At 38.5% G+C, this 144,179-nt stretch overlaps 6 protein-coding genes across 12 annotated transcripts; 5 read left to right on the top strand and 1 right to left on the bottom strand.

The window, feature by feature from the left end:
* Nucleotides 1–10,043: 10,043 nt before the first annotated feature.
* LOC128736145 (mucin-5AC-like) lies at nucleotides 10,044–27,920 on the top strand. Its single transcript, XM_053830625.1, has 3 exons — nucleotides 10,044–10,069; nucleotides 10,700–11,927; nucleotides 27,783–27,920. Exons 1-3 carry the CDS (start codon nucleotides 10,044–10,046, stop codon nucleotides 27,918–27,920), a joined length of 1,392 nt encoding a protein of 463 aa, XP_053686600.1.
* A 10,080-nt stretch (nucleotides 27,921–38,000) lies between these two features.
* Nucleotides 38,001–38,982, top strand: LOC128736886 (coatomer subunit zeta-1). The gene is made up of 4 exons (XM_053831386.1): nucleotides 38,001–38,113; nucleotides 38,172–38,551; nucleotides 38,617–38,707; nucleotides 38,819–38,982. Exons 1-4 carry the CDS (start codon nucleotides 38,099–38,101, stop codon nucleotides 38,864–38,866), a joined length of 534 nt encoding a protein of 177 aa, XP_053687361.1. The 5' UTR covers nucleotides 38,001–38,098; the 3' UTR covers nucleotides 38,867–38,982.
* A 5,861-nt stretch (nucleotides 38,983–44,843) lies between these two features.
* LOC128738089 (guanine nucleotide-binding protein G(f) subunit alpha) lies at nucleotides 44,844–48,852 on the top strand. Its single transcript, XM_053832934.1, has 4 exons — nucleotides 44,844–45,040; nucleotides 45,123–45,389; nucleotides 48,098–48,608; nucleotides 48,685–48,852. The coding sequence occupies exons 1-4, from the start codon at nucleotides 44,844–44,846 to the stop codon at nucleotides 48,850–48,852; spliced, it is 1,143 nt and encodes a 380-aa protein (XP_053688909.1).
* Nucleotides 48,853–54,610: 5,758 nt separating this feature from the next.
* On the top strand, nucleotides 54,611–117,556 carry LOC128734301 (elongation of very long chain fatty acids protein 6). Of its 5 annotated transcripts, none has more exons than XM_053828413.1 (4): nucleotides 54,611–54,731; nucleotides 60,623–60,971; nucleotides 86,315–86,452; nucleotides 112,154–117,556. In XM_053828413.1, exons 2-4 carry the CDS (start codon nucleotides 60,799–60,801, stop codon nucleotides 112,779–112,781), a joined length of 939 nt encoding a protein of 312 aa, XP_053684388.1. In that variant the 5' UTR covers nucleotides 54,611–54,731; nucleotides 60,623–60,798; the 3' UTR covers nucleotides 112,782–117,556. The 5 variants fall into 5 exon arrangements, with proteins under 5 accessions (XP_053684388.1, XP_053684392.1, XP_053684393.1 ...); XM_053828417.1 differs by having other exon boundaries at nucleotides 60,620–60,971; XM_053828415.1 differs by lacking the exon at nucleotides 54,611–54,731 and adding an exon at nucleotides 59,817–59,907.
* A 5,346-nt stretch (nucleotides 117,557–122,902) lies between these two features.
* On the bottom strand, nucleotides 122,903–124,020 carry LOC128736945 (charged multivesicular body protein 1b). Its single transcript, XM_053831460.1, has 3 exons — nucleotides 123,867–124,020; nucleotides 123,312–123,777; nucleotides 122,903–123,249 (listed from the first exon to the last, which is right to left on the bottom strand). Exons 1-3 carry the CDS (start codon nucleotides 123,886–123,888, stop codon nucleotides 123,123–123,125), a joined length of 615 nt encoding a protein of 204 aa, XP_053687435.1. The 5' UTR covers nucleotides 123,889–124,020; the 3' UTR covers nucleotides 122,903–123,122.
* A 4,562-nt stretch (nucleotides 124,021–128,582) lies between these two features.
* Nucleotides 128,583–135,007, top strand: LOC128738931 (nucleolar protein dao-5). Of its 3 annotated transcripts, none has more exons than XM_053834422.1 (4): nucleotides 128,583–128,924; nucleotides 129,380–130,864; nucleotides 133,237–133,410; nucleotides 133,655–134,469. In XM_053834422.1, the coding sequence occupies exons 1-4, from the start codon at nucleotides 128,823–128,825 to the stop codon at nucleotides 134,357–134,359; spliced, it is 2,466 nt and encodes an 821-aa protein (XP_053690397.1). In that variant the 5' UTR covers nucleotides 128,583–128,822; the 3' UTR covers nucleotides 134,360–134,469. The 3 variants fall into 3 exon arrangements, with proteins under 3 accessions (XP_053690397.1, XP_053690399.1, XP_053690398.1); XM_053834424.1 differs by lacking the exon at nucleotides 133,655–134,469 and adding an exon at nucleotides 134,705–135,007 and having other exon boundaries at nucleotides 128,587–128,924; XM_053834423.1 differs by lacking the exons at nucleotides 133,237–133,410; nucleotides 133,655–134,469 and adding an exon at nucleotides 132,079–133,032 and having other exon boundaries at nucleotides 128,587–128,924.
* Nucleotides 135,008–144,179: the final 9,172 nt, after the last annotated feature.

Genomic DNA, 144,179 nt, shown 5'->3' with positions numbered 1-144,179 from the left:
GAAGGAGCTTGTTCAGGACATGGAATCGGCCATATGGCCTCTGAGGGACATAAAATAATCACCAATCGCTGTTTCGTCGAGTGCTGATGTTTTTCGATATACGACATGACATATATGTACTACTAAAGTTGAAATGTCCCTTTATGGGAACCGGTTCCGAATTCATAGTGTTCCCCCTGATACCAAGGCTCGTGACTACAGCAAAATAACTGCTATAACCACAGTCGATGATTGGTTTAAAAAAATCGGGGTTTCAAACAAATTTCCAAAATTTTACGTAATTACCTAAAAGCCATGCCGCGGTAACCCAAGGAACACTGAAAAAACTTCGGGACCATGTGACATATGGCACCAATTTGTAGGAATTTTGAAAAAAAAAAGGAAATATTTTCGGGAACATTATCAAATTTAATGAAAAAATATTGAAATACAAAAAAGTTACGGCTATTTTAGTGAATTTTGTGGTGCTAAAAATGTTGTAGACCTTAGAATGGTTAAAGGTGTGAATAGCGGGTGGCAACTAAAATTTTGGAATTTATTTCTTAAGCTGTCAAAAAAGACAACGATACTTGAAGAAGATCTGATTTACTGAAATTAATGAACTTTTGAAAAAAAAATTAATGAATGGCTGAAAACGGTCCGTAAACGGCTTTCGACGAAGCTTCCGTTTAATGTCGGAATAGGAGCGTTGTACGGGCGTCAGGTCAACTTTGCGAATGCATCTCTTGATTCTACCAATCAACTGTTTGCAATTTGTAGCTCTCCAGTTATTTTTGTACAACAAGGAGCTTAAAATCTCGATAAAATCTTCGATTGAGCGACACTGAGGCAGATTTGCCGGGTTGTGGTTTTTGGGTACAAATTGAGGTATTCAGGAACGATTGTGTTTTTCAACGTAATTTGACGATGATGCTTTATCCGGCAAAACAACGTAATGTCTATCTGCATGATGTTTTTGTAGAAACGAGATCAAAATTTTTTTCAAACATTCGTGCCGGTACACATCTTGATTGATAGCCAAACCAGAGGGCTTCAGTCAAGGCTTAGAAATACCTCTCCCGGAAATGGCAATGTCCAGCATCACTTTCTGTTCAAACTTATGTTTAAACCACAGAGAACAGATTAACAGGCTCGAAGGAAGTAATCGATTTTTTGTGTGTAAAATCGGCCGGTGGCGCCCTCCAGAAATAGTTTGCCAAGCGCATAAAAAATATGCATGCACCTTTACCAGTAGTACTTTGTGCTGGAGTTACATATAGCGAATTCATAAATTAACCTGGCTCTGGTCGATTAACACTCAGTTTTAATCGAAGTGTTCGATTAAACTGACAGCATTCAGTTTGAAGCGCAGGTTCAAACTGTCTAGCATTACGGTTTACGGGTCGATCTGTCAAACTGCCCGTATTGTTAATAAATTTCGAGTTCGAGTTAGCACGAACCCAGGTTAATTTATGAATTCGCTAATGGTGGGCGATGGCAGCGACATCAAGTTTTAGTTTGCCACTTCGAGGGGGACTCCATCGTAGGATTACTCGTTGATTACATAAAAACTTTTTACACACTTCTCGTCAATTACCTGTTAGTCTGTTCTTTGTGTTTAACTTGTATCTTGTGTTCGGAGATGCAGTAGAACTATCTATGGAACAGTAGCGATTATTTCCGGGAATGTGCGTCTTCGAAAGAGGAAAGTAACTTTCGTCGTCCAAAACAAAGCGTTTTCCGGAATAAGTTTTTATCAACCACCGGCATTGGGATTTCAGCGTCGAAATCTGTCTCTCAGTGTATTTCGGGGCTTTTTCTTCTTTCGGCATTTGTTCCGACTCTTTTTAATGTTTTGTAGGTGTACTGGTGGAAACAATTGAACTTTTTTGTTGGCTCACGGAGTCCTTGTTGTTGAAAGCACGAGAAACAGAACGATGTCCTTTTGCGTCCTCAATTTTGGCTGGTTTTCCACTACCTTGCTTGCGAATAGTTGTTGAGCGTCCTAGGATATGGTAAACAATCGAAGCCGCAACTTTTTCGCTTTTAAAATGTTGTGCCGTATACTTTTTGTCGAGATCTTTGTACAATTTGTAGAAGTGTACAACGCGCTGAGCGCGTCGCGCTCGAGAAATGCTTTTTTGTTTTAACGCCATTTTGAGCAAAACTAGGCAAGCATAAACAAAACAAAAAATACTGGCAGAAAGAGGAGAGAAACACATACTCACTCTCATTTCTCTCTGAGCTCATTTGTTACTGCGCGTATGGCCATCGAAAAAATTCCAAAATTTAAGTTGCCACCCGTTAGTATCTTTAGGGTTTGACAAAGCGTGAAGAAGAAACATCAGAAAATTAGATGTTAGCAGTGCTTGTTTGGTGCCCTATTTTAGTTCTTTTTGCCAAGTGAGATTGTCGGATTAGAACCAGTAATATAAAAATAAAAACTGCCATTCATTCCGTAACGAGGGCGTATCAAACAATCCATCAGCAAAACCTACTTCGTAACTGTTGCTCAAAACAAAATAGGTCCAGTTTTGATTGAAACTGATGATTGATTTGAAACTGTGTCGTGTCCTCTATGGCCGAACATCAACTTGCCCTCTATGACAGGACAGTAAAATAATCAGCGAAATAGACTAACTAAGTCAAGAATTGCAAATCTTTATTATTCAATCTTCAAGCAATGGTAGAAAAAATAGAAAAAAATTGCCACAAAATAACAGTTTGATGTCAATCTTTCAACGCACCTTGTAAATGGAGTTGCCGCGCACATCTTCGCATGCATTCCACACAAACATTTTATGTGAATAGAACTTTATTCAATTTTAAACAGCAACCCTGCAAAGGCTGGTCTCAATGGATTTGTGCTGGAGTTTTAAATTGTTCTAGAATCTTATTCTTCTATTGATGCAGGTTTTAATAGATCAATTTGTTTTCATTTAATTGATTTGAGCTAATTTGTCACAAACTACTATCTACTGTCAAAATTAGTCTTCCAGCGCAAATTTGGTTGCTTTGTATTTTTTTTCTAATAATATTTTTTTCTCTTCATTATAGTGAAAATAGATGTAATAAAGCCGGTATTTATTAGTTTTACCTGAAAACCTGAAGTGTCCGAGCATAAAGTACTTCCCCCTTATACCTAGTTAAACCAAATTTCACATGTGGTTCTGAGGCTGGTAAAGCGAAAGCTTTATAAACCACCTTAATCGCTAGAGGATTAATGCAAAACAATGTTTCGAAGATTCGAAGTTTTTTTCCTACTATTTCAGTGCAACTCCAACCTAAGTTGGAAATCATCAATAATTTTTTTATTTTGTTAGAGTTTGTCACCGTGAATTTTATATATCACTTTCGATTAAAATATAAACTATGATGTTTTCAGCGGACGTTTCGACTTACTACCCTTTAGTCATTGAGTACACATTAAACATACATTCTCACTGCGTCGTCCTCTAGAACTGTTGTATATAGAGGACAACGCAATGAGAATAGATGTTTAATGCGTAGTCAATAACTGAAGGCTGAAGGGTAGTAAGTCGAAACGTCTGCTGAAAACATCATAATTTTTACTTTCACCGAAAAATCAACGAAAGTGATATACTTATACATTTTTTTTATGTTTAGTTTGCAAATTTGTTGAATTATTCAAGGCTCTAAAAATTCGATCTAACCTCAAATTAAATAAGCAGTTTTTTTTCTTTCTTTACTCCATAAATTGTTATTGGATTGTCTAGTACCAGGCTTCAGTATAGCTTACCAAGTTACCAATAGCTGTGCGTAAATACGCTGCTCACGGTGATTATAATGTTATTGAATCCTACATCATCTCCGTTGGTTTGAGTTTAAGATCTTGGGGCTGAGACAAAGGCTTAACCAGCAGCACCTTTATGAGCCGTCCTGCCGCGAGCCGTGCATTTATAATAAACAGGATGCACTATTTATTCTAAATGATATAAAATATACGTTCGTGTTGGGGGGCGCGTTTAGTTCAAAACAAGACCGCGAGTATGGTGTATAAAAAATACGTTTTGTTGTTTCTGTTTACATTTGGTTTTCATATTGTTTTTGTTTATGGCCGTAAGTGCTACCATTCAAATGCTGTACATATTTAGTTTTTGTTTTATTTTTGCCACTATCTGCTTTTATACCTACCGGAACAGCCGAAAATTTTGGACTTGACTTGAAGATTGTGTTCAGTTTACGGAAGTGTGATGAAGTCAGCAAAATATTTGGGTGGAAATGAAAAAAAATGATTCCAGTGAATATACAATTTAGAAAATAAAATAACGCAACCATTTGCTATTTTCCAAAACCTCATAGATTTAAAAATATGTCCATACACATGTCACACACTTACATAAAACAACTTGGCGTTTTGTTCTATGGTACGAAACGCGTACTTATTCACTTGCTGTATAATTTACCTTTTACAATACCGCTTCAAACTTTTAATCAGATTGAACAATTAGCACGATTCATTCATGAATGAATTTTAGATGTCTTACAAAACAACCAATGTATTATGCCTACTTAAAATAACTTTTCACTTTTAACTTTTATTTGCATAAAAATTTAGCTGGTTGTAAATTAGTAAATTGAATAAAAATACCATGACAGGGTTTTTGACGTAGGACTATGTCTTACGGCAAGTTTTGAGATAGGGTGTCATTCCAAAAAACCGAAAAATGCGAGCGTCACGAAAAATGAAAGGTTTTGAGCGCTAATAGCTCAGCGGTTTTCCGATCGATTTTCGATATTCTTACACCGATCGATCGGAAAATTTTCTAAGAATTGACTCAAATGAAGAAAAGTATGGATTCTTGATGTTGAACTATTGAAAAATTGAAAATAATGAACCTATGTTTTACCAGAATTCTCGCTTCGTGATTGGTTGGAAGATTCTATACGATGATCTAAACCTATACCAATTTGATATCTGTGCTTGGGAAGTAAGCCAAAACAAGTTACAAAGTTTCCTCATTTCAACAAGATTTCTTAACACCGCGGTTCAACCTCGACCATTTTGATGTCCTTGCTTGGGAAGTACGGCAGAGAGAGTGACAAAGCCCCCTCGTGCCAACAGATTTCTTACGAACGCGATTAAACCTAGTCCAATTTGATGTCTGTGTTAGGGAAGTGTGCCAGAAAAAATGACACAAGTTCGCTGTCCCAATAGATCGCAAATTCTTTACTGCGAGACAATTAAACCTAGGCGATTTTGAAATCTGTGTTGGAAAAATGTGCTACAGCTGTGGTGTTCGGTTACAATATGACTCTGTATGAATACGCATGCTTGCCGTTTCATTAGAAGTGTAGTGAAAAGATGTATGTAAAGATAAAAGATGTAAAGATGACGCATGTATAGCATGTATATATGTTACATATAGCATGTATACATAAAAAATCGAATGATTACAAGCATGAATACATGCTACTATCACTATACAAAGAGACTTACGTAGTCCTGCGTCACCTATATATGCGGTCGTGTCTTGTACACAACCCCTCTGATTTTTCGTTCAGTTTTAAGCGTAAAGATTCAATTTTTCTGATTTTTTAATATTTTTTTGTATGCACATTATCACTGCGACCAGTATTTTGATCTATTGTGATATAAACCAGGTGTTGTATTCCGCACTTTGTTTTTTTTCTCAGTATCACTATAGAGTCAACGAACTGCTGTTTATTAGCCGTGCTTAAGTTCCGGTGTTTTCACTCCTTGTTTCTATTATGCTTTTTACCACTTTCCAACCAATCTCGCTCTCTAGAGCCAGGAGTTGCGGAGACTACATAGGTTTCATTCGCACCTCACGACAAATACGATTCTTATAACTAGCCCCCACTTAACCTACTTTCAAAATTGATTGTAAATAAAGCAAGCATGGTTGCACAATTGTTTTAAAAGAAAAGCAAAAGTTTTCAGTAATTCATCTATATATATAAAAATGAAATGCTGTTCGTGTGTCCGGTATAGACTCGCAAACCGCTTGACGGATTTTGATGAAACTTGGCATACACATTGCGTTTGATGTGAGGAATGTTGTTAGCATGGTTTGAGACCCCTCCCCCCTCTAGGAGGGGGGGCTCCCATACAAATGAAACACAAATTTCTTTATAACTCGCGAACTAATTAAGCAAATGGAACCAAATTTGGCATGTGAAAGTTTTCGGAGGTAGAGATTTTTTCTTTGGTAGATTGAGAACCCTCCTTCCTCTAATAGGGGGGCTCCCATACAAATGAAACACAAATTTCTTTATAACTCGGGAACTAATTAAGCAAATGGAACCAAATTTGGCATGTGAAGGTTTTCGGAGGTAGAAATTTTTTCTATGGTAGATTGAGAATCCTCCTTCCTCTAATAGGGGGGGCTCCCATACAAATGGAACACAAATTTCTTCATAACTCGGGAACTAATCAAGCAAATGGAACCAAATTTGGCATGTGAAGGTTTTTGGAGGCAGATTTTTTTTATGGTAGATTGAAAAACCTCCTTCTTCTAAGAGGGGGACTTCCATACAAATAAAACACAAATTGCCCCATAACTCGACTATTAATCAAGCAAATGAATTTGGGGCTTACTAGAGGCAATTTTTTTTCTATGGCGTATTGAGATTCCTCTCCCCTCTGGAAGGGGGGAGGGCTCTCATACAAATTAAACAGAATTTTTTGCAATATTCAATAAGTAATCGAACTTGCGAGTGTTGCCGTCCATACTAAAATATAAGATAAATTTGGAACAAAATTGTTAAGAATGAATCGGTGTAGCCTAGATAATGAGTCAAATTAAATAAAAGTAAGATAATATAATACTTATTTTAAAAACAAAATTGAAGAGAAAATACATTGTTAAAATGAAAATATGAAGAAAATAATGTTGAGGTTACACTAAGTTTATGGTTTCTGACCAGTTTTCAACTGATTTCAATCGAACTGCACTGATATTTTATTACGATTTTGCCAACATTACCCTTTTAAGGGTTGGTACGTTGGACTTGCTGCTCGAGTCACAAATGCTTATGCGTTGGATTAGAAATTTGCGGCATGATTTAGGAATATCATGGGTTGTCAAAAAGAAAGCTCTTGGTTGCAAGATTACAATTAATCAAAACTTCAGGATTATGCATGTACAGGGATACCTCGATATAAGACAATTTATAATTTCTAAAAGTTGTCTTATATCGAAATTGTCTTATATCGAAACACGGTTTTTTTCAAAAAAAATTTGCATTAGCGGTCGCCAATTTTGCTCTGTGTTATGTGTTTACGGTTTTTGAACTATTTATTATTGTTTGAACTATTAGTTTTTTACTATTTTTGGGGTTATATTGAAATAATGAACATCTTCATGGCACCGATTTCAGAATGGAAAATCAGCTCTGGTATTGTTATCAGCTTTGTCAAAGGGATTTGTTTCGATATAAGACAAAATTGTCTTATATCGAATTGTCTTATATCGAGGTTGTTTTATAACGAGGCTGTCTTATATCGAGGTATACCTGTACCCCCTTTTTAGAATGGCGTAGCAACGCGCGCCGGGTCCTCTAGTAAGAAATATATCTGAATAAGTTTTCAACCAAATTTGCTATAGGAAAGGTTCTGAATAATAGAAAACCGTTATAAATATCTCTTGTTTATCAATTGTAAATTTTTTAGTGACAAAAATTTCAAGATAGAAATATTTTTTCGTTCTTGAATTATGTTTGTCTATGTTTTTGAATTCGAGTTCGATATTTTCTTTACTGTTTTTTCCTTGACCTGAGAAAAAGTTGTAAACTAAAATGTTACCATGACAAATGAACAAACAAAAATAAAAATTACATAAATCGCATCCAAAGCATGCTGTCTCTGTCTCTCTATCTCTGTCCCATTCTGACTTTCTATTTTCACCTCTGCTCTGTTTTTCTCTATCATTATCTTCTTCTATCTATATCTCTCTATCGAGCAGTTCCAATTCAAAACGGTGAAAATTTTTGACTCGACTATTTTTGATTGGAATGAAATTTTGCTGATGTGTTGGATACCACGCAAGAATTCATTTTCCACTAGACTTGATTTTTTTCATCAAGAGTAACTTTTCAAAAGGGCGTATCATATCTTGAAAACCACTTATTGGATTGGGGTCAGTCCCGGAGTAGTGGCTAATATTCTCGCGTCTCATGCTGAGGACCCGGGTTCAAATCCCAACCCCGCAGATGTTACGAATGACTCAAGCTGTTAAAGTGTCTAAATAATCTAACAAAAAAAAATTTGATCAAAAGAACGTCAAAGGAAAAGTTGTAACTTGTAAGAAATTAAGTGTATTTTCAGGAAAGAATTACCCTGAAAGAAAAAAATTTTCAAAACCATGATTAATATTTTTTGAAAAATATTAATAAATATATTTGACCGCATTTCAAGGTCAAGACTAAAAACTTGAGGTTGGTCTAAAACCATGATAAAAATCATAAAATGTCAATTATCTCAAAACCATCGCTTCCGATTTACCTTATTTTTTAAAGATTGTTTTTTTTTGTGTGTCAGAAGGGCATTGCGTTTAAAGGTGGCCTTTAACTTTGCAACAGTCTTAATGATCGTCTTTTGTGGCAGTAAAGATAGCTATATTATTAAATCTGGTAAAAAGCTTTCGATGGACCTTTCTTCGGATTTTTTTAAATCTTTGAAATTTAAGAAGTTTTTAAAAAAATATCCAAATTTTACAGTTTTTTGTAAAAGTTAAACCAAATCTAATTCTACGCATCATTTTGAACAAATTATGTCATATAAACTTTTTTTTTAAGCACAGCCGTTCTCAAGTTATTGCAAATTTAAAATCTAAGAAGAAAAAACTTTTCAAAACAATCATAAAATGTCAATTTTCTGAAAACCTTCATCTCCGATTTGCCTATTTTTTAAAAAGATAGCTTAAAGTAAGCCCTAAAATCTGGTGAAGAGTTATCGATGGACACACTTTCGAATTTAAAAAAACATTTGAAATTAGATAAATTTTTCAAAAATATCGAAAGTGGTTTTTTTTTTGTAAAACTTAAACAAAATCAAATTCAACGCGTAATTTTGAACAAATTTTCACATCTAAGCGTTTTTCTTAAATCCAGCCGTTCTCAAGTTAGGTTGACGACTAAGTCTTGTTAGACCAGCATCATACCTCGAAGCTAACTGGGCGGTGTCACTGACACAAGAAAAAGCATGATCTGTAAACTATGTGCTTGTGTTGTAACAAATTTGGATTATAACCAATACGATTGAAATATTTATTAAACAGCTAGAAGGATATAGTTATCTTTCAAATGGCTACCATCAATTTTTTTTAATTTCTGGAAAAAAGTGTCTTGCTGTAAACGTTTTTCCCGTGCCTGCACATAGAATTCGTTTAAAAATTCGAAATAAATTGATGATCGTATAAAGTTTAATGGAAGCGTTTTGACACTCTACTTATGTTTGCTTGGATAGCAAGTTTTCTAATATTAGTCCTCATTACCTCATTGTATATATTGCACATTTTAACATATTGTGTTGGTTTGATTTCCATTTCCTCACACCAAATCATATACTCTAACCTTTAATTTTTTGAAATAACTTAAACCTAGGACTTTGTAGCATTAACGAGTTGCTTGTGCCAAACCAGCCGAATTGTGAAAAAACTTGCGACAATGACTGCAGAATGCGATTTAATCAAGATGTTAAAAAGTTAACATGCATTTGCCTCCCGGGATATGTCAGAGAATCTGGGAATTGCATTCCCCTTTCACAATGTAAAAGAAAAACAAATGCACACCGAATGTATGTTGTGATACACAGAAAAAATTGTCCACGTAGGAAATTCTGTAAGACTCCCACAACGCCATGTCAATGTAGATGTATTACGCCATGTCCATCATGTTGTAGTTGCGCACCGTGTCCAACATGCCCAAGTACAACATTGTGCCCGACATGTAGTACTACTACACTCTGTCCAACGTGTACAACTACGCCGGATACCACAACAACACCGAATTCTGTCACAACTACGTCATGTCCAACATGCACAACAACTGCACTGGATACAACCACTACTACATCCATTATGACGACTACACCGGACATGCAAAGGTTTGTTATAACGAATGCTATCCTACCTTTATGAAGTAAGCTTGACCCTTAAGTTCAACTCTGTTCATTCAACTGCAAAATTGAGAAAAAAAAGTGTGGAACACTAGTCAAACTAATAAAGCTATGATATTAGTATTTTATGGCTTTATTCTATATATTTCTGATATCTGCTCTGTTACCATTGAAATAAGCGCTAACAGCAACAGGCAGCAAATACGAAAGGCTTACAATTATTTTACATGAGAACTCGTTTGAAAGTTTGATATGGTTTGATTGCCTGAGGCGGTGTAGTTGAATAAACCGAATCGAACTCAAGGTGAAACGGTACTGAATTCAAACATGGCTGGAAAAATGGCGTCCATATGAGGCAATATCCTCACATCGGCGCAGTCTTTCCAGCCATGTTTGGATTCAGTACCGTTTCACCTTAAATGAGCATGCCAAGGCTGACTTGAAGAATAATGTTACTGAAAATGAATCTTGTTTGACACTTAAGTTCTGAACAGGTCCTACGATAAAAAAAAAAACAAACAAAAATATCATATAGCTCAACTAATGTGTAAACACTTTTGATTTACTTTACTATCTATCTTAATAATTAAATACAATTTTTTGTTATGCAACTTTTAGCTCCACAACACCAACACCTACTACCAGTACCACCAGTGCAGTGGTGACAAGCACCACTGAGTTTACAACTACAACAGAAGCAACCACCACTCCTACTACGATTTTTACAACTACAACTGTTACTACCGACACTCCTAGAACCGATCCTACTAGTACAATTACACCAGATTCCACAACTACAACAACTCAGGACACTACTATCAAAAATATTTCATCAACTACCCTGGCTGCTACTACTTCTACTACAGATTTATTAACGACATCTACTAGCACTGTACTTACTACTACAACAGCCACATCTATTCCTACTACTACTACATCCGTTCCAACGACTACTACGACTTCAATCCCCACTACTACCACCACTACCATGCCTACTACTACTTCTACTAATACATCCGATCTTACTACTACTACCACTTCTATTCCCACCACTACGACCACATCCACTCCTACTACTACCACTTTCATTCCTACAACTACTACATCCATTACTACTACTACTACCACCTCCATTCCAACTACTACTACCACATCCATTTCCACTACTACCACCACTTCCATTCCTACTACTACTACCACATTCACTCCTACTACTAGTACTACATCAATTCCCACTACTACTACTACCACTTTCATTCCTACTACTACTACATCCATTCCCACTACTACCACCACTTCTGTTCCTACTACTACTACTACTACCACGTCCATTCCAACTACTACTACCACTTCTATTCCTACTACAACTACCACCTCCATTTCTACTACTACCACCTCCATTCCAACTACTACTACCACATCCATTCCCACTACTACCACCACTTCCATTCCTACTACTACTACCACATCCACTCCTACTACTAGTACTACATCAATACCCACTACTACTACCACCTCTACCGATCCTACTACTAGTACCACATCCATTCCTATTACTACTCCTACTACTACTAATATTCAACAAACAACAACCACAAGCACACCTACCACTACAACTGACATCTCTACTTCCACCACAACTGTCGGAACCACGTCTGCTACGGAAACAACAAGCACGGTTTCTAAAACAACTTCTACCACAGAATTATCGACTACTACAAGTTCGTCAACTAGCAGCACAATTATAACTACCCTTTCAGTTACTGACACTTCTTCCACTGATACAACAACGAGCCCCAAAACAACTTCTACTACCGATGGTTATTCAACTTCTACCACGACGGACGTAGCTACCAGCACCACGCCAACCATGCCAATCTGTCCAACACGCGCTCCATGCAAGATGCGCTGCCCTACTTTTAAACCGTGCACTAAACGGCCGGGCTGCCAAAACATTCCTTGCATACCCAGCAGTTCCAGCTGTTCTACACAATACCGACAAGGATGTCGACAAATTGCAAACACTTGTTCTAAAAATGCTTACGTTCGCATACCACATCAAACTCATTCATCGAATGTTCAATGCAAATGGATTTGTCCTAGTGAAAATGGAAAATATATTCATTCTATGAAAACTGAAATAAATAACTAATGTACACTTTGCCAGAAAAACACGCCTATCGAAGCTTACTGTATAAAACCAATATTTCGCGTTATTATATTGCGACATTTGCCCGTATTTAGACTACCCCGATTCGTGTACGATCATCACAATCGAATTTCGCGCACGATCTCGCTCAAGGACAATGAAGTAAAAAAGAAGGGCAAGAAGGAAAAAGAATGCGGAAGGTTTCATTAAATGATTATCACAGAAGTCTAAATAGTCAGAAAAGGGGTAATATGTTTACAGCTTTTGTTAGCGGCGATTCTATGCTGTAAAATTTGCCAAATGATGACAAAATGGTTGTTCTTCACCCAACCTTTAATCCGTTTTTCTAAATGGATTCATTGTGCAAATATCCGAATTCTTCAGTAACTCCAGTAATTTCCAGAAAGTAACTATATTACTTGAATGTCACCTGTCCACCTGTCATGGGTTTTTAAATGTCTCTCGAGGTTCACAGTACAATATTGAAAACATTGAACTAGCCACTCATCTTACTAATTGATCTTTGTCCGTCGATCCAGTGAAGAAGAGAAGGGATGAAACCAGAGATCTTCTCTGTCGACGGTTACCCGCTATGGTTTTCACCTGTCGTCAGGACAGGTTCGCCATGAGCTTTGGGCCTGCCTCGTCTTTGTTCTCCTTGCGGGTTTCCGTCAGTTGCTCTTCTGCAGATCTCCTTCACCCCTTTCCACAAAGTGTATCCGATTCTGATCAACTTCTACCTAGCTTATCGGATTTTGTTATCGTTGTATATCATCCAGTTATCAATCCACCAGGCACGTTTATTTATTTATTTATTTATTTATACTAGTCTTAGAAATTTCGTACAGACAGTTCTTAATAATTACTTATTCTAAGTTTGGAAGTAGTCCGAGTAACATTAAAATCATAATCGTCAGAAACAGTATTATACGTCAATTGCATTGTTTTGAGCGCACTGAGTACGGGGCAATGGAAGCCTAAAGAAATCAGCTCGTCGAGTAGTACTTTAGTAGTACGTTGCCTTGGTAGCAGTATGCCTTGGTAGTACGTTGAATCGGACTCGACTTAGAAGCTCCGGGCTGTCGATATTACCTCCTATTCATTTTTGATTTGCTAGGAGGTAATATCGACATTATCGCAAGCATCGATGAATGTTGCAGTTTTATGTTGCTTCCGCCGAGACACATCACAGTAATATGAATTTAGATTTTACTAGAAAATACGCATTTGGGCATGTAGAGTGATCTTGTTCAAACAGGTGCCAGTTGTTTAGCAGATCTGCAAAGGCACGGCTGATCTTCCTAATCTGTGATTAGTCTTGATACCACCAACGAGCATTGTCTAGCTACCAAGATACCGAAAGGGTTCCATCTGCTCAAACTCTGTTACTGGGGATTGCGTTGCAGAGGTTACAGGTTACAATCTGTTGCTTGGGAGCACTCGGACAGGTCGTCTAGCTTGATCTACATATCGATTCGGTGTTGGGGAATTCAAACGAGTTGTCCCACCCTTTTGATTCTGGCGAAATGGAGAATACCATCCATTTTGGTTTGACAAATCAATCCATCGGAATACAGAAAAAGGTTGAATGTCTTTGGTTAAGCCAACGTAATTTAGCTGCTTCATCGTTCGAGGGTTCCAGGTTAATACTTGAGTTGATTTACTGTCAATAGCTCCAGCTAGTATTTCTTTCATGTCGATGAGAAACACCAACGGTGGAAATATGCAACCCTACCTCACACCAATAATAACCACTACGAACACGAACAGTTCGTTGTTCTGCTCCATGATGATGCGGATTGTAGTGATATGATCCACACGTGATAGGGCAGCACGGAATCCAGCTTGTTGTCACCGGAGAGTACCGCCATCCGGGGTGAAATTGTGCCACGGGGGTGAGATTGTGCCAAAAACCAAAAATGTTTATTTGTGAAAATTTATTATATCTATAGAAACTGGTGACCAAAATTCAAAATGATCATGAACATAACATATTTATTCATAACTAAGAATGGAACACAGATAATATTAGCAAACTATTTAGCCTAAACAGGGTTTCAAAGTTGGCGATCAAAATACTCGGAAATAACGCTTGTAAAAAATGTTCCGCTTAAACCAACCCAAACAAGAAATCGCATCAACTTGCTATTTCGAAGGTATATAAACTAATCATTTACAATGTATTGAAAGGTTATTATGCGTTGGATAAGATTTGGTGACGAAAATAATATTGTTCGAAACTTTGTACTTTACTAGCTTTACGGGGGTGAGATTGTGCCAAGTCATAATGATTGATCCAATTTGTGGATTTCACATACAGAACAAAAATACGTCAGAATACACTAGTATACTCACATTCTTTAGTATTGAGCGCAATATTTTGACAGATTAGATTGCATCATCCATTTTGAAGCAAACCAGCATCAGGTTAAACTAAAGAAGTTAAACTAAACTAAATAAGTTAAACTAATTTTTACTTTTTCTCTGGAAATTTCAGATGCTTTGAATAAACACACTAATATAAGACGAATATATTATACCGTGTATAAACTGCCAGTTTTAAGGAGGGGGGAGGGGGTGGGATGGGTCACATGTTCTGCGGCCGCGAGTTCTCGAACGAAGTAATGGTTACTTTTGTTAAATTATCAAATAGATTTGCCCCCGTAGGGTTCACGCCCTCCATATATCTTGTTAACCCTAGAAACGCTACTGGCTATATAAAAGCTGTCCATTGACTACGAACTCATTTTTAGTTATTTCATACCTCCCCGGGTTATTTTCGTTCAAACTTTTTGTATGATGCGTTATTTTTGGCCGACCCCGTGTCCCTAATAGTCCACTTAGTTCATGGACCATATGCACTACTTTATACTGATATTTATGTGTATTGTTTATAAACATGCTATTGTTCAGTGTTTAGGTTTTTAGCTTAACTTTATGTTTTTGGCACAATGTCACCCCCTAGAAGGGGTGAGATTGTGCCAAAGTTCATGCACTTCCAGTAAAATTAGGTTTCATTGTAACTAAACCATCTCTACGGTAGTTGTTAATTGAACAATTTAGTATATATTGACAAGTTTGAAATCAACTTAATTCCTAAATTGTGTGTATACTGAGCTAAAGAACCAAAACATATACTTTTTTGGCACAATCTCGCCCCGGATGACGGTACCGTTGATCTTTACCTGAATTCGTTTAAGGATTATCTTGCAAAGTACTGTACGAGTATTAGTATTAGTCAGCTTTGATCATCTCTGGTGAAATGCAGTTTATCACTGGCACTGCTGCTGTAAGGCAATGTAGTATAATATGCCCCCCTTAAGAATAAATGGATATATGTATTTCAAAAGGGCTTCCCAAGATTAACGTTATAATTACGAATATATGTTGATTTTTGAGTTGAAAACAAATTGCAACTGTTTACTTCCTATTGTACAATAAAAATGCTACGAATTATTCAAAAACGGCGTCTAAAATTTGGGCTTCTCGTCTATGCGGGCAATATGCCCCAGCTGCAGTATATTACGCTTCACGTTGTGTTTCAACTATTTGTGCAATTGATATGCCCACTCTATTTTGTAGAAAGTTAAACATTCTTAGATATTGTCAAAATATTGTATTTTCATATAAATTATACCTTGCTTCGGTCTGCATGGGGCATATTATACTGGCTGCGAAGTCTGTCGTATAAAAAACAGAAGGTCAAGTTTCGATAACGGAATGTAGCACCTAGACTTTGCTTTGCTACTAACTGAGGCGAATAGTGGCAATAGACTGTCACTTATATCTATTTATTTGAATTTATAGCCTTCTGCAATGGGGCATATTGCACCGTCGCAAGTGTGGCATATTGGCCGCATTCGACATGGCGGGAAAAATATTAAATAATTAAGCAAACTAAGCGTTTCTTACAGGTTTTTCGCCTGAGATATTTTTTAGAGCTTCAATTTACGCAATCGAATCGCAACAACAGGATATTTACAGATTTTAAATGATACATAGGATGGAAACATTACCGTTAAGTGAGCTAGGGAAACAAAAAGAATTGACTCACATTTTGGAAATTGCAAAACTGAACGGATACAAAGGAAGGACAATCCAGAACATTATTGCCAAGAAAAGAAGAGAAGCCTACAAAAGTCACTCACAACACCAGAACTTACGAGAGTGACAGTAGAATGTGGCGAAATTATAACACGCCTTCTCCGTAGAAAAATGAGGAAATTTGAAATTGGCCTAGTCTAGACCAGTCGAAACAACCAGCTCAAAAATAAGTTGGGATAAAGACCCGATCGAAAAACATAGAAAATCCGGGATTAAAGAACCGGGTTCACAGATCCCGGATTCACATTATTCGCATAATCCCATTAGGCTTTTTCAGGTTTTCCTCTATTTAATTAATTTTTAGATTTCAGGCTCTTGTAATAGAATTAGTTTACCAATAGAATTTAGTTTACAATAGAATTAGTTTACCTACTCCAACTTTGTATACCTACACAGGTAGTTTTAAGCATCAACTGGCACATTGCATCCGTTTACCTACACTGATTTCGTATACCCATACATAGATCACGTGACCTTTAGCTCCTATAAAAACTGCAAAACCCGAGCAGGAGACAATACCTCATCCACACCTAATGAATATCAAACTCAGCTATCATATCTAAATTTGATATTCATTAGTAATCGTATTTTAATAAAAAATAACTCATAAATATCTCGATGAGATATGATACCTCAATATGCTATTAATAAGTTATTTTACATTTTTGTACTATACCAAATGAATTACTGAATCAGCTATGAAGTTACAAAGAATGACTTACAAATGCCTCATTGAGGTATAATACCTCAATTTGTTATTAATTAATTATTGTGCTGTTTTATGTTATATCAAATGAATAACTCACTAAGCAAGTTAAATTTTCTTTTTTGACGTAGCACTACGTCTCCCAGGAAGGTAGCTGGCACTGGGGGTAATTCCAAAAAATAAAAAAATGTGAGCGTCGCGTAAAAATGAAAGATTTAGAACGCTAATAGCTCTGCCAATTATGAATGGATTTTGATGGTTTGAATACCAAACGATTCAGAATAGATGTAATAATTATATGGTTTTCATTATAATTTTCATTTTCGATCACTAAGCATGGAAGACAGTTAACCACACCATCTATTAGTGTGGTTTCCTTTTACAAACAACGCATTTGTTTATTTATATAACCATTTGCAGTGAATGCCGTTTTAAAAAATTAGTGCATCATATAGGCTAACAAATAGCATCTTTTTGACGTAGGACTACGTCTTTGTTTACTATACTGAGATTGGGTAGCACTTTCTGAAAACGAAAATAGAAGTGTAACGTTTGCATGAAAGATTTTAAATACTACTAAACGACTGAACGAAACAGAACAATTTATATGTCGTTGGATAGAAAAAATGACCAGCAGTTTTATGCAGGGGGATAGAGAGCAATTTTATGAAGAACGTAAGAGGGGGGTTCTCATATACACATATTTCCACGTAACTCGAGAACTAATCAAGCAAACCAAATTTGGCAGATGGGGTTTTTGGAGGCATGAATTTATTTTATGGTGGTTTGAGACCCCTCACCCCTGTGGTAGGAGGATAAGGACTCTCTTTCAAATAAAATAGAAATTTTTGCGTATTTGCCATATTTTCCGCTATGTAACAGGTGGTAAACTGTGCAAGTAAAGTAGTGAAACCTTCTCGGAGCAAGAGACGGTGAATCGACGTCGCTAACTTACGTGTTTGTTGCCATGTCAAAAGAGAAGGACATTCGAATGGCTCATCATATATGCGATGAACGTGCTTTGGCTTTAAAGTTATTTGTAACCAATGACCCACAAGCGAGAGTAAGTAAGATTATTGAAACATGTCAAGCTACGCATAATCATATTTAATGCAATAATCTCTGGGCTGGTCATTTATTACTATTTCAACCTTAATGTGCCCACAAGTGATTTTAAAAAAAATCTCTGTCTCAATGGTTGCAGGCGTTGTACTTATGAACCCCCGTCCACGTATTTTCAAAGCCACCATTGCATTGAACGAAAAATTGAATCTGAATATTTCGCTCTTCTCTTTTAAACATCCACTTAAACAATGGCAGTCACATATTCTTATAAACATACATATACCAGAAATGCAGTTTACATTAGTCTTTGATATAATGATCTGACATAGTCCTACGTCACCCTTTCGTACAACCCTTAGGGCTGGATACCTTGTAGTTTTTGTTTATGTTTTGAACATGGAGAAGAAATGATGAATTCCTATTGTGACTTCCAATATAGCACGACTTACAGCACTTGTACAATAAATAATTATTATAGTAGACCGTACATGCAAAGTAAATTTGCATCTGTATGATGTTATTTTCTCTTCTATTCCATAAAAAATTAAAAATTGTGAAAAATTCCGCGTTCCTTCAAAACGCAGATCGAAGCTGGCATATATACTGCATTTTCACAGAAAGAATATCTTTAAAAAAGCGATAGATGCATTCATGGTTTGAAATCACATTTATTTTCATAATGAAGGCTAAATCAAAATAGTGTTGCAAGTAATACCGTGCACAAGTTGATTTGCAAAACACCCCTATTTTTCGGTCTTCGATTCGTTAGTTGCTATTTTTTTATAATCATAATTTATAAATACTAGCCACTTTACAAGTTTTGACTACTTACACTTTGACCTAAACGGTAAACTTCGAAAATTATGCCAAAGTTCAAAGGTATTGCAAGTATTCTCGAATGACACTAGTTGTAACTAATTGAGGTATAAAAGAGCAATATGCCTTCCACCACTAAAAATATTACGCATCATCTCTGGCATCCCCAACCTGCGTAGGGGCACGTGTCCAAGCTTCCTTAAAAATTAACGGTAATTTTACGTCCATTTCAAGCCTAATTTCAAGTGAAATCTCAATTTCAATTTTAAGTTCTCTTCCACATCTAATTTCATGTTCCAGCTTCCAGTCTGAATTGGACCAAACGAAAGTCTGATATGTTCAATTTCAAATCCAATTTTAAGGAAAATTTCAAGTTTAGTTTTTAAGCAATAACAGTAATTAGGTTCAACTTAAAGTCCAACTTTCGGTTCCAAACTTGATCTAATTTGATATCAACGTCACATCCAATTGAAGTATAATTTCAAGCTCAATTCTAAGTTCACTTTTTCAAGTCTGATTTGAGTACAATATCAAGTCCAATTCATTAGATTTTGATGACAAAAATTTTACGATAGCGTTAAGTTTACTTCCTGAGTTATGGCCAATCGTGACGATATCGTGAAATGTTTGTCATCGTAAGATTATGAATCTACGGATAAGAAAAACGTAACTTTTAAGAATTAGAACATAGATTTTCCGACATTTCTTTGAAATTTTCTACCACCGTGAAAGATTTTGTAGAATTTTTTTTCCAGAAAGTATTTTTTGTGGTTAACTAAGAAATATAACTAATATTTTCATAAAATAGAATTTTCTCAGCGATGCTTAGTTCTTGAGAAATGATTATTTGAGATAAATAAATGTTCATAAAAATTACCTTTTCCGGCTTTAGAATAACAAAAAACACTATCGTAAAGTGTTTTCACTAAAAAATAATGAATTTGCAAATAAGAAAACAATAATAAAAAAAAAATTCTTTGAATAAGAACATGGTTTTGTCGACATTTCTTTACCACTGCCGTGGAAAATTTTGTGAAAACTGGTATTTTTCCTAGATTGCTGAGAAAATTTTCTTGTATCTTTACAAAAAAATCTTTGTTCTACGATGCTTGATTCAAGAGTTATGAATTTTTCAAATAAGCGATGTTCGAGAAAACCGGAAAATTTCCCTTAGAGCTTTCATGGAAAACTGGAGATTTTTTCAATAGTTTTTTTTTCAATAAGCCTATAAACTACAGTACCGCCCCGCTAATCCGACAAATTTATAGCCGGATTAGCGAATTTTGACTCGATAATCCGACAATCAAACTGACGTCAGTGTGAATTAGAAATGTGGTTTTGTTTACATCCATACGTAAACAACTCCGGAAATTTTATAAAATATTTGTCGTAAATACACAATAACTATGTTTAATACTCAGTAATGCTCAATTTCGTCAACAAAATATTTTGAAACTCTTAGTTAGTGTCGAAATAAGCGCAAGCACATCAGTCTATTGAGAATAGCTATGAAAATATTATGGCCATGGCAAAAGTTAACTTAGTTAGAAGGATGTATCATGTATCATTTTCATTTAGTTAGAAAGAGTACCATTCTGACTCTAACGGAGACGCCAAACGAAGGTAGTATTCGATTGAAAGAAGTTAAGTACAATACTTTTTAATTCGGAATTTTCCGGATTAGCGAGATCCGGACTATTGAGTCGTCGGATTATTGGGTGTCGGATTAGCGGGGGGATACTGTATGCCCGTACGCCAAATGTCATACAATTCTGAGGCACTGCACCAAACCGAAGATCTGTGCGAAAATAATTGGTGCTGTGGCGTGAGCAGAGATCTGTTCACTTTACTTTCGGGACGTTAGTTTAGTCGATGGGATTGTTGTATCATATCACACGGCGTTTAACTTTCGGCAACCAATCTTGTGGTTTGGTTGTGTTGAAGCCGCTTATGCGATTTATTTTTACGCAATTCGTCATTTACGTGAATTTAATGCTTAAAGCAGCGCACTAGAGCCAGAGCAAAAAGACTAAGCAAAATATTCAATGAGAGTGCGTTTTTATTAGATAGTTTTGAATACTCAGCTATAGTGACGTCATATCAGGTACGGGTTTTACACACAATGGTGTATTAGGAAAACTATGTTAGTGTTATTTAAGAAGTATTTAAGATATAAGTATGTAAGCATATTTCAAAATGCGATTTTTCTCGTTCGCACAAACAATAGGCCGTATGAATAAAAGAGTTAGAGCATACTCTCCCATAAGATTTACACGGGAAAAGCAAAGCAAACTGTTTTATTCATACGGCCTAATGTTTGATGCTAGCGCTGCTTCGACGCACTATGGTTCCTCTCCATACAAAAGCTGGACAAAAATAAACAAGTTATCCGAAGATACTAAAATGCCACTTAGTGGTAATTTTGTGTACCTAAATCTGTTTTTTGCATTTAAAACGTTCTAAAATTATCATATGAACGTCTAAGGTTAATTAAAATTTTTATCAATACTGTTAATCATATAGAGCGAAGTCCTGTATGGCCGGACAGGCCTCTATACCTATGATTGATGTTTCTAAATAAACATGAAACTCAGAAAACTGCTGGAAGAATATGTAAATTTACAAAGCTAACTGTGGAATTATTTATTTTTCTAAGTATCGGCTAAATGAGGTACACTCAAGTCACTTTTCACGCGAATGATGCGTTCCACGTAAATCGAAACAGCGTAAATTCCGAAATTCGCGTTAAGTACCGCGCAAATTTCAAAATCACGAAAAAAACCCGTAAATTCTGAAATTTGCGTAAAAAGCGATTTCAGTGTATATAAATTTTAGGTAAAAATACTAAAATGAGCAATTCTGTTAGTATTGAATACCATAGCCATAACAAAATGAAATATTAATTATTTTTTCTTATAATACTAAAAGGAGATATTCAATTAGTATTAAATATCATCTGAATAACTTAACGAGATATTTCGTTTTTTTCTTAAAATGTCAAAATGAGATATAGATTTAGTATTGAATAGCATAGTAATACCAAACTGAGATATTCGATTGACGTCCCGTGTGCAAAAACATTTGCTATTATTTAGGTATTACAATAGCAAAATCAGTTATTATTTAAGTGTTTATAGAACATTTTTTAGCTATTATTTTAGCTATTTTACCTCTTATATCAACCTCGTCAATACCTAATTCAGATATGCAGTTATTCACCCAAAAAATATCTGGATCAGGTATTCTTCAGTAATTTTCTCCTGCTCGGGAATTGCTTTGGCTAATTTAGTTCGAAAACAGACACTGAGGAAGCTTGCAAGTCGTAGGCGAAATACGTATCTGTCAAGAATAAAAGATACATAGTAGAATTAAATTGGATAAGGTTTTCTTTTTATTTAATTTCCAGGTTTCGTATTCTACTAAGACGCTCCAAAAACTTCAGACAAGCGGATATCGCCATTAGTGGCGACGGATTCTTCTTCCTCGGTTAAGAAGCTAGGGCTCTCTTGTCCCGGTTACAAGCTTGTTTAACCACCTTCTTCAGTCTAACGTATCGTTGAAGGACAGTAATACAGATGTCGCTCACTATTGCACTATGGCGAAAGCCGCGTCACCCCAGGTTCCGAAATCCATATCTTCCCTCGGTTGCGCACTTTTCCGAGGATTTCTTCATTAATTTAGGTAAAGGTGTTCTCGACACCAATGCCACATCATTGTTTTTCAACAGTTGCATCAGCTAGCCACTTTGAGTTGTTCGGCAGGATTCTCCAGTCGGGGGACGTCGTAGCAACGTCGTAGCGTCGTTGGACACGTGTGACGCACAGGCGTGTATCAGCGATAACAAAGTTATGATAGGCTACAATATCCATGCTACGTTTATTGTGTATATCATAAATGCTCCTTAGCAGTCAATCCCCTAGGGGTGTAGTGGTTAGCATTTATGCATCTTACGCCGAGGACCCGGGTTTAAATCCCAACCCCGCAGAAATCACCAATGACCCAAGCTGTTAAAGTAACCATAGTATAGCATAGCATAGCATAGCATAATTTGGCGCACAAATTCGTAGTTGGTGCCAGCAACAATGCTTTGTTCAATAGAACAAGTAACTTGTGTTTGTTACCAGCAATATGAAATTTGGGGTATAATTTCATGCTCTTAAACAAAAGTCAAATGTCTCTAAAGCATGGTCACCGTCCTGGCCACGTACTTGCAGCTGTTGGGGATGGGAAAGGAATATTAGTCCCAGGCTGTTAAAGTGACCATGATAAAAAAAAGTCCTTCTCTACTTTCGGCTGATTCAAATGCGGTCGATTTGATTTTCTGTTCGACAGTCAAAGGAAATCCGCTTGATCTAATGTGCTGGTCTATAAGAAAAGAGTGATTCACCAATGACCATATTGTTATTACCACAGAATTCTGTATGCAACTCTCCGCTTTCGTTCAGCTATCCTATGCCGTGATGTCCTATTAGGTCAAAGTCCGCCAATTCAAAGTCAAAGTCAATTATTTGATGCAATCTACACCATTCATTTTACATTTTTGACGCACGATCATTAAGACTGTACTTGAAAAAGGTGCAACGCATTTGTAACTTTTTAGCGTGCAGGTAAAAATTGATGAAATTTTGATTAAAACTAGCAAAGAGCGTAATGTTACGTTAGCATAATTTCATAACAATCGGTTGAATGGTTATCGAGATGGCATCGGAGCAAGAGCAGGTCCGCCAAACAGACAAGTTCATGTGCGCCAGTGTGTCATATTCGACTTCGTCCCACAGATGGATCGGGATACACCTGAGAATCCATTCAACGGTGTCCTGGGTGGTAAAGTCATTCAAGGAAACCCAGACGACCGATTGGTGGTTAGGTAGAGCATAAAATCGCAGACAGTTGAGCTGGTGACCAGGAAGAGTATGTTCAAGCGGTAGTCGACACTTTTGATTCGATATGCTGCGAAGAAGGCTGATGTTTTCATCTGGTCTATCCAAAAGCTATACAACGCACTGCCTTGTACCCCTTAAAGGTCAAGAAGGCACTGAATCGGAACTAGGGATGCTTTGCCGGTTTTACCGGTATTACCGGGCTATTTTTCAATAGCGAATTACTGGTTTTTCCATGATCACAAACCGGTACGAATCATCTAAGGTTGAACTCATCAGAAACTTGCAAAACTCGAGATTATGACAAAGGTCTTCCGAGATTCACGATTTATGTACAACAAAGGTTAATTTGTGGCAATACGAAGTTTGTCGGGTCAGCTAGTATCCTAAATAAATATGGAGAGCGTTTCGCCTGAGCCAAAAATTCTGATACTTGATACCTGACACATTGTAGCGGACACAAAGTGTTTGCCAGTGCAGGAGTTCTACGCTGACACATCACGGTTAGGCAAAAGTACTCGAGGTTTCCTTTTGATGGTCTCACGGATGCAAGACGCTGTTTTGGCATCCTGCCACAACACGCTGCTAGTATTTTTCAATCGAATACTACTAGCACTAGCAGTTGAATTAATAGATTAGTGAAAATAATGCTCACCGATTAGTCGATAATCAAATAATTCTAGATAGAATTAACAAAAGGGCGAATGTCGCAAATGTAAACAAAACGGGTGAGAGTTACTTTTTGCTGGACCAGCATACGAAAATCAACCCTCACTCGGTTTGTTTACGCTTGCGACATTCGCCCTTTTGTTAATTCTATCTAGAATTATTTGATTATCGACTAATCGGTGAGCATTATTTTCACTAATCTATTAATTCAACTGCTAGTGCTAGTAGTATTCGATAGAGTGACTATATACAGAGTGGCGACAAGTCATCCCAAATGTATGCAATGCGGTTTTTCCAAGGTTTTTCTTTCTCTTTCCTGCATACGCGTTGGATAGGTCGTCTGCTCGATTGGAATGACACTGACAGATAATTATCATTCCAATTTTGACATTGTCGCCACTCTGTATACAGTCACTCTAGTATTCGATTGAAAAATACTAGCAGCGTGTTGTGGCCAGAGATGCCAGAAGTGAAGACATGTCTTCATTTTGAAGACATTTTTGTTACAAAAAAGTGCAATGTCTTCACTTGAAGACATGTGAAGACATGTCTTCACCATGCAGTTTAAATGGGCGGAAAGCCGAAGGAAGACAAATGAAGACATTTTTCCTTGATTCGTGAAGACTTTTCAAAAAATCACCTGGCATCCCTGGTTGTGGCAGGATGCCAAAACAGCGTCTTGCATCCGTGAGACCATCAAAAGGAAACCTCGAGTACTTTTGCCCAACCGTGATGTGTCAGCGTAGAACTCCTGCACTGGCAAACACTTTGTGTCCGCTACAATGTGTCAGGTATCAAGTATCAGAATTTTTGGCTTTTTTCAATTTTTTCAATTGATTATTTCCGAAAATCCCGATTGTCTGTAATCAAATGTGCTATACCGGTCCGACTTGATTATCCGGGTGAAAAGAAATGTTTTAAATGAGTTTTCTGAATTGTATTTACGTTTAAAATGTGTTTACCATTATAAAAAAAACAAATTTCATCCGAATAATCGAGTCCGGCCTGCACTATTAAATTATTTCAAACCAAGTAGGTATTTCTTATTGAATCGTTTGTTAAATCGAAAAATCCCACAAAACCATTCGACCCAAATGTTGGAAAATAACAAACTGATTTTATCAAAACTTTGAACCAAACCGATTGGGTGTGAATGATCTGTACTACAATACTTTAAAGTGAATGGACAATATTGATAAAACTAGCGTTTGTGTGGTGTCTCAAACAAACAATTCAAGTATGCTGGCGGCAGAGATTTCACGATCACTTTGACTCAATTCATATTCATTTGACAGCACCGTCTCAGCCAAGCAAAATTTGACAATGTTTATTTATATGGGACATTTGTAGAATTAGTTATTATCTACAATTTTGCTGAATAAAGTTTTGCTGTATCTTTTGCAGTTACGGCGCTACAACGCTAGTAACTCATTGGTGACTAAATGAACGTTCACTTAGTCACTAAAGAGGTACTAGTATTGTAGCACCGTAAATACAAAAGATACAGTAATTCTTTATACTTACTCGTCCCATACATAACTTTTTCAAATTATGCATGACTGAGACGGTACTATCAAATGAATGTGAATTGAGTCAAAGTTATTGTGCCATCCCTGGCTGAGGGGGATTTCATATTATCAATTCGCTGAAATCGCTGTTGTGCGGTTTTTGCACTGGTATTTCTACGTAAATTCATGAATTCACGTGGTTTCTATGCGAATTTTAGAATTTTCGCAGTTTTCTACGAGATTTGCAATGCATGCGGAACGTATCCTTCGCGTAAAAAGCGACTTGAGTGTAATATGTAAGAAACAATATATGTGACACTAAAGTGTATATCACTGGTTCATATTCACTACAAATTTTTAAGTATAACTGTGCATATAATACAATATCAATGATTTTTCTGCTCAATTGAAGAATACGTATCTAATTTTATATTTATAAATGCTGCCGGTTTGCGTACAACATATTTAGTTTTAACAAGATGATAAAAGACATATATTATACAAATAGAATAATTTGAATTCTTTCGAACAGTCACAAGAACTATGAAATTATTATGCTAACTAACAATTTATTGATCTTCTACATTAGAGTATGAAATTGGCATTTCATCAGTGCTTTTTATCATTACTTTCTATCTGGAATTTCTCCAAAGATGTTTACATGTTCCATGGTTATGCTACATGACTCAATGATATCAATTTTTATTAAATGGCACGTGTGTCTTGAAGCTCAACATTCACCAACGATAAACATTGTCTATATTTGCTAGTGTTATTCGGAGCTTCGATGCAGTGTAATTCGGACTTTAGTTCAAAGCACGTGCCAAACCTAGTCAGCTCTATGCCCTAATAATACTATCGCACGTTCTGAAAAATGTCAATGAAGTTTGTTTTATTAGTGATAGGCACCTTTTATTTACTACAGCTAATACCGAGCAATTCTGCAGAGCCTAGTAAGTCTTTTTATTTTTTAGTATGAAGTTAGATGTGAATAAAATAAAAAGTGCTTTTAGTAAAATGTGGAAAAAATGAGATGTTGACGCCTGGACCCCTTTGTTGTGAACCAACGTGCACAGATGACTGTTCCGGGAACCCAGAGAAACCAAATTGTTGCAATAAACCTACATGTGTCTGTAAACTAAACTTTGTAAGGCACAAGGGCAAATGCATACGAAAAGATCGTTGTCCGAAAAATGGTAAGTTCAATGAAAGTAAATTTGCATCTCAACGGTTTCAATAACATGTAAAACTATTCATTTATTTATCTTTAAGCAACCAACACAAACCAACATAATGAACCATCAACCACTACGGCAAAATACCTAGATTGCACTCGCAATAATCTACCAAAGAAGCCAAGATGCAGTCTATGCAACTTTTACGAAAGACGGCGACCTTTCCCTAGTAGCTATAATGCAACATGCAATAAAGCAACCACGGAGCGGCGTACTTCAGAAAGTCCATTCATGTATAACACTAAGTGCCCCTCAAGAAAACATGATCATTCCAATGACAAACCCAAACCACCAATAACTGTGAAAGAATCAACAACACTACCAACCAGCTTATATCATCTGGCACCGTTTTATCCCAGAAATACGCTGCCCAAACCAGATACTGATAAAACAAAATCTGCGGAATCGTACTCGTCGCGCCAAAAGTCGTCGGAATCGGGAGAAGAAACGGGGTCTCCGATAACTTATGAAAGGACTACCCGCAGGCCCTGTAAGTTACCACACCCACGCCCGATATGCCGACGATGCACAACGCCAAGCTTTCACACTACTACCACCCCTCCCTGTAGTCTCTCAACTACAAAAGCAACAACAACGAGTACAACTACAGTAGCACCAACAACGATAACAACGATGCAACCAACGAAACAATGCAGTCGGCATCAAAAGCTCACTATTTGTCGCCCACTGTGCATACCAACTTGTGATAATGATTGCAGTAATGTAAAAACACGATCCGTCTGTATTGCCGAGATCAACTGCATTTGCATAGCCGGATATGTGTGGCATGAGGGTAAGTGCATTCGCAAAGATGATTGTCCTCCACCTGGTCACCGCTGCTCACACGCCTCATGTAAGTTTAAATCCGATGAAAAAGAACTAGGTTTTCCATCGTTTGAATTCGACATAAGTGACCTGACGAGTGATTTGGATTCCGATGAGTGCGAGCAGCTTTAGTTGCAGGTGCAAAGATCGTCAATTGTAAACAAGTTAAGCTCAGTGAATAAAATACTTATCGATATAGGTGAATTTAAGGTAAAACGAATGTTTGTAATTTTTAAATCCGCAAAATATTAAGTTATCAAGCTTATGTGTGTTTTGATATTTTGTATGTATGTGTATTTCCGTTGCTTGTGATTAGTGTTGTCGATCGGTTAGCTTTCACGACAATGACAATGGGTCCGATTCCCGATCCATTTTCGGCCTATACGATGCCACCTTTACTATAGTGATGCAATTATTTTTTTTTTTTTTTTTTTTGCTTTATTAGAGTTCTTTTATTTCAACCGTATTAGTATACACTGTTGTCGGTTGGTTCTGGGCGAGTTCAGTTAGTGCTCGTGTGTGTACTTATCACTAAGATTTTTAATCTATTTCCTACGTATTATACTTTTGGGAAAAAGTAGGGAATAAGGATGGAGATTATTCAAAATGGAAATGATGAGTTGGAATTTATGCTGCTACTACGCCACCGAAAAAGTCCCACACCAGGTTGTGCATGGTTGAGAGAACCATTTCCTGTTCTCAACTCCTAAGAGCCCATATTGATAGCAAGATTTACCGCGCTTGCCTTCGCGTTACTTCGCGTTTTCTTCGTATGTTTATAAAATTCATAAGTCTCACACTAGTCTATATGAAAGTATGGGTTATATGTAAAGTGAGCAGTTTTTTTCTGGATAAATGGGCTTATTTGTCAAATTGGTTTGTAGTACTTCGTCGGCGTTGTCGTCAGCATAAATCTGGAGTGGCTTGTGCTGTTTCGAGCAGTCATCTCCATTCAACCCTTCTTGGGCCAACTGGGCCGATCGTTTCGTGGATCGATTTTCATCGCACGGTCGTCCGGTATCCTTACGACGTGTCCAGCCCACCGTAGCTTACCAACTTTAGCCAAATGTACGATGAGAGTTTCTTCAATCAGTGCTTGCTGTCTAAATACATGAACTCATCTACCACTGGAAGCTCGTCGCCGTTGGGTTCATGCAGTAGTCTTCGACGCATTTATTTTTAGCCCAATCCTCCTAGACCCTGCTTCTAGTCAGGTGTAGATTGTATTCGTAGTCCCAAAGTTCCTGGCTATATCAAGGTCGTTTGCCAACCTAGTAATTGGCCACGTCTGAAGAGCGATCACCTTCTCTTGAAGGGGCTCGAGAGTGTCACAGCGATGCGCACGAAATACTCGTTCCAATGTAGCTCTGATCAGTTTGTTCGGTAACTTGTGTTCGTGGATTATCTGCCGTGGCTGGTTTCGATTGACAGTATCGTATGCTGCTTTGAAGCCTATTATGATATGTGCACATTGTAGATTGTACTGCGAGATCTGACGGATAGTAAAAATTTGGTCTGTAGTAGCGAGGTCTTATAAAGCCCACCTGATCGGTATCTTCACGGACAGCCAAGCAGCACTGCTGGCACTCAAGTTCGCTAAATGTGTGTTCAAATTAGTTTGGGAGTGCAGCACAGCATTGAGGGAGCTCTCCCGCCAAAAAAAAGTTTTATTACTATGCAATTACGGTGCAATGAATTTATTGACAACCTAACAAGACAAGGATCGGCTCAGCAATGAAGCCGAACCAGCCCTGAACCATTTCTGGGCACCTGCACATCCGCCGTGAAAGGGGAAGCATGGGAAAAACTAGAAATAGTGTCCCGTTTGAATCAAACACAGGGTCGTAGGCAAGCTAAACAGTTTATCTACCCAAATTCTACCGTAGCCAAAAAATATTCTCAATTTAACTCGTAGTGAACTACGCACAATTACGGGACTCCTAACTGCGCACACCTCCACTCTTTATCATTTAAAGAATATCGGCAAGGTATCATCCGACACCTGCCGGTTTTGTAAATCAGTAGCTAAAAGTTCAGCACATGGGCTCTGCAATTGTGGGGCTCTTGCATTATCAAGGCACAACTTCTTCGAAAGTTTCCTTCTAACTCTCTATCAAGTATGGAGCTTACTTACTTACTTATGTGTCCATGTCCGCCGGTCCGGCAGAACAAAGGGATGAAATCAGAGATCTCCACTGCTGACGGTTACCCGCCATGGCTTTTACCTGTCGCCAGGACAGGTTCTCGTCTACAGCCCGGATGTCGTTGGCTAAGCTCCGTCTCCATGAGCCTCTGGGTCTGCCTCTTCTACGCTGTCCTTGTGGATTCCAGTCGAGTGCTGCTCTGCAAACCTCGTTCGCTCCTTTCCTCAAGGTGTGTCCGATCCACTTCCACCTACGCTCACGAATTTCTGTGGCTATCGGCCGTTGATGACACCGACGATGGAGTTCCTCATTGGATATCCAATTATCAGGCCACCAGGCACGAAAAATATATCGCAGGCACCGGTTAATGAATACCTGCAGTTTTTGCGTTGTCTCCGCTGAGACGCACCACGTTTCGCAGGCATACAGCAGTACGGATTTAACGTTTGAATTAAAGATTCGGGTTTTCGTACGTAGAGCGATCTGGTTTGAGCGCCAAATGTTTCGCAGACCTGCAAAGGCACCCCAGGCCTTCCTGATCCGTGTGGCTATATCAGTCTTGGTACCACCATCGGGCGTTGTTTGGCTACCAAGATATTGAAAGGCGGCTACCTGCTCAACTTGTTGTCCCGCTACTGTAAAGTTGGTGGAATTGTCAGTGTTCACTACCATAGACTTAGTTTTCGCTACATTGACTGTGAGACCTGCTGCCTGGGAGCTCTCGGAGAGGTCGTCTAACTTGCTCTGCATATCGTTTCGGCGTTGTGCGAGCAAGACAATGTCGTCGGCTAGGTCGAGGTCATTTAGCTGCTCCATCGTTAGAGGATTCCAAAGCAATCCTCGATTTGGTCTACTGTCAATTGCTCCAACTAATATCTCATCCATAACGATGAGAAACAGAAGCGGTGATAAAATGCAGCCCTGTCTCACGCCAGCAGTAACCCCTATGGGGTCGGACAAGACGCCGTCGTGCAAAACCTTGCACGAGAACGCCTCGTACTGAGCCTCGATGAGATGGACTAGTTTATCTGGAACTCCTCTACGCCTAAGTGCGCCCCAGATGTTTTCGTGATTGAGTCGGTCGAACGCCTTTTCCAAGTCAACGAACACCAGCAGAAGAGAGTCCTGGAATTCGTTGATCTGCTCCAATATAATGCGGAGCGTTGTGATATGGTCTACACATGATCGGCCAGCACGGAATCCAGCTTGCTGCCGCCGGAGAGTAGCGTCGATCTTCTCCTGGATCCGGTTGAGGATTACCTTACAGAGTACTTTGAGAGTAATACAGAGCAACGTGATGCCACGCCAGTTACCGCATTCCGTTAGGTCTCCTTTCTTAGGGACTTTGACCAATATGCCCTGCATCCAGTCCACCGGAAAAGTTGCGGTTTCCCAAATATTGCTGAAAAGCTGATGCATCATCTGAGCTGACAAAGATGGGTCAGCTTTGAGCATTTCGGCTGAAATACGATCTATCCCTGGCGCTCTATTGGATTTCATACTCTTGATGGCTGCTACAATTTCATCCAGCGATGGCGCCTCCGAGTTCACGCGATTTATTCGACGAACTGTAGGCGTCGTACGCTGCTGGTTTTGTTGGTCTCTGACATTTGAAACTCGGAAGAGTTGTTCGAAATGTTCAGTCCATCGCTTAAGCTGTTCTGTACGGTCAGTCAATAGCTGACCAGCTCTGTCCTTTAGCGGCATCTTTGTATTCATCCTGGCACCACTAAGGCGGCGAGAAATATCGTACAACAAACGGATATCACCATTGGCGGCGGCGGTTTCTCCTTGTTTGGCTAGGGAGTTAGTCCAGGCTCTCTTGTCCCGCCTACAAGCACGTTTAACAGCCCTCTCCAGTTCGGCGTATCGTTGACGGGCAGCTGTCTTAGCCGATCTGGTCCGCGCTCGCTCAATGCCGGCTTTCGCCTCTCTCCGCTCGTCGATCTTCCTCCAAGTTTCATCCGAAATCCACTCCCTCCGCCCACTTGCCGAGGGTTTCATCACTGGTCGTGATGAAGGCGTTCTTGATGCCGGTTCATTGCTCTTCGACGGTTCCACCAGATGGCAACTCCGAGGCTCGGGATTCAAGTTGTTCAACAAAGGCCCTTTTCACCTCAGGATTCTCCAATCGGCAGACGTCGTAGCGGCACCCAACTTTCTCCTCCCGTCGTTGGACACGTGCGACGCGCAGACGTATCTCAGCGATAACAAGATGATGGTCGGATGCAATGTCAGCGCTGCGTTTGTTGCGTACATCAAGAAGGCTCCTTCTCCATTTCCGGCTGATGCAGTTGTGGTCGATTTGGTTTTCTGTTCGGCCGTCGCGGGAAACCCACGTGACTTTATGTACTGGTCTATGGGGGAAGAGCGATCCACCAATGACCATGTCGTTATTACCACAGAATTCTGTAAACAGCTCCCCGTTTTCGCTCATCTCTCCTAGGCCATGGCGTCCCATGACGCGTTGAAGGTCCGCGTTGTTTGAGCCAATCTTCGCGTTGAAGTCGCCCATGTGAATTTGGATGTCCCCCTTCGGGATTTTCTCAACCACGCTGTTCAGCTGGCTGTAAAAGCTCTTTTTCTCCTGCAGGTCGGCCGCATCTGTTGGCGCATAGCACTGGATTGCCGTAAGGTTCCTAACCCGTGTTCTAAATCTTGCAACGATTATTCGCTCATTTATTGGTTCCCACTTCATCAGGGCCGCACGTGCCCCTGGGCTCAGTAGGAATCCAATTCCTCTTTCTCGAGTAGCATTTTCACCTCGTATGCCAGAGTAGAGCAAGACTTGTCCGGATGATGTCCTGTGTTCGCCAGTACCCGGCCAGCGGACCTCGCTCAGCCCCAGGATTTCAGGCTTCAGGCGGCTAGCTTCCCTTGCAAGTTGAGCTAGCTTGCCCTGCTGGGCAAGGGTCAGTATATTCCATGTTCCGATTCGTGTCCGTGTTTTCATGCTAAAGGTCGTTGCCAATAATCCGGAGAGATTTCTTCTTTCATTTTCATTAACTTTTTGTGTGTTCTGGTACAGTAGGCTGTTAACCTAAGGTCCTTATCCCGCTGATGGGGCTGCCATCTTAATGTGGGCGGGAGCCACTGTGCCCCCTTTCCTGTTAGCATACGACAACCGAATTTGCGTACCCCAGCCGGCACCTCGTGGAGGTAGGAATAGGAGTTAATGGATCAAGTATGGAGTCTAAATCCCAAAAAAAATTAAGACTGCCGCAGTTTTCTTTTAACCCTTTATAAGGCAGTGGCAACTATATTGCCACCAACAAAAAATTTTATTTTGCTTCTATAATTATATTGATGTCATTATAGACGCAAAACAAATATTTTTCGTTGGTGGCAATATAATTTCCACGGCCTTATAAAGGGTTAACCCAATGCCCTTCTGGCATACAAAAAACAAGTCCACCTGATAATCTATACCTATAAAGAAGGATTTCTGTCTGTCTGTCTGTCCGTATGTTCCTTATAGAATCGAAAACTACTGAACCAATCGGCATGAAAATATGCATGTAGAGGTTTTTTGGGGCCAGGAAAGGTTTTAGTGATGGTTAGAAACCCCTCCCCCCACTAAGACGGGGGGCTCCCATACAAATGAAACACAAATTTCTGCATAACTCGACAACTAATCAAGCAAACAGAACAAAATTTGGCATGTGGGTGTTTTCGGTGACAAGAATTTATTCTATGGTAAATTGAGACCCCTCCCCTCTTTATAAGGGGAATTATAACTCCTCTCCTCTTTAAAAGGGGGGGCTTCCATACAAATTTCCTCATAACTCGAGAACTAATCAAGCAAATGGAACCAAATTTGGCATGTGAAGGTTTTCGAGGGCAAGAATATTTTCTATAGTAAATTAGCACCCCTCCCCACTTTAAGAGGGGGGGCTCCTGTACCAAAGAAACACAATTTTCCTCATAACTCGAGAAGTAATTAAGCAAATGGAACCAAATTTGGCATGTGGTTGTTTTTGGAGACAAAATTTTTTTCTATGATGAATTGGGACCCCTCCCCGTTTTAGGAGGGGGGGATCCTATACACATGAAATACAAATTTCCTCATAACTGAAGAACTAATCCAGCAAATGGAACAAAATTTGGCATGTGAAAGTTTTCGAGGGCAAGAATATTTTCTATGGTGAATAAGGACCCCTCCTCACTTTAAGAGGGGGGGCTCCTATACAAACGAAATACAAATTTCCTCATAACTCGAGAACTAATCAAGCAAATGGAAAAAAATTTGGCATGTGGGTGTTTTTGGAGACAAAATTTTTTTCTATGTTGACTTGGGACCCCTCTCCACTTTAGGAAGGGGGGCTCCTATACAAATGAAATGCAAATTTCCTCATAACTCGAGAATTAATCAAGCAAATGGAACCAAATTTGGCATGTGAAAGTTTTCTAGGGCATGAATATTTTCTATGGTGAATTAGAACCCCTCCCCACTTTAAGAGGGGGGGCTCCTATACAAACGAAATACAAATTTCCTCATAACTCGAGAACTAATCAAGCAAATGGAACCAAATTTGACACGTGGGTGTTTTTGGAGACAAAATTTTTTTCTATGATGAACTGGGACCCCTCCTCACTTTGGGAGGGGGGGCTCCTATACAAATGAAATACAAATTTCCTCATAACTCGAGAGCTAATCAAACAAATAGAACCAAATTTGGCATGTGAAAGTTTTCGAGGGCAAGAATATTTTCTATGGTGAATTAGGACCCCTCCCAACTTTAAGAGGGGGGGCTCCTATACAAACGAAATACAAATTTCCTCATAACTCGAGAACTAATCAAGCAAATGGAACCAAATTTGGCACGTGGGTGTTTTTGGAGACAAAAATTTTTTCTATGATGAATTGGGACCCCTACCCACTTTAGGAGGGGGGCTCCTATACAAATGAAATTCAAATTTCCTCATAACTCGAGAACTAATCAAGCAAATAGAACCAAATTTGGCATGTGGAGGTTTCTGGTGGCAAAAATATTTTCTGTGGTGAATTAGGACCCCTCCCAACTTTAAGAGGGGGTGCTTCTACACAAATGCAATACAAATTTCCTCATAATTCGAGAACTAATCAAGCAAATGGAACCATATTTGGCATGTGGGTGTTTTTGGAGGCAACCATTTTTTCTATGATGAATTGGGACCCCTTACCTTTTTAAGAGGGGGGGCTCTCATACAAACGAAATACAAATTTCCTCATAACTCTAGAACTAATCAAGCAAATGGAACCAAATTTATCATGTGGGTGTTTTTGTAGGCAAGAATATTTTCTATGGTATATTTTCTATGGATTTCCCCACTTTAAGAGAGAGGGGGCTCCTATACAAATGAAAAACAAATTTCCTCATAACTCGAGAACTAATCAAGCAAATGGAAACAAATTTGACATGTAAGTGGTTTTGGACGCAAGATTTTTTTCTATGGTGAATTGAGACCCCTCTCTTCTTTAGAAAGCGAGTTATGGGCTGTCTCCCCTTTAAGAGGGTGGGCTTCTATACAAATGAAATTCAAATTTCCTTATAACTTGAGAACTAATCAAGCAAATGGAACCAAATTTGGCATGTGGGAGATTTTGGAGTCTTGAATTTATTTTACGATAGTTAGAGACCTCTCACCCCTGTGGTAGGGGGATATGGACTCTCATACAAATAAAACAGAAATTTTTGCGAAACTCAAAAACTAATCGAACTCGAGAAATTCGAGACTCTTCCATAAAACATTAGTCAATACAAGACCACAAAAACTATCTATAGTAACACTAGATCATTCAGGACGAGACGGTTGCGAGTGTTGCCGGTGACCCGCCGTCGGAAGCGCCGCCCACTGGGGGGCTTGCAAAACTCGAGATTGTGACAAAGATCATCCGAGATTCATGATTTATGTACAACACAGGTTAATTTGTGGCAATACGAAGTTTGTCGGGTCAGCTAGTTTCCTATAAAACCGAATCACGAAAATCCGAATTTCCTCAGAATGCCTAAATACTATTCAATAAAACACATGAATTGGCAACCAGTTAACAAATAATTTTAAACTAACAAAAAACAAAATAAGCAACACAACTTACTATAAAACAAATAAACATGCTTCGAGAACGCCTTTGTTTAGCGCTTAATAAAAGTGCAACTGCGTCAACAAAATTTTTATTGCTCATTTTGTGAGCATTTACACTTTTTGCATAAAATTTTCATCTATTTTTTCCACCCCATCGGCAGGCAACCATGTCTTCGCTGCCAACATCCCGTGTGTGCGAAAATGAGATAGCACGTCAGAACTGCGTTTCACTCAACTGCCAGCAGTCTGATTTGGGCCCGCTGTCAAATTTTGAGCCCAGGACATGCTGTCGCTGACGTTCACTGCAGCTCGAGATGTGGATGGGGTGATTTTTTCCCTCTAATATATTTTGTTCCACTCGCAGCTCTGTGATGGTTTTCGTCATTGATAGGTGAACGAAAAAATCATTTCGTAAAATTCTGTATGTTAGTTTCAGAAAAACAACAGATTATGTCTTGTTTTTCTGAAACTAACATACAGAATTTTACGAAATGATTTTTTCGTTCACCTATCAATGACGAAAACCATCACAGAGCTGCGAGTGGAACCTTATTCTTTATTTTGGTAGATATAGAGTATAGATAACTGATAGCTCTTTCTTTCCCTAAGCGCAAATGATTTACGTTCATTATAGGGTGCGAGATCTATTTACCGTGTCAGTAGCAAACCGGCACCAACTTTTCAAAAGCACCAATCTGCAATATATAAACAAACCAAGTGAGGATTCCCTTCCATATGCTAGTCCAGCAAAAAACAACCCTCAATCGGTTTGTTTACATTTTGTAAATTTACCCTTTTGTAAAGTTGGTGCCGAAATGTTTCCTAGATGATTCAGGACGAGACGGCCGCAAGCCGCGGGTGTGCGCCAGTGATCCGCCGTCCGAAGCACCGGCCACTGCGGGGGGCAGCCACCCCGCAGAAACCACTTCTATTTAGGTGCATGCATTTTCTTAGGTTTGCTGACTAGTAAGGATTATCCCTTAGTTAAGTCCGAACGAGCGGCAGCAAGTAAGGACAGCATGTACCCAACGTTTGTGCAGGTTGAAGGCCGTGAATATTTTCGGCCGAATATGACGTTCGGCCATTCGTGTTTCGGTCTTTTATGATTCGGCCATTAGATATTTTATATGGTATTTGTTATTTCGGCCATTCGTAGGTAATCTTTTTTTAAAATAATTGCATATTTCGGGCCAACGAATTTCAGATTTACATGAAACATTATAAACGTGCTTTGCTTATGGACATGGAAGCGTGTAACGGAACTGTTTGAAGAAATCAACCCATTTTCACTGACAGACGATATGGAAATTTTCATTTTTTTTTTTCAGATATAGCTTTTATAATATTTTTATCTGTTTAAGTTTCAAACACGCAACACTTATTTCTGGGTGTTCAAAAGCAGTTTTTATGTTTAAACCACGGTTCAAACCAAAGTTATGTTTACGAAAATATATCATTGTGTTCCTTGCGTCTGTCATTAAGTTGACGCATGCAGTTTTATTAAGGAATTTATTTCCATTTGTTTTTATTCAGCTCCAAACCAGTTTGAATAAACCAATTCGGTATTGAACGGAAACAATTTCTTGTAATTTCTGGTAATTCGGGTAATTCACTTTCCCTATCTCATGACGTATTTTGTGATACGCCTTCCTTTTTTATAGCAAAACTTTTATGGTACAGCGCGCCACGTATATGTGACAATGTGAATTAATTTTGTTTACGATTATTTATAGCAGTATTGTCGCCGTCATCCACGTCAAAACTGTGGTTCTTTTTGTAATTTGTACAAAGTAAAATTTCGTGTCTATTTCGTTGCGTTGCTAATTTTTAAGTATTTCAGTATTTGGGAAATGGATTCACTAATGGTAAGAGTTATTTTATATAGTTACTTCCTGCCTAATGTTATGCACTTTACGTTTCCAGGAACCTACTTTATACACTGTCAAAGGCATGTGTATTCTAGACAACGATGGCAATCGAATATTGGCAAAGTATTACGATAAAAATGTTTTCCCCACTGTGAAAGAACAGAAAGCATATGAAAAAAATCTCTTCAACAAAACGCATCGAGCAAATGCCGAAATTATCATGCTTGATGGACTTACGTGTGTATACAAAAGTAATGTTGACCTGTTCTTTTATGTTATGGGCAGCACACACGAAAATGAGTTAATATTATTATCGGTGCTGAACTGCCTTTTCGACACGGTGACAATGATTTTAAAGAAAAACGTCGAGAAGAGAGCGGTTCTGGAAAATCTGGATATTGTCATGCTGGCCTTTGATGAGATTTGCGATGGGGGGTGAGAACATCTACTAAAGCAGTGTTTTGTTTGTCTTATGGTCAAATTTCCATTGTTTTTTATAGCATAATTCTCGATGCCGATCCGTCTTCGGTAGTAAAACGAGTGGACTTGCGAAACGATGACATTCCAATAGGAGAACAAACTGTTGCACAGGTAATTAGCTGATATACCTAAATCAAATTGGGAATTAGTTTACTGATCAATAGAAAAATTTCAAGTCATCATCACATATTGTTTTACTATAGAAGCATTTTTTCATTGCAGGTTCTCCAATCCGCTAGAGAACAGCTAAAATGGTCACTGCTGAAGTAACTAGTTTTGTTATGGGGAGATCATTCGCAGCGTAATCTTATTTTTGATGAAGCGTTACGCTTTGATAGCTAAACGAGAAATATATTGAATACATTTGAAATTTATCTATAACGACACTTAACTTTCACTCTATAAGTATTCATTGCATCTGATTCAAGTGAAACTCCATCTCGTTTTCAAGGATTATGTCAAAGACGTCATCGGAATACTGTGAGTCAGTTGAGAAAGAATTCTTTTCCAACTTCAAAGAAACGCACTACACTTGGCACTTGGAATATAGATAATGGGTGGCATTTAACTGCATGTCATTAATACCCATACTCTTTCTCGATAAGAGCTACTCGTATAGATCGGGCACTAGTAAGCTTGTCTATCAGTTCTCTCGCAGTGATTACTTGACTTCCGTAGCATTAACATATCCGTCGAAAGGTGAAACTGAGTGCCTAGTTCTATATAACGAATTGCCTTTAACATTGGACTTTCACAAACGACAGGTAATAATATATAACCGGGATATGGGAGATATTCAATACTAGTGTATCAAATTTCAGTTTAAAAATGATAACATTAGTATTTGCTTGTTTTGAATTATGTATTTTAATACATACATACGTTCACTGTTAAACAAAGTTCATTCACTAATGAAATAATCATGCAATTCTTGTTACAATGATATGCAATTCTGGATCATTTTGAATGAAGAAAAAAATTGTAAATATTAGCAAATCACAAAATAAGAATTTTTTAAAGTGATGCTAAGTATAAGCATAGTTAATAGTATTGAACACTGTGTCCACACTTGAAAATGAAGTGAGGTACCTCGTCAGAGTTCTGAAAAGCTGATTTCAAATTATTAAAATTTGAGACCAGTAATAAAAAAATTGTAATATTGTAACTATGGCAACGTTATATCTCATTATTTGTTTCTAATAAAATTAATATTCTGTGGGAAAAAAGATATAGGCCACATATGCTATTCATATAAGGTAGCGAAAAAACATACTTCTCTACTTAGGAGTTAGGATTAAGTATGGTTAGTTATTACAGTGAATTATTACCGCGGTGTTGATAAGATATATTTTCCTTCGTAATATAATTTATCGTTTTGTGGTTATTGATAGCATAGATACATGGCGCTACATAAGTTTATTTAATCATTTAACGCTGCCGCACGTGCATCAGTTGTGTTGGGACATCGCGAGAATGAAAAGATAAATACTTAATGAAATATTATTTTCGCCGCGCATTACCTACTCAGGACTTTCAGACAGATTTCTTTTATGTACTCTTACAAAAATAGATTTATATCTACTTAAAAATTCCGTCAGTTATTTTTTTAAACTGGCATAACTTATTTCGACTAGTAGATAGTGTTATAATTGCAATTATTAAAATTTTTATAGGTATTCGATTCTAAATGCTTTTTTTTTTTTCAAAAAATGTATGCAGATCTGTGGTTAGAGGCTCGAACGCGTGGTTGACGTAGAACTACGCTTTCGACATTTTTCAAACGTTCGATGAAGTAAAGTTTAAATTTTCTAAAGGCCTGTGCTCTATATATCATTTTCACTAGTTTCCTAGAGCTTGTGGTTTCACTAAGAGTTATCCACCAGATCATACATGCCCTGGTGATTAACAGTGACATCGCCTTTTGAGGATTTTTGCGTAATTTGTAGCACCACTCAAGCTTAGGTAACTGGCTTGAAACTGGTAATGCAGTTGACGAACGTTAGCTTACTCAAAACTTAACATATTTGTCATTGACAGCACAACTTTTTCTGCCACAGTCCACAGTTCACCAATTTCCATGTAAATAGTTTAGCCATTCATTAAACCGTATGAATAAAAGAGTTTATTTTACTTCTTCCGTAAGATTTACACTGAGAAAGAAAAAAAAGTAAACTGTAATGACTTGTGACAAATTCATTTAAAGTATAATTGCCTTTGAACTAACTGGTAAGCCAGTTAAAAATTACGCCGATAAAAAGTCGACAATCGCTAAATTTTGAGAGTAATTCGTCCTCGACAGCGCACATTGGGTGCAGGATCTGTCCCGAAGTCTATCTGGTCTTCCTGGGTTTCTACTGCAAATAGTTTTGACTACTCTTCTTTTGGCGTTATGGCCACGTGCCCAGCCCACTACAGTCTGCCACATTGTATTGCCTTCACTATATCAGCAAATTTGTATACTTGATACAGTTCGTGGTTCATGCGTCTGCGTCACACTCCATTTTCTATTTTGCCACCAATTATTGAGCGCAGAATTTTACGCTTAAAAAAACCAAGCCCTCGTTTTTCCTTTAGCGTACATGATTCATTTCCGTAAAAGTCCACAGGGAGGATTAGTGTTCTATAGAGCATCAGTTTTCTGAATTCCTCTATTGCTTCATGTCGTTCCCCATCCATCTCCATCCCGGCACTATCGCTAATTGGAGTCCCACGTTCCCTGCCGTCAACCAATTTCGTTTTGGCGGTATTAATGGTAAGTCTCAATCTCGCTGCTTCCCGTTTAAAACGCCTAAAGGTATCTTCTACTGTTCTAACGTTGATTACGATGATATCGACGTCATCCTGCTATTCTGATGCATGATTTTGGCCCATCCAGCGTTATTAGTTTCGTCGGAAAACCATGTTCTGCCACAATTCATTTCGTTTGACTGAAGCGTACACCACCTTAAAATTCGCAAACATATGATGAGTCTACACGTTGTATCCAGGAACTTGTCTTGTAACTGACACAGGGTAAACATCTGATCCATCGTGAAACGACCCTAACGAAAAGCACCTTGGTACTCGTCGACGAAGGACTCCGCTAACGGTCTCAGTCTATAAAACAGGATACGGGAAAGCACCATAGCTCTTACACTTGAATCGATGTTCTTTTTTGAAAATAGGGCAAATGAGGCCATCCAACCTGCCGCACATTGCATGCACAAATATTCCGTCATACAAATCTTTAGTTTCGAACAAATAAATACAACTTATCAATATATTTGGCTAAAAGAAAGGGATCGCGCTTTTTTGTATAACGGTTTACTTTCAGGACATCTAGTTGATCTAAGTTCAATATGTTCAAACAATAAAATCTTTTGAAGGTAAAGATAACGAAAGATGGTCTCGCTCTTTAATGAAATTGTTTACTTTCAGGACATCCACTTGGTCTAATTTTTAATTGAAACGAATAAACTCTGATATGTTTAATATTTTTTGAAACGATGGTTTTACAATTGATGGAGGGACGGTAGGGGAAAGTAATGAAAAAAATTTTTTTTTTGGGAAGGATGGGAAAGAGTGGAAAGGAAGGGGGGGGGGCAGCTACGCTTAACAAGTTGTCGTTGTGACTCCTATCTTTTGTCCAATGCTGGAAGGTGCATGGGTCGAACCACGCTATCCAGCTTTTTACGAGCCATAATGGCGGACGTGTTCGTAATATTTGAACAGCATTTTTGACAGTTCCCTAGTACATCGCACGTTTTCTTTCCGCGCGTTCACGGTAAAACTAAAGGAATGCGCGGAAAGAAAACGTGCGATGTATTTGGGAAATGTCAAAAATGTTGTTCAAATATCACGAACACGTCCGCCATTATGGCTCGTAAAAAGCTGGATAATCAGAGATTATTACCGGATTTGAACCCACAACACCTGCCAAGGCGTGTGGCTCGCTGGTACCCGTGTACCTTTGAACCATAAATGCGCTGGACAAACGAAGACTGCCCCCTCCTTCCTTTCCACTCTTTCCCAACCTGCATCGTTTCAAAAAATATTAATATTAATGCCTGACCGCATTTCAAGGTCAAAGACTAAAACACGAGTTTGATCTGATATGTTTGACAGTAAGACTTTTTCACTTTACTTTCTAAAATATGATTAGGTGATTCTCAATTTGCCAGTGCTCGTTATTTATGCTTATTTAATGACTTTCTAGGGTAACAAACGTATTTTGGAACCCATCAGCAGCTGTACATAATTTGGACACTTCAACAAAATCAATAGGACAGTGACTATTAACGGCGATGAACTGGAAGTGGTTGATGAGTTCGTATATTTGGGATCTCTGGTCACCGCCGACAATAAAAAGAGTAAGGAGATCCAACAACGCATTCAAGCTGGAAATCGAGCCTACTTTTCCCTCCGCAAGACGTTTCGATCTAGGAGCATACGCCGCCGCACAAAGCTGACGATGTACAAAACGGTGGGCCGGCCTCGTCGCAAGGATGCCGGACGACTGTGTAGTGAAATCGAGCGTTGTATGGCTACAGATTTTGTTTCACTTGTTTTCTTCTTCATATTACTCCTTTGTTTTACACGCGAGTAAAAGTGTGGGCTCGCGTAAGCGTTCGGTATCAACTGCGCGGATGGCAGACGCGCGAGAGCGACGACCGTAGTGATAGATAAAAACCCACTCGCAAACAATCGTCGCAGGGCATAAAAATAAGAAAGGGAGGCCGAAAGAGTGTTCGTTAGAACTGGCACGCGTGTAAGAGAAAACTAGATCACTTTAAAGCGGACTTCGTAATACTAGTTTTAATTTCCTAGCATGACACCCCAACATCCCATAAGTTGTAGTCCTACATCAAAAAATTTCTCCAATTACTCAAGCTGTGGGCTGTATCTATCTAATTCCTTTGATTCGTCTCGCTGCATCCGGTCTATCCATCTTGCTCGTTGTACTCCTGATCGTATTGTTCCCACCGAATTTGAAGCAAACACCATCTTCGCAGGTATATTATCCGACATTCCTGCAACATGGCCGTATCCGTCTAACCTTACAGCCTTATTCTCTATTACAACGGATCGGTTTGTCGAAAGAGAATGGGTGGTATTCTACATTCCGCCAGCCAAATCAAATGGGCGAGACAACTTATTCGAGAAAAGTCAAATGAAATTAAGATTCGTCGGTGTACAGAATAACAGTGTCAGCCACCTTTTGAATGCTGGGGTCGCCGTTCAGCTGGACGAGTTCATGGTTCCTCCTTCGTCTTCATGCTCCGTTTTCCTGTACGTCACGGAAGATCGTTCTTAGTACTCGGCTCTTGAAAATTCCGGGCACTCGCAGATCTTTCTCGAGCATTCCTAGTTAGCTGCTAGAATAGCTGCTCATTCAACTATTGTATAGCTAATTATCGGGCCACAAGCGCTTAATAAGTTGTTATTCAACAAAAATGTTTGTTGGGTTATCCACACTTCTATCCACAGCCGCAATAGGATCATGGTACTAGCATCGCAATTATCCTGAACTCTCACAGCTGGCTGCGAAGTCTGTCAAATAAAAAGTCAAGCTATGAAAAAAAATGGAGTGCAGCACCTAGGCTTTGATTTGCCTTTAATTATCTGGTTGAAATGGCCTGCATATGTCGCACTCATACGACCCCACATATCACTAGATCTCCGAGGCGGTCAAAGAAATTCAGCTTGCGTAGGGGATAGGCTTAATTTTAAGGGCTTGGCTATAATATTGTATTTTTATTTATTTCGCTAATTAGATGAGAAAACTGACATTAACTTATCTACTGAAATATACAAAAATATCCATTAAAATGTAAAACAATATTTAACCTGTTATCTTCATGAAAAAGCAAGCGCATTGCATTTTTATGATAACAACGTCTAGATGCACCAAGTACTATATGAAGAGCAAGGTTCCTAAGTTTTGCCAACAGCGACAACAGAAACACGAGTCATTGACAAGGGAATATCTCATTGATAACGTCATGCTCAGCATATGTTCTATGCAGTACGATATTATTTTGAGGGATATCACCGGACATCCACGCACACCACACGGTCCACTATCTTTGATAAGTACCGACTGTGTGTTCTATGGCCATCACTCTCAAAATCTCAATTATACTAATTATAGTATTGTTTCATGGTTAAATTTATTTTTTTCTAGAGTCAAACGAGTCAACTCTGTCAGTTGGTCGGTGTAACGTGTGGATGGTGGCTCGGCTTCCGGTGATTGACTGTGGATATCGACATGCTTCTCAAAGACTGTTTTCGACGGCCGTCGCAAGCCATTATTCGGAAAAAACAGCTGGAAAAAAAGCTTACGCAGATGAAAGAAAAATTCCACACATCGGTCAAAATTCTTCTACTGGGTGCTGGTGAATCCGGGAAGACGACCATCATTAAGCAAATGAAAATTTTACATGAGCAAAACGGGTTCAGCTTTGAGTAAGACGAAATATACCAAAATACTTATCCAATCCGATCCGATATCCAATTTCGTATCTACGTTTTTCTTGTTTGATTCCAGTGAACGATTAGAAAAGTTACATGACATTATCGAGAATATCCATGAATCAATTCACGAACTAGTGCGACAAGTGATCCTAATGAATCTTCAATTTGACTCGAAAGAAAACCATCAATGCGCACAAGAAATTATGAAAATGGGAAAACAAGCTCCTTGGCATTTAAATATGGAGTACGTGCAACGTGTTCGTACATTGTGGTCCGACAATGGCGTGAAAAAATGCTTCAAGCGATCCAATGAATATCAACTGATCGACAGTGCAAAATAGTAAGTTTTAATTTTTGTTATAATTTAACAGCCTTATTCTGTAATCCGACGGATCTTAGATTTCGAACGAGTTGTTGTACAAAACATCCAATGTAACATTGAGAGACTCTCTTCAATTTGTCTGTTTTCCAATTATCACGGTGACGTGACATAAAGGCATTTCAACGTGAGATTTTTTAACGATTAGCTAGCTAATGATGCTAGCTACCGATTAATTCAATGCAGGTGCGTTCAGGTCTATTTGCATCTCCGTAATAAGTTCAAGAGAGCAGAGATGAGGAGAAACTCTATTTGTTACTTAGGAATTTTTGAAAAGTTACGTAAGAATTGCTATTATATTAGATCACGAATGCCAAGATCACGAATATGTTAGACGCGCTGTAACAAATGTCCCGCCATGTCGTAGCTAAAAGCTATAGGTTTATTTTTACGGCGAAAGGAGAAGATGAAGTACTTTGAGATACTAGGTGCTAGCGGTATGCATGTTACTCGAGAACCAATCTTTAAATTTGTCCACTGGACGTTGGAGTTCAATGCAGTTGGAATTCATTTTGATTACTTTAAAGATTTTTATATCGTCGCCAAAAAAGGTGGCAGGGCAGTTGGTAGTTCGTTTATAAAAAAATCAGAGGGGTTGTGCACAAGACACGATCGCATAGGTGACGTAGGACCACGTAAGTCTCTTTGTAGCGATAGTAGGATGTATCCATGTATATAATAATACGATTCTTCATGTATACAAGCTACATCCGTAACGGTCATCAAAGTAGAAACATTGTATACATTCAATCCTCAACCGATTTTGGAGTTATATCCATGAATTGATCGAATCTATTTTATTAAAACGAAACCAAGTTAGTAACTAAACCAAACAGTAAATAAATGTGTATGATATGTTTCTACGTTGTAATAGTGCTTTTCCTTTGGTAATCGGTAGACGGTACGCGCGAGTTTTCAAAAAGTTGAAAAGTGCAGACGTATTGGAAGTCGCAGCAAATGTCACCTGTGACTAGAAAACTCATTGCCGTCATTGGTTGGTCGTCCGCAATGGCGAAAAATTCAGCTTTTCCCTCGTTGACTGTGTTAATTATGGTATTAACTGGGCAAGAAAATATAATAAACTCTTCAATCGTTGTGTGGCCCTTAAAAGAACCGATTGTTTGATTATCATAATTCCTGCTTGCAATAAACTTGCACTAACGCATTTAACGTAATTCTCTGTTTGGTAAATTAGAGTACCGATAACCGCTAACCAGGCACGGCTTGTTGCAACGGACCAACCGGAAAGCCTCAGCAGCTATGCGATCAACGAAACCGTTCGTGTATGGCCATGAATCACGATGAAATACCACTCCAAGTGACGTGGGATGCTTCTGGTCGTTTTGTTGTCGCGAGCAGCATATGTCCTGCCAATTCCAGAACTCCTGTCGCCAGATATTCCATCACGGCAGCGATCATTGAGTGCTCCAGCTCCAACACCTCGCTTGGTGAATTTGCATGTCTTCGTTGCCTTATCCGTGGGAAGCAGCAACAGCTGAAGCTCAACAATTTTCGATCGGATTCTATAGGGCGTAAATTAAATACAATCATAAGGAAGCTTAACCCATAGCTTATATCGTATATATTTCTGTCATCCGTGCTAGGGAAGCACTGACGAGGGAAGGCAAAAATATGAAAATAATTCAAATTTTCAAAACCAATTCAAAAACAATAATTTTTCAAATTTAATTTCAAAAACAAAATCAATAGTTTTCTATATTTTCAATATTTTCAATCGATTTCCCGATCAATTGGTGTAAATATCTTGGAAATCTATTGAAAATTGACTGAATTATAAGCCGAAGCGTGAAAACGCGTTTCTACTTTGATGACGTCATTTTCAACAACCAATCACGAAGCGAGAATTCTGGTAAAACATAGGTTCATTATTTTCAATTTTTCAATAGTTCAACATCAAGAATCCAAACTTTTCTTTATTTGGGTCAATTCTTAGACGATTTTCCAATCGATTGGTGTAAGAATATTGAAAATCGATTGGAAACCCGCTGAGCTATTAGCGCTCAAAACCTTTCATTTTTCGTGACGCTCGCATTTTTCGATTTTTTGGAATGACACCCTATCTCAAAACTTGCCGTAAGACGTAGTCCTACGTCAAAAACTGGACCAAGACTGCTCCCCTGTGGTACGCCAGAGATATTGCAGAACGAGTCGGAAAACTCGAACTCAATTTTCACACTCAGCCACTCAGGTGTGTTAGGTACGATTGTAGCCACTTGATAAACATCCAACTTCTCAAGCCTTGCTAGGATGGTACCGTGATCCACCCGATCAAACGTTGCTCTCCGGTCCGTGTACACTTTTCGATTTAAGGTCATAATACAGCAAAGTTTCGTTAATTGGTGGTTCGTTAATTGGGCGGTTCGTTAATTGGGTGTTCGCTAATTGGGCTATGTGACAACCTGAATGTCAAAATTGTATGGAATTTTCGAGTTTAGAAATTTCTAACAACTGTCAGTCGGCCCAATTAGCGAATCAACTGGAGTGCAGTCGTGGCCCAATTAACGAATTCAGGCTGTATATAATAAGTACGTTTTTCAGTTTTATAGGTTCAGGTTATTAGCAACTCATGTACATAAAATTCATTATTAGATAGTTTGTCGAATGTGTAATAGGTACCAATGTTGTGCTATACGAGATATTTTTTTTAGTTTCCTGGATCGAATTGAAATAATCTCCATGCCTGGATACATTCCAACGAACGCGGACATTCTCAACTGTCGAAAAACAACTAATGGTATACAAGAGGTACGTTTCCGTATTACAATGCCAAGATCGTTTGGAGGGGGATGTCAGGAGTTTCGAATCTTTGACGTTGGCGGACAGCGCAGTCACAGGACCAAGTGGATGCAGGTGTTCGAAGGGATCGAAGCAGTGCTGTTTATGATTGCCTGCGGCAGTTTCGATCAAACATTAAGGGAGGATCCTTCAAAAAATCGTTTGGCTGAAGCGTTGGAACTGTTCAGAGGTGTTTGGCACAACCGGTTTCTGGCGGAGACGGGACTCATTGTGTTTCTTAACAAGCAAGACATTTTGAAGCAGAAAATCGCAGCAGGAAAATCGATTAGAGATTACTTTCCAGAATACAATGAGTTTCAGATAGACAGTGACATATGCGATGAGTACACATGTACGAGAACTTTCATAAAGTCTATGCTGGTGGTAAGCATAGTTTTTGCTGTTTTGAGTATTTTTTAAGAACAGTTAAATTTATTGTATATCGTGTTCATCTTTCTAGGACATAACGAACGAACCTCCACGGCGCACTTCTCATTTGATAAAGCGGAAACGTTCCTGCTATTACCATTATACGATTGCGACTGACACTAACAACGTTCGAATGGTTTTTAATGATGTGCATAATATTATTCTAGCTAGAAATTTACAAAATATAGATGTTATATAACTGTTAATTATGAAATTTTAAAACTAACACGTGTAATTTTTTACTTATGCTATCCCCACCCAGGTAACCATCCAGCACTACGCAAAACTTTGTATTAGTTACATATCAGCATTCTGAAGCTAATTAGTCATACAGTACCGCCCCGCTAATCCGACAAATTTATAGCCGGATTAGCGAATTTTGACTCGATAATCCGACAGTCAAACTGGCGTCAGTGTGAGTTTGAAATGTGGTTTTGTTTACATCCATACGTAAACAACTCCGGAAATTTTTGAAAATATTTGTCGTAAGTACGCAATAACTATGTTTTATACGCGGTAATACTCAATTTCGTCAACAAAATACTTTGAAATTCTTAGTAAGTGTCGAAATAAGCGCAAGCATATCAGTCTATTGAGAATAGCAATGAAAATATTATAGCCATGGCAAAAGTGAACATAGTTAGAAGCAGCACCGTGTACCATTTCCATTTAGTTAGAAAGAGTGCCAATCTGATTTTAACGGAGAAGCCAAACGAAGGTAGTGTTCGATTGAAAGAAGTCAAGTACAATACCACAGATAACAGACATCCAAGCTAGAACAAAAAGCTTCGTAAACCGTGTGTAAAATGACTCTAGCGACATCTAACTGCTTATTGCCACTTGCATTCTCTTAAGTGATTGAAGCGCCCGCTTGCGATACCTGCAGCTGGTGTTGGGCAGAGCTGCCAGATATCCCGCTTTTTTCAGCTTACCACATATTGTACACATATATTATAAATACGGCATGGTTAAAAGATATGTTTATATTAGAAATCAATATAATTCCAAATAGATGAAACAGAATGCACAAAATCATTGTTTCCGTGATTCGGCGTTAAAATTCGATAAAGAATAATTCTTTTAAAAAATATCTGGCAGCTCTGCAAAGTGTTGCTGATATTTTGAGGTTTGTTCATGACAAAAAAGGAAGGAAATATTTTTTCCTTTTGTTTATCTTCCCGTTTAAGATTTCGTGCAAGTGCGAGCAGGCTCTTCCGCGAAACTAAAAAAGGATGTTCAATTCTTTTCGCACTCACACGAAATCTCATTGTGGATTGGCAATGCGTGCGTGATGTCAAAAGTAAAATATTTCCTTCTGTTTTTTTTCTCGCTAAAAAGCTAAACATCGATGATTCGCGGTTTTGCTGATGTTGTTCAGGCGTGAGAAAAAAAGAGGGAAGTATATTTTTGATTTTTTCGTTACTCACACGTTGACAGTTCGTTACGAGGTTTCCTGTAAGTGCGAGCAGCCACGAAATCTCTTTTACTGCTTTCAACGCGAATTCGTGACTACAAAAGTGAATGAAATTTTCAAGCCTGTTCGCACTTACACGAAAACCCATGCCGAATTGTCAAAACTTGTGGGAAAACAATAGCAAAAATACTTCCTTCTCTTTTTTTCTTACAAAAACCAAACAAATATCAGCAACTTCGTAGTCTCGAATATGTATACAAGAGATCGTGAAGGGTGTAGCATCGTAGTCGCGAATGTGTACCTTATGGGGTTTCCTGTATGAGCGAGCGGGTGTCGATTTCTTTTAATATACACTAGGGCTCCCAGCTATATAGGATTTTGTGTTAGTGTGAGCAGGCTTCAAATTGCTTTTGCGCTCATGTCTTCGAATGAACATTTTAGGTGATCGCAGTGCCACCATACTGCTTATTGCCACTTGCGAAAAACCGTTGCAAGTTTTTACACACGGTCCAAGCCTAGCTTGGATGTCTGTTATCTGTGACAATACGTTTTAATTCGGAATTTTCCGGATTAGCGAGATCCGGACTATTGAGTCGTCGGATTATTGGGTGTCGGATTAGCGGGGGGGATACTGTATATCAGAAATTTTATTGCTAATTTTCACTATTACGTCAATAATCTATTAACTTTGTATTGGCATCATTTCAGCATTGTAATAAGGGTTGCTTGTGTGTTACTGTATCGGTGGTTTGTGTTCATCGCGAAACGATTTCGCTATCGAAAAAAAATTTCCCGATGAATACAAATCGCGTATACGTGTGCACGGCGAAGTGTGCCTAAGATAAATGTCAGCCAGAGATGCCATATTTTTTAAAAAAATGTCTGCAACTACTCGAAAACCGAAAAAATCGTGCAGTTTTCCGGCTACTCGAATTTTCTGGTTTGAAAATAATCTGCGAAAATCTGCACACTTTTTTACGAAGTCTGTGAAAGTTCAAAGAGCTTCGAACAAAAATCTGCAACAAAACAATAAAAGTCATAAAAACTGCAAATATCTGCAAATTTATAATGATCTGCAAGACCGTTCCAAAAATCTGCAATTTGCAGACAAATCAGCAAATCTGGTATCCCTGATGTCAGCAATCTCTATGCTGATTAGACATATATCAAGAGCAACATTTCAAATAGGCCGAAGTCAAAACTGACAGTTTCGAGAAAATCGATGTTGAAACTTGAGCATCATTTTTTAACTCCTTATTTGATATAAACAGTGTTGCTTAGAATTGAATGTCACATTATGATGCAAAAACATAATAGTTTAATGTGTAATGCAACAACTAGCAGAAAAAAACATTGATTTACTTTGTAATTTGCAAAAATATGCGTTTGGCCGTTTTCGGAGATCATTCGGTAATACGACTTTTTCATAAGGCTGATTTGATTATCAATAGACCAAATCAAGGTGACGTCATCTGGCAGATACTGGCGCCCTTGTTTACAAACAGACCGCAGAGCCCAAAAAAGTTTCAGCTGTTTAAACGGCAAGTTTGTTGTTTAAACCGAGTTTAAACAGCATTAGGACTAAATTTAAAAGCTATTATGCCTGTAAAATGTTAAAACACAAGCTACATTCGCTATAAACGGAAAAGAAAGTTTTCCAAAATGTAAACAAGGGCGCCAGTATCTGTCAATTGACGGTATGATGATTTGGTCTATTGTTGATGGGGCCTTTGACATGAGGCTTTTATTTACTGTTAGTGGTGATATGATTTTGGTGTTGGGCCAGTTTTTAAACAGCGTTTCGCGTTTGGCCTTTTTTTATCACGTTGTTTTGAAGCGCAATGGCTAGAAAAGGTTAAAAATTCGTAGCTGGGACACCGATCAGCTTTATTATTTCTACTAGAAAAGTTGGGGTTTAATTTCATCGGCAAATCTGCCACCGTTCAACAGGTTTGTGAAGCGGGACGTGTTACCCGTGAGGTGCGGCAGTGCGGCAGTCGCTATTGGTAGTGTGAAGCAGCAGCAGTTCATTCATTTAGCATTTCTAACTCACCACAGCGTGCAAGTGCATCACGCCTTGGCAGTTCAGCGATAGTAAATGTCTCGGGCGCGCTACTAACGAACTCTGTCCGGTTCCTCCACAGGTGATATATATATACAGCGAAATAGTTTTTTTCGTGTAAACCGAAAAGTAACTTAAATTTTTGTTGCCGCGCAGGCTTAAGTACTAAACATGTCGTGTCTGTGAATGACCGTGTTATTTATGCAGGTAGCATCGTATTGTTTTTTTCGGTCGTCCGTCGAGTCTCTCGCGCAATTGTACGGCGGGGATCATCTTCGCAGCAGCAACTGCAGAACTGGCTGTTTCTGAAATATTTAATTTGCACTGTTAACAATTGATTACCAACGGAAATTCCAAAATTGTGTATTTATTACTTACTAAACGTACTTAACCGGAGATGGCCAGTGATTATTCGCCACTATGCGTAGAAATCCCACAACAAAAATAGGGCCGAATACAAAACAAAACACAAACTGCGTATAGGCTTTTTCATACAAAAGGCCCAAGGCACAAAATGAAAACTTTGTTGCCAGTTTTCACATAAGGCTTTTTCAAATTTGCTTTTTAAGACTCATAAAGTTTTCAAATCGCTATGATGTTTGGTATTATTATAGATCAGTGTTGGGCACCGCTAATTCGCTAATTCGCTAACCGATACAATTTGCTCGATAATCGTGGAAATTTCGCTAATCACTAATCGCAAACTGCACATTAACAGTTACTCTTTATTTTTGAACATATCGCAATAACTTGCATTGTAATCTATCGCTGTACAAATTATTTGTAATTTACATTTATTACATGGCTTTTCTTAATTTACCTAAGATCAAAACCTATTATAATGGATAAAATGCTTTACAGTTTATTAATTTTAAAATAGACAGCGGCATTTTATTTGGAATCATGGCCCAGTAACATTTTGGCTAGTCTGAGTATAAATTATAAAGTATAACTAGCGTTTCTCGATTGGTCGGTTAGCGAATTAGCGAATTAGCGGTGCCCAACACTGTTATAGATACTTAAAAAAGCTTTAAATATAACCAAAAAACCAGTTTTTTTATATTTTGCACTTGGGCCCTATTGAAATGTTGCTCTTGAATAGACCAAATCATCATACCGTCAACTGACAGATACTGGCGCCCTTGTTTACATTTTGGAAAATTTTCCTTTTCGTTTATAGCGAATGTAGCGTGTGTTTTAACATTTTACAGGCATAATGGCTTTTTAAATTTAGTCCTAATGCTGTTTAAACTCGGTTTAAACAACAAACTTGCCGATTAAACAGCTGAAACTTTTTTGGACTCTGCGGTCTGTTTGTAAACAAGGGCGCCAGTATCTGCCAGATGACGTCACCTTGATTTGGTCTATTATGGCTGCCAAGTAATGTGATTGGAAACTTCGCTTGCTTCCAAGGCTTGCTTCAAACTTCTGAAAAAATCGGTGCAAAAGGGCGCAGTTGTGGGATTCAATTCATCCGGCCGAAAGAAAAAGAACGTTTAAAAACATTTCACTGGCATGAAAACACAGCGATGAGCGCACTGATGACAGCACCAACCAGCGCACAGATAAAGAACAGATAAATAACAATGAGCAACTTTGACAATGAAGCTCCCGATTCACAGACTTGATACAGATTATTAGCACCATGTTTACCACCATGAGTCCTGTAGAAAAACAGCGACACTGGCATTCTATATATATTGATTCTACTCGGCTAACGCTTTATTCAATGGAAATTCTAATTGTCGGCGAACTAGTTGAAGGGTGCTCTCTTCACCAGGGGCTTGCGATGGGTGCCATGTTTTTGTTGCCAACATCTCAGCACATCTCGACAAAGGTTGGCAGCAAATCTACCTGTCAGACGGGCGCTATTTCTTGCATTTTTTGAAATAGCGCCCTTCGTTAAGTGGACTGTCAAACACCGTTCGTTAAGATACGGATAGCACCCCGCTGCTCTTCACTTCTACACGAGAAAGAGATAGCATGATTACATACCCTTGCCAACATCTCGTGTGTGCGAAAATGAGATAGCATGCCATCACTGCGTTTCACTCGACTGCCAGCAGTCTGATTTGAGCCCGCTGTCAAATTTTGAGCCCATGGGCATGCTGTCGCTGACGTTCACTGCAGCTCGATATTAGAGATGTCGATGGGGTGCGTTTCTCAGTTTGATGGGGGCTGCTATTTCTATATCTATAGATCAATGGTGTTTGATAATTATTTATTATAATTATGATTATAATCGACATAATGCGGGTCTCTATTTAGGAGAAATGCCCATAAGAACTGTCTTGAAGATTTCTTTTCGCTCGCCCAGAAGTGCTTTTCGTTCTCTTTAGATGTGCATAATAATTTTGACTTAGCTGCTATATTATTACACTTTGCCCAACTATAATGTTGAAAAATAACTATAGCCTGTCAGCCCCTAGGATCATGTCAGTCGACAGTGACAGTCGTTGAAAGAGCCGCTTTCAGCTTTGCGAAAGTTGATAGTAACTTTTCCTGAAGTATAGCTTTCTTTTACAACGTGATATCGCGATTTGTATTTTCTGGGACTGTCTGTGTTTTGTTCAGTAGTGACTTAGTGCTAAGGTTTTTGGTGGTACGTTATTAATAGTCTCATTTTAATGAGTAATGTTTTTGCGGTGTGATTGTGCATTCAAATTCAATTTGGCATACGTTCCGTAGGCGTTACTGACTAGTGAATCTCGTGAGAAAAAACGGGACGGGAATACGGGATACGGGAGAGATGGTTTTGCTTATGCCATCAGCACAAACATTCTGACAGTTCCCTACTGGTTCATGTAAGTGCGAGCAGGCTCCATAATCAATTTGCACATTGCGTGAACGGTGTTCGCCGTTGTATAGGAGAAAAAGAAGGAAAACCATATCTGCAATCAGCAGGTTAGCACCGTTAGCACGAGCGTTCTGACACTCTGACAGCTGATTGAGTGGGTGGGTGAGGCGACTGAGAGGTGGTTTTAAAAGTTTTAAAATCACACTTCAATTCTAGATAGAATTAAGCAAATTAACAAAAGGGCGAATGTCGCAAATGTAAATAAAACGAGTGAGAGTTATTTTTTGCTGGACCAACATACGAAAATCAACCCTCACTCGGTTTGTTTACGTACGCTTGCGACATTCGCCCTTTTGTTAATTCTATCTTCAATTGTGCATTCATTCATGCTGTCCGGATTGGAAATTGTCCCTCCGGCAGAATTCAGCTGGTGCTATTGGTGCATGCAAGATCATGTTATATATTTGCTTCATTCCCACCCAATATCTCGTAATACCATTGACTAGTGTATCAGCGAGAGTGAAATTATATCTAGTATTCAATCCCTCTAAAAAGGCTATTTCTTTCACTAGGGGATTATACATACCTAAATTTCATAACGCGGATTTTAAGAATTTTTCATAATATCGCCCCCTCCCCCCTCATGTAACGCTATATAAAACCATCTATCTAAAACATAGAAGGTTGCCGGCGTGTAACATATCGATATACATATACTCCCCATGCCCTAGTAGGTACCTACATTATGAAATTTGTCAATAGTCGTTGAGTAGGTTGAAAGTCCCGAGTAACCAAGCGTCCTGAAAAGTGTCCCGCATTGATTATTTCAGCTAGATGTTGAAACGCGACAAATTTTTTCTGGAAATTTCAAAGTTTCTCAAGAAGCTTTCTGCGATTAATTTTCTATAACAAGTACCTACCCACATTCAATTGAAAAATTCGTTGCGTCTAACAAAATTTGTTATGTACCTACTAAAGAGCCAATTTTTTTTACTCGATTTTCGGAATTTAGGCGGAATTTACTCGACGCGTAGTTTTAAAATTCATGGGAACCCTATCCTTCGCGTAAAAGTGTAGGGGACTGTCGCCATGGTTGGGCCACGTTTTGGAATTCGGCCATAACTTTCGTATCAAAAGCAATTTTGGAAATCTAAATACATCGTTGCAAAGGTCTAAGAATAAGGTATATTTTCGGAAAGTTTTAAACTGATTGCTTGAAAAATAAAAAAGTTATAGGCATTTACGTGAAGACAAAAAATGTTGTCATAGTCGGGCCATGTTGTACAGGTTGGGCAGCCGCAGAAAATCTAAGACATACGTATTGAAATACTATATAGAGACATGAAAAGAATGAATTCCGTGAACAACGGCTTATATAGGTACAAATACCCTATTTTTAATTGCATTTTTGTGAAAGTTTGGTGATCTTGTAAAATCAATATTGCTACAATCGCGTTTTCCGAAGTGCACAACTACAATGAAAAAATCAACAAAAATCTAGGTTTTTATCGTATTAATTTTGCTTCATTTCATCGCATTTTACGTGACTGACATTCTCTAGCGATTATTGCGCTTCTGCGTTTAAAATTATGGTGGCCCAACCATGACTACTCAAGTGGCCCAACCTTTACAAATAGTGCTTATCTAGTATTTCACCTTAGCCTTCCCAAACACCTTACTGGAGGGGATTTTTTTATAGTCTTCGTGTGCAGCACAATACACTTCATATATTTTCAAAATTTATCTCGATAATTGCATTTCATAATCATTTCTTGAAGAAAAGTTTATTGCCCCTGGAAAACTTGTTTTGGAAGATTTAGTCACAGAATTCAGTACGGGTGTTTTAAATACACGATTGAAACTCACAATATTGTGAAAAGTTAACCATCACAGTAAGAAGTTTTACAATGGATGTATCATAGATATCATGAGTTACTAAAACTGTAAAATCGTGATGGCCCAACCATAACAGTGGCCCTACGATAACGACAATACCCTATAGCGTATTCGTTCTTGATACCTAACAAACAAACAAACTACATATTTCACTTCAAAAAATATGCATAAACATCAATTAGATTTTGCATACAAGCAGCTCAAAACGATAAAAAAGACGTTCTGTCCCGATTATTTTGGATTGAAATAAAATTTTGCTAATATGTTGGATACTATGCAAGGCGTCAAAACTGTCAAAAGTAACTTTTCAACAGAGCGTTCATAGAAATTAGATTATTTTTGAAATAAAATCAAATTCTATGTATCATTTTCAACAAATTATGTCATATATATAGAAATTTTTTTTAAGATCTATCCGTTCCCAAGTTATTGTAAATTATCTAAAAATTGTGTATTATTTTTATTTTATGCGAAGTATCCGAGACCCATATAATAGGCCTTCACGCATTATAAACAAGTTTTGTCGCGTTCGTTTTAGGTAAGAAAGTATACATCGTAAATTGGGTAGCGGTTGATCCTTCCCACGGTTAATGGAGGCAGCACGGCACACTCTTTCTTTAAGAAATTACATTTTTGTCAAACCCTTTTATTTGCTTTTTCTTATATTCTTCGAAAATATTGGGTTTAGAAACTATTTTTTTATATTCAAAGAAAATGACCCAAGAAACCCAAAACAAATATATTTTAGTGGCATGTTTTACTGCCAAATACTTTTAATTTCGATTTAAAAAAAATACATTTTTCTCTCAATGAGTGCAATTTAAAATTAAAAATCCCAACTCCATCGCGTTTCCAGATTTTTTTGTATAAGAATCTCTTGTTACATCACGAGAAACACCCAATTTCTTTAAGCACTTAATCTCTTCAAGCAGTGAATCTCTATATGTAATAAAGTGTGTTTTTTTCTAGAAATACATTTAATTTCCATGAACTGGCCACCCTAAATATGCTAAAACTTGTATGAACTGGCCGCCCTGCTCTTTGTTATTGTTTTGGTGGTTTGATTCAGTTGGCAGATGCAAGCAGCGAATATTTCGTTCTCCGGTCGGATTTCTATCACAATTGTTGGGAAAACGGAAAGTGAAACAGATTAATCACACTAGATCAGTATAAAAAAATCGTGTTTATGTGGATTGTCTGCATAAGCAAATGATGTCTTGTTGAGAATGACATTTGAACCATTTTTAATTTGCACGTCGTGCAAACCAATGGAGTTCAAATAAAAAAGTGTTCAGATTAAAAACGATCAAACGAACGGGGGTCCATGGTATCATAGAATTATGTAGAATTTAATTGGAAAGTTTTCTTTGTTATTTAATTTCAGGTTTCGTATTCTACTAAGACGCTCAAAAAACTTCAGTGAAAATTTATTGATATAGCAAGTGTCTGGTACGGAAGGTCCACGCTTTCTTCCTTCCGCCTGATTTTAATATGTTGAATTGTGAATTATGCTAAGTTTGTTGTTCCACTTGAGTCCTTGGAATACTTTTTTCGGTTAGATCGGTCCTTGAAATACACGCCGCGTTAGATAGACTAAAAAAATAATAAATTCGTTCAGTCGGTTCCCCGGTTGCTTACAAGAATTGGTTGCATTAGATTAGATAAGATTTTCATTTCGATGAATTGTGGATAAGATGAACAATTTAAGAAAAACATTAAATATAAAACAGTACAATCTTAAAAAGCGACACGTCGCATCCACGTGTAAAATCATGTAAACTTTTGTACAGTAACTTACATGAACTTCAAGTGCTAGTTAATGGGAAAGTTGATAAAGTGAACGTTATATGAAAAGTGCGTTGGACGAAAATTACCTATGTTTTCACGTAAGCTTGACGTGCCGATTTTTTGGAGTGTATGATGGTCTGCGTCTAAGGGCACGAACGCTGGGTCGACGTAGAATTACAAATATAGATATAATACGATAATGCTGGATAGTTTCATTTTTTTTAAGTTTGTTACGTAAATTTATGATGCTTGTTAGACGCGTTTGAATCTTGCAAATGTATGTGCCCTGTGTATTACTTTTCTCTGTTTAATTTTTAAATTTATAGTTGCATGAAGAGGCTATTTTGAACAAGTTATCAATTTATTACAACAGTGGTTCGCTCTAGTCAATTTGTTCGAAAAATCGTTTGAAAGCTCCATTTTAATGTAGAATTACGTTTTTGTTTTCTATTTTGGGGTACATTTTAGAAGTACGAATAAAGAATATGTAACAAAAAGTGGTTATATTTTGCACGCTTATTATTATAAGACATTTTTCAATGAATATTTGAGACACATATTTCCGTCCATCGATCAGAAAGTTTTCTATGCATTTATTGATACAGAGAATATAATAAAAAATTATTGAGTCATTGTTGAAATAAGCATAAATATCAGGCACTGTCCAGAATGAATGAATTGGCCAATCACACCTAAGCACGCTTTTGCTTAATATCTTCAGCTGTTAGTGTTATTAAGAATACATAGTTTCTTGAAATGCAATAGCTACTACCATAAGTTAACAGTTAAGAATAAATTATTAGTGTTTCTTCGGTTGAGCAAGCATGCTGCATAATTGAAGATGTAATCAAGTTATGCATTATTTCATATGGTCAAATCAAGACCGACGATGGCTGCTCAGATACTTCCCCTAACGTGGGACTTACCAGTGACCAGACGCTTGTGCAGTAAGATTCATTGTTGAATGCGTTTTATCGGGCGGGCGGTCAAGTTCTCTATCAGCAAAACGATACAGTCAGTCTGTGAGAGCCTTACAGCTCTCTCGGCCGTCTATTCTCTTACTCTGTAGAGGCTGCCGCGAGCCGCGACGTGTGTGATCGGGCAATTTCATAAACCTCGAGCATAGCCACCAGCGAGTGTGGCCAAAAATTGTTAGCTTAAAATTGTGACTTGACTCGTTTGACTACCAGTCAGTTTTCGACCGTTCAGCGAATAGTACTGAACTTGTAGATATTTTATTCGCGGTGTAAGAGGGGTGCAATACATTCCAAAGCGAAATAGAATACCGTCTGGATGAGTTAGTATGCGACTATTGTGTAACTGCTGATTATCGTTCAATTAAATTGCTACAATTTGTAGTTATCATTTAACATATCTCTTCAAAGTTTGTGTGTAGTTTTCCGGGTTGCAGAATAAAACGTGTTTCCCTCATAGAGAAAGTCGCGCTCGCTCTTTGCCAGTAGAATACAAGCGGAAACATAGCCTAGACAAGGTCAACAGTGATCCAGAACTTTATTCGTGAATAAATGTGGCTGAGATAAAAATTTTCCCCGTTTTCAGGTTAAAAGTGATTACATGTGCTGTTTTGCCGAGCACATTTAGTGTTTAGTGAGAAAAATTCACCACAGTCTCTCCATTTTTCTCTGTGTTTGAAACCTTATTAAAATCTCTTCGAGCTTCAAGCGTTGGTCTATCGTAAAATCGATTTGTAACATTAATAAATGTAGTTCTCCGGAAGCTTGCGTTATGAGTGTTAGTTTTAGTAACTCCAATTGATTTCACAAATCGCTTATACGATTGAAGACGGCGTTTTCATTCAAACCACTGAACATCACACCGGTTGCAAGGAACTGAGAAAATGAAAGAGACAGTGCGTTCGAAGAGTTTATGCAGTGCTTGCGCCCAAGCACTATTAGTGGATGATAACTGTAGTGACTAAACTAGAAGTGTTGAAATTGAATTTAACAAGGGTTGATGTTACTGAAATAGCTTTCTCTCTTCCATTCGAGCAGGGGCAGTGGTTGAAACAATAGTTGTGTTTTAATTCCAAATATATAGTGATATAAGGAAATAATTCATCTGGAAAGAAAAAATATAGTTAAGCAATATTGTTCGCTAGTATTACCAAAAAACAACATAACCAGTCGTCAAACACCCCAAGCGCAACACAAAGGCAGTCCAAGCAAAGATGAATATCGAGATCACGCCAAACTACTCATACATCTTCGACTTCGAGAATGAATTCATTCACCAGGATACACGTGTTTGGATGGTCAAAAACTGGACCTATGTGTTCTATTATTGCGGAATTTACATGGCGGTGATCTTCGGAGGACAGCATTTTATGCAAAACAGACCGAGGTTAGTAAATATGTTAGGCTAGGATTTTCGTTGTATAAGTATATATTTCTTTTTTAAATGCCACTGAACAAGTTAATTTGTCTTATGAAAAATTCAACTGGATAATTCCATCGTAGTTTGATATGAGCTTAATATGCTTGTGTCGATGATTGTGGGGTTGAATGGCCCTCTCTCAACACATCTGCTTTTGGGTTCCATTTCACCCGACGCCGGTAAGCGGTTTCTTGAGATGAAAAATGTACACTTTTACGTTACGCATCACTTAGAGAAGAAGGCCTAAGTTAGCCAGCGATTTAGTTGGGCTTCTGGGAGAAGTTACTTTCATTGCTGTCGGTGATTACCACCGGGTGCCGGGCAATTGAGAGGATTACGAAGAAAATAAACGAGCATTACACAATATTTCGATACTTTCAGTAGTTGTCTGACGTTTTCGGAATTAATATAAAAATAACTGGAATCATCCAGGTGTGCTGATTTTATCTTCGTATGATTTGCTTCCTGTTTTGAACTAAAATATCCGGTACGTTTTGCTGATTGATATTGAATGGGTTACGCACTTTGCACAAACGATTGCCGATAAACATGCCTTTGTTTCAAATGAATAATTTTATACTAAACATTTTATTAGGAACTTAAAAATGCGTGTTGCTTTTGATTTAAGACAACTTATTCGGAAAGCAAAACATCTGTAATAGATACTAACATAAAAAGTTGTGATAATTTCAAATTGTGAAGATAAAATCTACTACTTGAAGAAAATTCATGTCATTATGAAAACATATAGTTTTAGATAGTATTAAAGTTGCTGTCACTACAAACGACAACCGACTATTAAGCTTCTTTTATTCGATATATGAGGAGTCAGCAATTGTGAATCGAGCAGCACGTTCCTCGCAATCTTCTATAGAAGATTTATGCCTGTATGAGGAAACTTTTCATATTTTCTATTGTAAACCAATTTGTTCTCGAACAGCAGGTAAATATAGTAGGATTTCGAATTTGGAAACAAATGCGTGTCGCCTATGTTGCCAAAATCGAAACCACGCTAAAATCGAGACCCTCTTTTGCTATGAAGAAATTGAACTTTAGAAATTGACTAAATATTATTAATCAACGATTGCAACCAGTTTAAAAGTCCGGAAAAAGCTATCCGTCCGGTTCAAGTAAGTTTTTGGAATTCATATTTACATCGGTTGATTAGATTGTTTTCCGTGCATTCATTGATATAGAGAATTGAATATGTTTAAAATTTATTGAGTCACTATTAAAATAAGCATAAATATTAGGCACTGTTAAGAATGAATGGATCAGCCAATCCCATATAACACGTTTTTGCTTCCAAGACCCGGTTCAACAATCTTATATACCTGCGATTTATTTTACTTTAATTCTGGAAAAGTGACCGAATCTTTTAGGTCCCAACGGATCAAGAATTATTTATTTCCGTATAGGCCAGACCTAGTTGATGTCCTGAAAGTAAACAATTTGGTAAAAGTATAATAAACTATCGTCCATTCGATTGATTTTATCATTAAAAATCATAAACTAGTCCAAGTTGATGTCTTGAAAGTAAACAATTTGGTAAAAGTATAAAATATCTTTTCCATTCCCTGCAACTGATATCGATAAAATTTAAGAATTTATTAGAAACTGAAGTATTGTTTGTATGAATATGTGGTAGACGGAATATTCGAGCATGTAACGTGATGCAGAAAGTGGAGAACCGCACTTAAAAACTAACGACAAAATACTTTACATACTTCCGCTTGTACTGCCGTCAAGTACAAAAATTAATGAAAAGCAGGGTACCAAGAAAGATTTTAAGGTAAACTGCACGATATTAATACACCCAATTCTTTTTTTGTACGGATTATGTTTTGTACGGATTTTTTTTTGACGACTTTTTTTGCACGGTTTCTCAAAATAACACGGTTTTCGAAAGTTTCACCAACAACAGTTGTACACCCTTTTTACACGGATTTTTTCACGCGGAATTTTTTTGCACGTCTTTTTTGCATGGTTTCTCGAAGTAACACGGTTTTTTTACATGGGACGTGTAAAAAAAGAATTTGGTGTAATTGATAATTTTTTAACTGGCATAATTCAAATACAGATCAGCATATACAGCATAGCATTCAGATCCATCTGTCTTAAAGCTGATAAACTTATATCATTTGTCAATTGATGTGTAGTTTCCAGCCAGTTATCCAAAGTTATCTGTTGCTACAAGTTACACAAAAGTCTTCAAATTACAATATTATGGCTAATCACCAAAATATGTGTGAATGTGACTTAGTGGTTTAACTCTTTAAAAATATAAACTTTTAGAAACTGATAATAATAATACACACAGGGCACAGGCACAAAATCAAATTTTCGACCTCGTCTAGCATACATTCAAGTCTTTTTTTACACGGGAAATACGTGCCGTGTAAAAAAGACCGTTTAAAAAACCGCGTTAATTCGAAAAATGTTGTAAAAACCGCGTTAATTCAAAAATCGTCATAAAATAAACCATGTTAATTCAAAAATCGACGTAAAAACCGTGTAAATTCAAAAATCGTCATAAAAAGCCGCGTTAATTCAAAAATCGTAAAAATAAACCGTGTAGAAAAAGACTTGAGTGTATATTATAAATTTGCTCAACAAACCGTTGAACATTTAGAATGCTTTCTATTACATAGACGTAGTCTATGTTCTGTATTGCGCGTTCAATAGAAAATCAGTTACTGACAAATAATAATTAACTATAATTAACATTTGTTTGCTTTAATAATTAGGCCTATTTACTAGAAGGAATTAAAAGCAACGTATCAAGTCAATTGAAGCTTTTTCAACCTTGCGCTTGTCCCAGAAAGTGGCTAATCTTACTATTAGAAATTTCTGAAAAATCTTAAGCTCAATAATATAAATAATGTAGGTTTTTTAATAACAACACTCAGTTTCATAACAAAATTGTTATAAAATAGTCCAACTTCATGTTTTTGTGTTGATTTAATAATGAAGTCAGACATTTGAATAATATTTACAATGATAGTCATTCAAATAGACGAAGGTAGAAGAAAGTAATGAAACATAGAGGTTTTATACTATTCCTATGTCGGGATAAGACGTGAAAGACAAGGAGCGGAAAATTAGATAAAAGAAGGACCATTGAAGTAGTACTTACTAAATACGTAGCTCATTTCCTTTTTATCAAACTGGAAGATTTGCGGATTGAATCAAGCTATAATGGGGGCCAACTTTTCTCCTTAGCCCCGTGGTTCGCCTATATTGCGTAGCTATTGCTTCATAATTTTACGGGGCAGTCCCGGATTGTATGACTTGTCCCGAATGACCAAGGGTCCAGGATTGTGTCCCGCATTGATTAATTTTTTATCGTTCATCTGTTTTGTTTTCTCTCCCGCACAATAACATTCTTCCCGATAAAATAAATTCAACAGTTGAATTAATTTTATGCCTGCCGGAGAGTAACGTGCTAACCGAGAGGCTGTTTTTTTGTTGTAAATAATATCTGGACCACTGAAAAAAGCCAGTTGAATATTGAAACGCTCAGAATAATACTACAAATGCGACAGAATTTTTTGTAAAATTGAGCTGTTTTCCTATAAAATTCCTGCTTACGGAAAATAGTAGAAACAGGTACATTCAATTGACAAATTTATGGAATTTTGACTCATGTTGCTTTTTACTACAGGCATTACAGAACCAATTATTTGGATTTTTTATTTGCCATCTAAAATGTCCGCATTCATCTAAAAATAATCTGCTCAATTCTACTTTATTATTACTTCTATAACTTCCAGAGTATTGGCAATTTACATCATTTACAGTTTCTGATACATCCTCTTCATCAAAAAATTCGCAGATTTAACACGTACAAACGAACAAAAAAGGCAAACTTAAATAATGTTTAGGGAGCATTTAAGTGATGGATTTTAAAGTACACTATTGTAGTAATTTCCATCAAATTTAAAACACATTTTTGACGATTATAAGGATATGCACTGCATAGACTGCCACCCTCTGTGGCATGGTTCAACGTGTAGCAATCATGTTATCTTCCAACGATTACATTTGCTTTCAGAAATGCTTTATCATTCATCCGACAAATATTTTTGTGTGTCATTAAAACACGTTAGGAAGGTCAGACACGCGGTCTGAATTTCGTGTCACATTTGCTCACTGAAAACCGGTTTCACTCCCAATACTGGTTTTTGCAAGTTTCGCAGTTTCATGGTTCGGCAAATTTCCTCCAGCAGCCTACTATTAGCCAATAGTTGCATAATAAAATCCGTCTAAGGCTAAAATAGGGAATTGCGTAGAGCAGACCTAATTTTTTGTTGATTGTTGAAAATAAAAAAAAAATACACATAGTGATCGATATCGTAACCGTTATAAAAATTGACTTGTATTGAGGCCCTCTGTTAATGTGAATACCACCTCATGCAAATGGAAATGGATTCATTTTTAATCTGAATATTTGGTAACCCGATTTAATAACACATGCGCAAGTTGCACACCCTATGCATCCGTTGTTGTTTTCGTTGGGTGTTTGTTTGCTACAGTACCAAATGAGCACAAATTCAACATCCGGTTTGTAGAAGGTGGGAAATCCAGTTGAATACTAGGATAATTTCGATGTAAATACCGTTTACTTTGGTTGCTGGTTGCATATGTTTCAAGTAAACTGTTCCTCATATTCACCGACTTATGATTAAAATCTGTATTGTTCACTTTTTTTATTTTAAACTAAGATTATAATGAGCGCTATTTTTCATTGTTGATTTGGTGCAAATATTCTAAATGTATTGAAACTTGGAAACCAAAACGAGCTTTTGAAAATCTTAGTCCTACTTTCACTGTCCCCTCGTCTAAAAAATTCGGTGAAGTATATGTATGTGAAACCCTGTGACTCGAGTATTCTTCCTTTTTTATTGTGTAAAACCCATGTTATGGGTACAAATAATAATCGGCGATCAACTGCTTGGTTTGGATAAGGTAATATATGGATTCGTAACCATACTAGTTAATATGACCTTGAAGACAATATGTTCGTGAAGTGCAAATTAAACGTTCTCAACTGGTGTCTACTGTTGGCTGATTCATCGCAAAATCAATATCAAAGATAATTTTATTTCAGCATGCGAAATAAAACAAATAGTCTATAAATGATTAATAAATCTACACTTGCATTTTACCGAAAGCTTTGCTGGAAATCGTATAACAATTGAATAGTAGACAGTTTAAAAATGTTTACGTTTATTTAATTTTTTAGAATAGAAATGGTGTACGGGAAGACACTTGTGAAATTTAATAGATGTTACCATATACAATATTTCATTTCCATTAGAAATTTAAAAAATTGAAGCCTTCAAAGCATAACGTTTTGCTTTCAATGGTAATCACCCGAAGCGGTATCAGTAGGTACCTATATGCTACAAGAGCCGGTTGATAACGAATTTTGCACACATGAAATTGGCAAGTGTATTCATGGAAATAAATTCAAACGAAGCTCATGAAACAATTAGATGGAACCGAGTGCGAGTGGTGATGTGTGCAACGAATTACCTTTATTTGAATTAAGCACAAACACTACCTCTTGTAGAGTTATCCGCTGTACAGCATCATTAATGCTTACATACATCTCGGGGGTAGTAAATCCGCGGTCGGAGCAAATCGTTTTTTATCTTTTCATATTCACATGACGAACTATCATGACGGTCTGAGAGGATATGACCAATAACAACCATTCGCGATTTCTATTATCACCTCATGTATTACTTTGGGAAAATAGTGCAACATTAATTTTTGTGTTGCAGTCTTTTGCCTTGACTATTTTTTATAAAATATTAATAGACATGGTATTGTAAACGATCAAAGAATAATTGTTCGTTGCTCCAATCTGAGTGAATCAATTTTAATTCGCGAGTAGAGCCTCTGAGTTGGCCTCGATACGCGATACTGGTCTAACTAGCCATTCGCCGTGTGTTCGAATCTTGACAGGGAGGGAGTTGATCCAGTAGGATCGTAGCACTGCAATTGTCCTGTACACTAACAGTTGGCTGTAGTATTAGCATAGGGTATTGTCGTTATCGTCGGGCCACTGTTATGTTCGGGCCATCACGATTTTACAGTTTTAGTAACTCATGATATCTATGATACAATCATTGCAAAGCTTCTTACTGTGATAGCTAACTTTTCACAATATTGTGAGTTTCAATCGTGTATTCAAAACACCCGTACTGAATTCAGTGACTAAATCTTCCAAAAAAAAGTTTTCCACGCGCAATGAACTTTTCTTCAGGAAATGATTCATGAAATGCAATTATCGAGATAAATTTTGAAAATGTATTAAGTGTGTTGTGCTGCACACGTAGACTATAGAAAAATCCCCTCCAGTAAGGTGTTTGGGAAGGCTAAGGTGAAATACTAGAAAAGCGCTATTTGTACAGGACGGGTCACTTGAGTAGTCATGGTTAGGCCACCATAATTTTAAGCGCAGAAGCGCAATAATCGCTAGAGAATGTCAGTCACGTAAAATGTGATGAAATGAAGCAAAATTAATACGATAAATACTTAGATTTTTGTTGTTATTTCATTGTAGTTGTACAATTCGGAAAAGGCAATTGTAGCAATACTGATTTTACAAGATCGCCAAAATTTCGCAAAAATGCAATTAAAAATAGGATATTTGTGCATATATGAGCCGTTGTTCACGGAATTCATTCTTTTCATGCCTCTGTATAGAATTTCAATACGTATGTCTTAGATTTTCTGCGGTGGCCCAAGCTGTACAACATGGCCCGACTATGACAACATTTTTTGTCTTCACGTAAATGCCTATAACTTTTTTATTTTTCAAGCAATCAGTTCAAAACTTTCCGGAAATATACCTTATTCTTAGACCTTTGCCACGATGTATTTAGATTTCCAAAATTCCTTTTGAAACGAAAGTTATGGGCGAATTCCAAAACGTGGCCCAACCACGACGACACTCCCCTACGCATTTCTTAACTTAAAGAAATGAACATAGGGTGGGTGATAAAACTGGGATGACCTCTAACAACGGGAAAATTTCTAAATAAGTTAAAAGAGCTTTATTTTTTGTATTGAATTTCTGTAACGGAAATAGACGCACCACCAAATCATTCTATTCATTTGCCCTAGCAATTAAATTAGAATAAACAATATATTCGGCAAAATAAGTCGTTTGACAAAACAACCAACCAACGACCAATCGTCATTATGAATTATAAAACATGAACAGTACCCTGTACATGAACAGTACTGCAGTACATGAACCCAGCCACCAGCCTGATATTGAATCTCGGGCAAGATCGGGCTCGCAACTATTTTAAGGCTTGTTCGCGACAAAATCTGGATACCTTAATTTTGCAATAAAACAAATTGGCTACAAGTTTAATCCATGAAACAATTTTATATCATTTATGTGTGTATCGTAAATAATTATCAAACAAATTAACATTACTTATTTGGTCTGCATGAAAAAATGGCGAACTATGGATTTTAGCCTTGCCATGAGGGTCAGTACAGACTTGTTGGCAACCAATTTGGCTACGTTTGTCCAAGATTTTCGAAATTTATCTATAGTTGATGCTTGTTGTTTGTGCTGGGCAGCTCTCTCTCTTCACCAAAGCCCAATACCGCTCAATGGGGCGTAACTCTGGACAGTTAGGTGGATTCGCCTCCTTCGGTACAATATGGATTCCATTAGCATCATACCATTCCAAAACACTGAGCAAGGGTACAACATGGCTGTGTAGGAACTATAACAACCGTTTCTGCAGGCATTCTTCACGGTATATTTCCTTGATAACCGTTCCCGTAGTGATGTAACTTTTGCTTGCTCGACCACAGCTGCATATGGCCTACCATACTAAATATTTTTTGGGGAACCTGGCCCTCTTTTCTGTGTCCTAAAATGCTCTGCAACGTCATTCCGTTTCATGGCAGTGTAAAAAGACTTACCAGGAAGCTGTTCAAAGTCTTCTAGGATATACGTTTCATCGTCCATTATAACGCATGGAAACTTCGTTAAATATTCGCAATAAAGCTTACGAGCGCGTGTTTTGGCCGTCGTATTTTGCTTATCATTACGGTTTGGCACAGTCCTCACCTTGGAAGACTTCATGCCTTGTCGTTGCTTAGAAGTGTGCACGAATGTTGGCGTCATTTTTATTTTACGAGCAATGGTACGTACAGAAAGATCTGGTCTCCGTAATATTTGTTTTACCTTCGCATCCTTGTGGTGGTTCCTCAGATCCGGTTTTGTTCTACTTCCCTTCTTCCTAGCTGTTGTCAAGCGAGTATCGAACGATTTTAAAACACTGTGAACAGTGCTTGGAGGAAATCCAAGCTTTTTGGTAAGTTTTCGTAACGAGAGATCCGGATTTTCATTGCGACCGCACACAATTGCTTTTCGCACCTGTTCTTCTTTCGACGCCATTTTACGCTGAGCGCTTGTAATATAAACAAGTGTTATATTTTCAGAAAGAACAGATATACGTCTACCTCTCTGCAAAATATTTCACTCACTGTTAATGTATTTCCGAAGCTGTGTGTGTTTAGGGTTGTCCAAATTTTGTCGCGAACAAGCCTTAGATAGAACAGGTGGCCAAACTGCTATTATCAACGCTGTTCAATGTGGTATTTTTTTGCCTGCTACATTAATCTGAACACAAATACCTTGCTGCTGATGAGTTTACAATCGAAAATATTGAAATCGAAAGCTTTTAACAAGAAATAAACACCATCATGTTATCGCTGCAGCAATAAATGATATAACGAATCGTTATGGGATGCTTACTTATCAGTTCTAGAAGTCACATCGGCAATTAACCGGTCATAATAAACAGCAATAGATTGCTGGGAGCCTGTTTCCATGGACATTACTATTTAACCACCCCTCTAAGGTAAATGTCATTTTTTTGTTTTCGTTTTTCAATAATAAATTTGGGACCTTTCTCGAAAATCTTTTCGTGTTTATATATTATTGAGTTAGGATCCTCGGGGGACCGCAACTTGGCCTTTTTAGATAATTTGGTTAAACTTTTGAAATTTGTTTGAAGAATTAGTTGGGCTCGTGTTAGTTTAACGAGTCAGTCGTTGTATGTTTTTAATCTAGACTAGGAGAGGCTATAATAGTCAATCGTAGCACTAGCCATGCAATTGTCCTGTACAGTTGGTTGCAAAGTCTGTGTGTCGAACAAAAAAAACAGAAGGCCAAGTACCGTTGAAATGTACCCTTAAGACTTTGTTCTCGTAATCATAAAAACTTTAAACTTTGAAATAATTTTTTTAAAGACTATTGATATATCGTTCATTTGGTAGCAAAGTCATTGAAATCGGTTCAGTGGTTCAAAAGCTATGTAGGGTACGGGAGGGTATTTTCAGCAGGTTTCTAAGTTCAGCCTATTTTTTTGTTCAGCCTAAAATGTGCATAAATTTCAAACAAATTCGGAGCACTATTAATTTTAGTAGTACTTTTCTCATAGAATTACTGATTTAGTCATGCGAAAAGTTCTAAATTATGTGACCATTTTGAAAACCTAAATATACTTTTTTGCAACTGCTTACATAACAATACATATTCACGAGGACCTGAACACGCATGCAAAAACGTTGGACGGTTTTTACACTTTGTAGGCAATCGTCTTACTAAGATTGTTAAAAATGTCCTACTTCAAAGTGAGCAGCTAACAAAGGTGCACTGATAGATCAATCGAACATCCGCATTCGGAACTGTTTACCGAATCAGTCAATTGACACATGATGATGGGTGTAGTCTCTGCTTTGTTAGCAAATCACAGGACAAACACTTCATTGATCAAACAGCGAAATATTTTCGTACTTGAGACGCTTTCCGGTCGGTCACAACAGGTCTGGTGTTTCAATGGGACATGAGACAAATATCACCGAATCAATGCGTCATGATTATTGAGCAAACGCTTTATTCCAGAACGAAACAAACAGAAAGAGACACGTGAATCCTAGGAAAATGCGCAATAATCTACCAAATGAAAGAAACAACTCTTGTTTATTTTGCCAAAGCAATCGAGTTTTTAATCTAATTTTTCGATTTTTTGCAAACAGTTAAATATTTAGTGGATATTGCAAAACTTCACTTGATTCACTTGTCAGGAAATCACAATAATGCAATAGCTACGTACTGAAATGAAAATATCAGAATTCTATAAAGAATAAATCAATTAATCAGTAACTTATTTATTATTTTCCTAGTGTTTTTCATATGTTAGCTAATTTTAAAATGTACTTCATCGAAGCTATCGGAATTTTAATGATAATTTCTGCAACACATACAGATTATCGGAGTTATTAGATAGAATTATTGGATTAAACTTTTGGATACTTCCGTTTACCATAAATCTTAAGTCTTTCAAGGCCGGCTCTTTGGGTTTGTATATATACTATTGATTTGTATCGATACGTTGTACCACCCTCAGCAGACATGCTTTTCTTTTGCGTGCGCGAATATATGCGAAAGCATTGGTTGCGATAGCTACAAGGCGATTGACCCACTTTTTCCAAATCTATACCCACAACCCTCGTGTATAGTAAGCAGCCGTTCGTTGCGCGAGTTGCTGCTGGTGTCACAGCAGCGATCGGTGTTGTAGGGGTCTCAGTTCCATGCTGTTGGTACATTGATACATTGGCGAATTGTTTTATATGTGTAGCGATGTGATTTTTGTTTATTGGCTCTACTTCCACTACCATGGCCGGTGTTTTTTTCAGTTTTTTGGCTGGCTGAGTATGTCTAGCCAATCCGACGACCTCGCAAAAAACCAAAAGCTCATTGAAGAAAACACTTCGGTGCACATGGTGCGTCGTCTCATATCACAATTAACCCCTTGTGATTGCAAACTCCTTTCCGGTGTAAGCGTGTTTTAATTATATTTATATTGCGAACCGTTAATTATCAACAACTATGATTGAACAATTTTCAAGTTTCAAATCCAGGCTTACCCGTAAGATGTTTTTTTGAATCCACGCAGTAATTTTCAACGCAAAGCAATTTCCTAAAAAATGTGCGTATTTTTTTGAAAAATTTTCCGCCCAATTAATAAATTTGAACATTAATTTAAAAGTAACCGAGCATCCCAATATCAATTTTGGTGATCGGAAATGATGCAGGCTTCCTCAGTGTCTGTTTTCGAACTTCGAAGTTCGAAAACAGACACTGAAGAAGCCTGCAAGTTGTAGGCGAAATACGTATCTGTCGTGATTAAAATACACATGGTAAAATTAAATTGGATAAGTTTTCTTCTTAAAAACAAAAAATTTAAATTTTATGCATTTCTCATCGAATATAATCTGCCCTTTGAATGAAAGACGTAGGGGAAGGGCGGTAAAGACGGACACTGCGGGAAAGACGGACACTTGTCATATTTCAAAAACAATAATTTTTTGAAGCAAATCAATGATGGGAAATGTTTCTATAGATTGAATTAACACTTTTGAAATAAACTGCCGATTTTTAGCAGCGTAGCTGACAAATTTATAAGCAAAACAAAGAAAAAATGCGTATATACGCTAACCGATGTAATTTTGTGCGTGAAGAAAATAGCTGGTAAATCGTTAAAAAACAACATATTCATGCTAAACCGACGACATTGCGTTAGTTTGATCTTTCACTGAATATCCATTGGAAACCTAGTGAATTTTTGAATATTCAGTAAAAAGTTATTGAAGTTTGAAAAAATGGTATCCAAGTCGGGAAAGACGGACACCCAACGGTAAGGAAAGACGGACACACAGATTTTGAACAAAATGGGTTCACAATAACGCCCAACAACGATTTAACATTGCAAATACTTCCATATTATATATGTAAAAGTAACCAGAAGTCATATAACAGTTGAAATGAGCCAACTTTTAGAAACGATTAATTCGTCACCAATTAATATATTGAAGGGAACCATTCTATTTTCTCGTTCAAGGGGGGATCGGGAAGGGGGTTTCCTAAACCAATTCTTTCCTAAATACATTATGAAATATGTTAATTTTTCTTAATACTGATAATTCAACGACGCGTGACACCTTTTTGCGAGTGTCCGTCTTTCCCATATCAAGTGTCCGTCTTTCCCGCCCATGCGCAGAAACTCTGATTTATACATGATGTTTATAATATTAAAAAATGCATAAATTTTGGAAGAAATTTTCCAGCACACGTTGTAACTTTATTAGACAGAGACTTAAAGGTTCAGTTTATACGAAAATTGGGATCAATACAGTTATATTTGAGTAGATATTGAGTATTTACCTTAAGGTGTCCGTCTTTACCGCCCTTCCCCTAATAAAATAATAAATATCAATATGAATGTAGGGGAATTGTGGGTAGGACGAACAGAGTGATTAAGGTGGTGGTTGATGGTTGGTTCGACCAGTTAAGCATTAAAATTCGTAAATGTTGTGATGGGCATCCAACCTTCTAGCTATCTCATGATGTCTGAACGTACCCATCATCATTTGGAACTGTCAAATTTTGATAACGTACAGAAAAACTGAAAATAGGCAGTGATTCTGCGTACGGGTGTAACTTTTATGTCAACGAAATTAAGCTTTTTAAGTAGTTTAATTCTAAAATGTTTCCCATAAAATCAAGTATTTCGATTTAATACATTTTCAAGTAACACCTGCATTGAAAAAAATAGGTAACATGCAATCGTTTGCAGAGGCGGAAAGCACCTTTGCAGCCATATTTAAATTCCGTTCAGAATTCCAAAAAAAACGTTAGATATGTCATATAAGAAGAAAAGCATTGGCATAGCGACGCTCGATGGTTTTGTGTTCTTCGTTGTGCTCACGTGAAAAGAGACTTTTTTCCATGTTGGGGACACAATAGATGGTCGTAGCTAAACATCCCAAGCAACGATTTGGGTTTTATTAGAGTCTTATGGTGGCATTTAAGACCAAAATTGGTCATGAAAACCGTCATAAGAGTACAATAAAACTCACATTGTTTCTTGGGATTCCTCCATATCGACAAAAGGATTAGGACCCTTAACTGCCAGTTTCAGTAAAACGGTCCAGAACAACGTCACTTACTCTAGTCGACACAGTTTCGGAAAAAACGTCTACAAAATATTTCTATGTGCCTGAGTGTATGGCTTTTAATTTGGCTTCCTCACGTATTTTTTTAACTATAACTGGACTATACTTCTCCAGCAAATTATAACCTATAGCTATTGCAATTATCAGAAATATTCTTTCTCAACAGCTACAGCGGTTATATCATACTACATTGGAATGATTGCAATACTCCCCATTTGTTCATTTCTAATCGCAGATTGAAATTTTTTTCCCAACTCGTAAATGTATGCTCCGTGTTTACACGTAAAAGGTGTTCATGTTCATTTAACAATTCACTTCGAGCATGAACTCTTGGTTGTGAACCAACAGACTGTTGGCAACAGTAAGCGATTATTCTGCTGGTTTAATCAGTGATAAACCACAAATGCACGGATACGAGCAATTTACCGTACGTGTGTGGCACAGCGGTAGTTGTGCAGATGCTGCTGCTGTAGGTTGTAGGGTATACTGTAGAATGCTTCACGATGACCAACCCGTCAGATCGTAAAGAGAGACGCCGGTTGCGCGCGCACTTTTTACAGACTTCTCTTCACTCCTGTCTGTTTTATGCGATGCTCTTGAAGATTCTCTAGGATGTAGCATATATTGCTTATTGAACGAGAAATTCAATTAACCGGAAACAAGCACATGCTTGTCTGCCAGCTCAGTCGATGTTTTCTCATTGCTCTCAATACTCGTGCAATTTCTTCCGCCGTGCATCCTGTGCAAGTTATGTATAACATTCGGCTGATATTCTCCTTAGGTATTGTTAACTCTTCCGGTATTATGTATTTACAGTCATATCTTTTTCATGCGTTATTTTTCTGATAAAATATCACATTTTTATAAACTCACAGTATATAGCCACATATATTTTGGAACAGTTTATTTAACATTTCGTTTATTTCAAGTACCCTTTTACTGACATTTTTCAACCATGTTTCCGTATATGAAAAAAAAATTTCTACTGTGCATAAAATAACCAAATACATGTCACTATACAGCACAGATTCACAATTCATTGATGAATAGACATATTTTTCCTGCATAGACGCCTTTGTGTATTTCCCTCTCATTGAACTGATGTGATAGATATACACGATGCGAGGGTTTTTAAATACATAAAATGCAGAATCCAAGGACATTCTGTATCTGAGCTCTTCATCGGATGTGATGCTGGTGTTGAGCCAAAAGGTACCAGCTATATGAAATGCAAAACTTCATTGCACATGTAAATTCATAAATAGTCTTCTAGCAAATGTATCTAGTTTAGAGTCACTCACCGGCTAGCTAACAATCCGTTCGTACCATTGTGATGCATATATATAGGTACTTGGTTTTTGGTTCTTCCTCGTGATTCACCAGACCAACTAATGCTTATCAAATTGTCGTGTGTCGCCGTTTAGCCGGTATAGGCATCGATTTTCTACTATAGGCTAGATCGAGGAAGAAAACCGTCGTACCATATTGCACATTATCACGAACCGTGGTAAAAGTGGTCAGTATTTTGATGTATGAGAAAATCTTGAATGAAAAGGGGGTTAAAGTTTCAAAAATATTGTTTATTCGTTGTTGCCTACTCGCAGGTACATTAAATTTAGCCTTTATAAAAATTAATGAAAATATAAAGGAATGAAAATATAATGTGTGTCAAAAATATAGGGTACGAGACGGTATTTTCAGCATATTAAGTGGAAGCCTGAACAATACTCATGAATTATGGTAAAACTCTATTCTCGAAACTAGTTTTTCATACCAATTGGTTGGATAACATTTACTGAATATCTGAGTGCATTTTGGTATTAATAAAAAAACGCTTTTATATTTAAGTTATAGTCGACATAAATCAAAAGCAACATATGAAATGGGCCTATGTGCAAATGAGAGATTCTCCTTGTGTCTCCTCTCTTCCGCTGATAACGGCGATGCAAATGCACTTGAACGGATTAATTCGGCATGAAACGGTTGCTGGCGTTATTTGCTAGCTGTTGGTAACGATAAATTGCATTGGAGTGCATTCATGTCACCGTGGTAAACGCAAGATAGGAGACACAAAGAGAATCCCTCATTTGCACATAGACCCCTTTCACATGTTGCGCGAGAAATGATGAGGTTGCTGCGGCTATTTTAAGCCTGCGGCACTGAGTGGTTTCTATATCCAGCCTGTACGATACAAACCATAGCAGTTATAAAACAATCCCTCGAATAACTCAATGGGTAGTGCTACGCGTGCGCCCAGTCGTTAGTTCAACAATAAAGTTGATTTTTGGCATATTGTTCGAACTTATCAAAATCCTATCGATCGTTAATCAGCTATATTTATTTGAAGAAACCTGGAAAATTGCAAAGAGCAAACAGCACCACCAAAGGGCCTATTCGGTGGATCGCTGTACTTCACCAGCAGAGCAAAAGGGAGCCAAATGTTTTATGTATTGGTGTTTTTCAAGTGTTGCCAATATACCGGCAATATAATTAATTTAGTATGTTGTTTTATTTGATATGATAGAAGCGTTCTTGGTGCCTCTGCCTTGGGCATTTGTAGTAGCGTAAATTATGCACCTCAGTTTGTTTTGGTTGGTTTTAAAATTGAGATAAATGTTCAACTATTAAATGTAAATTGATTTATTGTTTCATGTCAGAATAGAATAGAAAGTGTTCCTCCTTGATGAAAAGAAGTAGAATTGCTCTCTGATACTATATTTATAGTTGTTTAATTCCTAGAATAAGCAAATGTAAACAAAATTATGTGTTTTTCAAACCAGCATAGAGAGTGATTACGCGTAAGCGATTACTTCTAGTTCTCTAACCCAATTAAGTGCTAATGGAGAATGGTTTTGATGTTTATTTAATATAAACCAGCAAAATTGGTAATTTTTTTTAAATATTTTATTACACATTAAACCGTATTCAGTATTGTCAAAAGGCAAAAAAGAAAGTACATTGGTTGAATTTAGTAGCATGCCGAAAACACCCTCCGGTACCCTATATATCTACATTCAGGCAGCTTCTTGAATATATGGTTTAGATGTGTGCTCTTGCATTATAATTCATCAGAAGATTTTTAAAGCAGCACTGCACTGCACTGCAACTAAACCACATCAATTTCGAAAAGAATTCCAAATGACCCCTTTTGAGTTCCTGTGGAACCGATGCTGGATATTGCGGAATGTGCAGATCGACTCAAAATACATCCAAATATGCACTAAAGAGCTCGTATTAAAAAATCCAATAATTTGATACCCCATTTGCCATATTATCGGAGAGAATTCCAAATGATCACTTTTGAGTTCCGGTAAAATCGATTCCGGATGTTCCGGAATGTCCAGATCGATTCAAAATACATCCAAATATGCATTAAAGGACTCGTGTTCAAAAATCCTGTGATTTAATACCCCATTTGCCGTGTTTTTGAAGAGAACTCCAAATGGCCACTTTTGCGGCCTGTTAGAACCGTTGCCGGATGTTCCGGAATGTCCAGATCAACTCAAAATACATCCAAATTTGCACTACAAAGCCCGTTTTGAAAAATCCTGTGATTTGATACCCCATTTGCCATACTTTCGAAGAGAATACTAAATGACCACTTTTGAGTTCCGGTAGAACCGACAACGGATGTTCCGGAGAGTGAGGCGTAAGCCAGCGCTCTACAGGATAGTGTAAAAGTCATTATTAGTGACTACAAATAAAATGGATAACTTTTGCGCTGTCAATTAAATAGATTTCTAATTTTATATCATCTGTTACTTATGACGTCAAAAAAATCCCAGTGCGATCTGGAATATCTCCGGGAAAATTGAACCATAATTTACCAGCATATTTTTTCATTGAATGCCAATCTAATGTGGTTCTTTTAAGACTAGTTGCATAAAAATCGATTGAAAATCAGTGGAGATAGAGCCAAAAGTGTAACTGAAAGTACCTTCATTTTTGATGTCGGGGACGTAAAGATTAAATGGTGTAATAGTGAATTGAATTTCTATTTTAATATTTTTTCTAGTCTCAAATTCCTTAGCAGTATTTCTGCCAACCTCGGATTTATGTGTAACGTTTTTAACTGTTCAAAATTTTATAACTAAACTGGAAAACAATGGAACAAAAACACTTTGTTGGAACGTTCAATTTGTTTCCAGTTAAAATTTGCTAAAACTTTTCACTTTCCCACTGTGCGACAGCTCGAGAGGATAAAATGATAAATAAATATAAGATATAACAAACATTGTTATCGAACGTATGCAGTACAGTCGCGCCCAGAAAAGGAAACAGGTTTATTGTAGAGACTTACACCAGTTCTGCTTCTGGTTTGTGGATTGGATAGAGAAAATTGGTAAAATTTCAAGGTCGATTTTATTTCTGTTTTCTCCGGCAGTTGCAGTTCGCTGTTATGCGCGCCCGGCATAAGTGGGACACCAGCACAATGGTACTTATATTGTGTAATGAGTTCTGAAGATGATGGAAAAGAGCCGGCTTTTATAAACTAGTTCCAATGTTTCGGATTGTTTCTCGATAAGATGTGTTAATACCAGTGTGTTCTTACTATTAGTTAAAATTAAGGTGTCGTAGTACTCAGGGTAAACATTAGACATATTTTAAAAGCTACATTATATAATAACGAAGTTTTACGTTGGTCAGTTTTTGGACATTGACGGCGTCATTATCACGAAGTGCAACTGTGTGCACTTCTTTTACAGTTCAATATCTAGTAGCACCTGCACGTTTTATATAAGTGCTAAACGAATTGGCAAAATGCCTAAAAGTCTTGAATTCCATTCGAACTTCAAAATCGATTTTCCGTATTTTATATTCTCAAAGGATTCATTTGAATTAATTAATTAATAATAATTATTAATAATAATTAATAAGTATTATTAATAATTAATAATACAGGTCGGACTCGATTATCTGGGCGCAAAAAAACTTTTTTAAAATGGGTTTTTTGAAATGTGTTTACTTTAAAAACGTTTTAACAACTGAAAAAAAAAATTTTTTTCACCCGGATAATCGAGTTCGAGCTGTAGTAGGATTGCAGATACGTTTTCGTCTTACTAAATACGGTCTATATTTATTTTATTTATTAAATGGCCATTACAAATATTTTAAAAAGTTTTTGTTCCTCCGGTGTTGGGCCACTGAAGGGGGGGAGGGCGAAAAAAAAAATAAAGAGAATTTTTTAATCGAGTAAAAAAAATATGGATTTTAGACATTTTTATTTTAAGTTTAAACGTGAAAACCAAATCTATTCTTGCTTTTAATATATTCGTTGTTAATTTCCATGTAAAAATCTACGAAAAAAAAGACAAAAACGAAAGAAAATTTTTTTGGCCGATTTTCGCAAATTTCGCTGTTTGAATTTCCATTTCTATTTCATGCTAAAAGCGTTAACTCAACCCGTACACTCGTTTTTCAAGTTTTTCAGGCTGTAGAGCCCAAAGACAATTGATTTTATTAAAAAAAATTAACTCATATCCTACAAATTATTTTTTTGCCCCCCCCCCCCCCCCCCCGATTTTTCAAGCCAATTTCCAAGGGGGGGGGGCCGAATCTCGGCTGGGAGAGGTTGTTAGAGTCAATAGGATCGTAGCGCTGACCCCGCACTGTCCTGTATTCTAACAGCTGGTTGCGAAGTCTGTCGTATAAAAAACAGAAGGTCAAATTTCGATAACGGAATTAGCACCCAGGCTTTGCTTGGGGTGACAAAAACTTATGAAATGATTTGCAAAGGCCTTAATTTAATTTAATCAATCAGCCTGCCCAGTTAGCTTCGAAGTACCATGATGCTGGTCTAACAAGCTAATCGTCGTATTGATCGTCGTACTAGCCACGTAATTGTCCTGTAATCTAATAACCAGCTACGAAGTCTGTCAACAAAGAAGTATCATATCGTTTTGTCACCCAGGTTTTGCTTTTATATTAAAAAAGAAAATATTTACGATGCGTCCAAATCAAAATGAGTTCATTAAGATGATATGAGTCGTCGTTGATTTTGTGAATTTCAAAGGCAGTTTTGCCTTTCTACTATATAAATATATAGTATAAAGGTATAGAAATCACTTGGAAAACCGGAAATGGAAAGAAGGTCCTGCGGGCCGAATGTCATATACCATTCGACTCAGTTTCGAAAAATGAGCATTTTCTGTGTGTGTGTGTATGTATGTGTGTGTGTGTGTGTGTGTGTGTGTGTGTGTGTGTGTGTGTGTGTGTGTGTGTGTGTGTGTGTGTGTGTGTGTGTGTGTGTGTGTGTGTGTGTGTGTGTGTGTGTGTGTGTGTGTGTGTGTGTGTGTGTGTGTGTGTGTGTGTGTGTGTGTGTGTGTGTGTGTGTGTGTGTGTGTGTGTGTGTGTGTGTGTGTGTGTGTGTGTGTGTGTGTGTGTGTGTGTGTGTGTGTGTGTGTGTGTATGTAACGCTTTCAATCTCACTTTTCTCGGAGATGGCTGGACCGATTTTAATGTTCTTAGTGTCAAATGAAAGGTATAGGTGTCCCATTGGTCGCTATTGAATTTCAAACTGATCGGACTTTTAGTTCAAAAGTTATGTATAAAAATACGAAAAATATGGGACTTCATTATCTCATAGATCCCTTAACCAATGTGAACAAAATTGATTGCATATGAAAGAGGAGCCTTACAAACCCTTAACTTCCAAATTTCATGACGATTGGACTTGTGGTTTGAAAGTTACATAAAGAAATGTGAAAAAATAGTATTTAAAACATATTTTTGTAACATTAAAGAATTAATTCAATGAAAAACATCACACATTTTATTATTATTTGAAAATTACTGCTGAGATCTATCAAACGAAACCGAGTTAATTAAAAACGGACAGTTCATTCAAAAGTTATTCAAACTTTAACACTTAACCACCGTATATTAAACCGTCAAAATGTGTGAAATCATAACATATCAATCAAATGTTGATTGTATTCAATGTGTGTGTGTATGTATGTATGTATGTATGTATGTATGTATGTATGTATGTATGTATGTATGTATGTATGTATGTATGTATGTATGTATGTATGTATGTATGTGTATGTGTATGTGATGACAATTTGCAATGAAATTCAAGAAAAGTGAGAAACATGTCAATAGTCAGAAGTTTTTGAAGCCTCTTAGTGGAATACGAACTCTGAAATAAAAGAAAAGAAAAAAACTTTTACCGACTAAATTCCACTATTTAATATTTATTCGCGACAGATACGTATACGCTTTGAAATAAGACACTGATGAAGCCTGCACGTCTTAGGCGAACTACGATTTGTTTTCGTTAGTGACATTTTAAAGGACAGATGTCTTATGTCATGTATCATGTTTTAATCAATAAATCAAAAATGACAAGCACTGGAAATCATATCGATCATATTTCTCATTCTCAAGCATGTTTATGGCGCAGTTTTTGCACTATTTTTCGACCTCATCTTGTTTTCCTAACCCTCTAACATTGTAAAAACGATGTGATCAAGTTAATGACTATCTTTTCATGAAAGTACATTCAAAAGAAGCTTAAGTTTTGATTTTCATGCAAAAATAATTATCTGAAGGAGCGCCAGCTAAGAAAAAGTTCAATTTCTCTTTTTCATATCTAATGCTCTATTCAGTTATTTTTTCTTATTCAGATATATTGCAAAATTGAAGCCAAGCAAACTAAGAGCAAAATTTTGAGATTAATCATTTTGTTGTAGATATCCTTTTTCTTCAAAAGCGAAGTATAATAATAATTTTTCTGAGCTCTTGTTTTTCAAAGATGCTAACTTTTGAACGTATGGTATTAATATCAAAATATCAAAAAAAAATCTACCCTTTGGGTTAAAACCACTCAAAAAAAAATATCAAAAAATCTGCTATGAACACATATTTTATATTGTCAGTTCAAAACAAGTTTCGTGTGTGGCTCTGAAACCCGAAAGTTAAGGCCGACCGATTATAAAACTAAATAAGTTCATCATAAGTTCATAAGTGTTCATCAAATAACATAAATGACGCTTACAAGGATTTACGCACCCAAGGAAAGAAAATATAATTATTCTGCGCAATACGTTGTGAATTTTACTGGCAAATAAGGATTTTGAGGAATACGGAACGGATATTTAAAAATATAGTCAAGTTAATTATAGATGTTCCTGAGAAATTAAATAATGATTATTGTGGCAGTAGAAAGGCTAGGTCACGCCGCTAGGTGGATTAATTCGGGTTTTGTTGTTTGAAATAAAAATTCTGTTCATGAAAATATATTCTTTGCGTTCAGGTAGGAAGAATGCAATAAATACATTTTTAAAAACAGAGTCCCTGCTTCCGAAATTGGGCTTTCCGACGAAAAGTTAATGATTGCTCATTTCTCGTTAAAGAGTTTTTCTATAAAATGTGTCCACAATAAAATTTTGCAACACACTCAGATTACTCTAACTTTTGAATCGTTGGGTAAAATTAATTGAAACTTTGCATGGACAAAGCTCAAACTGCATTGTTCATACTGTGTGAGTCTTTTTATCAGGTGCGCAAAGATATGAAAAATTGAGTCGAAAGAACAGCTCGTTTGCGACAAAAAATTTTGCATAAGTACATCGAAAATAAGAATCTATCACATCGTGCAATCGATAAACAGTTAGTAATCCCGAATTCTACGGTTTCTCGTGTCATAAAACAGTTCGAAGAACATCTGACTGTCGATCGTGAGTCAAGATATGAAGAAAAGGCGTCCGTATACTATGAGGGATCACAAAATTTGCCAAAAAATTCGTGATTTGGCAAGCAGTTTGTTCATGTACCTAGACTACGGAGTACACCTTTCGTGACCACGAATACCGTGAATGGACCGGTGTATTTAAAAGAGTGTCTCCAAAAGCGACTTCTTCTTCTTCTGAAGTCTCACAACTGACCTACGATCTCCAGGTAGAATTTGGCTTCATGCCATTACGCAAAGGCCGTGCTGGAGTGGCATAAGGCAAGTGATGTCGATTTCATGTCAAAAGATCATAGCCCCTCAAATACACCGGTGCTGCGGCCAATCGAGAAATACTGGGCTATTATGAAGCAGAATCTTTTGAAACATCCTAAAGTAGTCAATACAGTTGATGAAATGAAGAAAGCATGGCTAAATATACAAAACATGTCGATTTTGAGGTTGTGTAAAATTTCATGGGCGGGGTTAACGTCAAAGTATGGGCATTCGGATTCTGAAACTAAGTTTGATTGTTCAAATGATACCCTGAAAGTTTGATGGCAATCGGATGAAAACTCGAATTATGCGATTTAGTTTTGTGTGCTGCAATTTTAACGTGGACATCCTTTAAAATACAGCACCACAAAAAACCGGTTTTAGAAGGTTCAGCAAGCTTTCTATCCTAAAGCTACTAATCTGCTCGAAAATCCCCTTAAGCGGCATACATACTTATCATGTAGCTTACAAAAGCAGTAACACACTGCGTGATCTACTTTACAACGCGATAGATAAGATTTTCGCAAGAGATAGGTCTGGGATTTATCAATTTAAAACCAAAGGTCAATGTATATTGACCAAACTCACCATGAGCTCAAAGTCCGCGAAAAACGGCTTGGAAACGCTATGAACATCAAGCGCATGAGTAAATGAATGGTGACAATACGTGGCACCAGACTTATGATAAAGTGTAGACGGGTGAAAACGTGTAAGTCCTTTTTGAGTGAATGAAATTAACGATTCAATACCATTAAATAATTTAACAAACATTACTCTTGAGTTACTTTGTTCGACAATAATTTGTAGGACATCTTTTTATAGATGGGCAATGTGTTAGTTAGTTGCAAGAACAATAAATCTGATATATGAGCCTTTACCGGTTTTTGGTGCTAACAGACCAAAAGAGAAAAAAATGAAATGGGAAAGTTTGTTCAAAGCGGTCGTTTCTGAAATGTATGGTTGTCTGTTCTAAAAAAAATATTTAGTTTCCTACATGTCAGCTAAACATTTCAAAGTAAGAAACGGAAAGACGCTTCAATTATATTGATTTACTTCTATCAAACAACACATCGTTTTGTGTTCTTTACGTAACTTTCTAATTACAAGTTCAGTTATCATTAAACTTGAAAGTTCAAAGAAAACATTGTGTTTTGTGTTTAACATAGTTTTAAATATAACTTTTTAGTTGAAAGTCCTATCAATAAAAATTTAGTAGTAAAGGCGTCAGATCTTTAATTTGAAACTAAACTAACGTTGTATTCGATGCTACCATCCATCAACGAATTACTGGATGAGTTGATGAGAAATCCTTTATATAGCTTTGAAATCAAATTTGAAGCTTCATGTTCAAATGACGGATATGTTAATACAATTGATGATTTGAACTTGACAATCGACAAAATACTCCTGCAAATTACCACTGATCCAACGGTAACGAAGTTGGTTAGATAGGCTGGAATGAACAAATATCCTAAAACAAAATATGTAGACAAAAATTAACAAAGAAACGTTCCTACAACAGCAATGCGCCATTCCCCAGTGGACTTCAATCTCTAATGATGGAGGCGCGTGAAAAGCTCCACTGAACTACTTGTAAACTAATTTCGCATTTAAATACGAACGGCTTCCTCTTCTTGCGAGATTAACAGTTTATAAAGCCAGTTGGTGCTCCTAGGTTGAGGGTAATTGCCTCAATTTGCAATCGATTAACCGACCGAAGCCGACTTCCACAGTGTGTAAGTTGTGTTTCCTACTTTTCAGCGCATATTAAGTAGATCGGTGACATAAACCGTTATTTATATTGACCTGTGTCGGTAGTTTCAGCAGTAATGCAGTTCAATAGTGGGCTTATATTATTGATTATTAAAGATATATTGCATGTTTTATTCAACGATGTCTCCAAAATATATGATTGATTGAAATGCAGAATAGATCACTGTGGGTCATTGGCAGCTGTGTTTTTTTTCTGAACAAACGTATATTTCCATAATAAAAACTAGGTGTATAATGTATGTACTTTATTTGGTTCTACTCTAATGTTCAAGAAATAATTGCCTGGGCAAAAAAACATAATACATTGATTTCTTTATTTCATATGACGAAATATATGAAAGATAGCATATCATCGCTTTCAATTAACTAATGAGGTTTCATATCGTAAAACAGGGTACCCTTTTTAATCTGGTGACATTTTGCCAAAATTATTTAAACCATAAACCAAATCTATCGCATAAATTTAAAAAATCTTAGATGAATGCATGCACAACTCTAGATTATGCGGAACAAATTTTATCATATTAAAAATAAATGCATTGTTACGGGCGCGAGAAGTAAAATCATTTAGTATTATATTACTCTAATGTTTGCCAGTCATCTTTAAGAGTTGTATCACTCAAAAATATTTACCTAAATTATTCTGGAGGAGCTGCGAATTATCAAAGATATCGCATTTTACGGTACACCCTTTTAGTATAACGCGCGCTAGTAAGGTCATTGAACTTTCACCTCGATTTTCACATTAGCCGTTCAACCACCCCGGTTTGACAGATTCTTACCTAACAAATAAGCATGCCCTTTCCACAGCGTACAGTACACCGGCCACCAGAGGAAGCAAACAAGTGGTTGTGTCATGCAACTTGTTATTGGCAAAAGTATATCGGACTGTTTGCATTCGTTCTTGTAAGTCCACTAAGTAACGTCACGTTTAGTACTTCAGTACCTAGCACGGCTATACAGAACATTCGCCATGGTTTTTGCATTCACTTTTCACATGCAAATGCATCAAAGCACGCCTGCAGTGTAATGTGATATATTTTTAAGAAGTTTAAGTTTGGAATGAACTGCCACGGGTCGCTATTTAACGACCGATGGATTACGGCATATCACTATGCGGTTTCAAATATTCAGTTCAATACATAAACTATTCCTTTATTCAGCCGAGTTCGATGCGATATATTACTTTGCTAAATTGATTGATTACTAAAGGTGATTAAGCATATTGCAGATTCGATTGAGGTGATTTGAAGTAAGTCTACTTGTCTATGGCTTGTCATAATCCGTTGTGTCTAGACTGTTATTTCTAAACCGGCACAACCATTTCCTGCTGGATATAAGGCGAAATTAGATACCCAACTACAGATTGTAATTTGTAAATTCTGTCTGTTTAACTGCCAACTAATGATTTCCACAAAATAAACGTGTTGCTGTGATTTTCTATGTATTAAGTAAATTTAAGTTGTAATTAGGAATTGAATAGTTTTGACAGTGTTATTAATTAGTCTTTCTCTTAATCCTTTTTCAGGTTCGAACTGCGAGGGCTGTTAGCGATATGGAACTCGTTACTAGCAATGTTCAGTATAATGGGTGCGTGTAGGACAGCGCCCGAGCTAGTGCACGTGCTGCGGCACTATGGTCTCTTTCACTCCGTGTGTGTGCCTAGGTGAGTCATTGTTATCAATCAACAATAAATTTTGCCAATTTTGGGGACTGCCCAGATATTACAGAATGTTGCTTTGGGCCATTTTCCACTTCTCACCACCCCTCCTGTACCGGCGTTTTATGACGAATGGACGTATTGTCTCTGCTTCCTCAAGCGCGTTGTGTAATGTCTTACTATCTGCAGGCTGATAAGCATTATTTAAACAAAAAATCGCGCTATCGCTGCGATAAAAACTGGGTTTCCTTTTTGTACAGTATGGATCATATGAATTATATTAAACAAGAATCAGCTTTGTTTCCCAGAACTACCCTTTTCCTTGTTTTAGGTTAGGTAACTTGGTACTTTTCGAAACTGAACGCATACTGTATACACTTACCTGCTGTTTCATCAGAGTAATTTAATTACGAAGGTCTTCGTATTAAATTCCGCTTTCGGGAATTGACGTGCTGATTTTATTCCACAGGTTTCACAGTTGAGTTCAGGACAATTGCAGAGATAGCGATATGCCCTATTGACTCTTACAGCCTCTCTCAGTCAAGATTTGAAGCTACAATGACCGGCTTGTTAGAACAGTGCCAACACTCGCAGCCAATTGAGAAGGATCTGTAAGACTCTGCTGTCTGATTTCCTGTATACGTTACCTTGCCATGCCGCATTGCCTTTGAAATCCCAAACATAGATCAAATCAAAACCTGATTAACTATTATTAATGTTAATAGTTAGCGTAAACAACAAATGTTAAATGTCCATAATGTTTGTGTCGAATTACCGTGCATGCTTTGATCTCGTTTATAGTCAGTGCGCCATGAGTATAGTTTTTATGTCAATATTTGCATTGCATTCAAAACTGCAGTATTAAACTGTTATGTACTTATTATATATTTATACAACTTTGCATCGGTTCTTAAGTACTTAGCGGTCATCGAAAAAAGGAACGTTCTGTCGGTACATTCTGCCTTCGAAATTTGACCTGGTTTTTTATTTGACAGGCTTTGCAGCTAACAACAGGGTGGCCGCTTAGTCGGCAAAAGCGGGAAAAAGTCGGTCATCCGAGCCTGTCGGGAATTTAACGAAAGTTGCTCTAAATCGAGAATTTAGGGGAGCTCTGTAACCGCAAGGTTACCGAGTCTGCTTTGACAAGCGATTGGTCATAGGTTCGAATCTTAGTAGAATTAGGCCATTCGATGACAAAGTGACTTTAGCATGGGTTTATTCTGAGGCCCCTCACCACCCTTCCTTCGTGCTGAATTCTATGTTATCCCGATATGGCCTATTGACAGTGCAAAAAATGAGGCACTGGTTTTCTGCGCCAGGGATGATGGCTATAATTGGGAACAGCACTATCATGTGGGACGAGGTGGGTAAAGTAGAGAAAAGCGTTGAAGGAAGGGTACTCAATTACACACAAGCACGCTTAAAATTCAATAAGCATATCGCTCACTCAATAGCGATTATATCCAAAATAAATGCAGTGCGGGTTATACAGCAAACACCCGGTCGATATCATAATAGATCAAACCATACTGGTCGCAGTGATGAGTCCATACAGGAAAAAACTACAAGGTATACAACCCTAAGGGTTGTACGAATGAGTGACGTAGGACTATATAAGATCATTAGATTAAAGACTAATGTAAACTGCATTTCTGACATAGGTATGTTTACAAGAATCTGTGAGTACCGTTGTTTAAGTGAATGTTTAAAAGATACGAACGAAATATTCAGATTCAATTCTTCATTGAACGCAATGATGGCTTTGAAAATACGTGGACGGGGGTTCAACAGTACAACGCCTGCAACCATTGCCATTGAGACATAGAAGATTTCTTTTAAAAATCACTTGTGTGCATCATAAAGGTTGAAATAGTAATGAATGACCTGCCCACAGATTATTGTATTAAATATGATTATGCATAGCTTGAAATGTTTCAATAATCTTACTTTTACTCGTAAAAAAGCCATTGGTTACAAATAACATTAAAGCCAAAGCACGTTCATTGCAAATATGACATACCATTCGGATGTCCGTCTCTTTTAACATGAATGGCAACAGGCACGTAAGTTAACGGCGTCGATTCACTGTCTTTTGCTCCAAGAAGGTTTTACTAGTTTACTTTCACAGCTTACCGCTTGTTACATAGCAGAAAATATGGCACATACGCAAAAGTTTCTGTTTTATTTGTATGAGAGTCCTTATTCTTCTACCACAGGGGTGAAGGGTCTCAAACCATCCCCCCTTTTAGAAGGGGAAGAGGTCTCAGTACACCATAGAAAAAATTATTACCTCCAAAAACCCCCATATGCCAAATTTGGTTTTATTTGCTTGATTAGTTCTAGATTTATGAGGAAATTTGTATTTCATTTGAATGAGAGCACCCCCCCTCTTAGAAGAGGAATGGGTCTCAGTACACCATCGAAAAAAATCCTACCTTCTAAAACCCCCACCTGCCAAATTTGGTTCCATTTGCCTGATTAGTTCTAGAGTTATGAAGAAATTTGTATTTCATTTGTATGGAAGCCTCCCCTATTAGAAAGAGAAGAGGTCTCAATACATCATAGAAAAAATTCTTACTTCCAAAAACCCCCACATGCCCAATTTGGTTTCTTTTGATTGATTAGTTCTCGAATTATGAGGAAATTTGTATATTATTTGTATGGGAGCCCCCCCACTCCCCTCTCTTACGCCGTCCATAAAATTGCTCTTTCGCCCCCTTCATAAAATTGTTGATCATTTCGTCTTTCCAACGACATATAAATTGTTCAGTTTCGTTCAGTAGTTTAGTAGTTTTTAGCATTTGAAATCTTTCATTCCAACGTTACACTCTGGACACCTCAATTTTGCAATAAAACAAATTTGCTAGAAGTTTAATCCATGAAACAATTTTATATCATTTATGTGTGTATCGTTAATAATTATCAAACAAATTAACATTACTTATTTGGTCTGCATGAAAAATTGGCGAACTTTGGAGTTTACCCTTACCATGAGGGTCAGTGCAGACTTGTTGGTAACCAATTCAGCTGCGTTTGTCCAAGATTTTCGAAATTTATCTATAGTTGTTGCTTGTTGTTTGTGTAGGGACAGCTCTCTCTACACCAAAGTCCATTACCGCTCGATAGAAAGTAACTCTGGGCAGTTAGGTGGATTCGCCTCTTGCGGTACAATATGGACTCCCTTAGCATCATACCATTCCACTATGGTCCAGAAAGCCAAATTAGGTGGAAAAAATTGTTTACTCAGTAGTCGTTGATTTTAGACTATTTACGTCTTAGAAACATAATCTTGATTTAGGATGGCACTTTTTTTGGCATGAGCTATTTTAGGGTGACCCTTAAATTAACCAAGATCCAGAAATTATCTTCCAAACGAAACAAGATAGAGCGATATTCACTGCAGCAATTTCATAGCTTGAAATATTTTGAGTAATATTGTAGAAGACAAAATCCTTCTATCTCGAACCGTTTCCATATTAGGGCGATTTTCCTGAGTCAAGTTAGGGTGACCCTGCTATTTTGCGATTTTTCTCCATAACTTTTTTATTTTGCATTTCTCGCAAAACACTTCTTCAGATGACTTTTGAAGCTCAATAAGACGCAACTTTTGGTGAAAAAAGAAATTGGCTATCTATTTTACTTCTACACTTATATTAAATTTTATGATAAAAATAGGCCGTTTTCAAATGTTAGTATCTCAGAAAGGTGCAAGCAGAATTAAAATCGGTTTATGGGGTTTGAAAGTTCGTGATTTTTTGTGCATAATATCAAAAAATTGGAGAGTGGATTTTTTTCTATCTCAAATAAATCAACTTTGAATATGTGTGGTTTTAACATATTTAAGTATATAAAAGTAAACGAGTTGCGCCATAACTCCGGAAGGCCTTGACTGTTCTTGATTAAACTTAGCGTACATGTTTCTTGACATAAGTAAATCAGTACAGGGGGTTGACAAAAGCGGGGTGGTCGCTGAAAATGGGAGCGGGGGGTACAAATAAGTAAAAGTAGCTGTAATTATATTGCATTTAAACCGTTATAAGTTGTGTGAGTGGTCCAAATCTAAAAGAGAATGTATAAACTTAACCTCATGTTTGTTGACTTGAACTTTATAATGAGGTTAGACATTAAAAACGGTAGACTTTCCAATAAACAGAGGGAATGGTAGACAAAGTAATGAAATCATATGTGTTTCATAGTATCATGGAGTGGAACTACCGAATGAGAAGTTTAAATAGTTTTCTACCCGCGACGGGGATTTCCGTGATTCCCACCTCCCCTTTCATCAGAGGCCACCATTCTTTTGTCTTTCAGCCACTTGTACATTTGTTTTCGTTAAGGTTAAAAATCACAGGCGAGCGTGTGTGAAAAGCATAGCATCCAAAGCGTACTCCACTGACGCAAGCCTACGCCAAACAACTGCTGGCACTGTGTGCATACATTCTGCGTTCGTTCGTTTTTTATTTGTTAACGGAGACTTTAAATCATTAGATTCATTCGTCTCCGATATACATTCTGCTACCTGCACACTCGCGAGTGTACAGCCTCATATTAACTTTCTACACATCCCGCCCGCGAATCCAAAGCTCACGAGCTCACGAGGTCGTGAGCACGAGCGGCACACTAGGATGTATGGATACGGATTTTACTTTTCTTCTTCATTTTACACCCTCGCTTACACAGGCGGGTAAGTGTGCGGGCCAATGCGAGCGATGATAGGTATCAACTACTGGGTTGCAATGACGAGCGTAAGCAACGACCGTAGCTGATAACTAAATAGCAAAGCATTGCAAAGCCTAGGTGCTACATTCCGTTATCGAAACTTGACCTTGTTTTTTTATACGACAGACTTTGCAGCCAGCTGTTAGAGTGCAGGACAATTGCAGGGCCAGTTGCTACGATCCTGTTGACTCTAACAGCCTCTCCCAGTCGAAATTCGAACATATGACGGCTGGCTTATTAGACCAGCATCATACCTCGAGGCCAACTGGGAGGTGATAACTAAATACACTATGGCAAAAACTTGTCGCAGTGCATGAGAATATCAGCAAAGAAATCCGAAAGAAACGATCATGCATATGTGTTCGTTAGAAGTCATGACGCGAATGCGGTCTTCACAACACTACGTTTCAGTTTGCAAATTCTCATAATACAAAAAACAAAGCTTTTTTCCTCATTTAGACATATCTACCGCTTTCCTTGATTCGCTCTTCTCGGTCAGCGGCCCTTTTGTCTACAGCAACGCGTACGTCTCTCCGAAGATAATAAAAGAGACATAAAGTCTTCCTTATATTGTTCTACTTCCGTAGTTGTGACCCTCCCATCTTTTCACACGCTCTTCATCTTATCTCCCAGCCACTTGTACAACTTCTAACAGACCAAATGCAAGATATTATTATTATTATTATTCTATATTTGAGAGGTTTTCAGCCTGTGGCTGGTTCGCCCCTTAATGCAAGATGATCGCAGCCACTTTTACTTATTTGTACCTCCCGCTCCCATTTTCAGCGACCACCCCGCTTTTGTCAACCCCCTGTACTGATTTACTTATGTCAAGAAACATGTACGCTAAGTTTAATCAAGAACAGTCAAGGCCTTCCGGAGTTATGGCGCAACTCGTTTACTTTTATACACTTAAATATGTTAAAACCACACATATTCAAAGTTGATTTATTTGAGATAGAAAAAAATCCACTCTCCAATTTTTTGATATCATGCACAAAAAATCACGATCTTTCAAACGCAATCAACCGATTTTAATTCTGCTTGCACCTTTCTGAGATACTAACATTTGAAAACGGCCTATTTTTATCATAAAATTTAATATCATTGTAGAAGTAAAATAGATAGCCAATTTCTTTTTTCACCAAAAGTTGCGTCTTATTAGGCTTCAAAAGTCATCTGAAGAAGTGTTTTGCGAGAAATGCAAAATAAAAAAATTATGGAGAAAAATCGCAAAATAGCAGGGTCACCCTAACTTGACTCAGGAAAATCGCCCTAATATGGAAACGGTTCGAGATAGAAGGATTTTGTCTTCTACAATATTACTCAAAATATTTCAAGCTATGAAATTGCTGCAGTGAATATCGCTCTATCTTGTTTCGTTTGGAAGATAATTTCTGGATCTTGGTTAATTTAAGGGTCACCCTAAAATAGCTCATGCCAAAAAAAGTGCCATCCTAAATCAAGATTATGTTTCTAAGACGTAAATAGTCTAAAATCAACGACTACTGAGTAAACAATTTTTTCCACCTAATTTGGCTTTCTGGACCACAGTGCATTCCAAAACATCTTTGGCGTAGTGACAGGATGCCAAATCAGGCCAAAATAGCGAGGGTACATCATGGCTGTGTAGGAATGGTAACAATCGTTTCTGCAGGCATTCTTCGCGGTATATTTCCTTGTTAACCGTTCCCGTAGTGATATAACTTTTGCTTGCTCGACTACACTATGGTATGGCCTGCCATACTAAATATTTTTAGGGGAACCTGGCTTTCTTCTTTTCCTAAAATGCTCTGCAACGCCATTCCGTTTCATGTAAAAAGACATACCAGGAAGCTGTTTAAAGTCTTCTAGGACATACGTTTCATCGTCCATTATAACGAATGGAAACGTCGTTAAATATTCGCGATAAAGCTTACAAGCGTGTGTTTTGGCCGTTATATTTTGCTTGTCATTACGGTTTGGCAAAGTCCTCACCTTGAAAGACTTCATGCCTTGTCGTTGCTTAGAAGTGTGCAAGAATGTTGGCGACATTTTTATTTTACGAGCAATGGTACGTACAGAGAGATCTGGTGTCCTCCGTAATATTTGTTTTACCTTCGCATCCTTGTGGTGGTTAGTTAAAACACTGTGAACAGTGCTTGGAGGAAACCCAAGCTTTTTGACAAAATTTTTTAACGAGAGATCCGGATTTTTATTGCGACCGCACACAATTGCTTTTCGCACCTTTTCGATAAACAAGTGTTATATTTTCAGAAAGAACAAACATACGTCTACCACTCTGCAAATATTTCCGAAGCTGTGTGTGTTTAAGGGTGTCCGAATTTTGTCTCGAACAAGCCTTATGTGCCAACCTTCCATGTGTATTCGTATGCTTCCGATTTTAGATCAATTTTGATCTCTTGTTGAGGGTAAGTAAATATTCCTTGACCCAACCTGCCCACATTTGATCAGCCAAATGTGTGTAAGCGTTCCGCAAAGAGTCCACCGCCATGTTTACATTCTTTAGAGAGCCACGCAGGAAATAATCTGGTGTAACAGCCTCGTTTTTTTCTGGCGAGGCTTGTGGTAGATATAGCTGTGGATATAGGGACTGGCACGAATTGATCATATGGTTTTTCTCGGATAGTAATGTGGGAAGAATTTCATTCGTCAGCTTACGACCGTCATCTAATGTCTGTAGAATTGGTTTTTCCGAACGTATCATGCATTTCCAGGCAGCACCCATATACGGCGACTCTGGGGGAATGAAGCTCTGCTTCAGAATGTTTCACCTGCTTCACTATCGCTTTATTTTCTGCAGTTCACGGCTTGCATCCTTAAAGTTTGTGCCGTTGTCTGAAAGAATTTCATCCGGAATTCCTCAATCGTGATCGTGAATAATTCTTCGGATTGCCGTCAGGCACGACTGTGTTGTCAAAAGGTGTATCACCTTTAAGTGCATCGCTCGCATCCTCAAGCAGGAGAAAAGTGCCACCCATTTATTCTTCCATCGTCGTACTAATAGAACTTCTACTGGTCCTAAGTTGCCTACGCCCGTCAAGCTGAATAGACGTACGTGTGTCCTAATCTGTTGTGCTGTCAGCAGTGCCATCAGTGGAGTCTGCGGTCGGCAGCGGTTAGCACGGCACCACATACAATATTTTTTGTTAAAATTTTTTATAACTCATTAAATATGCATCTTAGTGAAAACAGCCTTCACAGGAAATGTGTATTTTAGCATACTGAATAACTTTGTAGAACATTTGAAAGCAATAAAAAATCGTGTGCAAAGTTATTGAGCATAATTGATTTTTAAGTGCTCCTTTTTAACACATCATTATATTTCGCAACCGGTAAGAGATAGATAGTTACTATATTCAGCAAAGTTGCTTATTTTAGTATGTTCTGCAACTTTTCGGAGAAATTTTTTTTTCGGTTATTTGAAAAAAAAAAAACAAAAGTTCATATCACCCTGATAGGTGAATTCGCGGTCACCTTAAGATTGCAGAAATTTGCGCTATCTTTTATTATTAAGCTTCTCCGTTGTTCGTAAACACCACCGTTGAAAAATTACGCATTTTTTACCCAATTGCTAATGTCCGTATTTTTTCGAATCCGGACCACCGTGCAATGGGATTAGCGTCATTCGATTTTGGTTATGTTTTAAGTTTTAATTCACACTTTAAAGTTTATTGTCTTTCGATCGGAAACGAAAAAAATGACATCATTATCACTTATGTCATTTTACAAAATTACGATACTTCCGGAATTCTCTTTTGTGTGTTGTTCATAGCAACATAAACTATTACCGTTTTATTTGGCAAAAATATGCAAAAGAAAGGCGTCAAAATCAGCGCCAGTTCTGGAGCTTAGTTCTCTCATAAACCTTTGAACAGATCCAATTCAATCATCGGCGCTACCAGGGTAAAACTTCAATATTAACGAAGCAGGTTCTACCTCTGCAGCAGGCCACATGAAACTAACATTACGGGTCTATGAACTTTGGTTCTATCATATGTACCATATTCTACTAGTCAAATAACAAGAACACACTAGGGGTGATCTAATGTTTTGCGACACACGTATTTGAAGCTCACATGACAAAATGTGATAAAAAAGTTCATATGGATAGTTGCATGTGTTTTGCCAAATCAGAAATAAAGATTTTGCTACTACACGAAAGAGTTCTGTATTTGAGGTCCTGTCTACATACAATCGTGGCATTTGTAATATAATTTGAAGTAGTTGAAGCAAAAATTACTTACGAGGTTTCACGCGGATATTGACATGCTGAAGAAAATGAATCGACGATTACATTCTGTCAGCAAATCAGTTATGATTAATGTATTCCTCCAAAGGTAGAGGGTACCGAAACAGCTAACTTGGTATCGGCTTTTGAACCTAGGGTGTCTCAACGCATCATGCCAAGGCAACCCCCGTCACGAGTGATAAGAGTAGAAAGCAACAATGAACGAGAGGAGTATGATTAATGGATCATTCCTAATTATCACATTACGCGCCCAGATTTGTCTGCAGCGTCACGCTCAAGTCTACCTGTGCGGTTATATCATCGATTGATGTTTGAATGAATAAGTCACAACCGAAACGAAATCACTTCGCACCAGCCGTAGAAGCATGCTCCTCTTCAATATTTGTAAAATCAATCTTCACTGCAGCATTTGTGAGTCACACAACTGTAAATCTAAGACACTGCTCCATTGATGATACCACCATATTGGAGATCATTCATGTATTATGTCATTTTACTATTATCAGCACCCCCTCTCCCATACGTAATGTAACTGATTTTCATCAATCACTCAATACGTTTTGCAAACCACGACAATGAGGTTCTGCATTGTTTGCTATCTTATTCTTTTACATTTTGCTGAAGTCATTGTGTGAAATCTTAATTTAAAGTAATACTTAAAAAGGCAATAAATACTCTTTATGGTTGTGCTGAAAGGATAGGTCCATTGATTATAAAAAACACATACTCAAGTAAAGAAACGTCGATCTTGCTTGTTGGTTTATTCGCTCATCGAAGTCTTTGCCGCTTTGTGCTGCTTCGTCAAGGTGTGTCAAGTTTTGTAACCTTTGCCCCAAGTTTATTGAGCACTTTTCTGTCAATATTCAATAATATCACTGAAATCTGTAAATTCATTCAAGAAACTGATATTATCTTTTTTATGAAAAATAATAGATTTGTATCCATACAAAACAACGTCGCTTGTAAATGTATGTTTCAGAATATAACGTGGATTGTGACCCACTCTAATGATCGTATCAGCAGCATTGCGGTATCGACATTTCACTTTTCTCATTACAGTGAGGCAAGAGCACAGGAGTTGACAGAGCAAAACAAGTTTACAATGTTGCATAAGCAGACATTCATGGTTTGTTTTGTTTGCAGTTTCATAAAGAAAAATTAAATAATCGATTCGGCGAAATCGGATGATTTTCTAGGTTACGTCGCAAAAATGACTTTCAACATCGAGAAACATTGTGCGATCTCCTGCAGCCACTACTATTATCGTCTCAAAAGTGAATTGTTCGACCGAGGACCGAGGTTTGGGGCATTCGGCATCGGATCCAAAGCGAGATTAATTACTTACAAACAGAGCAAAAGATTAAACTAGCTATCCATTTGCACGGCGTATGCTTTACACCCATATTGGTGTGACATAATGAAGCATATTCTTTACCTTTTCTTCGCGAAAGTTCATGATCGTTAACCGTTGTGATAAGAGACCAACCTCAGGTGTTGTTGTTTTGACTTGTATAATGAAATTAGGCATTATTTATTTTTTTATAAAGCTATTCTTTACAATAGACGTAGGGAACGGTAGAAGAAAGTAATGAAACAAAGGTGTTGATAGTATCTCCAGGGCGAGACAAGACGTGAAGGAGAAAGAGCGTAAAATTAGGTAAGGGAGGCTCATTGAAGCAACGCCTACTAAGTTTGAATAACGTTCCTCTTTACCCAAGCTGTGGGATGCGCGGATCGAACTAAGCTATAATGGGAGCCAATTATAATCGGATTCAAACCCAACTTTTCCCCGAGGTCCTTTGAATCGCAGATATTGGTGAACATTTGAACCATAGCAGACTGGACAGTGGACCAGTCCACTGATGTTGAACGGGCAGCGGATCTAACATATAGACAAAATGATCGGAACAGGCAAAATTTAGACAAAAGTTAAACGGCTATAACCTTTCCAAAAGAATATATTTTAAATAAAATCAAATGCACTCAACTGGGAAACTTTTTAGTATATCTACATTATTTCAAGATTAGCATTAGTCAGTGCATCTTAAGCCCCAAACACAATGGTTACGGATTTTACTACGTTGCGTCAATTTGGTAGTTTTTACATGGGGTTCCTGTCAAATTTCCGCAACGTAGTAAAATCCGTATGCATTGTGTCTAGGCCTTTATAGTGAGAAAGATCATTCAGATTTATACTTTTCCCAGCAACTAGAATCAACTTGTAGTCGATTGATGAAAAGAGGACGAGAAACATATGGCAATTTCAGTGAAATCACTTCTGGAACTGTTGGCAGTAACGTCCTACCTTTATGGCCTTTTTGAGACATGACCGAAACCATACCAACATACAGGGTGCTTGACGAATTTTTGCAGTAAATGACATGTTTTAGAAAATTAACACCTGTTAGTCATATATGCGAGGAATGTTTTGTGGTTTATTTTCTTTCTAAAATATGGGAATTGTAAATTATTTCATTCAAAAAATCGCCTTCCTTTTCAATGACTGTTGATAGACGCTTCAGGGAACTGTCGGATGCGCGGTTCACCATGTTTCGATCCATAGACGTCATCACCTCGATGATCTTAGCTTTGAGCGACCCAAGCGTGGTGTGAGGTGTCCTATCCCGCTCAACGACACCCCACACAAAATAATCCAAAGGACTACAAGGACTACTCCCAAAACTCCGGAATATTTTCAGCAAGCCATTTTTCTGTTTTGTTGGCATTATGAGCAGGTGCTCCGTGTTGGAAGATGAAATGGCGGCCAGCAGCAACCTACTTCATCCACGGGACAACAACATCCTTCAGAACCTTCAGGTATACATCGGATGTTACCTTTAGTCCTTGTTCAACGAAATACGGAGGTATTACATCCCCCTTGCTAGAGACTACGTCTAGAAACATTGGTCAGAAACTTTGTTGACATGACGATAGGAACCTTACTACGGTCTGGCGCAAGCCACCTGTCTTTCTTTCGATTCATCCTGATTCAAGAGAAAAAGATGACAGCATCATTATGATAAGGATACTTCAACCGATTTAGAAGTTTTTTACAATTGTCGTGATTGGTCCCAGCATTCGCGAATACGCATTGGTACATACGACTTATAAGCAAGGTTTCTGGTCATTACTCGCTGGATTGAAAAGTCCGAACACCCGATTTTCCGTGCCATGGACCTCATTAACCTCGCTAGATTCTTTTTGATCATTCTTTCCACTTTTTTGACCCTGTTCCATTCAGTGATAATGGAATGGCACTTGTATGCCTTCCGGGTAGGTGTGTAGGATAGCTTATCACTTTTCTAAGCCTTCTTTATATAGTACACTGTTCTTTCCGACACTTTTACCGTCCGAACTATCTCCTTTACACTTGCACAGGCGCGCAATAAAACGACGACAGCTGACCAATTACTTTGTTGTTTCAATATCTTTCAGTTTACTCAACACTGTTTGCTTTACATCTGACACCCAACAGTAAAAGCTATTCAATGCTGCCACATATATCTGAATATTGTTTCGCAAGCATGAGAAATTGCTATTTCAAATTTACTGCGAAAATTCGTCACACACCCTGTAAAGGGTGTCCCACATTAAATGTAGAAAATTACTTATTGGGTATTTTCTCTTGAAAATTCGGGTAGAAGTAGTCCAAACCTCGTGTTTTTAGTCTTGACCTTGAATCCGTCCCTTCATCAATTGTAGAACCACCGTTTCAAAAAATATGGGTAGAAGTAGTTTAGAATGTATTTTGTACACTGTCGTCACCCGATAAGCAACGTCGCGAATTGATTTCGCGCAATCACCTGGAAAATCCTCAACTCTCATCGGGACATCGGAAAAACAACTCGGAATCGTGCAGTCAACAGTGAGTTGTATGATTAAACGTTACTACGAAATTCTGAGCATCGAACGGAAGGAGAAATTCGGTCAGAATGGATGTTATATTAGTGATCAGGATCACAAGCGTTCCGTGGAAGCGTTTAGGCGGAATCCCAATGCTTCGGTTAGGGATGTGACCAAAAAGCTGAATCTGCCAAGTCTTTCGTTCAAAGAGCCAAGAGCCGGGAGGTACTGCGTACGTACAAAGTGCAGAAGGTTCCAAATCGTGACAAACAACAAAATACGGTTCGAAAGTCATGGACCCGGAAATTGTACACTGAGATGCTGACGAAGCCTCATTGTCTAATCACGGATGATGAGACTTACGTCAAAGCGGACTTCCGGCAGCTTCCAGGGCTACCAAACTTCGCTACTTCACCGCCTAACACATGTTTGATGTTCCGGAGGAAATAAGGATGCAGAAGCTTTCAAAGTTTGCCAAGAAATACATGATTTGGCAAGCGATCTACTCATGTGGTAAACGGAGCACGCCGTTGGTGACTACCGGGACTGTGAACGGGCAGATCTACCTCAAGGGGTGTCTACAGAAGCGTATGCTTCCTCGGTTGAAGCAACACGAGGGCTCTACGATCTTCTGGTCGGGTCTAGCTTCGTGCCACTATTCAAAGGATGTCCTAGAGTGATACGAAGCCAACGGGTTTACTTTCGTGCCCAAGGACATTTTTTTAACGAGTAGGGAAATCTGCTATCAGACACCTGAGAAGACAACTCAGGGAGTGGGGTTTGGTATCCCGACCCCCCTACTGGGGTGTGAGGATCCAGACCCACTAAAACCCTACTCGAGTCTCCAGCCTCAATCCCCCCTGGCACCACCTTATCGGTATTTCTTCAGGGAGGGGCTATTGTGCTTAACGCACACTCTTAGATAACTACTGGACTATGGTAGTTAGGCTGTTTATTCGCCGTTGATCGGTTTTCCAGCGGTTTTGTAGCTCAAGTACGATCTGGGTAGCAGCCGCATTGACCGCTCCCCAGACGTCCGAGCTAGAACACATCTTTTGGACTTATCGAAAGTTATCCGGAGTAGTGTCCTATCCGCTCACTGCCATCATGTTGCTTCTCGCGCCCGCGAAACGACTGTATATGAAGAAAGCATGTTCTGCAGTTTCCTCAACGTCCACGCATTCGGGACACGCGGGGGACTCCGCCTGTTGACCCACCCGGATAGTTCCGGGATAAGTCGATGTGTCCACCGGCCTTTTGTGGAATTAGACCATGCCCGCTGTCATGTGATCATCGAGGCCGATCTTGTGGTACTCCGTATGCCTCTAGTTCCACGTTGGTTGACGCAGTCTACGTCCTCGCTGATGATGACACCAATCATACCCGCATCATCAAACCGCATCATACCCGCTAAGACGCAGATTGCGTCATGTGACACTGTGCGATACGCACTCGCCACTCTTAAGCACATGAGACGATAGGTGCTTTCCAGCTTGGCTAGATAGCTTTTGGTACCTAACGCCGAAGACCACACCGGCCCGCCATTCCTGAGTATGGACTGGACCACGTTGGCTAATAGCCTTCGCTGTCTTAGTGACAGACAAGATGGCATCCACCGTAGATTTGCCTTTTCGGAAGCCGAATTGGTTTGACAGACCGTTTGTGCCCTCCGTGTACTGTACGAGTCTATTAAGGATAACCCTCTCCAGTACCTTGCCGGCAGTATCGAGCAGACAGATCGGCCTATATGACGAGGGGACACCCGGAGGTTTTCCCGGCTTCGGCAATAGGACCAGTTCTGTCGCTTCCATCTGCCCGGGAAGTAGCCATCTTCCAGGCATCTACTCATTACTGCCCCGAATAATTCGGGAGCCTCTAGAATAGCCGCTTCAATGGCCATATTCGGGATACCGTCTGGCCCCGGTGCCTTGTTCACCTTTAGGGATTTAGCGATCTCGATGAGCTCCTCGTTCGTAACCGTCACTTCCTCCCCGACCTCCAAACCGCTGTCGCCCACGTTAGTTTGGATGTTCGGCTGGGAGGCCGACCATCCTACGCTATGATCTGAGATACTGGAACGTCGACCGTGGGACGACTCAGCGGCCTGGGGCTAGGGCCTTGGCTCGTGGTGCGGAAAGAGGCCTTCGATGATCCGCTCCAGCATCTCTGGCGATTGCTCTGCGGGCTCCATCACGCCCTTGGTCTTTGCCATTACGACCCTGTAGGCATCACCCCACGGGTTCGCATTGGCACTAGCACATAACCTTTCAAAGCAGGCTCGTTTACTAGCTTTTATCCCACTCTTAAGCGCTGCAGCAACAAGTGCTACTCGACATTCAACCCTGTCTTCGTCCGAACGAGCTCTTTGCATAATTCTCCTCGCACGAAAGCACGCTCCGCGGAGCTTCGCAAATTCATCTGTCCACCAGTAAGCCGGTGACCTGCCGTACCTAGGTCGATCTTTCCTAGGCATGGTAGCGTCACACGATCGCAACAGTACCTCAACCAAATGCCCAAGGACATGAACCCCCTCAAACGCAGCGGAATTAAGGCCAATCGAAAAATACTGGGCTAATATGAGGCAGGTATTACGGAAGCATCTCAAGGAGATCAAATTTGAGGAAGACATGAAGAAAAAATGGGTTTCCGTATAGAAGAAGCTGCAGCCAGATGTTATACAGAATCTCATGAGTGGAGTTAAGCGTAAGGTGCGACCATACGGTTATGGTATTGAAGTTGAATGAAATAAATATACCAAAAGCTTACTAATAAGTCATATTTTATTGTCTGAAAATTTGAAAAGGATCGGTCAACTAGGTAATTTGCTATAGCGTTTCTTCGGTGGTACAATTTGTCTTGGAGCACCCTTTAGATGTCAAACTCCTGTTTTTACGAGGCTAATCCTAGCTTCAGGGTTCATATGGTTTCGGATTTGCCCTAATATGATCACTTCCGCGCTGGTATCCAGAACCTGCTATAGCAGGGTTGCAAGCTGCGGACCAAGAAAAGCATTCAGTGGCAGTGACCCTTAGAACCTTGAAGTTTGATACTCATATTGACATCCCAGATAACACAAAATCGTAATAGAAAGTTCACATTAAATTGTTTTCATGTCAATTTCACATTGGAATTGTATAATGATTAGAGTATGTCAAATCGAAGTGAACAATAAGTGTTTTGCAGTCGTGCGTGTCTTCAGATACAATTCATGACTGTGAATGATTAAGTAGTATAGACGATTGCAATATTTGATTATATCTTAATCATATATTCAGGAGTATTTAGTTGCGTGTTATAAAAACTACGCAAAATAGAATTACAAATAATTGTCAAAATTTTCGCACGTATATCGCCTCCACTTTGGTACATATATTTTCTTATATGGCGTGAAATATAACTTTTTCGTTCAGATATGATTTTGTATATCTTAGTTGCAATCGAGATATATAAACCAAATGGTTTACTGGGATGTCCTAGAATGGTCAGAACAAATGGGGCTCTGTAGCCGCAAGGTTACCGAATCTGCTTTGACAAGCGAGTGGTCGAAGGTTCGAATCTTAGTAGGTTCTCTACTACACACAAGCACACATAACATTCAATAAGCATATCGCTCATTCAATAGCGATTATAGCAAAAAATGCATTGCAGGTTATACAGCAAACACCCGGACGATATCACAATAGATCAATGATACTGGTCGCAGTGATGAGTCCACATAGGAAAAAGGGTCAGAACACGGAAATGCTATGATTTCACCGTTTGTTTCAATAGATTTCCGTCTTCTTTCCACCAATCGCCTGGAAATGAATCTAGTTATGAATATTATTAAATTTTCATGACAGAAAAAAATCGATAAAAAAATCAGTTTTCGGCATACCCCGGATAACTCGGGATATCTGAGGTGTCCACTGGTTTGGCAACGTGAGGTTGTACGTTGTCATGCTGTAAAATTTGTTTTTCGTGCCTCAGTTTATGTTGTAGCCATTTTTTCCACCGCATGCGATTCAGCCTAATTGAGTCCGACAGCATTTCACAGTGATGGTTTATCAAGCGAGCCGGCGTATGTTCGAATCTCGACTGGGAGAGGCTGTAAGAGTTAAGTAGTAAGTAAGAGTAGCAATAGCCCCGTAATTGTCATGTACTGCAACAGCTGTTTGCGAAGTCTTTCGAAAAAAAATAGAAGGTCCCGTTCCGAATGCGCAATGTAGTACCAAGGCTTTGTATTACCTTTGGCTTATCATAAGCGTAGATCAAATATCTCATGCAGATAATATCCTTGATCATGTGCTCAAAAAAACGTCTTATATTTTTGTGGTCTATAGGTTCCTATCGATAACTGATAAACACAAGTATAACAACACTCCTTGAACTTTTTACGCTACAAAATAAAAGCAATCATGCTGCCGGTCTGGAACCTGTTTACTTTTCAAAAGAGACGGCCTAGATGTGCGTAAATATAAACAATAAAAGCACCTGCCAGTCAATGGAAGTGATGGATAATAAATCCTGTGGTTTGATTTCTTGTCAACTATACCGCCTGGCCTCCACTTTTCTCAATCGATATAGCAACGTTTGCTTCTCCGTTCTGTGCTCTCAAGGTATTCAGGAAGTGGTGCTTGAAGGAAGAGAAGTTGAAATTGATTTACCGTTACCAAGGTCTTATCTACCGGGGAACTCAAGCTTTAAGTTACACCATCCTTATCGGAGAACACTGTGTGATGATGGACGCTTTTGGTACATCGATTATTTGCTTTCCGGTGATTTTTGGTCGAATATCAGCAAATGACTCAAACACAATAAACTGACTTGGGCTAAACCCAGCAATCATAAGTGGCACATTATCATCGCAATGATGTTTTCTTCTGTGGTACGAGTTATTAAATTGTGTCGAAAAATCTTAAAGTTCATCATTGAAGGTTATGCTCATGGGTCGCACGAATAGAAGCATGTCCTGGTGAATAACCGTAATACAAGGTAAAATAAGTGATGCAATTTACCAATCGTAGGGGCAATTAACCCGAAACCGGATTAATCGCTATTCAGTAACTGCAGATAGTTGTGTTTGGGAAACCAACAGCTGTTTGCGCAAAGAATGGTTACTGGACTGGTGTAGCGCCGGCTTTAACGTGCTATTTGATTATACCTTCTAACTGCGCTCACGAGAACTAGCCGGTAGCGCAACTAAACCGGTTCCTGATGAACAAGTGCGAATCATTCCATATACATCGTATAGTGAGTTTTGCTTTTGTTCAATGTCGATCGATCACCCGTGTTGCGCATTTACGGTGAGAAGTAGACCTTTTCCAGGAGGGTTGCGTTCATTGAAGTATATATAGGGGTTATGGAAATCGGAAATCCACCAACTAAGATCGAACGTGACATATTTAGATGTGGTTGGGTAATAAAATTTGGCGTCCATCACTGATTTTTTACTACTATTACCGACAAACTAACTCTTTCTCACACTTTATACCCTATTGAGTTAGGTTATCGTGGTTTGTGGCCAGTTTATTTATTTTACAATTCTCACAAAACCAACTATGCGCACATACATGCACCCACGTTTTAGCCATGTTGATTAATAGGCATCCGCACCGTTGCAAAGTAATTATCTACTTTGAATCCTGTGTGTAAGACGCTTATTTGAAGATAATGTTATGCTTTTTTTTGTTACACTTAATAAAAAAAAACGAAAGCTTCGTAATATTAAAGCAGAATCGCCTATGCATAATAAATGCAGTACCTTGCAGTAAGTGAAAAGCTTTATCTCGTTTATTTCTTGGATATTACTCACAACTAGATCCAGCGTGAGGCATGTTTAAATAAAGCAGAGTGAGTCAGTATTCCTAGAATATATTCGATTCGCCACCACACACGTGACATAATCGATATTTACTGTAACAAACTGTGAAGCTCATTAACAGGCAGTTAAGCAAATTACCAATAAGGAAGCAACGCTTGTTTGCAGTTGATTTTGTTGATTATTGGTAAACTCGCTTCTAACACAGCAACACGAACATCACAAGTTTTACTATTTTATAGCCCATTTTTCTTTGGACTAACAATAAAATTATTGGTTGAATGTTTGTTACCACTTTCTTTGGTCCGCAATACTGCACCATTTTTTAGCGAAAAATATACAATATTGTCTCATTACAATGTGTATTTCGCATTTTTGTCACATTACATAAAACTAAGTACTGGTACTGTGTTTATATTTGCTCTTTTTTCTCGACGAATATGACGAATGCCAAACAAAATGACGAAGTAGAATTTAAGTCCGTTAATTGCATTCAGTGAAGTGTGTGTCCCATTTGTTGCTGCTGATGTTAATGGACAAAAAGTAATGGAAAGAGAATGGAGGCAAAGATGAATTAAATATTTCGGAATACCTGTTTTTGGAGCTGTCTTTAGGGTTTTCCCAATAAAAGCCAATAGTGACTTGCCAAGTTATTTTTTATGAAACAAACTTTGGATGTAGAAGTGCACACGAAGTTAACACGACGATTTTTTTTTCATTTTGAATGCTCAGAGCATTTGTTTTAAGCTCATTGTGATTGACGGTTTACAGTTCTGTTTCATAAATGCGTAAACAGAGTTATCCCCCACATTTCTGCCCCGCTGACATATACATGAGTGTTCAAAAATATTTTTACGAAGTATTGTTGTTTCTAATAATATACAAATATTTCTAAAGTCAGAAAGCGACGAAATAATCAAACCCATCACAAAATTCATTGATTTATTGATTTTGGATGTCATAATAATAAGTGATGATGGCTCTCCACTGTACTCGATCCTGGGCTATTCGTCACCAATTCGTTTAGCGTCTCGACACACGAAAGTCGTTGGGAGATAGAATGGGAATCTCTCCAAATAGTGCCTGCAACATGTTGTGATTCATACGCCTATGCCATTCTCCGCTTTCCGTTTGTACTCCGCCAAAAATAGTCCGCAACACCTTTCGCTCAAATACGGCAAGTGCACGTATATTTTCCGTAAGTAAAATGACTCTCGCAAGTCCATAGAGGTCTGATTAGCGTTTTGTACATCGTCAGCTTTGTGCGGTGGCGTTTGCTCCTTGATCTAAGCGTCTTGCGGAGGGAAAAGTATTTCCAGCTCGATTTTCATCTTGAATGCGTCGTTGGATCTCCCTACTCGTATTATTGCCTGCCATAGCTGTTCTCGATCAACTGTATCGTATGCTGCCCTGAAATCCACGTAAATATGATGCATGGGGATGTTGTATTCTCGACATTTCTGGAGGATTTATTGGAGAGTAAAAATTTGATCCGTAGTAGCGCGGGCCCCCATAAAGTCCGCCTGATACTGCCCTACGAATTCTGCTATTGGGAATAGACGACGCAACAAAATCTGGGAGAGCACCTTGTAGGTGGCGTTGACCAACGTGATGCCGCGGTAATTACAGCCATCTAGCCGGTCGCCCTTTTTGTAGACGGGACAGACTACACCTTCCATCCACTTTTCCGGTAGTTTCTCATCTTCCCAAATCCTAGAAATTATCCAATGAAGTGCCGTTGTTAGCGGTTCTTTGTCACTTTTGTAGAACTCTGACGGGTCCTTTCTAGCGGCTCTATTATTATTCAGCTGATGAATTTCTCTGGAACGTCTTGCTACCATAAAATTGGTTTGCAACGCATTGATCCTCGTAATCCAATACTCGTAGCCTCCGTTTTTAGTCTGGCGCACATTGCCTCCGCCATTGCAAGGTTTCTAGTAATGGCCGTTGAGGTGGGCGCTGGAGGCTAGGAGTAAGCGCTGAAGGCTAGGCTATTCTTGCTGAAGATCGTTCCTCTAATTTCGATCCCCGCTCGCCGGATCACAACTTCAATAGCGATGTTGAATAACATACAGGACAGTCCATTCCATAGCCGCCGCCCTCTGTACGATTCTAAAGGACTTGACAGTACTCGTGCATTGCCTGCTATAGTTGTTCGCGCTCGTCTGTATCGTATGGTGCCCTGAAATTCACCATGTATTTCCTACATTTCTGGAGAATGTCGGAGGGTAAAAATTTGATCTGCAGTAGCACGGGCTCGCCAGGCACTGCCCTACGAATTCTCTTGCTATTGGGCACCTTGAGGCGGCGTTGACCAGTGTAATGCCGCGGTAATTACAGCAATTTAGTCAATCATCCTTTTGTAGACGGGAATATGGGATAACCACACCTACCATGCAGTCTTCCGGTAGTTTCTCCTCCTCCCAAATCCTTGAAATTATCCAATGAAGTTCCGTGGCTAGCGGTTCTTGGCCATTTGTGTAGTCTTTTGCCGGGAGTCGGTTCTTTCCTGCGCCTCTGTTATTCTTCAGCTGACCGCTTTCTCGCCGATCCTCTACGACATTGGGACGGGGCACGCTGTTATCATTTGTAGGCATATCAACGTAAACGGTTAACGTTTAACGGTTAATTTCTGTTGCGTCTCCTTCTGTTGTATCGCCGTTGAGATGCTCATCTAAAACTGCTCCCACCTGTCGACCACCTCGCGCTTGTTTGTGACCAGATTTCCCTCCTCGTCCCTTCACATGTCAGGATTCGGTGTGATCCTTCACAAGATTGGCTCCTCTTCTCATAGAACTTCCTAGTTTAATTACCCCGGAATAGTTGTTCCACCTCTTCAAGGGTAGAAGTTCTGGCGTTTTTTCCTCTTCAGAATCATAGTCAACTCATTTCGCGCTCGTCGATAATTGGCTAAATTATCCCTCGTGGGAATGCTTAGATAGTTTTTTCAAACTCTTTTTTCCTCTCCATCGCTTGTTGGTTTCCTCACCTAGCACCGCGGTTACGGTCTCATTGACGGCCAAGCGTATCCTACTGCATCTGTTTTCAAAGGTAGCACTAGGCTCCACAGAGGAAGTTAGAGCTTCATCCAGTACGCGCGCTTAGCTCTCGGAAACTCGCGAGTTGTCTAATTGCCGTAAGTTTAACCGAGGAGGGCGGCTTTGTCGCGAGGTATAAACCGTCGATAGTTATGAGCACACATGTTCTGCTCCTAGGTAATGGTCTGAGTCGATATCCGCATCCCGTAGGGAGTGTACGTTGGTTCGAGAAAAACTGGCCATCGATGAGAATATGGTCGATATGGTGCAAGTTTTGTTGGTCAGGTGATCTCCAGGGGGCTTTGTAGATATCTTTGTGCTTCTGATCACCAGGCCTCGGGAAGCTGCAAAGTTGATGCATGATTGGCCGTTATCGTGCGTGTCGGTGTGCAGGCTATTGGGTTTGTTTACCGGTTTATACCGGTTCCCTGCCGATCTGGGTATTTATATCCCCGATGGCGAACTTGATGTCCCGTGGTCCCGTGAACGCCCCAGACGCACTAAGGAACTAAGGTCCAATGAAAAATATTGGCCTGTTATGAAGCAGACACTATCGGAAGCATCCCAAGGAGGTCAAATGTGAGGAATACATGACGAAAAAGTGGGTTTCCGTAAAGAAGAAGCTGCAGCCAGATGTTGTACAAAACCTTTTGAGTAGAGTTAAGCGTAAGGTGCGAGCATACGGTTATGGCATTGAAGTTAATTGAAATAAATATGCCAAAAGCTTACTAATGGGTTATATTTTATTGTCTGAAAGTTTGAGAAGGATCGGTCAATTAAGTAATTTTCTACAGCGTTTCTTCGGTGGTGCAATTTGATGTGGGACATCCTTTTTCAGAGCAGTTTTCAACACGGACGCTCCACAATGGAACAAATGTTTACCTTGCGATAGATCCTCGACAAATTTCGATGACTTAATCTGCAGATTCATGATTTGATCACTAAGGCGACATATTCCGTTATTCAGGCGACGATTCAATTATGAAGGCTGTCTACAAGTCAGTAATTCAGTAAATTCGATAGCCTTATTTCTCTAGCTGCACCTTTAAGTTCACCAGGAATAAGTCATAAGTCAAGACAAATAAGTAAAAATTGAGTTTTTATTAGAACATTCAACCCAACAATCACGGTTGTCAGCTAGGTTAAAAATGCATCCACAGTCAAAGGTAAAATTAAAATATTAGTCTGCGTTTATTAAGCGTTTTGCATAGGCAACACTGGCAGTCAGTCCAACAATTGCACTTAGTTTGGTTAAAATTATCTCCATCCAAAGATTTCACGTTTGCATGTTAAGCTTTTGATTATCATAAACCGCAAGAAGAAATTGGCCACAAAATTAATAAGCCATGCAATCTTAATTCTAAAGAATTAGTTCTGCGGATTATCTTCTTACTTCATCGAAATTATATCCTACTTGCGTCAACGTGGAAAGAAAAAGTACAGGTTGAAAATAAATATTTAGTGATAAATACCAGCACAAGAAAACAATGCCCTCACCAGGAACAACTTCCAGTAATGAGTGGTTATTACGTCTGGCCTTGGTTCAAGAAGCGTAGTCAATACCGATGGTTCAGTAACGAACATTAAAGGAACTAGGCGGGGGCTAAGGGGTTAAGATCAACTTTAAATTAGACCTCTTCCTTCCTATAATGAAAATATAAATAAAGAACAGTTAATTAAAAGAACAAAATATTGAAATGAAAAAAAAAAACAATAACAAAATAATTGACTCAAATACGAGTATGTTACCACGTGTGTGCTACATCGTTCCCCCGGGCTTGTAGGCTATATACGCCAATGATGATGAGTCGTCTGAAATCGCACGAATTGCAGTGTAATAGCGCCTTGCGTGATTTTTCAGCTTGGCGCAGAATCTCGACGCAGAACAAAAAAAGACCATTTGAGCGCGCGTCCATCCATCCATCCCTTCTATTGGAGCCTTCGCCAGAAGTCAAAGTACTGACAAAAAGCTACCTGAATGTTTTTGCTTCACTTCAAAGTTTGTCCGGCTGTTGAAGAGAAACTTCTCGATGCGAAAATTCCACTGAAAGCTAATCCAAGCCGTTCGAGGCGCGCAGATTTGCGTCATTGGCTGGATAAACGGCTGAAGCAGTTATCCAGCAGTATTGAGTCGGCACTTTGCGTGGCCGCACAACAACGTACGCTACGATTTGTAATCGCTTTGTTGATCAACTTGTAAATCTACAGTAATGGATCTATTGGATGCGATTTTGGCGTTATGTAAATATTTAAAAACAGTGAACTGTTTATATTTTAGAAACGGAACATTTATTTCAAAATATTTCATAAATCGATCCCGAAGCGATTGCATGAAAGCCAGTTTTGCGACTGGAAAATGGATATTTTATGCATTCACTTTTCTGCGCTAGCGGAACGTAAGATATAAATAAATGCAAAAGGGTGATTTTTTTTTAATTTGATAAGATATCACAATAGGTATCTGACTTTACGTCGCTTTTCCAAGCATGAAATCACAATTTAAAATTGCATTCGTTTTGCTAAGATGTTCGCCAAATTATATGACGTCTAACGAATTAGGATTTAATGGCCGTGTTTTCTCCACGATACCTGTAAAGCACCCCGGCGGGATAGAAATTTACTTTCAAATTGTTTTTTGGCTTCGCCTTTTTCTGCTGGTTTGGTGCCAGGGGTGTTGATTTTATTTTTACTGTCCCCAGTATTGTTTTTCCATCGATACACAAGAGTAAATAGAAGCTAATTCAGTTATGTTGATTATCAAGCGTATACCCCCCGGCTGTCGGTACTAGCCACTATGTTAGTTGGGACTGAAATAACAGCTTTCGTGTAAAGAAATGTAAATGACTTCTCTCGTGTACTACAAGCTCGTAGGGAAAAGTCCCCTAAAATGGGATATTTTGCAGAGAAATATTTCGTGTAATGCTTTGTTTTTCGTTTTTATGCTCTAATTTGTTTCACACGTGGCCTTGATTAGGAAATATCATTCCAAAAGAATATACAGCACGCTATTTTCCTCTGAGGTCCCAATTACTAATTATTATTAAAAAAAATCACTATCCGGCTATAGGGGATTTTACCTTGGGCATGTCGTTGGGCGTACCCAGCAACAGGACGTTAAGGATTGTTGCGTTTTCGTGGACAAAATTAATTATACCCTACTACGCAGTTACCACATGTTGGGTGTTAATTGCTTTTCTTTGGGAGTGATTCTCCATGAATTTCACGAACAATTAATTCACAGGTGAAACTGAGGAAATGGAAGTTTTAAAATTTGTAATAAAGTGTGATCACTTGCTGGAACAATAGTACGTGTTACAGTACTTTCAAATATAATGCAACGATTTTCAATGCAGATGAAAGCCAATAGTAGATTTGACAATAAAATAGCATAAAATCAAAAAAAAAATTAAGAAAAATATCGTAATATTTCTTATGCTGGTTTGTTACATTCTACACATTTCCCTCTTTATGTATGCTGCTTTCAAATGTTTATTGTTTGCTTTTATGGTTTTTCTAACTTAAATAAATATCAGCGTACCTACTGTTTAACTATGTCACTATCAACTTACAACCAGTTTTCGTCAGTAAAAGCAACATTGCAAATTTCTTGAAATGACTTGCGTTACATATAAAAAGAGAAAAGCCGAAGAAGATTAATCCGCCTCATGGCCATATCGTAGCCAATTGCAGTTTTTTCTAGTTTTGCGGTACAGATGACGTAACGCCAAATCTGTCTGTATTGCCTTGATCCAAAAATAAGCGGCGCACACATTGCTTGAAGCTATTTGGCGAAATAGTATGTTGCAAACCAGCGGGCGCTTGTTGCTGCTGCTTCTGCTGTTGCTGCTGCTGTGCATAGCCAACCATTCATTGGTAGCTTTGAGACCTTGAGAGTGACGGAAAATCAACTCATCAGAGAAGGGGTGCAATGAACTCAATTTTGCCTTACCTGATCGCTAGAGCAAATCTTACATTAACCCTATCAGTTATACATGAAGAATAATATGTAATTTCAAAAGCTCTGTTATTAATCTAAAAAAAATCTTTCATTCCAGTTTCATCGAACATGATCGCGTCAGTGGTTTCTGGACGTGGCTGTTCGTACTCTCCAAGCTACCCGAACTCGGTGACACAGTTTTCATTGTGCTGAGGAAACAGCCATTGATCTTCCTGCACTGGTACCACCACATTACGGTCCTGATGTACTCCTGGTTCTCCTACACCGAATACACCGCCTCAGCCCGTTGGTTTATTGTGATGAATTATTGCGTTCACTCGGTGATGTATACGTACTACGCGCTGCGAGCTTTGAATTTCAAACCACCCCGCTCGATCGCCATGGTGATAACGGCTCTTCAACTGACTCAGATGGTCGTGGGCTGCGCAATCAATGTGTGGGCTCACGGGTTTCTACAAACTGCCGGAAAGGGCAGCTGCAACATTTCTGAGATGAACATCAAACTCTCCATCGCTATGTATTTCAGCTACTTTGTTCTATTCGCTCGGTTCTTCTACAAGACCTACCTCTCAACAAACGCCCGTAAAGGCAAGCGTTCAGTCAAGTCTACTTCTAGCAGAAGTAGCGTTGTCACAGAGTACAACACCATCAAGCATGTAGATGCACCCATCAGCAGTAATCTACAGACGATGGCAGCACAAAACGACAAAGTCAAAGCACAGTAAGATGTGGCTGAGCTATAAACTCTTCACCATATGCACACGTACGGGAAACACAAGACAAGAAATCAAATTTCGCCAAAAGAAACATTAAATTGCCGATTATGTTGCTACTAAGACCACAGAGCAGTGCCCCGGTACCACATATATGAATGAAAAACCTTTAATCAAAGTGGAAACAGAAAGATTATTATTTCAATCCCTATTCTACCAAATGACGTAAGTAATTTCCTGTGCCTGCTTTCATCTTAGCAGCTAAAAATTAGTTGAACTAGAGCGATGATCCTACGAACAAGAAACCAAGTCCCGCTGTAGCAGCTCAGAAGGAATCGCTCAACTTGACACGACAGCAGCGGTACAAATTTTAAACGATCGTGGTTCCTCGAACAGGAATAAAACCTTACAGGAATTTGATTTCGAGTCAAAATCCGAATGACCATGTCTTTGGTAAAATTATATTAAGTAATTCTTTCAAGTCATCGGAGTACAACAGATAGGGTCTTCAATAGGGATATTATTCGCCTTTTTGTTATTGTGCTAATTATTATTTCGATGTAAGCTACCAGAACAAACTTAGATTGAATGTCATTTGCCGTTTCTGTTTAGTTTCCCTGTATTAATTGCTCATAGACTATATCATTCCAACTTTTGAGTCTCAAAAATAAGAGAATGAAAATACTTGACACCGGCAAATGCTTCCATCCAGTATAAAGCAAAGAAATAGCTGAAGCTAGGAGATGCAAGGGAAATCTTACGGGTGCAAAGTTACGAACGAGACTATAGAGCAGTGTAGCGTGAATCCAGTTAGCGATTATAAATTATTATAGGAGTTGGATAGTTGTTATATTATTTTTCTTTCCATTGTATCAAACTGCGAACGTGGATTATTAGTCCGCTATTGCATAAGTTTCGTCCTCCCTGCTGCTGCTTCTGGCTAATTTTATTAAGAATGATGATATTTTGTTTATATCTGTAAACCATATGTTGGACCATTAATTCTGGATTACTTCACGATTGAGGGACATCACTGATTTAGTAAACAAACGCTTCGAGCGTTCATAAATCAGTCATCTATCTTCCTCTCCTGTCAGTTTTCTATGCTACGTTTAGTCGCTTGATTATTATTTGACACATTCCCACGTTACGGGACACAATTAGCAATTATTTTTACTGTGTAAATGGGCTCTTGCTCCATCAAATTTTTGGCAAACAGGCTGTAAAATTGGTGCCTAAAGGGGACTTTACCTTTCAGTTGCATACCAAGGATTTGGTTCAACAGGAACTGATTTGCAGGGTGGGCATCCTGTCCCGCAACGCTGGAATGTGTCATTAACTCAGCACTCGACGTGTTTGTTCACAAAAGCAGTTTTGTCCCAATCTCGTAATACATGACACATGTGAGAAAGTTTCAAAGATTATCAATTACTTGGAATTATTTTGACTGCTATAGGTACTTAGAAACCTAATGCAGCCGAACACTTTCGATTAGTTTAGCAACTCTTGAGTAAAACTATCAACCAATTCAACTTCTGATAATACCACAAAAACTTGCGATAGTGATAGAACTCAATAATCCAGTTGAAAGCAACACTAAACTGAAAAATGATATTCGAAAAACGGGACCTTAATCGATGGTTTTGTCAGCTTAAACATTCGACTAAGATTTGACATCTAAAGTAGGTTGTAAAAAAGTTCTTCATATTCTTCAAACTTTGAACGGGTATTCTTTTGTGGTATGAAAACAACATTGTTGTTTTTGTATCAGTCTAAGATGAGCCGAGTTAAGTGCTAAATCTGGCCTAAAAAGTGTTGGGCCTTTGTGAGATCTCAAGCAGAAGTCGCAAATTCGTCCCTGATTTGATGAACGGTTGACTCATTTTGCTACATCGCTTGCAAGACAAGGTTTTTTTTGTGGTTTTCAATAATTTCTTCTTTCGTATATCGTGCTCTCAGCAACTGCAAACTTAGGGGTTGCAACATAGTATTTCTGTCACTGTATTTATCTGGTATCGGCCTCGATGTCGGTTTCATCATCCATCACAATACAGAACGGTTTTGTGAGCTTCCTTGCGCGAGTTTAGGCTGCCGTATTCCGTTTGTCGCTCGGTTCCTGTCGAATTATGAAGACATATAGTCCAGAATATGTCTTTGTTTTTTGTACAAAACAAACAGAAGCTTGCGTCCGTTTTTTTTTATACATCCCAAATCGAAATGTTCGTTTAACGCTTGAGCTAGAAGGACCATCCTGGTCTTCTTCGGATATACGGTGCCTCGCATCCTACTGCTACTATCTTTTCGCATGGCAGTCTGATGCTTCCTGAACGTTATGGACATGTAGAACACGGTTGAATGTGCGATTCCGAGTTAATTACCGATTTACTCTTATTAATTTGCCATTCTAAACAATATTTTAAAAATTGCAGTCATTTTAGCCACGTGGTAAAAACTTACAAACAAATGTATGTGTCCTCGTTTTTCGAATACAGTCATTGAAATAAAAAAAATAGTTTGCAACGTTTATTGCAGCTTTTAGAAGGGGTAAATATTCTTTTAAGTCACTTCGTATTATGTGATTGAAAAATCGAACTGACACCAGTTAGTGACACAAAAGAAACTGAAATTTTAGGAATAATTAGACTTAGTTTTTGATTTATATTCACCTAATGGAGGGTTGTATAACAATTGTGGGACTTACGGTTTTATTGTTGAAAGTAAAGCATTGGGATTTCTTGTATACCTACCAGCAAAATGAAACCTACGATCAATTCGAATTCTATTGAACATACTGCATGAACCACGGAGTTTGTTTTTTCGTTCTTATTTACTTGTATATGACTCTACGCGATTATGACGTAAACTATTATAGAAAGTGAGGAAGTGTCTGATGCTCCAATATATTGTTGGTCTAAATCCGAATTTTTCGCATCAGACACTTCCTCACTTTCCAAAATACTTTACGTCATGACCGCGTATAGTGATATACGAGAAAATAAGACAGAAAAAACACACCCGGTGGTGGATTTAATCCAAGACTTGCCGTGCGAACGTCGGCAACGTATTGCTCTACTTCTATCACACTGATCAAGTAAAACCGAGTAAACAAAGAGCAGTCATACAAATATTATCGTCGCATGGGGAAGTGTGTGACGCGGATACGGGGAGTGATAGAATTGGGAGATTAGACCATTTTACGGATAACATTGCTGCTGATATTGATATGGCTTTCCCGTGGGGCAACTATGTTATATCAAGTACCAGCACAGGGAAAACGCAATATCAATATCAGCAAGTTACCATGTCTCCTGTCACGTAAAATGCTATATAAAACAAAATCAGGTATTAGCCTACCTAATATAGTGGGTGGTGGTAGTTTAGTTAGTAAAACAGTCGCGTACTAACCGAAAGGTCGTACGAACCCCACCTACCATCATCCCGATCGAAATTTACCAATTCATCCAATTGATCATTCTTCGCATCAGAAACTTCCAAAATACTACATGAAACTTGAAGCAGTAAGAGAATAAGCATTTAGCTTTATTCAGGTGCTATGCTGAACAGTGCTGCTATTTACCAAATTTAAATATTATGGACGCTATGAATGGACTTGAATGCACAAGCGAGTTAAATATTGTGATTTTGATCAAGAACAAGCATCTTTTTATCCCATTAAAATGACTCAAAATAAGTATCTTATTTTTTGATTAGCCAGAAAGCAAGCAGCAGCATGATGCGTCTCCAACTTTTCAGCGCACGATTCTGAATTATATAACCGTTTAATTTTCTTTAAATTGCCCGTTGTTTGGACATTTGAAATAAATATAATCAACAAAACTAGAAACATGTGAAGTAAATCAATAAATCCCACAATTCTAAAATTGACCATCTGGTAAAAAAAAAGATAATACAAACCTGCGGATTATCCCGTCCCACAGAAGAAACCATTGAAAACAAAGCATGTTCACTATCAATTAATCGCCTTTTGCTTATAAAAAGCAGAGTTTGCAAATCAGGTAATGTGGCGAATGAAAAAATATCGAGCAAGTAGTTATAGCTAAACGAAAGAATTGAAAATGCGTAATGAAGTTTTTTTCTCGGAGCGAAAAGAATAAACCAAAAGGTGCTGCTGCAGAACATTATTGCGAACAATTGCAAACCCAATAAATGCTAAAGCAATTATCTATTGTAAATACCTCCATTCCTCTAGATTTTCGCATGCGTTTGCAAATTTAGGCTTTTGTCCAAATTCTGTACAGAGATAGCTGTAGGACACGGATAATGTACACAGTGTATTGCCTGGCATGACATTCCTTCGCAATGGTGAACGGTTATGGATTATCGGGTGAGCAACGACGGCAGCATTTACATAATAATATAAACCAAGCAAACCTACTACATAACACAAAATTATATAAATATATTTTTTTGCGAGGATTTATCCGCAACATGACATTTTTTGTGAGATCGAAACTGAACACATTTGAACAAATTACCCTGAATGAGTGTTGTTTTGCGTTTAACCTTTGGCTGGTTCTGTTTTAAGTGTGCAACACACAAGCTTTAATACACACAAACTATTTATTATTATACAAAACAAATTTCATCATACTTCGCTACATTCGTAACTATTTGCAACAAAAGGTGGCTGAATAATAAAAAATAACGTTTAATGAAAGATGTTAACAAACATATGGTTCATTATTATAGCAGTGGTTTAGAATCCTAACCTTAGGCTGATGAATGCAAATGAACATGAAACATTGCAACTAGTGAAAAATAAATTGGAAACCATGAAAATTGCTGTTCAACTGTTTTATTCAGTACAATGGAAAATAGAGAAAAATACTAAAATTTAAGCTTTATTGGTTCCTCATTCGGCGTTTTCGCCACATGCCCATTCCACTGCTACTTTCCACGTTTTGTTCGTCTCCCTATATCCGCAGATTTGTACACCAGATATACTTCGAGGTACACGTGCTGACGCCACAATAGCTCTTCCGGTTTGCTGCCAAAAATTAATCAAATGATCCTACGCTTCAAGCCACCAAGAAATCACCGATCGACTGCCTTAAATGTTTAAGCTTCATGGCCTTAGAACGCTACTAAGAGAACTAGTGTCTCGAAAAGCACGCCTTTTATGCGACCTTGCAGACTAAATGGTGCCCCACATCAAATTGCACCAGGGAAGAATTGCCAATTACCCATTGGGTATTTTTTCTTGAAAATTTGAACAGAAGTAGTTTAGAGTGTATTGTGTTGAGTGTAGTGTTTCAACTGTGAGTCATGTGGTTAAACGTTACTACGAGACTCTAATCATCGAACAAAAGGAGGAATGCGGTCAGAATGGATGTTCCATTAGTTATCAGGATCACAAGCGTGTTTCGGAAGCGTTTAAGGAGAATCCCAATGCTTCGGTCAGCGATGTGGTCAAAAAGTTGAATCGGTTCAAGTCTTTCGTTCAGAGAGCCAAGGAACGGGAGGTACGGCGTACGTACAAAGTGCTGAAGGCTCCAAATCGTGACGAACGGCAAAATACGGTTGGAAACTCACGGACCCGAAACCTGTACACCCAGATGCTAACAAGCCTCATTGACCCATCATGGATGATGGGGCTTACGTCAAGGCGGATGTCCGGCACCTTCCGGGACTACTGTTCTTCACCGCCCAGTACAAGTTTGATGTTCCGGAAGGAATAAGGAAACAGAAACTTCCAAAGTTTGCCAAGAAATACATGATTTAGCAAACGATCTGCTCATGTGACAAACGGAGTGCGCCGTTCATGACTAACGGGACTGTAAACAGGTAGATCTACCTCAATGAGTGTCTACAGAAGTGTCTGCTTCCTCTGTTGAAGCAACACCAGGGCCCTACGATCTTTTGGCCGGATCTGCTTCGTGCCACTATTCAAAGGATGTCCTGGAGTGATATGAAGCCAACGGGGTTACTTTTGTACCCAAATCTGAGGAAGACATGAAGTAAAAGTGGGTTTCCATATATAAGAAGTTGCAGCCAGATGTTGCACCGAACCTTATGAGTGGAGTTAAGCGTAAGGTGTAAGCATATAGTTATGGTACTGAAGTTGAATGAAATAAATATGCCAAAAGTTTACTAATAGGTCATATTTTATTGTGTGAAAGTTTGAAAAGAATCGGTCAACTAGGTAATTTTCTACTATCTACTACTAACATCTACTATGTTATTGCGTGGCACTACTTCATAAAAGAAAAACTTTCTTTGACATGACTTTAATACAACCCTCAGATGTATGGATGAATTCTCCCAATAAGGCAATAAACTTTATTCGTTGTATAATACCTTATTGGGACAATGCCGTCGATCAGCAAGTGGAAATCACTCATACTAATAGTGATACGACACCCTGATGTGGCGTACAACAAACTGGGGCCTGCCACAATAGATCAAATAACTGGTCGCAGTGGAGAATGTACCCAAAAAAAAAGAAAAAAAAGGTAATTTTCTACAGCGTTTCTTCCATGATCCAATTTGATATGGGACACCCTTTTTGGGACCTGGCTATACAATCTGTAGAAATTTTGCTCTCATGGATCACCTCGCTGTTGCATGTCGCAAATATACCAACGTAAGCACGATGTCGTTTACAATAGGCCGTATGAATAAGAGTTAGAGCAAACGCTCCCATAAGATTTACACGGGAAAAGCAAAGCAAACTGATTTATTCATACGGCCTAATAACTAGAAAAATTTAGACAAATGACGCGTCTGAAAACTGAATACGCGAAATTTATTGATGATCTGGTGGTAAGGCAAATATTTGTCCCGTTGTGTTCACCAAAAAAGATTTCATACAACAATGTCTCTGAAATATAATGCGAAAGATAATTGTATAGGCAGAGCTGCGGAGAGTTGTACACTGATCATTACTACAGTACCTACTAGCTACTACAGAACAAAACCTAACCCTATCCAAATTATCAATAATCAGGTTCCCTATCGTAAGCGCTGGAATACTCGATGGCATGAGAGTTTCATGCCAGACGCCAATACATATCGCATTTATAGAAATCACTCAACCGCCCAGCAAGCTTGGAGGTACGATGCTGGTTTAACAAGCCAGTTGTTAACCCTTAAAAAGACGTTAACCCTTCTTGATCATTGACGTTGTATTTACCTCAGGTATCAGGTTTCAGCATCTTTGGTTCGAATTGCATGTTCCTCACAATCATGTAGAAGATTTGTGCCTTGCCCATGCTCTTTTATGTACCTCACAGTCGAGCTCAGCATTTCTCATTCTGTGGTATTCACCATACCGTGGGTATTCGTTTACAATTCGGTCAGAGGCTCTCCAAGCGCTCATCAACCTTTTAGACAACTTTCAATGTGTACTCGCAGCGAGTCCTCAAGTTGATAACCACTTGATGTTCATTAACCTTGTTAACCGTGGTTTCGAAACGCTGACGTATAATAGAAAGTCGACTTTTGGTCTCCGAAAAGATTGCGATCGGTATTTGATGTTCTCTTAGTTTACTTGAACCTTTGTTTCGAGGACATTATCATCATTCCAGATTAATAATACGCACAAGTTCTGTGAAAAGGGGAACCAATCTCATGAAGATTCCACAGCAAACGTGACATAAACAGGGACAAAAGGAGAAACCTGATTACAAACGATCGGGAGACAGGTGAAAACACCCCAATGGCGATGTTGTAAAAGGAGCCGGGACGGACGTTTATCTAGAAGCGCGTAATGAAGATAGCAGTGTCCCAGTACTAGATCTCCAAGAGATCAGAGCCGCCAGAAAAGACTGGTTACCACCAGAGCTTTACAAGCATGTCAGAGAATCGCTGACAACAGCGCTAGATTGGGCTGTTTTCGAGATCTTAAAAGGCCTGCTGTTGATAGCTCAAGGATTCATAGGGAACTACCACGCCAAGGTTTCATGTAAGCTCGCGCAACTACGGGCCTAACTGTGAACTGTGAAACTGTGAACAGTGCATTTCGGCAAGTTTTCTTAACGAGAGATCCGGATTTTCATTGCGACCGCACACAATTGCTTTTCGCACCTGCTCTTCTTTCGACGCCATTTTACACTGAGCGCTTGTAATATAAACAAGTGTTATATTTTCAGAAAGAACAGATATACGTCTACCACTCTGCAAAATATTTCACTCATTGTTAATGTATTTCCGAAGCTGTGTGTTTGGGGGTGTCCAAATTTTGTCACGAACAAGCCTTAGGCCCGATTTCCCGCTTGGATGCGCCGCTGGATCTCGTTACTAGTGTTGTCCGCGGTCACCAGCGTTGTTTTCTTAAAGCCTCTTCCTTTCGTGTATTTGGTCTTCGACGCATTTATTTTTAGCCTAATTCTCCTAGACTCCGCTTTCCGACGTAGATTGCCTCCCTCGTCGCAAAGTTCCTGGCTATGATATCGAAGTCATCTGCAAAGCCTAGAAGTTGGCTACTCTTGGTAAAAATCGTGCCTCTCGTTTCGATGCCCGCTCGTCGGATCACCCCCTCAAGAGCGATGGTGAACAGCATACAGGATAAACCGTCACCTTGTCTCAACCCTCGCCGCGTCTCGAAGGGACTCGAGAGTGTCCCAGAGATGCGTACGAAACACATCACTCGATCCAATGTAGCTCTGATTAGTCGCGTCAGTTTGTCCGGAAAACCGTGTTCGTGCATTATATGCCATAACTTGTCTCGATCGACTATATCGTATGCTGCTTTGAAATCAATAGATTTCTGCAAGATCTGTCGGATAGTAAAAATTTGGTCGGCAGTTGCGCGAGCCCCCATGAAACCCGCCTGATAATTCCCTACGAAACATTGTGCTATCGGTTACAACCGGCGTAAAAGGATCTGGGAGAGTACCTTGTAGGCGGCGTTTACCAGCGTAATACCGCGATAGTTGCAGCAGTCTAGCCAATTACCCTTTTTGTAGATGGGACAAACCACTCCTTCCATCCATTCCTCCATCCCAAGGATTTATAGTCAAATAGCAATTACTTTATGTGGTGAGCATGGTGTCCCGTCCCGTGGGTTCGAATCTTAGTAGAATCAGGCCATTCGGTGTCAAGTGACTTTAGCATGGGTTTATTCTCAGGCCCCTCCATTTACCCTTCCTTCGTGCTGAATTTTACATTTACCCCCTGAAGTCTCTTGACAGTACAAATGTCCCTCCTATAGTTAAGTGTACTGGTCAGAGGTACGAATGAGTCCTCGCCAGGGACGGCTATAATATGGGATAGTGCTGGCAGCGAGAAATAAGTGGGTAAAATAGATCAAGCTTTGAAGGAAGGGTAAACCCCAATACACGCAAGCACGCATACAATTTAATAAGCATATCGCTCACTCAATAGCGATTATAGCAAAAAGAAATGCAGTGCAGGTCATAGAGCAAACACCCGGGCGATATTACAATAGATCAACTTATACTGGTCGCAGTAATGAGTCCACACATGGAAAAAAACAATGGTGTCCCGTAACGCTGGAATGTGTCCAATAGAGGTCACACCAAAGTGACGACAGATCGCAAATTCAAAAATACCAGAACAACAAAGAAACAACCCAGGTAACCAATAAGCATTAGTATAAGCAGTAAATCAATCGTTTATTAACATCCCTGGCGTTTTATACTGCAGGTTGCTGTTTATCAGCCTTTTGACTGCATAACTGTTGTAAATTGGCATCCACAATTCTATTTAAATTCTTCTTGTCGGTAACTAGCTGCAAATAAGCATTGTCAGCACTAAAAGAGGGCTAACAGTAAAGTAGCCGCATATTTTGCCAAAATAGCATTTAAGGTAACTTAAATGCTCATTGGATTGCATTGGAAATGCTTATTGGTTACCTGGGAAAGGTAAAAAATAGTTGAGAATAATCTGTAACGTGGAGGTAAAATGTGTCAGTGTCACACGTCCCTAGAAAGTAATCGCCTCTATTCTACATACCGAGAAATTTCGCTTCGATCAGAAAACAACGCACATGTCGATCGGAATTAACTTTTTCAGCTTTAATTAACAATTAAGCAGGAGTCAAAATTAGTTGATCGGAATGTCTGAATTATGTGCGTTTACAAAACTCTAATAACCGACTATGAAGTCTGTCGATTAAGAAGGATAAAATATTAAAGACGTTTATACCCAAGGCTTTGCTTCCAGTGCAGATTTATTGGACTTTCGTAAATTGTAATAACTTAACTAAGTTTTCATGAAGCTACTGCATTTAAACCATAAAATATGTTCTTGTGGTAGTAATTTGCATTCAGCGGTTGAGTAGCATCCGTTTTATGAATGTAAATGGAGCAATATGGTCTATCGTTTTCTTTTTTTCATTTTCAAAACTTAACAACACAAAAATTACTCTAATTACTCAGCCTGACGAAGCCGTGCAAGACGTGCTGTTAGTTCATCCTGTTCAGTCGATGCTTGCGTAGAGGTTCCGATCGCGGCAGAAGCCGACGGACCAGACGGCAGCTCCATATTGAGCTCCAAGCTAAAATTGTATCAAATTTTAAATTGTATCTAATTAGAACTTCAATGTCAAAGGACACCAACCCAGCTTCATCGGCAACACGCTGCATTAATGCTTCTACGTCGTTTTGCGGCACCGCGGTAGTTGTTGTTTGAGACATCGTGTTCTCCATGTATGAACTCTGTACATCCAGATCTTCAAACTGTGATTCGAATTTATCCATCAAGCCGGAAATCTTTTCCAAATTCATTCCCTTCATTGCGGCATCCATGGCTTTGACTACTCCGGCCATAGAATTTGTAACCTGGCGGGTTGTCAGAGCGGTCTGGACTCTGCTTGCTACGGCGTCGACCCTAGCACTCATTCTCAGGTAGTTTAGCGATTGGCTTTTCTGTCGTATAGCGTTTTCTGCGTGAATTCGTGCCACTTCTGTGTTACCTTTCTGAATAGCTTTCTTGGTTTTGAGGATCTCCGCTTTTTCTTCCTTCTCACATTTCTTGGCATTTCGTTCCAAGTCCTTGACTGCAAACTTTAAATTAAAAAGATGTTCTATTGGAATGTTGAGGAAAATTTAGTCAGCTGAACGGTACACGAAGAATTAAATACAATATATATTAGATTATTTTACAAAAGGATGCTTTCCATAGCGGACACAGACATGTCGTTCCCCGTTTTGACAAATTTAATCAGTAACTACAATGAAAAATATGCAAAATCTCGAATTTCGTCAAAGATGAGTCACACTAATTCAAATTAAAACTCATAAAACAAGCAGTGTTTTATCTCAGTAAATTTCTAATGTTTACACTTTTGACTCTTCCTCTTCCAGTTCCAGATGACGGCAGTGGTGTCAGCTGTCAGGTTTCCGTGAAATCTGTCACCTGAATGCCTGAATCAAGGGGTTTCCAGTAAGGCGTAAAAGTGCATAGTAATCAGAGATTACTTTTGTAATCATTTACCTTGTCATTTAAGCGGGGTACGCTGCTGAAAAGTAATGGATAAAAAGATAGGACAAGAAATGCTCAAGAAATCGATTTCGTTTACGATTTCTTAAGCAGTACGCACTTCATAAGAAATATTATTTCACGTTCAGATGGCGCAGTTTTACATGCAGGTGAATTAAAACGTCACTTTTCCGTACGGAATAATATCCGGCGCAATTATTACCACAAGAAAAAATGACAGGTGGTTGCTTGCATTGGAGTTGTCAAAATTTCTTCGGTAAATAGCAAGATTTTTTCTTGATCTGTTTTCTTTTCAGCAGCGTACCCCGCTTCACGATTTACGAACACCCTATTAACATCTGTATATCGAGCTGCAGTAGGGGAAGGGCAGTAAAGACGGAAGCTGCGAGAAAAACGGACTCTTGTCATATTTCTTACACAATAACTTTTTGAAGCAAATCAATGATGGGAAATGCTTCTATCCACCTTTTCGCGCGCCTAATGGCGGCTATGTGGGTACACTTTTCGACAATGTTTATTTGCTTTTGGGAACTCCGCTCACGTACGCTTGAAAGTTCTACAACAACAATTAAGGCTGGAAATATCAACTTGACGTGAATAAAGTTGCCAAAGGCATGCTAACGTTTTCCGAAAGTTGTGCCCACTAGCCGCCATTACCCACGCGAGAAGATCGCTAGACTGAATGAACAAAAATGAGCAAAACAAAGAAAAAATGCGTAGATACCAAGGGTAAGTCGCTTAGAACATTGTTGCAGGTTCAATTTAGGGAACAGCTTACCTCATTGATTATAAAATTGCGGTACATTAATTTCACAGTTCATGGCACACTGTGGCCCACCTTACCATTGTTTGTTATTGTCAAAACGACCAAACCAGTCTGGCTGGACGCCAACGAGTTTGACAGGTTTCACACGATCAGCACCTCAGCGGCACAGTAAGGCACAGACTGAACAACATTTCTATGAATGAGGTGAACGGAATGTTCTCAACGACTATACGTAGATACGCGGAGAATAAAAATGTAGTTTCAACCATATTTATGGTTGTTTTACGCACAAACAAAAATTTCGTTTTGTTTCAAACTGAAATGTATGATTGAAATGAAAATATTTATTGTTACATCAATGTCAACTTCAAATTTGAAAATACTTTTAATTCAAAACTGTTATTTACTTGATTCAAACAGAATCTCGTTTGGAAACAACAATATTTTCAGGTTGTTATAAAAATATTTTATTGAGGCTTAAAACAACAATCATTTTGTTTGAAACAAACTGGAGCTTTTTCGCTCCGTGTACGCTAACCGATGTAATTTTGTGTGTGAATAAAATAGCTGATAAATCGTTGAAAAGCAATATACATTCGTGCTACATATAAGAGATGGTCGGGTATGAAAATTTAAATAATCGAACCCGACCCGTACCCGATTAAGAAAAAAATTAAAAACCCTTACCCGACCCAAACCCGTAAATTTTTTTTATACCCGAACCCGAACTCGTCAATTACCTGGTAGTTTATTTTAGGCTGTGAACCATTTCGCGAATTTTTGAACTTTTGACGTAGGACTACGTCTTACGGCAAGTTTTGAGATAGGGTGTCATTCCAAAAAATCGAAAAATGCGAGCGTCACGCAAAATGATTTTGAGCGCTAATAGCTCAGCGGTTTTCCAATCGATTTTCAATATTCTTACACCAATCGATCGGAAAATCTTTTAAGAATTGACCCAAATGAAGAAAAATATGGATTCTTGATGTTGAACTATTGAAAAGTTGAAAATAATGAACCTCTGTTTTACCAGAATTCTGGCTTCGTGATTGGTTGGAAGATTCTTTGCGATGATCTAAACCTATACCAATTTGATATCTGTGCTTGGGATGTAAGCCAAAACAAGTGACAAAGTTTCCTCATTTCAACAAGATTTCTAAACACCGCGGTTGCGGTTAAACCTAGACCATTTTGATGTCCTTGCTTTTCCCAAGCCAGAAAGCTTGCTTCAACGACAAGTTACACTTAATAGCATCAAAGGCGGCCTCGTTATGAAGCTACCCGTGGGTTAGAACATCGATTGAGCATCACCGCTCGCTTCACATTAACACACGCGCTGAGACATAAAAACTCATAACTTCCAGAGTTTTCATTTCTCCATTTCCAAATTTTGCATACTTCTTCAAGAAAGCTAAAAAAATAAAAAAATCGAGAAAAAAAGTTCCAACTTTGAAAATTGCAATTGTTTATAAAAATGCACTATTTAACTATTGAAAAACAATCGAGAGGATGTATGGTATACCAATTTTGAAAGCTTGTGGAATAGTGAACACATCTGGTAGAAAGTCATTTTTTGATATTACAAACTATGTTTACAATCAGTATTTAAAAAATAGTGATTTTTTTGGATTACAATACTTTAAAAAATCATATCTTGCGAATTGCAACTGTAACATCGAAATCCAGCTTTCCACGAGCGATAATGGCGGTTATTGAGCACAAGTGGGCACAATCTTTTGACATTCATTGGAGGAGCTTCGAGTTCACCCTGACGGAGTTGCTATGGAAACATCCATGATTGTTTGTTGTTCGACTATAAAAATGTAAACATCGTTAAGTTTTGCAGATCAGCGGAAGAGGAACATAATTGAACGGAAGCAAACTTTTGTGGTTTGTGGCCATAATTTCCTGAAAGCACCGGCTCAAAAATCCCCTTTAGTATTGTGCGAATTGAATACTCGCGTGCACTCAGACAAACATTAACTTTATATTGGTCGAGCCGTACCTAAGTTGGCCAGCGTCTAGGCCTGATAAGAAACTTTCCGTTGCGCGTTTGGACGTTATTCCCGAAGTATGCGCAAACTACGAGGCCACAATCCATAAAACTTCTTATCTGTTCAATTATTCATCGCACACGAAAAGCTGGAAAATTAGCAATATGTTTCGCTTCATGAGCGAAAACTAAACAATGTTTATATTTTTACACTTGAACAACAAACAATCATGGATGTTCCCATAGTAACTCCTTCAGAGCGAACCTGATGCTCCTCCAATGAATGTCAGAAGATTGTGCCCACTTGTGCTCAATATCCGCCATTATCGTTCGTGGAAAGCTGGATACAAAAATACGTGTCGATTTTAACAAAGAACGTAAAAAAAATATTTCGAAGAGAAAAACAATTTTGACTGTAAATTTCCCGTGGAATGACCCATATGCTCTCATTGAGTAAATAACTATCAATCTGTCAAATATGAAATGGTTCGCATTCTGAACTGATTTTAACAACTCGAGGAGAAATAACTATCGAACAGTCAAATTTTAACTAAAAAGTTAAAAATTTCGCGAAATGGTTCACAGCCTTACGGGTACGGGCCCGGGTACCCGACCATTTTAAGTGTTAAATGTGGTCAAAAGAGATACCCGACCCGATCCGTATCCGGTTTCAAAAACAAAAATTAAGAACCCGTACCCGACCCGAACCCACTAAATTTTTTTTTCGTTATCCAAACCCGACCCGAACCCGGCGGGTATGGGTACGGGTGTGGATTCCGGGTAAATTTTCCGCTACCCAAGCATCTCTAGCGTGTATGCAAAATAGGAGTTACCATAGTTACCATAGTTTGGAGTTACCAAATATTCCAGATTAAAAAAGGAATTCGCCTAATCTAAACGAGGTGTTTTTCATAGAGCTTGCTAAGCCCAGTGCAAAAGTCTACCAAAACTTATCGTTTTTCACTCAAACGTATGTTTTTTTTGCGGGGTATAACTGGGGGAAAACAAAAACAAACGTGTGAAATCAATGTAAAATCTTACAACAGCAACAACAAATCGTGCGTCGATGTGTGCATGCGGTAGACGTCAGCAAGCCCAATATAGAGTTTGCTAAGCCCAGTGCAAAAGGCTACAAAAACTCATCGTTTTTCACTCAAACGTATGTTTTTTACCGGGGTATAACTGGGGGAAAACAAAAACAAACGTGTAAAATCAATGTAAAAACTAACAACAGCAACAACAAATCGCGCGTCGATGTGTGCATGCGGTAGACGCCAGCAAGCCCAATATTAGCGGAGGTTCACGGTAGAAAGCGGTAAGTTTTCAAGGTAAAATAATATCGTTGCAGCCATTTTGTTCGATAGGTAAGCACTACCACAGTCCGGTTAATGCATCGTACTACCTCATGGCCATGCGTTATAATACCGAGCTTTACTGGCTTTAGTGTTTAGTTCTCTTGACGACTTTACTGTAATCGAACCCTATTAACCTTCGTGGTTCAGCAAGTATTGTTTGCCGTGCAGCGGGATTAGTGTGTTGCCAACGTTCAAAAGTTAAATAACAAAAACTCGTGTTTTTCACGTTTTCGCTTCGCATGCTTTTGGACGATAGACAGTGTTCAGCAATCCACGGACCACGATCCAATTCCAAAACATTACTGCAGCGGGTAGCACGTGGGTTTTTTCACCCGGCTTTTAAAAGTAAAACGTGTTTGGTGGCAGTGGTTTAGCTGTGAAAACTAAAGGTTTTTATAGCTAGTTGTGTTCTTAGTGTATTCAGGACGAAGCCGCATTTAAATAGTGTGGCGGTAGAGGTTGGGAGCGGTGAAAAGTAAACGTTGCGTTGTGTTTCCAGTCTTTTTGTGACGAAAATGGCTGCCGTAGAAGAGTCTGTTGTACGAGCTGTCGTTTTGGATTATCTTTCTAGGAAAGATAAAACATTTGCGGAAGTCTATCATAAAAAATTTGGTTCGGTGAGTACCAATTAATAGTGTGACCATAAAAATACGATGACCAGTATTGTGCTTATGCTTCTAGCTTATACCCGGTATGAGATCTGAAAACACGTGTTTAAGAAAAAAGATTAGAACCATCAATGTTCCTTAGCTTTTACGTCTTTTACAAATATTCGTTTAAAATATTTTATCCTAAGTACAAGTATTCATTGAACACACTCATTAGGTAAAAACGTATTGATTTAATGTGACCTTGAACGGATGCGCAGATATGCGTCGAAGTTAGATGCTTTATATTTTGTGATCCCTTGTGTATTAGACAAATCTAATGTAGCATTCTTATTTACGTACAAATACGGTTAAAAATGATAAAGTAGTATAAATGATTCTGTTTAAAGTAAACTAACTTAGCAATATATTTTATTTTCATTCAGTTAAGACGATAGGGCTAACTCAAAATTTGTTTTTTTCAGCCCGTGCTTGCAAAGGGATCTCCTCGATTGGAAGAAATTCTTGGATGGTATAAGGACAAAGGTAAAAAACAAATTATCGTTTCGAAGGCAGCAGGTGAATCCAGCTCAGAGGACGATTCTTCCGAAGAAGAAACTGATAAGTTCAAAACACCCGTAAAAAAGGCTTTGACAAATGGAAAATCGACGCCAGCAGTAAAACCAAGTGCGAAGGAAAACGGTGTGAAAAAGCAAGAATCAAGCTCAGAAGACAGTTCCTCTGAAGAGGAAAAGCCTGCTTTAAAAACGTCAAAGGGTAAAGCTGCTCCTACGCTGGCGAAACCCCCTGCAAAAGCAACCACGAAAGCTACAACTCAAGCTCAGAATTCGGAATCCAGCAGCGATGATTCTTCCGATGAAGAAGAAGCTCAAGTTCCAACCAAAACACCGGTGAAAGTAGCTCAGACAAAAACTCCAGCAAAGAGCACTCCTGCTGTGAAGCAAACGCCAGCTAAAGCTGCCAGTAGCAGCGACGATTCTTCTGATGAAGAAGAAACACAAGTTCAAAGCAAGTCAAAAGTGAATCAGGCAAAGCTTCCCGGAAAGAGCACACCAGCTCCTAAAAAATCTGTCCCAGCTAAAGCTACTCCTGTTGGTAAACAAGAATCTTCCAGCGAAGACAGTTCGTCAGAAGAGGAAGCACCTAAAAATTTGGTTAAGCCAGTACAAGTAAAGCAAGGTACGAAGGGTACACCAGCTGCTAAAAAACCTGAAACAAGTGACAGCGAATCCGATTCAGATGATTCTGAGGCAGAAACAGCCCAAAAGAATTCTGGCGCAAAATTGCCTGCCAATAAGAAGCAGACAACAGCTGCCCCTAAGCCAACAGCCAAGAAACAGGAATCATCATCAGATAGTAGTTCCGAAGAAGACGAGCAGGTTGCCAAACAAATTACTGTGAAAAAACAAACTCCGGCTAAAACCGTTGCAGTAAAGAAAGCGGAATCTTCCGATGATTCTAGCTCGGAGGAAGAAGCGGTCGTCCCAGCTGTTAAACCAGTAGTCAACAAGAAGCAGATAGTATCCGTCAAACCTAAAGATGATGAGGAGTCTAGTGATGAGTCGTCAGAAGAGGAAGAGAAACCTGTCAACAAAGCTGCAGTTAAAAGGGCTGCCCAACCGCAGCAAAAGCAGCCATCGTCAAGCGAAGATTCTGATGACAGCGACGAGGAAGAGCAGGCCCCAGCACCGAAGAAGAAAGCCGTAGTAGCCACACCGAAGGCTAAAAAGGATGAATCGGACTCGGATGATAGCTCTTCGGATGACGAACCAGAGGAGAAACCAGTTGCAAAGAAGCAACCAGCGCCAGTAGTAGCTAAAGCTGATAAAAAGAGGAAGGCTCACCAGGAAGACGATGAAGATGACGATGAGAACGCTGAGGAACCGCCAGCTAAAAAGCCCAACTATAGTAACTTCGTCAAGGCAGGTGAAGGCAACAATCAAAACAAGGTAAGAGATTTTTTTTTTGCTCGTTTTCTAAGGTTTGCAGCAGAAACCTACTCAACATTCAATATATGTTACACCGTTTACTGGTTACTGGTAGAACTGGGTTTTCTGTTCGAGCGTTCTTAAAACTGATTTCGGGTAATTTAAGATTTATTGGATGGTTTCGAATGCACATTGGGATTCTTAATCTGTGGTCAGGTGCCTCAATTCCTAGCGGCTAGTTTGTCGCCTAATTCCGTGCACCTGGTATTAAAGTCAACGAAACATGCACATTTCCTTCAACAATATTTGAATGCAAAGCACGAACATTTATTTCGAAAATATTCTGCATGTTCCTCTAGGAAACCGCTACCTTCAGGTCAAGTACACGGAATTAGGGCAGCTCATCATTTTCGTACCTTTGAACTGGGGTGACATTGCGCATCTCGTTTCGAGTGATTTTGGTTCGTTTCGACCACGTTAAACAAATGGGCGTCTCGAACCAAAATCACTCGAAACGAGAATCGCAATGTCGCCCCTGATCTGTAGACCGTTGAATGTTTAATCACAAATTTGCGCTGATGGGCTTTCAAATTAATATTTTAAAATATAGCTTGATTAAGGCTAAGTTTTCAAAGATGCCTTCCTTGCTCGTATTGCCTCGGCAGCAGGCTTTTCTCGAAACCATGGTTTTAGTGTTGATGCATCTAAATTACCTATGTAAAAATTACTACTAAGCCACGAAACATTTACGTTTATGATCTACCATGAGCGAGTGTAGCTTCAACAATCATTAGAGGTTATGGTCAATTTAATTATCGGTGCATGTGTTCTCCGCCTTAGCAGAACAGGAGATGTTCAGGAATGCTCTGCAGAATCTTCTGCTGTTTGCGTTTAATTGATTCTCCCAAAATAAAACCAATGAATCTGTTGTTTTTTTCGATGTGGTTGCTTGATAACCGCGTTGTTTGCAATGGATTCGCACATAAACTCACATATGGATTCTGCTATTTTCGACGCTATTCTTCCGCTTTGAATAAAAAGGAAAGAAATAGAGAAAATAGAGCACCAGGCATTTCAAGAACACAATGTTGAGTGGTAATGCTTACTTTCACTATTTTAAGAAAATTAGATACGTAAGGTAGATTTCATTTCAGTTGACCTAGTGTGCTAATGTTTCTCCATTTCTTTCTTTTTTATGATCTTCTATTGCATCGTTATATTGTGTCTGACTACAGGATATGCGAAATGGCAAAGGCGACAGGAAATCATTTGGTGGCTTTAATAACAGACAGCAAGAAACCGGCCCAGCATGGGAATGCGAGAAATGCAATACATACAACGATGCAAATGTCCGGTCATGCAAACAGTGCAAGACATTTAATAAAAATGCGGACGATTCTAATGATTGGGAATGTTCATGCGGTTTTAAAAATTTCCCTGGTCGAAGATTTTGCTTCAAGTGCAAAACACCCAACGCTGCAAACGGAAGTGGAGGCGGTGCCGGTGCCGGTGCCGGTGGACGCAAGAGTTTTGGCGGAGAAAATGGAGGAAATCAGCAGTATCCAGCTGATTGGGATTGTCCTAGTTGCGGCGTTTCGAACTTCTCCAGGCGAGGATCGTGCTTCAAATGTTCCACAGCAAACCCGAACGGAACCGGTGGGAATTGGGAATGTGCCGAATGCAATTTCTCAAATTTCCCTAGCAGATATTCGTGCTTCAAGTGCCAAAAACCGAATCCTAATGGTGGAGGTGATATGGGTGGAGCACGCAAAAGCTTTGGTGGTGGTGCTGGTAGGGGCGGTCGAGGAGGTAGAGGGGGTGCTCGAGGAGGTGGAAAGTTCGGCGGTCAGCGCGGCAGTTTCGGAAACAAAAGTTTTGGTGAGCAGGACGGCGGCAACTCCAACAAGAAAATTACATTTGATGAATAAAGCACTTTAAGTATTGCAGTAAGGATTTTGTGTTAAGTCATGTTTTGAATATTATTCAAAACAAAACAGAAAACACGCGGCGCTATTTTATTGTCTGCGATTAGTCGTGTTTAGCCTGAATAACAGCGTTATTCGTTTGTGCCGCAAAATTTTCAGTTGACATAAAACTTTGTATATTTTAATCTCCAGTATGATTAAAAATCTGTCAACTATACTATGTACTGTCTACAAATATTATATTGATAAAATATATTAAATTTAGACGAGATCTGTTTCGATCATACTATACTCTACATCCGATTTTCCATGTTCCAAACTCTTGAAATACAGTGTTTTTATAGAACATTGCATATGCTAATGTTTATTTGTTTAATTAATAAAACCAAAAAGCTTGCTAGTCTCTGCAGACCATTCTTACAAATATGATTTCGCATGCCACATAGATACATCTTAACTTTTTTATAGTTTTCTACACCACCTAATAAGAACCAGTTCATAGCCCAGTCGAACAGTGCCGGAAGTAGCCATAATAAAGCACTAAACAGCGATGAAAGACGCGGAATTAATCGATTCCGACGTATTCAGGAAGAAAACATTGAGATAGACAATCGTCTACGCGACAATTCATATGAAGCAAAGGTAAGTGTGCTAGTTCTTAACCCACGCGTTTGGTAACTCATCCCCTTGCTTAGTAAGAAAAAATCAATCTTAACAGAGGGAAAAATTTGTCATCTGCACAAAAAGAATTTAATCGGTATCAAACTCCAGTGAAGATCTAAGTCTGGCCTTCACTAATTAAGAAGTAGCACACTTACTGATATGATGGCACGTTTCTTTTTGTGTGATGATTAAAATGTTTTTCTTTACTCTGTGATGGTTTCAGCCGCTGTTCATAAGTTTTGCATCAAAAAGGGAATACAGTGAAACGGACAATAAACCTGAGAAACCTGCAAAAAAGCTGCAATCTTCCGAATGGAAGTGCTTGATCTGCCAAAACGTTAATCAGATGCTAGATCGATTTTGTTCCAAGTGTGACACTTTGAAAGATATTGCTGCATACAAACGCAAGTTAGAATCCAGCTGGGTCTGTCCGGATTGCGAGTGCATTAATTTCCAAGAAGCTAAAAATTGTAACAAATGTAGTGCCGACAACCCAAACCCAGAAGAAGTACGAACTGCACGTAATGCTGGTGATTGGGAGTGTTCTGATTGTAGCGCCGTAAACTATGCCAAACGGAGCAACTGTTATAAATGTGGAAAACAGAAATCAGAGAAATTTGCCGGCCAATGGTTCTGCACGCAATGCGAGGTGCAGAACTTTGCATCTCGGCTTCGTTGCTTCAAATGTAAAACGAAAAGAAGCAGTTGGAATTGTGAGTCCTGCGGTCGCGATAACAGTCTACGGAAGTGGAAATGCGTGGGCTGTCAGAAATATGGTCCCCAAGCACAACAGTGCAGTACAAAGAAAGTGTTCGTAGATAAAACGAAAAAGCCAGGTGATTGGAGCTGTTCTAAATGTAAGCGAAACAACTTTGCCAGAAATTTGAAATGCTTCAAATGCCTCGAGCTGAAACCGATAGACAAATGATTTTTTTATACCAAGCAAGGGGATGTATTAATGTTTGTACCCGTGTATTAGTTAATAAGATGGAGATGGTCATAAGATTTTTGTTTGTGTTTTGTTTGGTGTTAATAAATCACATTAATTGTGATGAAATTTTCCTGTCTTTTCTTTATTTTCGTTTTAAAATTTAAAATGTTGTAACTTGTCAAATATTTGCATTAAATTAATTTGAAATTTTCAACTGTAAATTCAATTTTTGGTATCATTGCTGATTTGAAAAATATAAACGACACATCTGACGACCAACTTTGTCTTATACGGCGATGTTAAATGTTTGTTTTGTAAATTAAATACCTTCAATTTGTACAGAAAAACGCACGCGGATCTTTCGGCGAGAGAGCTAATGACATCTTAAAGCACACTCGGGGAAAATCATTCCGTCACGAAAAAACAAAAAAGAAAAGAAGTGGCTACCGTGGAGGATTCATTGATAAGTCAGTAAACTCGATAAAATTTGAGGACTAGCTTAGTTGGTAAGAATGTGCTGTGGATAAGTTTGCTGTTTTTACTTTACATGTACTTCGATCATAATAGTCATTCACACACGGATACCTTTTTTAACAGGTAGTAAAGTTCACGTCTTCAAAAACTAGAAAAGAAATACAAGATATCTTTACGCTTAATTTTGGTTTTACTTTCATAATAATGATGATATCACATTTACATTCAAAGTAGAACATAATTAGAAATCTTTGAATATTAATAGTTTTATACGGTATTCCGACGGTATTGTTTGCCGATCGAAAGTGGAAAATATTCTCCATTTCGCCAGCAAAATGAAATAAGCGAACCCTCCCATGGGTAGGTGGTTTGACGCGTACTTCGGCCAAACGACCTAAAAATTCTTAGTTCCGCATGTAGAATGTTTATAGTTTAAGTTGGATATATGTGTAGTATGTAGTATTGCATAATTTAGCTTTATGTGTAGCATGTGTCTCGTAAAGCGGAATGGAGCGAAATCGAACGGATTTGATTTTAAATTCAATCCGTTTGGGCCGAAGCACCGGGAGGGCTTACTCGGTTCCCTAGATGAATTGCTGGTATGCACAGAAATTTCTCTAGAAAACTGAAACCAAATCCTACCCACCATTCATGAGATTTTGACTTACTCATGAAAATTAAAATGTATCGCTAGTTAGAACGAACGAGTGTTCAAAAATGATGTGATGTCTTTATTTGCGTAATCGAGACATTTTCTATGAGATTGCCATAGAATTTGTGGCTGTTATGCGATTATGGACAGCACAGCACTGAAAATATACACACACGTACATGTATACATGTGTATGCATGTATGAGTGTGCATGGGTGTATAGGTACGAATGAATATATGTTTGAGTGTTCTATGATGAGTCGGAAATTCTTATACCTATGCTGCCAAATTACAATTATTAATGGGCAGGAAGTTATAGTCAGTAGCTGTGTTTCCTGTATCAGTTTCCTATGCTATTACTATTATTACTAATATTGCTATCGTTGCTGTTACTGTCACCTCTATTGTATTGTTTTGGATGTAATTATAATTTTTTTTTTTTTTTTTTTTTTTTTTATTTCCCTCCTTTATTAGAATGATTTGCATGTCTTGTGACTAACCGCGTTAACGGTATTCAACTAACAACATAAAATGATCATGTATGACGCTGTTTGTCTCCCAAGGGCCTTCCTAATGCTGATGAGCCTCTGTCGGAGAGTCCATCAAGTCGAACGGTGGCAACTCACCGGCGGCCTGCCGATTCAATACCATCCTCACAGAATTATCAACGTCGTTAACATCTTATTAAGTCTTGCTTTAGTGACAGCTTGCACTTAAGACCTAACACGGCATATATACATATCTCCAAGTGAAGTTCTTTTTGATCCACCTCATCCCTTCTTAGTTACAGAATCATTTCAATTGACCACGGTCTGAAGAGCATACCGACAAATCGGTTGACTACCGCTACAAATATGCAATTAATGCCACCGGGAATAATACGAGCGAGTACCAGTCCCCATTACATCGCATCTGCTCTATTTTTCGGAAGTTCAAGTAGTTTTTCGATAGTTCTGAGCGATAATATTGCTCTTGAATAATATTCCGCACAAAATATTCGAAAATTTACGCCATCAGCTACAATACTGCAAAGATGGGAGATAAAGAGGCGGCTGTGGCTTTTAATGAGCATAGGTTGTGGAACAGCGCTGGGTCAATCGTGATGACATGGGTATTTGGGAGATGAGTAGCGTCCAGCCTAGCGAGTAGTTAGTCGGTAGTAGCATAGGTGATGGACAGACATAGAATTCTCGTGATATTACTAACTTGAAAATTGCAATCAACATGTTGACTAAAAAATTCCTCTTTTCTTTTCTTTTCTTTTCTGCCTGATCTCTATCGCTTCTTCTCACGGCAACAATAATGTTGCTGTGAGGGGAGGCAAGAGACCAGCCACAGATGACCACACTGGTGACAACGATGGAGAGGACGGCCGGCGTGGAGCCTGCTTCAGGTTTAATCAAGATTGACTACGAACAAGATGAGGAAACAAACAAAGGAAGGAGAAAACAAGATAAGTACAAGCCATCTTATGCTATATTGACCAAGCACACAATTATATCAAGCCAAGTTCTGTCACTCTTCTTCCGCCCATTAATCCATAATCACCAATACATTATGGAGCTAGCGTAATCCGCACGGATTCTTTTAACATTATCACAACCACCTTATCTCAGCCCTGAACAGACTTGGCTCTAACTGCCCCACCTTGTGCTGCAAACAGAAACAGAAACAGAAAATGAAATAAGCGAAACAACTCGTTTAAAATAAGTTGAATGAAATTAAGATCCATCGAAATTCAGAATGATGGTATGAGTTTTAGACAATAGATTCAGAATGATGGAATGAGTGGTAGACATTCGTTGAGCTGCACCTACAAAATTCAATAAAAATGTTTTGCTGGAATCGACGAGGGCGTCACACATGTTATTGGTCTGGTTCGGGTACAATATAGAAGTGGATAAATAGCAAAGCAGTTTTCGACTGTGGCCATATCTACGAAGATATATTTTTAGAATTAGAGAGGAGTCTAATGCGCTTAACCAAACAGTACTATGGCGATCCAATTGCAGAGATTATCTTGATCGTTCTGCGCGAATTAACCGAGAAAAAGTAAATGTGTAATCGACCATCTCAAATTTAAACAGAAATTGAAAAATTGTCTTTTTAAGTCAAAAATCTCAAATTTGGCGCCTGCTCGAGCAACGGGATCGCTCTTCCTATTTTTCCTTAAAATGTACCTGTTTCGTTCCCTTAATTTCTTTTGCTTCTTATATCTTTTTTAATTGTTAAAAGATCTCTTGGTCCTGCTGACTGTTTAAAAACTTTTAACTGATGTCCTAAAGCGGGTTTTCAGTATGTTACGGTTTGCTTAATTATTTATTATTAATTAACAAGTTCGATTTAGCACCAATGATTGTCAAATAGTCAAATCGAATTAAGTGAGTAAAATGCTATCAAACATGTATAAACAGATCTTAAAATAACTGTATCTTCGAGGTTCACATCTCCCGAAAAAAGCAAGCGAACCTTTCCTGTAGTATCCGTCGTGGCAGATGAAAGTAGAATAACGACGATATTCGATTAAAAACCCGCTGCAGTCCGCCGATAGCGCCGTTCATGCTGTAATTAGTGTGACGAGTGGCAATCTCAACATTGCATTGTTCCGCGCTCGTGGTTGAACATTTAGGCATCAACTTTTCAAAAGGGCCAATCTGCAAAATGTAAACAAACCGAGTAAGAGTTCATTCCCATGCTAGTCCAGCAGAAAATAACCCTCACTCGGGTCGTTTACATTTTCTAGATTGGCCCTTTTGAAAAGCTGGTGCCGACTTATGTTAATCTGTCCCAACAGTGCGGGGCAGTAAATTCTACCTTGAATGCTATCCGCAATAAATAGTGCTCTGGAGGTAGCCCTACGGACACGGAGATGTTCTACATCGATCAGTTTCATAGCTGGAAAGACGGAATGGGTTTTTCCATGGCAGTTTTCGCAAAGCGAATCTAAGAAATCGACGCTGAACGGACTCGATTCTTTTAGCGCTGTCGTTGTATTTGGGATTCCAAACAGACGAACAGTATTCCAGAACTGACTGCATTAGCGAACAGTATTGCGATTTGAGGCAGTACATTTTTCGCGATCCTAGAGAAAAAGCCTGATGACTTTGGGGCTTCAGCGCAACATGCGAGATATGATGCTTGTACCTTAACTGCGAATCTAAGATAACATCCCAATCTTTTATATATGAAACACGTTCAACTACTGTGTTTATAACGAAACTGGATCGGATCTTTCATTCCGGAAAATGTGATTGCTGTAGACTTGCTCGGGTTTACTATCATACAGCTCACGTCGCACCAAGAGGCAAAGTAAGGCCTCGTGTTGATTTTGAAGAAAGTGACAGTCTAGTCGAGCGGATCCGCAAGTACATTTTAAGATCACCTGCATACGAGAGTCGTGGCCCCTAATGACCAAATTAACGTCGTCGAAATAAAGCAGAAAAATCAGAGCCTAGATACGGATAGCTTCCTTGACGAAGCTAGATAGCTATCGCAGCAATAATCTACAACGGCCACCACCGAATGTCGATCGGTGAGTTACGAGCGAAACCATTGCCAAAGATTATCGATAACACCCAGGTTGTTTAGTGTGCAACACTGTAGCTTGGCAATGGTAATTTTCGAAGGGCAAAGTGAACGCATGCAATATATTAGCACTTCCTTTCCTTCGTCCGAATTCGTGTAACGCTAATAATGGACCACCTGCCCTGCGAATATTGGGAATACGCCAGTTAGCAGCATCGCTTTTCGATCGATACGATATGATGGAAAGTCCCTTCTCGGTGACTTCGTAATCCATCGTTATTTTCAATTTCGGTGCGGTGCGCTGGTTACATCGTAAGATTGTTGGCCGACAGCCCAGTGACAATAGTTTTCGATAGCGGTAATGATGATGGATTCACCAAGTAGAAGTCGACGTGCGAAACCTACGTGGACCGTCTCGCTCACGATCAATAAGCTCGAACCGAGTTGAATGGAGACTATAGTATACTTCATTGACGCCTCTACTTCACCGTAAACTTTAACACTAGCTTTTTAAACTTTTAGCAGCTATTTAAATAGACCTATTTCTGCCAAAAGCAGTCAAAATGATTGTTAAACGGCCGGATAATACGCAACATAGACCTCATAGTAGTTCTTGGCCTCTTACCCAGTAACTCCTATCTCTACCACCTCCTGGCATAAGATGGCATCACGAGAGTCAAGAAAATTCGCCTGGGAACAGCTGGCACGGACAAAGGCGACAAAATAAGGACATGGAATGGATGCTTGGTACCTGGAACTGCAGATCGCTGAATTTCGTGGGAGACGACAGGGTGCTGCTTGATCAGTAAGAACGAGTGACGAGCAGGGATGTTTCGATCACTTTGACTCAATTTTGATTCATATGACAGTACCGTGTCAGCCGAGCAAAATTTGGCAAAGTGATATATGGGATTGGCTCCCAGTTGGCTTCGAGGTGTAATGCTGGCCTAATAAGTCAGTCATCGTATAAATAAACAGAAGGTCAAGTTTCGATAACGGAATGTAGCACCTAGGCTTTGCTTTGCTTTGATATATGGGACATTTGTAGAACTAATTATTATCTAGAATTTTGCTGAATGAAGTTTTGCTGTATCTTTTGTAGTTACGGCGCTACGATGCTAGTAACTCATTAGTGAGTAAATGAACGTTCATTTAGTTACTATAGTGGTACTAGCATTATAGCTACCGTAAATACAAAAGATACAATAAAACTTCATTCTGCATCTGCATTGTAGATAATAATTAATTCTACAAATGTCCCATATATCACTTTGCCAAATTTTGCTCAACTGAGACGGTACTGTCAAATGAATCAAAATTGAGTCAAAGTGATCGAACCATCCCTGGTGACGAGAAGGTGTGGAGCGTGTGGTTTGCTAGACTGGCCCCCGTCAATGGTGTAAGCCTTTATGGGCATCAAAAAGGGCATGGGTTTCACGAAGGCACTAGCAATAAGTGTAGCAAAATACTGACTAAGGGGTGAAACCACCCGAACCAAACTGTCGGCCCATAAAACTTTCCGAATCAAGCAGAAGCTTGCTAAAAGCTCAAGCAAAACAGACAGGATATTTAAATAAGGGGCACTGCATTTTGGTGATAACGGTACTCTCGCTATGCTATTGCAAACTTTTGACAGCGTTTTGAGGCAAAAGATCTGGATTATCCTAAGTGGCGCGAGTAATTAATAAGTAGGTACCATGAAGCTATCTACCCTTGATTTGACAACTGTGGTTGGCGATTCGGAAAGTCAAGGCTGATCTTGATCTGTGATGATTCAACGTAAAAATTGAACGCTGACCGCTGTACTGTGCCACAAATCCGTTTCTGGAAAGCCTATAATTATTATGATCGATCAGTTAGACAACCTAATCAATGTTTCAAACAACAAACAGTGGCCAGAAAGCCGATTTTAACCAATTTCCGGGGGACAAATCCTATTATGCTTCCGCTCGCGGCAAAGGGATATGTTCTGTTCCAGTGACAAGTAAATCAGCATTTTTGTGAGGGATGATAAGACGAATTTGGAAGTGTACAACAGGGAGTGCCTCAACAAACGGATTTCACCCTTCATTAAGTCTCATGATAGACCAGTTACAGCAAGCATGTGCTACAATGGTGCAACGACAATAGAGTACAGATCATTCCAATAGAACTGAATCCATCAAATTGTCCCCAGTTGCATCCAATAGAGAAATCTTGGGCGATAATGAAACGGAAGCCGAAGAATTGATGAAACCTCCTGGTCAAGTTTATTCGAATGATGAATTTGGAAAGTAAACTGAGTTAAGGAACGAGGGGCGCCAAATCAGGTTTTTGCCAAGGACGCCATCCTGGGGCTCTGATCAATCATTTCTGAAAGCAATGTTATATGTTGTAGGAATTTTGAGAACGTTGTAGCGTTTCAGAGATCATCCTTCATCTGGCACAGGATTTTGTACTAGACCTAGAATCGACGTTGCCTGAAGGCCGACGTTAGAGTTGCTAGGAAATCCCACTAGTAAATTATTAAGTGGAACAGAGGTCATAGGAGGCAGTTGTACTTCTGAATTTACTCGAGAGTACTTGAATTCTATGAACGTGGTGAATACGCTAGCGATACATCCAAAACTACCTATGTTAGGGGAGGCCCACTAGAACGTTATTCTCGACAGATTTTAAGACGGGAACCGGTTTCTTTGATGTTTCCAAATAACTGCACAGTCTTTTTTAAGCAAGTTCACAATTCGGCTAACAGACAAAAAAGTAAAGCCGTGGATATAAACGTCTTTAAGACTTAACCGTTCTTTATCGACAGACTTCGCAATTGGTTATTAGAGTATAGGACAATTATGGGATTAATGCGACGATCCTACTGACTAGCAGCACCGCCAAACCGAGTTTCGAACATACGACAACTGGCTTGAGACTGGGTGGAGAAGTTGCAGCATTTATTTTGTTGGCGACTTTGGTAACCTGATAACTTTTTTTTAGCTATTTCGTCCTTGACCTGAGAAATGTCGTGCATTTGATTCTCAATGACACCATCATACGTGCTAGACTTGGTCAAATTCTATGCATTTCATAAGACCGTTCTATTGTTTCATTATTTTAACAAATCAATACGAAATAAAACAACCCTCTAGTTCCCAACCCTGCCAATTGGCGGGCTTCAGCAAAATCGTAGTAAATCTACTATGCTTATTCGTTTTATGTTGAGATCCACCCATACCTTCTCATTATAGTCTAATCTAACTATTCGAGTGGTTTGTTTGTTTTATTACGTTAATTTGAAACAGATATTTCGTGCAAAACTTGAAAAATGCCAGAAAACTGAGAAAAAAAATATTTTGCTCTGCAGAGTGAAATTCAAATTGTTGTAAATTGCTTATTTCTTGGAATAAATGAACAAAAAAATTATTGGTGAGTAGCTGATAAGTTGTACTTCATGGTAAAAAAGGAAATTTGCGATAAAAAGTTTAGGAACTGGCCGATTTTTATCAAGGAACTGACCCCGCCAATTGGCGGGCCTTGGCCTTGAAAAATACACAAGCATGCAGTGGCATTAATATGGAAGGGGAATTTACAGGACTTATCACCTAATTTTCAGTGCGCCTTTTCGATACAACGCTTTATAGCTATATCACACAACATTTTTGCATTTTATGGTATTTGAATACCATAACCCAACCCAACCAAGAAACAGATTCATTGAAACCCGGCTAATTTTACTGCTTAACGACAAAATCTTGATAAGCAAGACAATATTATTCAAAATGGGATCTATCATAGACCATTTTAAAACCGGAAATTTTAATCTATACCGCTTAATAAGTGTGTGTTAATGAACAAATTGAATGGATTACCAGTCGATAAAAGATTATAGTGAACAAATGTGTACTACAAAAATGAAAAACCCAATTTATCAAACAAGTCACATGAATGAGGATTTAAGTTTCATGTTCTATCAGACTCTAAAGGTTTTTCAAAGGTTACAGTTTCAAAGCATATTATGGTGTAGGCAATCCTGACTTGGGAGCAGCTACTAATGTTGTTGCTCGCCTTTCTAAAATTTTGCCGGATTTTAAAAATCATATTTTTCGATTATTATTATACGGCATTACGGCATTGATTTTATATCCCCACTCGAGAGGAACGAGAGGAATATACGACTGGGAACTATTCGGAGTAATAGAATCCCCAAAAGCAAACTGCTTACTGATAAGGACATCAATAGGCAAGATCGTGGTGATTCTGCTGAATTCATTGCCAAATTTTACTGTTTCTGTGTCAGTTTGAAAAGATTCGCCTTTCACGGGCAATGACTATGGACAACGATGAACTAGAAGTGGTTGATGAATTCATATATTTGGGATTTCTGGTCACCACCGACAATATTACGGGTAAGGAGATTCAATGATGCATTCAAGCTGGAATTCATTGCCAAATTTGACTGTTTCTGTGTCAGTTTGAAAAGATTCGCTTCCCACGGGCAATGACTATGGACAACGATGAACTAGAAGTGGTTGATGAATTCATATATTTGGGATTTCTGATCACCACCGACAATATTACGGGTAAGGAGATTCAATGAGGCATTCAAGTTTAGTTTTCCTCCGCAAGACACTTCGATTAACCCCTCTAAAGTCTACTTCATTTTTAGCACTGCAAAATTCACAAAATGGCCGTAACTTTTTTATCTTTCAATATTTTTTCACCAAATTTGGGAATTTTTCCGGAAATATTTTCTATTTTCATAATATCTATAGATAATAGCCATATGTCATATGGTCCCGGAGTTATTCCGGAGTTCCTTGGGTGACCGTGACATGGCTTATTTAGATAAAGTTGCAAAATATTTAAAACTTGTTTAAAATCTGTTGATTTTTGTAAGCATATCATCGACTGTGGACATATCAGTTACTTTGCCGCAGTTATGAGCCATGGTGCGCGCCATCCGAATCCGGGGGGATATTATAAATCCGGAACCGGTTCCCATAAAGGGACATTTCAGCATCAGTAAATTAAGTCGTGTCGCATATCAAAAAACATCAGCACTCGACAAAATAGCGATTGGTGATCATCTCGTGTCTCACAGAGGCCGTATGACCGGTTCCGGGCCCTTCTTTTCTGATTCAAGCACGGAACGGATTTCGAAGGAACTTGTCCGGGACCTGGAATCGCCAATAT

Source organism: Sabethes cyaneus, chromosome 2, assembly GCF_943734655.1.
Source record: "Sabethes cyaneus chromosome 2, idSabCyanKW18_F2, whole genome shotgun sequence".
Classification (NCBI taxonomy): domain Eukaryota; kingdom Metazoa; phylum Arthropoda; class Insecta; order Diptera; family Culicidae; genus Sabethes; species Sabethes cyaneus.
This window is presented reverse-complemented; position numbering and strand designations above follow the sequence as displayed.

Bases quoted from the DNA above. Each gene is read 5' to 3' on its own strand.
- LOC128736145 (XM_053830625.1), top strand. From the start codon at position 10,044: ATGACGACTACACCGGACATGCAAAG. The intron at 10,070-10,699 runs GTTTGTTATAAC...TGCAACTTTTAG, and splicing joins ACTACACCGGACATGCAAAG to CTCCACAACACCAACACCTA. The intron at 11,928-27,782 runs GTAGCTACCAGC...CCCTCCCTGTAG, and splicing joins CAACTTCTACCACGACGGAC to TCTCTCAACTACAAAAGCAA.
- LOC128734301 (XM_053828413.1), top strand. From the start codon at position 60,799: ATGAATATCGAGATCACGCCAAACTACTCATACATCTTCGACTTCGAG. The intron at 60,972-86,314 runs GTTAGTAAATAT...ATCCTTTTTCAG, and splicing joins TTTATGCAAAACAGACCGAG to GTTCGAACTGCGAGGGCTGT. The intron at 86,453-112,153 runs GTGAGTCATTGT...CTTTCATTCCAG, and splicing joins CACTCCGTGTGTGTGCCTAG to TTTCATCGAACATGATCGCG.
- LOC128738089 (XM_053832934.1), top strand. From the start codon at position 44,844: ATGCTTCTCAAAGACTGTTTTCGACGGCCGTCGCAAGCCATTATTCGG. The intron at 45,041-45,122 runs GTAAGACGAAAT...GTTTGATTCCAG, and splicing joins CAAAACGGGTTCAGCTTTGA to TGAACGATTAGAAAAGTTAC. The intron at 45,390-48,097 runs GTAAGTTTTAAT...TATTTTTTTTAG, and splicing joins CTGATCGACAGTGCAAAATA to TTTCCTGGATCGAATTGAAA.
- LOC128736945 (XM_053831460.1), bottom strand. From the start codon at position 123,888: ATGTCTGTGTCCGCTATGGAAA. The intron at 123,778-123,866 runs GCATCCTTTTGT...ACATTCCAATAG, and splicing joins GTCTGTGTCCGCTATGGAAA to AACATCTTTTTAATTTAAAG. The intron at 123,250-123,311 runs GTTGGTGTCCTT...ATACAATTTTAG, and splicing joins CGTGTTGCCGATGAAGCTGG to CTTGGAGCTCAATATGGAGC.
- LOC128738931 (XM_053834422.1), top strand. From the start codon at position 128,823: ATGGCTGCCGTAGAAGAGTCTGTTGTACGAGCTGTCGTTTTGGATTAT. The intron at 128,925-129,379 runs GTGAGTACCAAT...TGTTTTTTTCAG, and splicing joins ATCATAAAAAATTTGGTTCG to CCCGTGCTTGCAAAGGGATC. The intron at 133,411-133,654 runs GTAAGTGTGCTA...TGATGGTTTCAG, and splicing joins ACAATTCATATGAAGCAAAG to CCGCTGTTCATAAGTTTTGC.
- LOC128736886 (XM_053831386.1), top strand. The intron at 38,552-38,616 runs GTGAGAACATCT...TGTTTTTTATAG, and splicing joins GATGAGATTTGCGATGGGGG to CATAATTCTCGATGCCGATC. The intron at 38,708-38,818 runs GTAATTAGCTGA...TTTTCATTGCAG, and splicing joins GAGAACAAACTGTTGCACAG to GTTCTCCAATCCGCTAGAGA.